This window comes from Neopsephotus bourkii, unplaced genomic scaffold (assembly GCF_033783945.1).
Source record: "Neopsephotus bourkii isolate Nb327-2 ecotype Australia unplaced genomic scaffold, CSIRO-AGI_Nbou_v1 NB_787, whole genome shotgun sequence".
NCBI lineage: Eukaryota > Metazoa > Chordata > Aves > Psittaciformes > Psittacidae > Neopsephotus > Neopsephotus bourkii.
In genome coordinates, this window is record NW_026901283.1 from 3,167,103 (window position 1) to 3,311,281 (window position 144,179).

The 144,179-nt window shown below is 39.5% G+C and overlaps 1 protein-coding gene across 2 annotated transcripts; it reads left to right on the top strand.

The window, feature by feature from the left end:
* The first annotated feature begins 2,028 nt into the window (after positions 1-2,028).
* TECRL (trans-2,3-enoyl-CoA reductase like) lies at positions 2,029-65,820 on the top strand. 2 transcript variants are annotated; one of them, XM_061355271.1, is made up of 12 exons: positions 2,029-2,332; positions 17,071-17,122; positions 38,657-38,701; positions 39,878-39,966; positions 51,574-51,689; positions 54,472-54,577; positions 56,250-56,322; positions 58,230-58,273; positions 61,869-61,926; positions 63,213-63,298; positions 63,706-63,751; positions 65,250-65,820. In XM_061355271.1, exons 1-12 carry the CDS (start codon positions 2,099-2,101, stop codon positions 65,375-65,377), a joined length of 1,077 nt encoding a protein of 358 aa, XP_061211255.1. In that variant the 5' UTR covers positions 2,029-2,098; the 3' UTR covers positions 65,378-65,820. The 2 variants fall into 2 exon arrangements, with proteins under 2 accessions (XP_061211255.1, XP_061211254.1); XM_061355270.1 differs by having other exon boundaries at positions 2,030-2,332; positions 39,878-39,981.
* The last annotated feature ends 78,359 nt before the right edge of the window (positions 65,821-144,179 follow it).

Sequence of the window (144,179 nt, forward strand, 5' to 3'; positions counted from 1 at the left end):
CCTGGAGAAGAGAAGGCTGCATGGAGACCTCATAGCAGCCTTCCAGTATCTGAAGGGGGCCTATAGGGATGCTGGGGATGGACTCTTCATTAGGGACTGTAGTGATAGGACAAGGGTTAATGGGTTAAAACTTAGACAGGGGAAGTTTAGATTGGATATAAGGAAGAAGTTATTTCCTGTAAGGGTGGTGAGGCACTGAAAGGGGTTGCCCAGAGAGGTTGTGAATGCTCCATCCCTGGCAGTGTTCAAGGCCAGGTTGGACAGAGCCTTGGGTGACATGGTTTAGTGTGAGGTGTCCCTGCCCATGGCAGGGGGTTTGGAACTAGATGATCTTAAGGTCCTTTCCAACCCTAACTGTTCTATGATTCTGTGATTCTATGTGGACGTAAAGCATCTTAATTAGGAATTCGGTTAGCCTCTTCAGTTAAAACTGGCTGCAGAATCGTAAATAAATTATACAAGCTCTTGGCATTGCAAGCATTTTGTCATCTCAACTGCCCAGTCCTGTTACTACCAAGCTCAGACCTTCTTTATGAGTTCAGCACCTCTAATTTGCTGTTTCTTTCTCCTCTGTCTCTTCCATGTGTCTATAATGGGGGCATATTTCATGTATGCAGGCTTGATTCTCAAGAACTTAAGCGCATATACAACTTGATGTAGCATGGATTATTCCACTGACAGCAACTAGATAACTCATACATATGAAGATGATTATATCTGTAAATATTGTTAGCAGAAGAACTTTAGTTTGGAAATTGCCTTCCTTTGGGGATGTGTGTCTGTGTGTGTCCCTTAGCTTTCATTTGTAATTCTTGCAACAATTTATCAATTAGTTTCTCCATTATTTAATAGGGTTTCTATGATTCTGTTCTGTGTGTCGCTAGGCAAGATGTGGTGACCACTAAATTTTTATGTAAGTTATAACACAACCAAAGAAAAGAGACCTGTTCTGTTACCACCCTGCCACCCAGAGTGTGTATTAGTCGTGTGGTCATTTTTATCTTATAGAACATTTATTTTACTTAATTAAAATTCTTTAGCATAACAAACCTATGTGATTTTTATAATAGTGATTGTAGCTTCCCACATATAAATGTATTCAGAACTTACTCTGTGTCTCCAGTGGAAAAACCTGTCTTCAGAAATCTGTGGTGCCCTTCTAGCACTGTAAACCTAAGTAGCCCAGAATGTCAGGATGGAAAGGTGTTGCTAGTTGTATTAAATCCTATTAAAAAGCAATACAAGGAAAAATGAAGTATAAACAAGGTTTGCGGAAGCACTTTTAGAGAATTATATTTTTTTTAAGTAATCCTTATTTTTACCATTTAGGCTACTTTTGTTTTGCTGCAGACTTTTCATTGTGAAAATGAATTGTGAGGAAAGAATAAGGAAACAGTCAAATTATCCAAGCCCTGAATTAGTGCCTTTATGGTTATAATTTCTTTTACTTCAGTTGGGTTTCCCTGGAACAGCTGCAAGGAAAGCTCTACCCTATTAAATAGTAGAGAGTCCATAGTACCAAAAACAAGCAGGTATGAGATCCTCTCTCTATTGGCAAGCAACTGCTAAATTGTGCTAAAGAACTCCTGGTATTTTGTTAATAAATATTTCTAGAATAGATGAAATGTGATATAATTTTGTAGATACTTACTAAGGGCACATACATACCCACACACACATATATAAAATATACATATACACATACACATGTATGTGTGGTCACTTTTAAACATCTGTCTCAGTAGATAACAGTGGAATTTGCTGCATTCATTTGTGATTCCTTTGGGGCTCTGGAATTTTAGGATCTGACTTTTAATGGGGAATCTCTAGATGTGTCATTTCAAATGGTGGTTTAAATGAAAAAAACCTAAAAGCGGCTGCAATGCAGCACATCACAATAGTAGGTTAAATATAGGCATGGATTACAGAGCCATTGTTTTCACTCCTGCTAAATAAGACAGTGCTCTTAAAATGGAACACCACTTGACCTTTTGTGTCTCATCAGTCTGTGATTGTATTTAACTGATGCAGGGAGGAAATATTTTCCCCCTGGAACTGTCCCTTGTTGATATGACGATCACTGCTGCTGGGTCACACCATGCACAGGGGGCAGAAACTCTGCACTCCAGAACACAAGGGGGATCCTGCAGCTCATGGAGGAGCTCCGTCCATGTCCCACAATGATACACGCTCTTTTTTCAACTTCTCTCAACTTGCGCTCTCCTCTGGCAATCTCAAACCACCACAAGTGCTCAAACATTCAAAAATCACTTACTTTGAAGTGGAAATTCTCGATGTGCAAAGCAAGAAGCAGATTTGCATTGTGGACAAGGTGAGTGTATTATTCCAGCATAGTGGGGATGTTCTTGGTTCACATGGTGCCAGTTCAGGGACTCAGTTTTCACTCTGCTCTGCTCTTATTCTGTAACAGAAATACTTTCAGTATTTTCTCTGGGAGATACTAAAAACTTCTCATTAGTCACAATCCTTGGCTGTTTTTCTCCAGGATTTTTACAAATAATCCAAAACAGGTTTCTTTGAGACCTCCTGGCTGCTATGTGGACTCAAGCTATGTCCTTAGGCTGTCTCTTGACACTTAGATGACTGTTTATTTTAGAACATGGTATGTGAATGTCTACTTCAGAATGGATAGTGAGTTTTGATACATTTGTAAAGCTTAGCATCTCTGCAATGCTGTGGTTTCTTGTTAGTATCTAAATGTATTCTACTGTACTCTACTTATCAGATTGGGCAGGAACCTGGCAATTTTAAGAGATTATATTTTGAATCAAAGTGTTTTAGTTAGAGGCTTTTTTTTAAAAAAAAAAAAAAAAAAGTTAATTTGAAAAAATATAAACTACAGTCTAAATGTGTAAGTAGGATGAGAGGACTGGGTGGGAAGGAAGTTTATAACACAGTAAAGAGCAGTTGAGAAAACATTTCATAAATATTTTCATCATGGTTTTTGTGATTCATTGTCCCTCAGCAGAAGAGCTGAGCTCCTGCGTGCCATGAAAATATGATTCCTAATCTATTTGGACTACAGAAATTTTCAGTAACGTAGAGTTCTGAGACTTACTGTTTTTCTAGGAAAAAAAATAATAATAAAAAATTTCCTTATCCTCACTGGCAACAGCTGGAAACAGTAGATAAGTTGGCTTCAAATGTCGAATTTAATGCCTTTGAAATATGCTGGGTGGAATACTACCAGAATCCTAGTGTTCTTGATTGTTTAAAGAGTGGTTTTGCTATTTGTATGCCTAAAGGTAGATGTCTCATTTGTTCATTCTTAATGGGGAAAAACAGTTTTTGAGAATTTTTTTAACCTAGCCAAAAGGGAAACATGGACAAAATAGTCAAACAAATATGATGACTATTAGTACCAGTCCTAATGAGAGTATTTGCATTATTTAATTTATTGAGTGGTATTTACTCAGTCATTAAAAATGAGTTATCTAAATACTATACTGAATATGATTTCAAAAAACCCCATAGACTGCTTCTTAACTAAGCTTTCCTGTAGTGTCATTGAAAGAAATATATTAAAAGAAATAGAATTAGGCAAAGAGCCACATTTCAGGAGTCCTTCATGGAAGAACTGTAGTCTGCTGGGACAATAGTAGACTGAATTTTGATCTTTACTCTGAATTTTTATGGACCTGAACATTTTATGCACCCTCTCAAAACCACAGATTCTGCCCCTGAAGTGGTGGAAAGAGAGTTACAAGTGGTGATTGTGAAGTACTCTATATAGAGGTAAAATACACACAGAGGAGCAATAACAACTGTAAACTGAAAGTGTCTGCTCAGGAATCTGTGTTTAATTTACATGTTCATGGCCAGCAGCATGGACCTTCTTATTTTTTACGTTCACAGCACTAAGGGATTGGTGCAAGTATGGTACAAGACTGAGATTTCCAAGACTGCCTAAAAAAATTTGGATTCTGAATGCTCATTCACCTGGTTGTATAGGTCCCTTAATTTGCTGTGATAATCCCTTCCTAAAGCAACCCTGAAAGTACAGAAGTTCCTTACTTGCATGATCACTTGTTAGTATTGGTGAACATAATTTCAGTTTGTTATTAGAGCGAATGAGAACATTTTACTGGATTTTGCATAATCTTCTGCTAAATTAAGTATAACATTGATATAGACCTAACATGGCACTTCTAAGGCCTGTTTTCTGTTTGTAAGGTAATTATGAGGGTTGCATGTACTTATTACTTGTCAGGATTTAGAATAGACTAGGAACCATAGATTTTAAAATGTATGTATTTATACTCTTATTGTATTTTGTTAGTAGTTCAGACTATTATGATTTACCAAATGCATTTATACATATACATTAATAAATCTAAAGGGGCAGACAACATTGTAACGGCAGAGAGAAGACTTCTTTCTTTCTCCACCTAATAGAAACTCAGTCAGAGTGACTAGATGGTTAATGCTATGTCATTAAATACCAGTTACTCCTTCCAGAGGATTAGTTTCTATAAGATCCTTGCATATGCATATGAATCTTATTCAGATTAGTGGAAGCTTTGTAAAATCTGCAAAATGATGATATATATAACTAGTTTTTGTATTTAGAAAGAAAAGATGTTTTGTGCTCAATGCGGTGCCAGGAATTTAAAGAGGGGTGTTTGGCTCTCAAGCAATCAATTGACATCTATAGGTTTTGAATCCAGCATAAGTGACTGTGAATTAATTCTTCATCTGTAAAATGAAAATAACATTTTTTCCTTTGGCTTTCTTATCCATCTTATACTTTGGGGAAGGATCGATCACATTAAGTGAACTGAATGGTTACTATAAGATGCTGCCCGTCTTTAAGATAGGCTTAAAGGAACAGAATAAATACATATTTGCCAGTTTTTTAAACCTGTAAGATACATTCACATTGTACTGTGGGCTTTTCCACTGTCAGGAAAGGCAGTAAAAAATTAATCAAAGAAAGCAGTAGAAGAGGAAAACCCCAGACATTTTGTCCCATAGTCATCCCCCCCTTCCCCAGGAGCAGGGTCCTGAAGAAAAATACCTAATCTTGTAAAATTTGAAGTAAATTTAGGAGTCAGCAACACTGGCAGTTCATTTTGCAAGTGCGTGCTTTGAACATAAGATTATTTATGGGACTATAATTGCTTTTATTTAATGTTGTCAACCTACTCTGGGGACTTTTTCTGTTATGGATATGACATTATGCTAGCAGTTTGGTGCACATGAGTTTTTCCAGGGAGTAACTTCAAGAATTTTAAAGAAAAATGAAACTGTGGCTGCCCCATCCCTGGCAGTGCTTAAGGTCAGGTTGGATGAGGCTTTGAGCAATCTGGTCTAGCGTTAGGTGTCCCTGTCCATGGCAGGAGAGTTGGAACTAGATGATATTTAAGGTCCCTTCCAATCCAAACCATTCTATGATGCTATAAATAATAGTGTGAGGGATGCTGGGGAGGGACTCTTCATGAGGGACTGTAGTGATAGGACAGGGGGTAATGGGTTAAAACTGAAACAGGGGAAGTTTAGGTTGGATATAAGGAGGAAATTCTTTCCTGTTAGGGTGGTGAGGCACTGGAATGGGCTGCCCAGGGAGGTTGTGAATGCTCCATCCCTGGCAGTGTTCAAGGCCAGGTTGGATGAGGCCTTGGGTAATATGGTTTAGTGCAAGGTGTCCCTGCCCATGGCAGGGGGGTTGGGACTTGATGATGTTAAGGTCCTTTCCAACCCTAACTATTCTATGATTCTATGATATTTTTCCCCGCATTTGTTCTCGGTACAGAAATTAATTCTGAGGTGAGATGTCATGTAAAAGAGGCTTCAAATTTTGGGGATGGAGAGAGAAGGGAGGAAACACAAACATGTCTCAAGATGTTTTTCCAGTTACTCTACAAAATGTCCCCAGACTGCTTCTGGCAGGACAGCAGGCACCAGTGATTTATAGACAAAAACCTGTGACAGCTGAAAAAAGGGACCAAAATGAAGTTAGTAGGGAAAGCTAATTTAAACCTCTGCTACAAGCCCAACCATTTGTCCTTAAAAGTAGTATATAAATGCTCAGAGGAGGCACACTGGGACCGTACTCAAGTAAACAGAACTGATCTGATGGCAGCAGGCAGACAAAAGGCATTTACGTTTTGAGGAGTGCTCTGTGCACTGTCCATGAGAGGGCAAGAGTCTGGGTATGTGGGCCAATTTGAATGAGAGAGTCCAGGGTCTTCCTTCCTTCCTGCCCAAGGAGGCCGGTGTGTATCCTCACACACAGCACGGCTTGGTCACACACAGAGCCATGAGAGCCTGACCTGAGACCCTTCTACAGCCCAGGAGAGGATTTCTCAGAACAGAGAGGTCTTTACCCAAGCTTAAGCAGAGCTTACAGGAGCTGGTGGCTGAAGGCCACAATTATGCAAATTTAGCCAAGAAATTTGGCCCATATTTTGACAGTCAGTCAAGGGGTGGTAAGTAACAGTTGGGCATCTTCTGGGTGAATCTTCAGTCTCTTCAACATGCACATCAGTACTGCATTTTTTTTTTTTAATGTGTTCTGTAGTGGAAATATGAATCATACAGATTTCTTGCTCAAGGTATGAAAGAAGTATTCAGCAAGGAATAAATCTCTTCTTTGGCCAGTGTAAAACAGCAGGTGAGCCTAGATGATCACAAGTGCCTGTTTTCCTCACAATTTATTAATTTCTGTGGATGAAATCCCTGTCTGTCTGTAAAGAGGATAGGGCATGCAATTAGTGATTTCTTGTTAAAATATTTTCAGTTGAAGAGAGACACAAAATGTCTAAGGATTCCGACTTCTGTATTACTTCCAAAATGCTACAGAAAACAACATAACATACAAAATTTATTCTCTTAAAAATGAAAGAAAATAATATCTTTTTGTATTTTTTAACAAATAATCCACATTTTTCGTCATCAGCCATAACTTATGAAAAATACAGTTACTCAAAATCTGGTTTACTTGTGCATTATTCCAAAAAAGCTTGATGTAGGTTAGTTTTAAAATTACTGATGTGCTATGATTTGATTTATAAATGCTGTTGAGGCAACTTATAACTCTTTCTGTTATAGCATTCATTGTATAATGCTTTTTTCTCTTCAAATTGTAGTAAAAAGTATTTTTCCACAAAAATAGTGCAATGCAATTAATTTTACATGAGTTGCTTTTGAGGCAGAAAGTGTTATACAACATTGTTTTTACAGAATAAATCTCCTTTGGGAAAAGCCAGGAGGGAAAGCTTTTTCCCATCAAAAGCCTTGGAGCTCAGTAGTTTCATGCTATGCAATTTTGCAAGTTAAGTTATAAGCAGAAGTGCAAGCTCAGGTTTTGGTGGCTACACAGCGGCTCTCCTTTCCAGAACACTTCTTAAGACCTACAGAAGAGAGCTTGCTTCCTAAGGTGTGCACGAAAAAGCTTTTTAATTGGTTTTCTGCAAATATGTTAGAAAGTAATTTCCAGCTGTTCCTTAAACCAGCCCTCATGTACCCAGTGCCCTTTCCCATTGAAATCTTTTCGGAAAACCCAGTTACTGCTAGTTGAATATTTGTGGTTAATGATATACTGTAGGAACATTTAACTATATGTTTGTGAGTGTAGATATGCTGTGCAATGCCTACAATGAAATACATGTGAACATTGTTATTTTTCTTAAATTAAAGGACCCTTGCATACGGCCTGTGCTTTTGTTACACATTTTTTTGTCACACCTGGAATAAGTTTTTACATCAATTCAGTCACTTGCATATACAACTCTTCTTGCAGTTAGATATTAACACAGCATATGTATTACTTTTGCCAAAGATGAATTAGGGCTCATTGTGGTTATTCTGAAAGGCTTGTCTGTTTCTGAAAGACTTCACAAGCATTTTTGTTTGTAAAGCACCTAAAACAAGTGTCCTTGTATCTGTTCACTATGGCTTCATAATACAGTGTTTTTACTCTGGAATGACAGCAAAATCATATAGAATTGATATCTCCAGTACCAGAAATCTATTACTCTTGCCTGTGGGTTGCAGCTTTGTCACAGAAAGTGAGCAGCTAAGAAGAGCAGTCATCACCAGCTCTATTTTGCATAGCTATCTCTAGCAAACAAAAATAACTTCTCACATCATAACTAAGAGGTTAGACGTATCACATTAATTTTAGGTGAGCAAATGCAATCATTAAAATAGGTAATGTAACTCTGCAAAGGACCTCTTTGCAGTGCCAGGAAATTGCCTTTTAACATCATACTCCTCATTTGCTTCATTCTAGGGAAGTCTGTTAGAGAAGTCCTTTCCCAAGAAATAAATTAGTATTTTCTTTGCCTTGTTTTTTGTTTTGGTTTTTTTTTTCTGTTTTGTTGTTTTGTTGGTTTTTTTTCCCTAAATCTTGAAATTATAATATGTCACTTCACAGGACTCTGTATTCTTCTTGGGAAGAATGAGCAGAACCTGTTTATTTCCACAGTGACCTCATTTCATTGCATTTCATTTTTAAGATCATCATCTTTCTCATTCAAGCAATCTGCTATCAGAGATGTCCTGCCTCTGATGCCAAAGATGCCCAGAGGGACTGAATAACCAGCTGTGTCAAATGAGGAGGCTTCCCTGGTAAGACTACATGTTGATGCTGAGTCCCACAGACTAGGAATTCCCACAGCAGTACGGGTAAAGGAACACAGATATAAAACTAGCTGGATGCAGGCTTATTGCTGTGGATGTCCTCTTTTTTTACTTCCTTTTCTTGGTTTGTGTCTTTTACTGTATGTTTTCACAGCATCCAGCACAATAGGGGTCTAGTTCCTGCTGGGACTCGCTGCAAGGAAATTCATTACATGTTATAAAGTCTATGCATTTTCTTGCCCTTAAGAATTGAATCTTATGCTACCCCCGAGTGCTGGAGGTGATGACAGTAGCATTTTCTTCCTCAGTTGTTAGTTACACTTGGTAAAATAGGTAAACAGATTCAAATTCTGTTGAAGCAGTGCATTACACTCATTTCTTCCTGTTCTACTACAAATTTACATCATTTTAATGTCAATATAGCTACAGATTGTTTCAGATAAAGAGAGGCAACTAGACATACTCAATTCTGCTTCATCTTTGCTGTCACCATTCTTGTTTCAATACCACTTTTAAAATGGAATACCTGAAAAAAAACCTTTTGATTTATCTAGAAGTGAGAGACTGAGGAGAGTAGAAACTTTTAACTTTAGGGCATTTAACATTTGTAAAGGGGTGATTTGAAGAATTAGAAGCTATTACAGAAGACTAATGCTTCAGCTGATACTGATTTTCGAAGCTTAGAAGTGCCTTTAAATGACAGGTTTTATACATCTCTCATTTTAGATAGAAAAGTCTACTTTTGGGGGAGAAAGAAACAGATATAATAAATGATTAAAAAAAAAAAAAACAGCTTAATTCAACGTTCAGTGAAAACAAGAAAATGCGTTTTTGAGACACCAGTTGTGCTCCAGTTCTTCATGAACATAAGCCTTTCTGGCCAATGGTAAAATCAGCTATGCTACCAGAGTAGTGAATATTGCCAAATGCATATCTATAGAGACAGATTTCCACCCAATGTGAAAATGCCGTCTTTTCCAACAAAGTTATGACATTTTACCCCAGCTGCACATTCACCTAATTTATTACATAAAGATAAATTGCCGATTATTGCAAATTGTGAAGGTACTGGAGCAATACAAGACCACAGGGAGCTGTAGGCATTTTATTAGTCTAAGAGTTAGTCAGCACAACCTATGATGGAAATTTAGGTGTATAATGGCATCTCATATAGGCATTATTGTAGCATTAAAATACTCCTGCCAATGATTTATTGGTCCTTCAGAACATGCTTCAGGTTATTTCTGAAATCAGACCTATGATTGTACATGAAATACCTGTGCCATGTAGTAATGGGCCTGTAAATGTCTATCAGTATATATAAATGCTGTCATTATAACATATCTGCCTATGTTTAAACAATTAAACCTTAAAATGCAAGCTTTCCTTTTTTAATACATACAGATCTTGTGTTACAAGAGAACAAATTGTGACAGTCAGGGAATCTGTACCAGAAATACAGCAAGTAACTCTTCATTGCATTTGATACTGTGAAAAGTACTTAGATTTCTAACTGACCTGATGATGTCTAATTGTTCTCATAGATCACCTTCATTTCCCATTCCTTTCTGATTCTGAGCTTCCTGCTTCCCCTCAGGGATCAGAGGGCTTGCTGTCTTTCCATCTTTCCCTGCCTGTTCTTGCCAATGTAACTTTGGACCTACTGGCCAAACATAAATACATCTGCAAGAAGGTTCCTGCTTGTTTAATGGCAGCTGTGTTGCATAGTTTTAAAGAAGGGAGCCTGGGCACAGTGCAGCTTTCACCACCGCTGTATGCCAGTAGTCACTTCTGCACCTTCTGACCAAGCTGTCAGTAAGTGCATAGCAGCAATACACATCCAGTTTCTTGCACTGTGAAAACATCATGGGACACAGGAATAGTTGTGGGGTGGCTGGAAAAGGCTTTGAGGTCCTTTATTAGTAGAAAGTAAGGGTTTAATAGACCTGCTGCTCATAGAACCACTTGTTTTGCCAATACATGTTCTCCTCTGAATTTTCTTTTGAGTTGATCTCACTCTTGCTTTTTATTTTCATACAATCTCCCAAATAGTTTGTGACCATCCTGTGCTAAGTATTGGTTGTGTTTCTTAGGTGAAATGCTTGATTTTAAATGTTATCAGTCTGTGTACGAATAAAAAAGCAAACATGAATCTCTACAGGCATTTGATAGAAAAGGGAAGACAAATTCAGAGAGATTTCACCTAAGCTACATACTTAATCTTTGCTAGAACTGGTAATCAAAATCCAAACAAAACCCTAAACTTCTTCCTGAGAGGAACTGGTCAAATGTGGTGTTTTTTTTAAAGCATATATCCCAAATATTGTTTCCTTTGCAAATTACAGTGAAAAAAGTGTCTTGATTTTTCAATGAGGTAGAATCTGGGAAAGATTGTATTGCAAATTAATTTTGGAATACTTCAATCAGTTATGACACAGTAAATATTTCAAGTACAATTTCTTTTAAAATTTAATAGTTCATTTATTTGAATATTATTTCCTATTGAGTTATTTTTCATGCCATGAGAGCCATGTGTTGTATTATTTTACACTATCATGATTGATGTGACATAAAATAATGCAAAAGTAATGAAAGTCCCATAGTGGTGAGAAATAAAAAGAAATGAAAATAACACAATGAAATGAATTTTCAGTGTGTTCCTGAAGAAGGATTAAGAAAAAAAAAGAAAAACACAAAAAACCCCCAAACCCCCAAAATTTTCTAATTAATTTTTAAAATTTGAAGTCAATATTAAACTATACATCCAGAGTTTTGCCAGAACAATTAATTTCCCTGTAGAGAAGTGGTGTGACAGTGACTGGTTTTGCTGTTAAAATGCTAAAGGTGAATATAGCAACCTTACTCAGTTCCCTTTAAGAAAAGGTCAGAAGGCATGGAGATGTATCAGTTCTAGTCAGATTTGTTCAGAAATAGGTGAATGTGATGAATTCTGTAAATTGAAGGATGGTCTGCACGCCTTCTGTCTGCTAATGGTTTGCATTTTTTTGCTTCCACTCTCATCTTTAGCAGAGGTAGAAAAAGCTCCTTCTGGTGTCTGGCACCTTTTCAGAAAATTTCTTGCAAAGGGGAGATTTTTTTTTTTTAAATATATAAAAACCCCGCTAGCAGTACAAAAACAACACAGAAGCTTTAGAGACAAACTTGGTTAGTGATAATTTACATGACTACAGCCAGCAAGCATATGGTTATGTGTATTCTTAGATAATTTGACCCATAATCACTGGAAAGATCAGTCAGTTGGATTATCTCATATACCAAGGTTCATGTGACCACATATTAATCTAGGAGACTGCAAAGCGACACATCTCTCTACTCACATAATGTGGAACTGATGAGTTAAAACCATAGTTCTGAATATCTCCAGTTTCTGTGAAGACTGGCTTGAGATCAGACCTAGCTGTTTGGCAGTTCACTGCAGTCTACTGAATAAAATATTAACGTGTTCATGTAGTGGCTGACATCACTTGTCTGCATGTAGTTACTTCTATGTCATTTCCACAGTGAGCTCACTTGTTTATATCTCTTTGAACATGACCAGCATACTGGTTTGCCAAGCTAACAAGAGAGCAGCGTGGGACATAGTGAGGGAGTTTACAGTAAAACGATATCCAATTTTTGATACTGTCTTTGAACAGAAAAAATTATCTGATCTAGAAGCCAAATTCCCAAAATAAGAATTAGAATGTTTTCCTGATTTACTTTCTGTGAAATGTTGCTGATTTGTAATAATACGGCATGATCCCAAAACAAAGACAAGGCACAAAATCAGCAATGATGAAGTATTTGATGACTGCTGAATTTGAAAATTACCTGGCTTTCCCATTAGCTGGTTACCTGTATTGGGGTCAGATCCTCAGCTGCAATAAGCTGATGTCACCCTTTTGAACAAATTTACTCTGGCTGAAGATGGGTAATCTTCATTTGGTTAATGAGCAGCTGGAGTAGCAGAATTTCTGAATTTCTTCAATTATGGAAAATGAGTGCCTGTTGGGAAGCAGATAGCTCAGCAGTGCAGTGGTACTGGTATATCGCACAGAGAAAAAATATTCAAAGGGAAATACTGAGGGAAAGGTCACTTATTTGCTAAAATTCTATTATTCAGGTTCTTATTGATATTCTGCTAACCTCTAACCCCTAAAATAAATATTGAGTGCAAGAACTAGGTGATGTAATTACACGCAGATCATCAGATTTGACTTATAAATGTGAGAGAGGTATGAAGTAGATAACTATCAGATTTACTTTTACTGAAGAAAGGCAGTATTAAGTTCCCTATCTTTCACTTAGCGCTCTTCCTTGAGTGATGGCCTAAGTTACTAATACGGTATTTTAAATCTTAAAAAGAAATGTGATGCTTTGTGCACTGCTGCATAAAGGAAGGATGGAACTGGAATGGATGACCCAGAAAGGTCCTTTCATTCTTGAACTCCTGAAAAATGAAAAGCTGCCTTGAATGGAAAAGTAAAAGTATTTTGCTATGAAGATACAGGAAAAATAGGATTTGAGATTTTTAAATAATCCTTTTCTGAATGAAAAGTGTAATGAATGCAACCTACACCTGTAAAATATGCATTTCTTCATAACAATTTTTTTGTGAAGAAAAATTACTCTTGAACTTTACACATGACAACAACCTACTAGAAAGTTAACTATATCTAAAATCTGGTGTTAGAGTGAAAGTTAAATTGGAGGAAAAACTGGCTTGACCATTAGACATAGAACACATGCCAAGTAAGAGGTGTTTTTACAAAGAAATCAATCTTGTTTTAAATAGCTAAGAATGGTCTTTCACTCTGTTTTCCCTTTTTGTATTTGAAAAGTGCTGAAATAGAGGAAAAATAAGGTTATAACACTTTCAGAAATAATTCAAATGAATAAAAGAAGAGTAAGACTAATAATTACAGAGAAATGTTCCCGGGTTTTTTATGCAGTTAGCACAAAGGGTAATAAGAGCAGATGCTGTTCCAGTCTGTACAATTCTCTAGCTAGTATTGATGTACAATGAAAAGAACAAAAGATAATTAATGCTCTACAAAGAGGACACTCTTAGTAGTAAGCTGATGTGTCGGCATCCATCTTCACATTGATCAAGATTAGAAACTATCTTCACCAGTTGTTTTATGAGGCCTTTAAAAAAGGACACAGAATTATCAAGATCATAAAAAAATGTATTCCATTCTTTTGTGGCTATAGACTCATTTATTCTGCCTGGGAAATGACACTGCGATTCCTCTATGTCATTGCCTATTGAAGAGGAAAGCATTCGTGTTATTTTTCAGCTTGAGATCTATGTAGTTTGTCTCAAGTGGAAAGGTCCTTCTCTAATCCAGCTGGTCCATAAAACAAATGTCTTTCTGCCCTCCTGGCTGGATGTGTGCTCCAGGCTTTCCTGCACATGCAGCCTGTACAGTGTGGTGCCATGCAGAGCTGCCAGACTATGACTAACCAACCAAGTACATGCTCTGCCTGGGCCTTAGCTGGCAGCACCTAGACCTGCTCTAGCCTAAAGCAGCTTGGATGAACTCAGGCACAGCAGGGCTCTTGCTAATGATCTCTGCCTCTCTCATATGTGTTGTACAGGGCACAGTCCCCCACCAGCTGCAGCTACATGGTTCAAACACCAGCTTTGGAGGTAGGGGAAGTGGTGTGTGGTGGTTCACATCTCACGACTTGGATACTCTGGTTTCTCTGCTGCAGCAGGCACAGATCCTGGCAAGCACTTTGTAACTTTTAAAATCAACGCATATGAATGGTTCTGTAGTTAGACCTGAAACCTGAGCTTAGACTAATTTACTGACAGCTAAGATAACACATCCTCAAAAGTACAGGAGATGGAGACCATAGGTTGTTTTGAGCTAGCACTGTTCTCTGAGCATGCTAAGCTTAAGTCTTGCAGCTTCCCTTCACTTAATTGGATGATCAGTTCTCCAGAGCATGGTTTGGCCCTGGTTTCAAACTTTCCCAGAGCCCATCATGGTGAGATCTCTTGTAAGGGATGCAGGCCTTGCAGGAACATGGCTCATGCTGTATTTAGAAAGCGATATCACTCTCCATCACATTGGAAAAGACCATCCCTGCCCTTGACTGCAGCTTTGAAAACCTGCACACCTGTCCTGCACTAGGACATGACACATTTTAGTCTGCAGTCTTGTGTGCTGTATAGTCATTTCCAGCTAACAGCACTTGCACCCATATCTGAGGAATTCTATGCTCCAGATCTCATGGGTGTGAGATTACAAGGTGCAATTTCAGATATTTTTAGAGGTTTCGAAAACAGAACCTGCCTCTATCTCCCACATTCAAATCCACAGCAGTTGCACACATCAGAAGAAAAGACACACATAGACTATGGGAGATGTGCTGTTCTACTGGATGTTGCATGGAATGACGTAAGTACAGTGAATGGAGATAAAATGTTTTCTTAGCTTCTTCCATTATTCCCTGTAGGTAGGAAGAGACGAGACCCAGCTGGCTTCAGGGACTCCAACAGCAATGTCCCTTTCCCGACCCAGTATTGTTCAACATTGTTTGGGTGCTGTTGGGAACAGGGAAATGGTACATTCTTGGCTTTAAGGACCCCAGCCTTTGATTTGTGTGGAGTTGGTATTGCTTAGCAGCTGCATCAGAGACACAAGTTAGTGTTTAAGTGGAAATTAATCTATAGCAGTTTCTGCAAATAAGGACTTTTCCAATGACCACTAAAAACCTCTGTAACTGTGGAAAAGAAAGTATTCCAAACCCAAAGAAAAAGCTAGGAAAAATCTGAACTTTGCCTACCATTTAGCACAGATATAATTTTACAGCTTTTAGTCGTTGAAATCTGTATTGAGCTCTGTTCATGTTATTACTAGAAATAAGTTGGCTTACTGCTAAGCACTAATAGCATGTGTATTATATAATTGTGTGGGGTAGCAAATTATAGAAGAGCAAAACTTTTCTATGTTAATTTGTTGCTTTGGAGTCAGCAATTTTATTTTCTTACATCAGTATTTCTCCCAACTAAGTCCTATAAGCTGAACCACCTATGTTAACATGCTGACTGATCACTACTAGCAGAATTTCTTATTTTTTCTGTACGTTTTTTTGCATGGTTATTGCCACAATTCAATAATATCACTAATAAGTACAATAGCTTAATATAACTAATAAGTACAATAGATAGATAGATAGATAGATATCACCAATCACATTTGGAAGAAGTGGGGCTACAGGCTAATGATGGTGCCAAGATCCAAGCAAGGCTCAGTAAGTCAATTAGTGCTTAACTGTACAAGTTCTAACTAATGAAACAGGAATTGGATTGCCCAACAAATACCATAGAAATCTTCAGGTGGGAAGAGACAGACAAGCTTCTGCAGAGCAGAACCGCTAGGTTCTTCTGTAACTACCAATGAAGCAAGGCAATGTCAGGCTATAGACACATTCTGGTTCAACTGGGGGAATTTGAAGATAGGGTGACCCAGGTGATGAGTGTCCAGCCAGGGAAAATGGTGCTATGGCTGTTTCTCTACCTCAACCCAAAGAAATTCTGCTGCTCCTCAAGATTTTGCTATATGTCACCACCACTTCATACTGGTATTAGCCTGTGCAGGTGCCTAAAGTCTCCAAGGAGGGTGGTTTTCTGCATTCTGTTGTCTGACTGCAGCAATGAGGTCTCTTGCTAGAGCCAAAACAGATCCCCATACTTGACCCACAGTTCAACTTATTTCTCAGTCTCTGTGCTTAAATGAATAATACAGAATATTAAATCAGTGTCAAAAGCAAAGGATAAACTTGTTAAGACCAGATCCTTACCTCTTCCCACCTCAATCTCAAGCTCAACATGCTGCTTCCGGAAATGTTCCATTGTCTTTCTTTGTAAATGCAAAGTACTTCTTAGTCTTTTGCTCTAGTAAATTGTTAACTTTGTTCTCAGATACTTTCTACAAAGTGTATTAAGAAATCAATATACATAATAAAATAGAGCCTAAAAGGCCTCCAGACTACCATCTAACACTGTGACACCTGAATTGCTTCAGTGAACGTAAATAACGGCATACAGAAGCAAATTTATTTTAGGCAGAAAATACAGAACCTGCCACCTTTGCTGCTGGCACCTCAAGAAAACTCTCTCATGTCTCCAAGTGACATGCACCAGTATGTTCAAATGTAAAGATAACCCTTCAAGTTTTCCCTCTGGTTTGATCTTGGGGACAGTTATTGCCCCAAGCAGAGCCAGCAGCTTTCCTTTAACCCTTTTATTAGACAAGCAGAGGTGGACAATTTTTAATAACATATCAACATGTGAGAGCAAATTTGCTGATTTGCTTCATTATTGCCTAAGGAAGTTGCAGACAAATTGAATAATCTTTTCATTAGAGGTGCGAAGAAGGAATCCCAGAGTGGAGAAGACAGACAAATTAATCTGCATGCATTTTGTTGTGTTTTGTCTTGTTTTTTTTCCAGGTACCTCCATCATCTACCCTTCTTGAAGTGAAGCACAAATTCCACAAAGTGTGTAAGTACTACAGCAGCAGGCTGGAGACATGGCTAGAAGTCTTTCAGCTTGGAGAAATTGTCAAATTTATTTTTCATTAAGTCTTGCAAGAAAGATGAGCCTGGCCTGACAGTTCTAGTGCTGTGTAAGAGCACTGTTTGGACTAAGGTTCTACTGTAGCTATCACAGATGTGAGAGGCTGGAAGGAGAGGAATGCATGATTTATCACTGCCAGCCCATTAGGGGCTATACATTTCTATCTTCTTTTTAACATTACACAGTGTCAGTTCAAGACCACAACTACATTTGCCCTCCCAGTGTTATATTTGATAAGCTTTGATAACATGAGGCTGCTTCAAGCTCGCCACAGACAAACCCTGTAAACTAAAAAACTACTGTAGTGGGAAACTCAAGCACAGAGTGATTAAATGATTTCTCTGGGATTGTGCAGGTGCTCTGAACTTCTCAACTGGCTCAGCCATGTCCAGTTCCATAATGGTCATGGCAATCTCCCTTTCTTCTAGTACCACTTTTCTTGGGTTTTGCATCCATGAGGTGGCGAGAAAATAGGGAGAGAGAATTTTTGCGCATACAGACTGCAGGCATGGACCTTGTACATGAGAAGAGATTAGAGCAATCACACTTTAAAAAATCCCTCTTTTCTTCCTGCCAGAGAACAGAGCAGTTTTGCTGGAGGCTTCCCTTTTGCCTCTTCCTAGTTACATGCCTCCAGCTCTTACTGGAGGGAGGTTGTTGGAAAGATGGGAGAAAGAACAATAAAAGTAGTCAAGTGCCAAAGTTTGGTGCCATTTGCCTTTGTCCACTGAATTGCTGGTCAGGTTTTTGAGGAGTGGGGCCAAATGTACCTGAACTCTGCAAGACATATACATGTATGCAGCTTAGATCTGAAAAGCTAAAATACTGCTGTATCTGCATGTGCAGAGATCCTAAGTGTTGCACACTTGCTCCTAGACAGTGAAGTGTTCCTCCCGCTTCTGCTTGTAGGAAGTAAGGTGTTACTTGTGATGAGGATTGAAAAACTTGAGTGTCACCCACATTTGAGATGTACAGCTCTATGCAAGGCCTGTTGCCCTGAAGTGGGCTTCTTGAAATTGCAGAGGTATGTAGCTGAGTAGTAAAAGCACAACAAGAATTGAGGGTTGGAAGTGAAGGCCAGAGAAACTTGAGTTAGGAATGAGGTAATGAGGTATTTGTTTCCAAGAGAGGACAGTTTACTGTTGGAGTAAGCATCTGAGATGATCGACTTTCATTACTTTTACAAAAAGGGTGTATTCAACTAAAGGCTAGATGCCTTTTATTAAAAAAAAAAAAAAAAAAGGAAGGTGCTTAGTCAGACACTAATACTCTGGAGTTCAGAGTAGGGAAGTAGAAAAAATATTACGCTTCTCCTCTGTCCTTAGAATTTAATAAAACACTAAAGCTGAAGGCTTTTGTGATTGCACAAAGGTTCAGTTGATGAAGCAAAAGGCTGTTGACCTGACTGCTCTAAAACTACTTGTTTTCACTCCCTGCAAGAACTTGTTAAATGCAAAATGGTAAAAGTTAAAAAAAAATCACCCACAGCTAAATATGAAAAGACTGAGTGCATAAGTTTTAATATTTCAGTAAGAGTGTGTCCTTCCATCAGTTTATGAAATGCAGAGCATTTCTGACTAGACTCTCTAAAATCAATTGAAACTGGATTTATATTGATGCAGCTGAAATCAGCTGAAGATCACTGGCACAGAGGTTTATCCCAATTTAACTGTAATGAGGTTTTTAATGGATTTGGGCTAAAACGGTGCAAGTCTGTTGTATAAGACATTTTAATGGCTCCTGTATTCATATTTAGAGATATCTTACTCCCAGTGCGGTGTGTGAAGCTGAGTATAAAGGAACGAATACAACAAAGCGTGGTACAAATTGTGAACTGAAACTCTGACAGTGCAATGTTTTACAGCACATGGAAGGACTGGCATGTGCCTCCAATACATTTTCAGTTCTCAATTTTTTTTTATGTCAATTCCTCACATTCCCAGAGCACACTGTATCAGTGTCCTGTGTCCTTTCTTCCCATTCCAGCTCATTGCTTTGATCTCTCTTTTCCAGTGCAGCCTGGAAGTTGTCTCATGAGGTTCCCCCTCCTCCTTCTTTCCCACTTGCAAAGAGCAAGACTTCACTATTTTCATATAGTTTGGAGGATGACAGCTAATAGAATACAGTTCTTTTAGGCAAGAGCTGATAAGGGGCTGAAGTTGATCTGTGGATGCCTTTGGTTAACATGTTATTTTGTACTAGCTTCATGCATTCATTTCTGTCATTTCGTGTGTGCCAGACTCACATGTTCCTCTATAATCTCTTGCTAAAACACACTCCTACTCACACCCTTTTGCAGTCTCCTTGTCTTCATACATTCTTCTTTGATCATGCATGCAATTAAGCTTTCTGCTCAGCTGGTATCTTGTCAGCCCTTCAGTGAGAGGAACCCCTGTGCAGCCATTTTGCAAGCATCATTTCTGTCACTGATCAGTTTTCACTGCCTGACTCAAGAAAGGAGAAGAAACCCTGAATTATGAATTACTGCACAGGAGGATGCTAATCATTATAATAAAAATATATTAAAAAAATGCAAGTGGCAACACAATATGTTTCTGCCAAGTAGTGTTTAAGTCAGTCAAACATTAGTTTAGATCTGTGTTTATATGAAAAGCAGAATATGAACTCAGAAGTCCAGGAACAAATACAGAAATATTCCTCAGCATTTTCTTGACCAAAACTGTCTCTACTGAAAACAACCCCAGCAAAATCTAACCCTGTGTTTTCTGTGGCACTGAGTTCTGAGGGGAAATTCCAGTTTTACCCCTGGAGACCTGGGGAATCCATGAGCTTTGTGAAGAATAACCATCTAAGATAAGCTGCCATTTCCATGGGAATTGAAAGGCTTTCTCTTTTTAAGTGGTTTTGAATCAAACCCTGGTCACTGTAGCCACTGCCTCTTTCAGGGCCCAGCAGCACCAACGGGGGTCCACACAGAACAGCAGTTTCCCTTTTACAGCTTTCCAGCCCTTGGCTCTACAGGGACTTTTCATAACAGATGTTAAATCCAGACTGTTGTTCTTAATAGAAACCATCACACCTGCCCACCATGAATCTACCTAATCCTTTTTAAACCTACTTACTATTTTGACCTCAGCAAAATCCTCTGGGAAAGAGTTCCACAATATAAGTATGTTCTGGACAAATGTCTATACTTCTGCTGCTTGATATTTTCTGCCAGAGATTGAGTGGCAGCTGAGTGCCTGGGTTTTACTGGCCATTACACTGTATTATCTAAGGTATGGTCAAAGAAGCCTCAATCAGACTGGTGCTGTACACTAGGCGACTTTACTACTATTTCCCTCATTCTTTTGGCTAGCTGGCAGAGGTGAAACCAAGCCAAAAACTAAGTGTATAAGAAGCAAAGCTCTTGTCCCATTTTTTTCAGTTGCTTGTAATGAGTTAAGTACCTGGCATTTTCTTTATCTTGTAGGCTAAACTTTGCAAGCTCTTGTCCTTGACAATAACTTTTCACCTTTAATTAATTTCTATCTTTGCAAAATACATTGTACTACTGGGGAGGAAATCTTACTGATAGAAATGAAAACTGTAATAATAATGCTAATTCAAGTATCAATGAAAATAAAATACCTTCAGAACAGGTAATACAGTGAAGCTAGAGATCATTAAATATTTTCAAAGTGTTGCAAAAAAGGTGCTGAAAAAGCTCTTGAAAGAAGAGGAAGAACAGAAAAGAGGGGGAAATAATCTCAGCTGTATTGTAACAAACTCATGGATGCAACCTGTACAAGGAGGTAACACAACTCTTTGAAGTCAGAAAAGTGAGCTTAGGGAGACCAGAAATTGCCACCTAGATGGAAGGAGCAGGCAGAAGAGGAAGAGCAGATGAGAGGAAGACTGGCAACGGGTGGAAGGAAAAAGAGAAGTTGAAGAGAGAACTGAAAATACATGCAGAGTATTGGGATCTGCCAAGAGGAATGAGGTGCTGAAGTGCTCAAGCTGCCAGCTGCCCCAGTAAAAAAATTAACTCCTAAACCTTCTCCAAAGCTCCAAAATTGCAGGCCCCTCCAACTAGGCTAACAGGTGTTATTTGGGAGATTTAAAATAAATGTCCATGAAAGTATCACAGTATCACAGTATGTTAGAGATTGGAAGGGACCTCAAAAGATCATCTAGTCCAATCCCCCTGCCGGAGCAGGAACACCTAGATAAGGTTACACAGGAACGTGTCCAGGCGGGTCTTGAATATCTCCAAACAAGGAGATTCCACAACCTCCCTGGGCAGCCTGTTCCAGTGTTCCGTCACCCTCACTGAGAAGAATTTTCTTCTCAGGTTTAAGTGGAACCTCTTGTGCTCCAATTTGTACCCATTACCCCTTGTCCTTTCATTGTTTGCCACTGAGAAGAGCCTGGCTCCATCCTCGTGACACTCCCCCTTTATATATTTATATACACTAATAGGGTCACCCCTTAATCTCCTCTTCTCCAAACTATAGAGACCCAGCTCCCTCAGTCTTTCCTCATAAGGGAGATGCTCCATTCCCTTAATCATCTTAGTTGCCCTGCGCTGGACTCTCTCCAGCAGGTCCCTGTCCTTCTTAAACTGAGGGGCCCAGAACTGGACACTATTCCAGATGAGGTCTCACCAGGGCAGAGTAGAGGGGAAGGAGGACCTCTCTCGACCTACTAACCACCCCCCTTCTAATACACCCCAGGATGCCATTGGCCTTCTTGGCCACAAGGGCACAGTGTCGGCTCATGGTCACCCTGTCGTCCACCAGGACCCCCAGGTCCCTCTCCCCTACACTGCTCTCTAACAGGTCGTTCCCCAGCCTATACTGGAACCTGGAAGTAAATCAGTAAGAAATTTCAGTAGATGACACGGAAGAATAAACACCATCATTTCTGGACTCTTTAGAAACTTTAGAACTTTGAAACTTTAGAAGACTGCTATACCATCTTACAACTGCTTCTTACAGGTATTTCTGTAGCAATCCTAAGAGCTACAGTCCCTGGAAAACCACTGAGATATCTCCTGTTGCTTTCCTCTAGAGAGAAGACAAGGAGAAAGACAGTGAAATTCCTTCTTCATGGTGGGAACCGATCTCTCCTTTAGGCTCTTCCTTACCAGGCTTGTAGGCCAGTGTGTTAGGATGCATGAATCTGCCAGGTTTTACCTACTGCTCTCATCCTGCATGTTCCCCAGAAGCCATAGGAGGACAGGCAGTCCCTTAGATGTCATTACGCTGCAGACCTCTTGGTCACAGCATACCCTGTCTGACTCCCTGCACAAAAGCAAGATCAGAGACTCTTGTGCAGGCCTGTCCAACACACGCTTTCACTGAGTCTATCAAACACACCCACTGACTTCCAAGCACCTTGAATAAGATTTTTATCACTTAATGTAAAGAGATACCTTACCATCTCAGACGACAAATGTAAGCAGAAGTACCATATCACACAATTCTTTTCCAGCTGCATGGAAGGCCTGTGCATAATCTTCTGCGTTCCACTTTCAAAATGACCCATTACTGCCTCCAGCTTGTTTCTTTCCCTGGTTGCCTGTTAGTAATGCTCAGCTGAGGCAGCACTGAGCAGCTGGAAGGAGAGCAGCATTTTGAAATCAAGAGGTTCCTGTTTGCCCAAAACTCTGAAGCAGATCTTCAAAATACTGATGAGCAGAAGTCATGCTGGACAAGTGAAGAGCAAGAAGAATCTTTTACTGCTAAGAAATCACTAGGCAAGCCTTGTGAGAGGAGCTTAAGGCACATGAGGTACTAAAGCTAATCTTTTAGTGGAGGAGGTCCTTTTTCTTTTCTCCTTTCCAAAAAGTCTGCTAAGGGTTTTCATGCTCTGAATCTGCAACTTTCCTGGTTTTGATGACATCTGAGAGCTAGCAGCATGATTCCAAGAGCAAGGGTGTAGGGAAAACTCCATATTTTTCCAGGCCTATGCAAAAACATAAGAGCTGGATGCAGAGCGGTTGCTGGAAAGGACGACTGTACTGCATCACATAATTCCCTTCTAGAGGCTGGCTGCAATGTTAAACTTCAAGACTCAGAGAACTGAGAAAGGATGCTGAGGGGATTAGTCATTAAGAGCAGTACCAGGGAGAATGGCGACTGCTAAGCTAGTGCCCTGCCTACCGGCTCTATATAATCAGGACTGTCTGATAACACAGCCTTGCTGAGAACGTGCTGTTCCTCTGATTTCTCCACACTGTCTATTACAGCTGGATTCTCAAGTTGAAGAAAGTTAATGAAATCTGTCAATTTTGATGCCTGGAGAGACTCATGTGTCTGATGAATACACCTGCTGTGGACTCAAAGAAGCTGAATTATGCTATTTATGGCTCTCCCAAGCTGACTGCAGAGTCTTGGCCTGTCAATCAACTAGAAGCCCTTCATGTGTCTCACAAACTGAAGAGACCCAAATAAGTTATATCTAGGGCATAAAGCCTTGCAGAGGGATCTTTCTTCTGCCTTATATTAGGAGATCAGGGTTTGCAAAAGCCAAAACTTTCGAAAGAGGCCTCAGTCTGATCCTGCCATGAGTTGCCTTGTGCAGAGTGCATTCCCCAGGCAGAAAGGCAGCTACAAAGTCTGTGGCTTTTAACAAATCTTAAACTCATTCCTCTCCATTTTTATCCTAAGTAGTGCATGCTAGCCCAGAGTAACAACTCAAATCCATATACGGATGAGTATTCAAAGCGACAGGCAATACTCAGCTGTGCAGGCTGTCTGACTGCAGAGCTCATAGGCCCTGCATTATGTCCCCAGTGCAGATTTGCAGAGCACACTGGGTTGGCAGTCACATCCAACTTTTGTTTTCAATAAATCTTCTCCTTTCTGCATTCATAACAATTCAGTTGGAAATTAACAGTGAAGGCAAATCACTAGAGAGGGATGGGCAGATATTGCAAATGGGCAGTAAGAAGTACAGCATTTTCATCTGGGTAAATGGCTTTTTCATCTGTCTTGACTTTGTAGATGACAATGACTAGATTAGGAGGAAACATGATGATATTTATTTCATCTTATAATTTATTTTCCTTTGTCTTAGTCACACAGCAGATAGTGTTAGAAAACTAGTTTACAAAGAATTTCAGTACCCCTCATGACACAGTTCTTTTGCTTTTCTATACCTGTCAACACAACTCAATTTGTTAGATGCTCCTTGAATTTCTTGTTACTGCCACAGTGAGGCCTGCATATACTTAAAATGCTACTTTTTGTTTTGCAAGGCTAAGCACAAAGCAAGCAACAGCTCCTGCCATGAGCCTCAAATTAGTTGCTACTATCTTCTTTCCCAGCTCACGATCAGAGATATAATCCATGAGTAAATTGCTTCCTGCCTCTGCAGTGTGTGTGTGTCAGAACAGAGACCTAAATTCTTGCCCTGGCATGCTGCTTTAGCCAAGAGGCCAGCTTGTCCAGCAGGCTTCATTTCTGATCTGTACAGGAGGAAGTATCAGGAGGATGACCTCCTCTCAGCTTATCTGTGGCATATCTGTGCAAATCTCTCCATAGAAAATAGAAGAGTTTTCTGATATAGATTTGTGTACCTTGAATTTATGACTTAGCTGTCAAAATAATTGAAGCACACCTGTGAAAGCTGGGAACACTTTCACTTTGTAACAGCCAGTCAGGAAATGGGAATGGCTTCATTGACTTAACACAGTTTAAAAGAAGAAAGACAAACTGAGTTATCGTCATGATTTTAATCTTCAAAGTGACTAAAAATTTACCTTAGACTCCAAAATCTCTCTCTCTTCCCATCCCATCCCCTCCACCCCCTTCTGTGTTGGAATTGCAGAAAACCAATTCTGGACAGTTTTCAAAAGGGACAGACAATGAATGGAATGCTCCAGCTGAAATGACAGTTGGGAAGCCCTCCAGAAGGTGCCATGCACTTCACAGACACTATTTTGCATCCTGAGTTGTGGTCATAACCCTCCCATTCAAGCCCTGACTCATGTGTCTCTTGTTGACACTGCCAAAGCCCAGAAGTTGCATTTAGACATTTCTAACTGGGTGCTGATGTCTGACTTCTTTCTCCCAGCATAATTGGACTTAATAATGAGAGCAAGCACCAGACTAGACACCTGCATTCACTTTTGCTGAGCACTTGAATCTCATTAAAGGTCTTAGCGAAAGAGATGTTAAATCAGTCTGAAAAGCATCTGATCACATATCCCTGGAGTTTTGCTTTCTGAAATGTGTATGTGGTTAAAAGAACATTCTCCTTATGTAGTGAATTACGAAAGTTAAGGTTTGGCTTACCTGGGTGGTTTAAAAGCAGTGCACTTAGTAATGTAGTACCTTAAGCAAGTCTTTTAGGGTCAGATTTTTAAAACATTTTGGTCTTCTAAAGATAACAATAAAAGCCAGAAGACCAACTGAGATTTCTGAAGCCTCCTGATTTACATGGAAATGAGTGTGATTTTTAAGATTTAGGTCTTTGAGAATTGATGGAAACCCAGTCGAATTCATGATATTGACTGGGATGAGTTGTGTGCTAGACACTTGCTCCCTTTCGAGCTTCATTTTCTCATCTATAAAATAAGAATTATTAGTCTGCCTTTCATCCACCGTGGGATCTTTTGTCTGTTTTGGCTGTGATCCCATAAGAAACACTGGGGACAAAGAATGACTTAAATGTATGCCAAATGACCTATTGAGCCAGAGGGAGAAGGGTGTCTAAAACACAAAAGTCAGGCTATCCATTAAATGTTCACAGAAATAAGATGACCTTCAGAAAAAAAACCCATAAATTTTTAAATCAGCAATAGAAAAAGTGAAGATCAATTCAAAAACTTTAATGGAAATGAACATTATTTCTCTTATTTTGGCAGCTGCTGCATCTGATGTTATTGCATTTCATTAGCAGGATTACAGATAACATTTCAGATGTGCAACATAATAAAAGAAAAGGCAGCAAATCTATTGAGATGTAGCTTGAAGCAGAACTGGCCCTTTCTGCTCTCTGGGATATTGTTCCCGGCTGAGATTTACAGGGCTCTAACAGTGCATCACAAATGACATCTTATGTAAACAATCAGAGAACAAATGTGAGATGCTATTTAAATGCCTCATTAAGAAAAGAAAATTTCATAGCTAGATTCTTTGCTTTTCTTGCTTTTGCAGTAGATTTAATTGACAGACCTAAATGAGAAACAACAAAATTTGTTTACCAGAATTGCCTATTATTATTTAGAATGGGTTTTATATTAGGGCCTATGGCTCAACTGAGAAAAGGGTAGTGCAAGGCCCTGTAGAGGTAATCCAGGCCCTAGAGAATATCTAGTCTCATGTAAAATGAAGAATTAAAGCATACTGAACTATTAATATTAAGATGCTAATGTAGTTTTGGTTTTTAAACAGCTTCTACATCAGTTTAAATGAGGGTATTACATTTTTTTGCTGAAGGACAGTTAGACTTCCAACAGTAACTTGGTGTTCACCACCAGACTCGTGTGGGTTTAATGTTCATTCAAGGAACTCAAGACACTACAAACCCCAGCAGGTTTTCATGATTGTGAAAAGAATCTCATGTCCATTAAAAGAACTGATGCCTGTTGATTATAGCAGGGTCAAGACCATTTCTGGCCTTTAAATGTGCTCTGCATCTCTATCAGGATTTTCATAGGAGTCCCTGTGCTTTTGGACACCAAAGTTGGGCAGATGGTTTTACAAAAGGATCCAGCAGTTTCTCCTATGAGGAACTGCATGAATTGGGTCTGCATTAAATGTCCCAGGAACTTCTTGTGAAAGAAAGCAAACAGGCTCTAGATAACAGAAAGGAAGAGAATCTCCCATGCCAGAATGAGAGGAAAGGTTCTGGAAGAGGAAGCTTTCCTTCTTGGAAAGCTCTGGGAGAGAAAAAAATGACAAGGTCCATGGTGTCACCTCTGCTAGGTTAGAGAAGAGGCAGCAGCTTTAGCTGCTAAGTTCAGACTTTTCACTAGGTCTTCTCTGCCTCATGGCTTCACTGGCTGTGCTTCTGAAGCCCCCAGCTTCCACAGGGCCGACAGGAGGTATGACATAAAAAGTATCTGCAGTTCTGGAGGTAGGATCAGGGAAGCAGAACAAAAGCAAGGGAGGCTGTTGAAACCTGAATGTGAAGGATGTCACCCTGTGATGATGACTTGTTTTGCGTTTGTTTTCATGTGGGTTCTCTCTTGTATTTGTAGCCTGTTTATTTTTTTGTTTTGGCATGGGGGGAAATAAGCTCTAGGAACAATCAAAATTAGAAATCTTTCAAGTGAAACCTGATATTTGCCACTGCTTCAAGTTAATAAAAGCAATGCATCAAAGACAAGAAGCTGAACAAATGATTCACAATAAAAATAATGTAGTAGAGGGGAGTTCCACCTCTTTCTAAATTGCCTTCAAATTGCAGTGATATTGAATATATTTGCTGGAAATGATTCACCATAGAAATAATTGATATGTGAATTATACTGGATCTGCAGCTCATTCACAAATTGTGCTCATGTGGGCTCCTCTTGCCCACTGCCTGGCTCTGATTGCTGCTAATGGATGTTAGGTACTTTAGTGCATCTACCTCTGTATTCCAGCTTGGTTATTTCCAGTCTCCCAAGCATGCTGCACCAACTGACATTAAATTGAAACTAATTCCTATGCCCACCAATGAGTCTCAAAGTTTTCAATGAAGGACCAAAACACCTCATCTCCTCTCTGCTGAAAGAGGGACACAGCCATCTCTTGATCCCTCAAAAGACTCTGGAAATAGAAGCTACCCAATGTTTCACCTACTACCTTCCTTTTCTCATTATTTTGATATCTTTTTTGAATGTTTGAAAATAAGGAAACATACACAAATAGATGGGGTCCTTGAAAGTGTAGAAAGCTTCGCAGTATCTAGCTAAGAGAGGATAGGGACTTCTCTGGAATTTGCTCATCTTTAGGAGAACAAGCTAGTTTTTCCTGGAGATAACCCCTGTACCCATTAGGTAAGAGCAATGGTTGCTGTATTGCCATGTAGAAGGCTAGCAACACATTACTTAGTTTGGCCATTGCCAAGAACTGTCATAATTTATACTGAGATGACTGCATGGCAGCACCTTGGTTGAAGGAACATTTTTGATCTCTTAAAAAAGAAACAACAAAACAAAACACTGAGGTTTTGAGGTTGTGTCATAAAACTTCAATTTCAAATCGAGGAACTCTAAACAAGCACACTGGATTCACTACTCGCTAGATGCCTTGATATAAGGCAGGCTTTGAATGTGACAATGTATAGACACATTTCCTATGTGATCTGAACAAGATTTACCACATAAAGGTGCAGGCATTGAAGCCCAGGGGAAGGGTGGCTGTTTCTATATATACTTTGCTCCATTGTGGTTATAGATAAACTGTTTAATTATTAAGCATACACCTTGGAAAGTCTTAACTTTTCCTTCATCTCTTTTATTATTGCTTTTGCAATGACATATGTTGGATGCAGGTTTAAGGCTGCAATCTAGACACTAGTCACTTTCAATGCACATTTATATTCCGACTTCTTTTTGGGGGTAATATGGCTCATACTTTTGATTTCCTGTCAAAATGAATATAGGAGCTGCAATGTTTTCCAATCAAGATTTCCAGCTCAGAAAGCTAAGTCATGCCTAGCATCAGTTAACAAGACTCGATTTTCTTCTTTAGGCAGGCAAACGTAGCTTCCATAGCCTGGCAACCAGAAGTTACCAAAGCTTCTAAGTAAAGAAAGTTTATAACCTAAATTATTCCATAAATGTGGTTAGAAAGAAAATGTGGAGATAGAAAAATTAAAAAGAGAACTGTACATGAAAAATCAGAGGCTGAAAAAGAACCAATATTTCAGTCATGAAACACAATACTAGTTTTTTTTCTGTGTTTAAAATATACAACCTCACATTCTCCATAAACAACTCTGAATTCTGAAACAGAAGCCCTAGTTCTACAGCATCAAAAATATTTCTGAAAAATTTCAGACAATTCTGCTTGCAAATAAGAAGGCCTAGCTCAAAAAAACGTTTACTGAATTTTTGGCACTGAAGTAGAACAAAGAGAAGGTTATGCCAGTAATTTATTTGCTTTGAACAATGCATATTGTTCTGTTTAAGTACATACAAAAGGGAAGACAGTATTTTTTTATATTCTGCCATTAGAGCACAAGTTTTTGTTCACAGTCTAGATGAATTGTGGCTATAACATTTACAGAGGAAAAGTAGTAGAGGTGTTCAAAAGCCATTAAGTGTTTGCTGTATATAATGGGATGAAATCTCATCCCTCAAGTAGGAGAATGAACATATTCACCTAGCACTATCGCCATAACCAAGTCCTACAGTGATCATGACTGTGTAAGTGTGGAAAAGCAATTTTAAGCATGTTACACTTATGTCTACATGGCTGCCTCACGGTTGATGTGCAGACAGCCTGCCTGGGTTCATCTCCTACTGGGAGAGCTTTGGATGGTGTGTCCTGTGCTCTCCATGTGGGCTAGAGCATCATCCACAGCATGCACAAGAGGTGACCTAGAATCAAACATATTTGCTGTTTATTTAAGGAAAATTATTTGTCCTTTATTGCAGAGTTGGCATGGGAAAGGCAGTTTCCCAAACCCTGTGGCAGTGTTTCTGAGGCCCTGAAGCCTTTACTCAACCTAAGTAATATGGTGGGATGGAGAATTAAACCAGCCCAAATAATTTCTCCCAGGAAGGACACGGGAACATGACTGAGCCTCTGGCTTTCATGCTAATGTTTTATCTGCTGCCAAAGGAGGGCAGATCTGTGCTACCTTTTCTTCACTGCCTGTGGAGAAACTACAGTTTAGCCCTGGTATTAGTGGAGATTAATTTTCAATGTGGTAAATTTACCAATGAATCTATGAGAAGTTAATTTGCACTAAGGAAGAAATCACGTCAGTTCAAATGTGTTCAGCTAACTGTTGATGGCATTGGTATGGCCATTAGATAGAAAATCCACACTGCTATTGGGGTTAGTAAGGGAATGTATCCTGATTAGATTAGAGGCTAGAGAGAGTGCTATCCCCTGGACAGTCAAATAGTGAAAGAAAATCATGCTTCATTAGCAAGTTTTAGTAGCTAATTGACTAAGGAACTCTTTTAATGATACACAGCTAGAGCCTGGGGTAGGACTCTCCTCTGCCCAGTACACCTATGGTGGAGGCACAAATGAGCTTTTGAGCCATTTTGCTGTGTCAGCTCTGACTGTTGGAGCGCAGGGTACTTTCTGATGCTGGAATCAGCAGAGCCCCAAGCCTGCACGCAGTGCAGGGTATAACAGTGGCGTTGCCAGTTCTGTTCTCTGCCCCTCATGCTGTTACCTAAATGTGCTCAGCACCTGTGCTGAGCTAGTATCCAAACTAGAGTTGGGATACTGATTTCTGAAGTGAGGAGGCAATGACCTGTGTTATCAGTGTTCTGAAACACTGCCTTATCTGAAACACTGCAAGGCACAGCACTGTTTGTTCTCTCCGAACCTGGCACGGGCTGAACATGAACTAAAGATTTGAAAGAAACAAGATTTTAAAACAGGCCTTTATATCTTACTACTTGTGTTTTCTGAGGCCACAAGGATAGTCAAGTACTTGTGTTTAAATGTTCTGATTTGCTGCCTTTGAATCCCTTGTCTGGGTTAGCTACTGACATACCAGTAAAGGTATTTGAACATTTAAAGATTCAGGACAGACAGCAACTGATTTAATAAACTACCAAACATTAAACTGCATTTTTAAAAATCCCATGATAGAATATGGAAAGGCAGATAAGAGAAGGAAGGATACTTTTAGTCCCTGGAATACATATTTAGTTTGGCAAATGTATGCTCCTTAACATGCAGTTTCTCATGTTCTGCTCATTCTTTGTATGAAGGCTTCACTGACAGAGTTCAAATTTAGGAAAGAATCTTCCTTGAGTTCTCACAGTCCCCTCAACAACTATCTTTGTTTCCCTTTCCAAACCTGTATGTAGAGGCAGGAGAATCAAAGATAACTTCCAGAATACAGATCCTGGTTTGGCATAAATTACACACCTCTCTCTTAATTGGGGTTGGCATTTCAGAGCCTGAACGTAACTGTCTGCAAATACAAAGCAGACTGTGTGCTATTTTAGAGCATGGATCACAGGACACAGTCCTCCCTGGGAATCCCTGGTCAAAAGAATCCCCAAACCCGTTACACAGAGTCCAGCTTCACTGACCAACCTGCCCGCCACCCACCACCCCACTCCCCACAGTAACAATGCCGCAAAGTGCCGCAAAGGCAGCACAAAGCCCACGCTGCAGGGAGCCAGGCCGGCTGCTGTGCCCTGCTGTGCCTGATGCCCTCAGCACCTCTCACCTTCTTGCACTGACAGTCCCTTATGGGAATGATGCCTCAAGCTTGAGGCTTGTCAGAGTATGTTTACTCGTTTTTCTGTATTCTTCTCTGTGGTTGTTATTAATGAAATGAAAGGTGAGCCTCATTCCCTTTCCCTTCCCTTGCCCACGCACATTCATTTAAATGCAAATCCACATAGAAAGATCAAAATTAATTATACTTTCTACAGCAAGCTACACAGAAAATTGAAATGCACATGGCTGGATTTTTCTTTTTCTCTCTCTTTTTTTTTTTAAGTACGAAGGATAAACAATATAGAAAAAAAATAAAATACAGATCTAAACGTTGTATTCTTTCTTGCTTTTTTTCTGATGCTTTTTGCTTGTCTGAATTTCCACAGTTGCTTTCAGTGTCAAGCTGCTTCAGAAGGAAAATTGAAAGCTTAATCTGCTAGTGACATAAATTGACCTCTAAATGACAAATAATATTCTGTTTACCACTAATAAAAATTGATCTTCATTAGGAAAAACTGCTGATTCTCAAGAAACTTTTCCATTATTGCCCAATCAGAATATAGCTGAAGTCTGAGATGTTTTCTTTTTCGTGATAAAGAAAAGGCTGGGGCGGGGGGGAGGGGAAGTAGTGTTCTATTCCTCAGGTTGTTCAGGCATTTATAGAAGTTTTTTCCAATGAAATGCAATCAGATGAATTTGGTTCATCTGAGATCTTCCCTGGAAACCTTACAAATTAAACAAATCAGAGAAAATACTCAGAGAAAAAAAAAGCTGACAAAGAAAAGCTATTTGTCCCTGGGTATGGAGCCATTAAAGTCATCATCCATTTCAGTACCCTGATGAGATTTTACTGAACACTGGATTGCTCCTTTCATTGACTTCTGATAAAAAACATGGATCTAGTTCAAGACTTTGCTACAGCTCTTTAAATATTCTGATATACCACATTATAGGTCCTTCTACAAAAAAAACACCAACAGCCTGGCTAAATGATCCCGGATCCAGCAAATACCTGCCTGTCCTGGTTTTAGCTGGGATAGTTATTTTTTTCCCAGTAGCTGGTGGAGTGCTGGGTTTTGGCTTTAGTCTGAGAGCAATGCTGATAACACACCAATGTTTTAGTTGTTGCTAAGTAGCGCTTCCTCTGATCAAGCACATTTCAATGCTCATGCTCTGCCAGTGAGGAGGGGCACAAGAAGCCAGGAGGAAGAAGAGACAGGACACCAGAATGAAACTAGCCAAAGGGGTATTCCATAGCACAGCACGTCATGCCCAGGATATAAACTGGGGGGAGTGGGCCTGGGGGGACAGATCACTGCTCAGGTTGGGCTTGGTATCAGTCAGTGGGTGGAGAGCAATTGTATTGTGCATCACTTGGGTTTTCTGAATTCTTATTTATTTTCTTGTTCCCTATTATAAGTATAGTTATTGTTGATATTATTTCTATTACCACTATATTTTACTTAATTTCAAATTATTAAACTGTTCTCATCTCGATCTGTGGGTTTTACATTCTTCCAAATTCTTATCCTCCCCCTATCTTTCCCATAAGAGGGGGGGGGAAGTGGAGGGAAGTGAGAGAGAGGCTGCATGGTACTTAGTTGCCAGCCTGTTTTAAACCATGACACTTCCCAAGGCCAATCCTGTCCCCTCAAGGCTTAGTGAGAGCTGGAAGCAGCATACACTTGGTGGCCCTGCAAGCACATCTGGGCTCAGGAGCTCAGTATGATGCCAGGACAATACAGCTGTCTGGTAGCTGGAGAAGGCCTGGCTAGAGCTGGGGTCTCAGCAGTAGCCCTGAAAAAAAGAGACCCAGGTGATTGTGCTGAGTGATTTGTGGTTCAAAGCAACAAAACATCTTTAGATGTGTGGCCAAAAAGGGCCTTCTGAGTGGGACCTTCTTCCCCCAGGCTTGCTGCTGCAATTCTTAAAGTGAGCCAGCCATTCAAATTGCAGTAGTCAGTGGCTGTCATTTATTACAGTGAAGACAAAAATAGTAAGTAATAGCTTCAGATACTTTCTTTCTTGGTCTTATGGCCCAATTTAGTTTTACTGTGGTTCTTAGGTGTGTTTTGCTTACTACCATCATGCTCAGGAATCACTCAAGTGGAATGACAGCACAATAAATCTGACAGCCTTTTCTTCCAAATAAAAGCAGAAAGCAACAGCTTCAAGTTGTTTCAGCATCCCACTTTTCCTGCTGTCAGCTCAGTACACAGCAAACGGTATGCAAACCTCAATACAGCATAGGTTATAATTGTAAGCATGGCAATATCTCTATCCCCATTTTCTCAGAAGCTTTCCTGTCTAAAGACACCATCCCCACATATACTGGTACATGAATCTTTCCTAGCAACCTCTTCTTATTGCTACACAGATATAAAAACTAACGTCTGATTAAAGTGAGGGAATGCATTTCAGCCATGCTCAGTTCACATGACCAAATGCTGTTACATTTCTCAGCTAACGTGTCACATTTTGTGATCATATAAGGGATACTAGTGCTTCAGTGGTCCACAGAATTGTCCGTATTTCTGCAAATCTAAACTTTAAAACTAAAAACTAAAAAATAAAATAAAAAAAGTTTAAAATTTAAACTTGAAAACAAATTTAAACTTGCTGCTGATGAATGATTATAGTTATTTTATTGTTCATATCATCCTATTCATATCACAGTGAGTATTGCTTGTAATTATTTAAGGCTGTTTGTCATTGCAGATGCATGGGTGCTGAAATACAATGAGAAGCAAACAATTTAACTGATAACAAAATTAGCTGATCATGGAAAGTCAGTCTGCTAATTATCTACAAATTGTGTCTGTCAACTCTGTTTTGCATTTCTTACGCTTCTTACTCCCCAGAAGAATAGCTTTTGCAGGGCCACGTTCTAAGGAACACACTGAACTACCCAGTAAGAGAGGTCTTATACCTTTAAGAGAGGTGTTATACCTTTGCTGTCATACAGGTTCATGTAACTTCATAAATACTTTCTGACAAATGTGCATTTTTGTAATTTACCACAGAACAGGCAATGCGCTAAAGAATTTTTATTGAAGGCTCTTTCTGAATCCTGACAAAAATTAGACTGACCCCTTCAATGTCATAACCATTGGAAAGTATCCAGTACTTAGATTTCTTAGTTGTTAAATTTTCAAAATCTCTTGTGATATTTAAGTAGTGGAGCACACATGAAGCTCAGTTTGAATTTCTTGTGGATAGAAAGTACCTTTGGACACTTTCAAAACTGCATATGGGCTTTTAAAACTGTCCTCAGCTCCTGTGATTGACAGCCAGCTCGTTTACTGAAATTCTGGTGTAGATGCAGTGAAAAAACAAACTGTGTGAGCAGTGGGACTGGTAGAACTTGGTTTTCTGTGTATCTTTCCATAGCTGTATTGGCAGCTGGGCATGGTACAGATACTGTTGTTGTAGCTAGCATTTGTATGGTTATTTAATAGCACTGCATCATCTTTTTTATATCCAGTATTGACAGGTGATTTCATACTTGTGTATGGTCAAATTAAAGGTGGCTATCAGTTTTTATATATCCTGTCAGTTTAATTATGTTTTAATTTTTGTTTTAAATAGTCGCAAGTACAATAAATGACCCATCAAAAATTAAAAATTTTTCCTTATGTCCATTTTTTAAAAGAAATTATTAAAAGTGAACATTGAGTCATTTTCCAAGAAAATACTCTCCTATGTTGAAAAATGATGATGCTTTAAAGGGATTAGCATTAAAATGTTTTAACAGTTTTTAAGTAAACGCATGGAGTTTTTCCACAAAGTTGGAACAGATTTCCAACAGAGAAGATGGAATAAGGTAAAAGGTTTAAGACTTATCATGAATTGCTTACACTTCTGGACTAAATGAAGCCTGTACACATGGAATAAACATTGTCTGAAACATAACAGTATGAATCATAGAATTGTAGAACAATTTGACTTGAATGAATGTTCAAAGATCATCTAGTCTGCCCCTTCTGCTATGGGCAGGGACATCTTTCACTACATCAGGCTGCTAAGTGAAGAAGAATGATGCTGATGCCACTTAAAATCAAGGACTTTGTGAGGAATGGGCAAAGCTTTCAGGTGCCTAAGTGCATGAAGTTGAGGGGTGACCGTATTAAAAGACCAAGACAAACATCAGGAGAAGTCAGAAGGGTAGAAATAATCAAATAGGAGATGGAAAACCAGGATGACATTTCAATAGCTGTCCAAACACACAGCAAAGAAAGGGTCCGAAGCTGTTCTACACAAACTCATAAATCTAAGAAATGTGATGGAGGACCCACAATATTGTCTAAACATAAGAGAATATAATATTGGCTAAATAGAGCTGTTGTTTAAACCATGAAGTTTGAACCATTGTTTTATGGTCAAGTCTGTATCTGCTTTTTCAAGTGAAAACTGGTCAGTGATATAAGTGGGCTGAAATATTATTTTTGCAAATTTTTCCAAGTGTGAAATACATAGCCAAAACTATAGTCCTGATTAAGGGAACTGAACAGCTCTGCTGATCTCAAGAACTATACAGGATGTGACCTACTCAATACCATGTGACTGAGCTCTGATGCACTATCACAATGTCAGAAAGTAAATAATAATACATGTCTGATCTTAGATACAAGATAAACTCAGTGAGCCATGCTCTTGGACTGACATTAATCTCTGCAGGAGGCACCAATGGAAAGTGTTAATAAGAATAAACTGGAAAGTAAACCATACTAAAAAAAGAACCATCTGCAAAAGAGAAACTCTCCAGAGAAACCTTCCAGACTGGAAATGAGGGGAGCTTTGCCAGGTGTGGGAGTGCAGAGGAGCCTTGGAGTGCTGCATGCAACTGCATCTGTGTCTATGTTTAGTGAGTACTTGTTTACCCTATCTGGGAGCATGCACTCTCCACATGCACTTCTATACTCCTGCTGATGGCAGGTTAAGCTAATCTGCCAAATGATGCCTCTAGATATCCAAGAGAGCCATCAACCCCTTATTTTGACAGGTAGTAACGAATTAATATAGGTGATAATTAGATGCTTGGCTTCTTTTCACTATTAAAAGGAAGGAGAGCTCTTTTTCTATAGGAATGAAATGAATGTGTGTTTGCCAGAGCCAGGCTGGATTGGAATGGCTTCCCACATTGCCAAACAAAAATCCAGAGCTGTCCTAGTGAAAGCTCTGGAGGATCCCCATAGGAAACACTCAGTCACAGGAAGAAGGCAGAAAAATGCTGACAAGTGAGGCCACAGTCCCCTTGGCTTGCTGATATCAAGTGGTGAATAGGCAAATCTTTGATGTTTAGGAATGTGTGAGGTTTCCTCTCTATGAAATGAGTGTCATCAGGCTGATGAGTCTCAGATCCAAGAAATAAAGTGTGGTCACACTTCTCTCCAGAAAGCAACATTGGTTTTTGCAGGAACCCAGACAGTTAAGGTTTAGGAAGAGCCTTGCTAAAGTCTGCTGCCATAAAGACTGAAAGTGGGAAACTTTCATTTTCAGACTAAACCCGTGATATGTACAAAAAGGGATGTGTTTGGACTTTGTCCCCTACTCCATTTGCATATCGTTTCCACCTGATGTTAGCTAGTGGCCCCCCACCAATAGTAAAAGCTAGGAAGGAATATCCCAACAGCTAATTCCAAATACCTCCAGCAAAATACAGGCAACACACAAAGGATAGTCTGGAAACCAGAGAGACACAGTAGTGTGATAATAAGGTCACTGCAGACAAGCAGCGGCAAAGGCACAGTTCCATCTGTCTAAATCTTTGAGTATGCTTGAACATAATGGTGCACTGAGGCTAAAGGACTGGAAATGCGTGATGACATGCTGAAACGCACAACCTCTGTTTGCCCTTGTGAAGATTATGAGCCATACCTAAAAGCACATTGCCACAGGATCAGGTAAATTGGCTTTTATTGAAACATACTGTAATATGGGGAGGGGAGAGCTGAGGAGAAGATTCCAATTTAACGCAAGTACATTGCATTTCAGGCTCCCAAATAACTATTGATGTCTCCTGTCCTGGAGCAAATCATATCTTCCTTGACAAGTCAGACAGCTGCTCTTTCTCTATCTTCCTTTTGTTATCTTTAATAGCCATGGATTGCTGTAATACCTTGAAAAAATAATGTTTGTGACTTACTTGGTGGATATCTTGCCTCCTACCATTAGCTCTGGTTCATGGGTTCATCTAATGCCTGTTCCTGCCTACCTACAAAACTCAGACCAAATGATTTTGAAATGAGCGTGTGCTGAGTGCCACTGCACAGTGGGTACAGTGCACATTGTGTACTCCCTTTCCTCCTTACTCCCTTTCCTCCCTACTTCTGTAAGCTCCCTTTCCCCTCCAGCTGTCAGCTGGTGGGGTCAACAATCTCTCCTCATCACCCAAAATACAGTTAAGGTAGAAGCAACATCTGGAGTTCATCTGGTCCAGGCTCCTGGTCAGAGCAAGGCCAACTTTCAAGACCTGCAAGATTGCACAAGGTCTTCTCCAGCTGAAGCCTGAGTATTTCCAGGGAAGCAAATCCCACAGCTTTTTGGGTAAATGTTCCCATGTCTGTTCACAGTCATTGTGAAGAATTTTTTTTTCCATTTGTTTAAGGTACAGGAATACTGATATACAGGAATAGTAACAATTGTAAAGCAGGTCTAGAGAAAAAATGTGACTGTATTCGACCAGTTTCACATGGACTTTGAATTGAAAAGACAAAGCAAATCTTTTACAGGCTATTGATTGCCCTAAGGTGTATCAAAGGAAATAAAGAAAATGCAGTAGAAATGTCTGGGGGTGGTGATAGTGCAACTGACACATTTATTACAGAGTTTTGGCAAATACACTAATAAATAGGGTCCTCTTTATATTTCACAGTGGTGCGCACACACACCCATTTGTGTGTGTGTGTGCTGACGGGGCATTCAGCATAGAGATTGGCCCTTCCAACACTCCTGTGGGGAGAGAGGATTTCTGGTTCTGTATGTGTATTGTGCGTTCCTCCTAGCTCTCTTCTATTCTCCTTGTATAGCTGAGACTAAAAGAGAGGATTTATTTTAACCTTACATTTGTAGCAATCACCTGAAAAGAATACTAATAGAAAAAGAAATTTAGATCCCCTACCATGAAATTATCCGCCATGCTTTGTGATTTTAACAGGTCCCCAGTGGTACCCTTCCCGTGTTGGCCTGCAACTAGAACGCAGTAAGTATTCATATGGTTGAATACAGCTACCTAATGCATTACTAATCCTCTGGCAAGTTCTCCTCTTAACAATATTGCTCTCTCTATATGTGTTATTAGGTGAACTGTCAGCACTTTTTCATTAATTGATATCAATGATTAACTTATTAACTTTCTCATTAATAATGGAATCTAATGCTTTTCATAACCACTGAGTAAAAATGCTTCAGGATACAGTATACGATCAAATAATGAAGACAAGGCAGTCTGAAAACCATTTACTCACTTCCCTCACTCACTGCATTATCCCTTTCAATACTTGCTCAAGCCTCATCAGAAGATGCAACTGGCATTTTTGTCAGTACACCAGTTCTTGGTGGACATGACAGTGGGAAATGGGCTGTGTGGCATTTGTTCTGTGGGCGCAGCATTGCAGAGCTGTAGAAAACGGCAGCTCAGCACCTGGTGGAAGTTAGCACCCTCACTGACTTTCAACAACATATGTTGAAAGGGAGACACAATGCGTAAAGTGGCTGCTGGGGTTTCCCAATATCCAGCTTACTGGCTCTATTAAAAAAATTGCCATTTTATGTCTCTGTGTGCACATTCTGGATCCATCAGAACTGGAAGCAGATGCCTGAGAATACTGTGAAAATCAGTGCAGTGCTCAGATTTATACATCTGGTCTGCCGAGGTCAGGCTGCTTACAAAAGTTGTCATGGATTGTGGGCCTTTGCCCAAGAAACTGTACTCATCATGATGGTGCCACCTATAGTAAAATAGCTCGAGAATGCAAATGGTTCAGGAAAAGATACCAGTGAGAGAGACACCGCATAACACTGACTTTCCCATTAGTCTTGCAAGACAGAACAAAAAGTGCTCTAAGAAATTGTCTTTGTGATTCCATGGCATGTTTCTAATGGTCTAGATTAATAGAGGTAGCACCATAACAACTGCTATGCATTGCTGCCCAACGTCATGTCAGCCTAATGTTTTTATTATAATGAGAGCAGAATAACTCTAACAGAAATGTTACAAATTGCTAACCTGGAGAATAAGTACCAAGCCACCAAAATAAATCAGAATACAAGCTGGGCCTACACCTTGACCATTACAAGGCAGCCTGTGTGTTATGTTCAGCCTCTGAAAGAATGCCTGTTGCTCCTTCCATCTTCCCTTTCCTTTTTGTCATTACAGACGGGCCCTATTTGAAGGATTCTATTAGCATTCAAAGCCTTGCTGTTTCCTCCATCATTACATTGTATTTTACAGACCTGGGTCAGCAGGTTGGTTGGACCACAGTAAGTATGTACTTGTAGCAATCAATATGATACATCTTAATGCATAGTGTGTTTTAGCATCAAATTACTCCAGCTTCCTCAGCCTACCCTTCCCTGTGTCAAATGGTGCAATTACTTTATCAGTAGTCAAACCAGAATTAAGTGGACGGTGAGCCAAGTTATCAGTGTGCTAACTCTGACATCCAATTAAATATTAGAAGGTGGACATAACAATATTGCCTGAGGGGAAAAAAATGCATAAATTAAAACCAGTTTTAGCATATCTAGGGTTTAGATGCCTGTGCAGGACCTGTAGCCAAATGCATTAATACAGTCCAAGGCTCCTCAGCTTTGAAGTGGAAATACATTAAAAACAAAAAATGGATTTCTGGTAACCCTGTTACTAATGCAGGAAAATTATTGAATGGGAATGTCTTACTCTTTGATCACCTGAAGAACAGTTTTGAGAGAGTGGTGAGGCCAAGGATTCCAAGCAGAAGATGCCCAGCCAGGCTCAGGAGTCACAAGAATTCTGAATCTCTGTGTAAAACAGTATCATTTGCTATGGGCAGCCATGCCTGTCTGTTTTAGTTCTGCTCTCAGTTTGACTTCAGTTATTTTACTGTTAAGCAGGTGTTGGAAGGTCAGGCTGACAGGAGAGGCAACATGTTCCACTCAGATAAGGTTGTGGGGAACTCTAACCTTACAGGCTCGTCTGTGCAAGAAGGAAATGAAAGATTCAAGTCTTTCACAGCCCAACAGCAGAAGAGTTTGAAAGGACAGTGAAGGAATGGGAGACGAAGAAACCTTTCCAACATTCTGAAACAGGCATAAGGGGTGGAGCTGAAAGTAGTCTCACTACTAGTCTCACCTAGGTTTTGCTGTAGTTTGCATGTACTGTATTAGTTGGAGTAACACACAGCCCACATCTGTGTATTGGGTAATGAGATTCCCAATTTCTGCAGTGAGAAACATGAGTAAGACAGAACTACAGGTTCTGTAAGCCATTAAAGCCATTCATAGCAATGGAAAACAAACCATTAATTGTTTGCAATTCCTTTAGTTCCTTGCAAGTGTGTTTCTGCTAACTGGCATCATGGCTGTAGGACAAATGACTAGATTCTTCCCTCAGGCAGCCCACAGATCCCACCCTGCTCACATGGGGCTACAACAGGCCCACTGCCCTTCCTCAGCTGTGTCCATAGGGATAGAGCTTGTGAGTGTCAGGTCTTTAAGCAGTTTGCAAATGATATTACCGATTCTTCTCTCCAGTAGGTCACTGTGAACTAGGAAACATAAATCCCCAGGTAGTGACAGGTAGTTTGTTTCAGTGGAGTTAGAGCTGTTCACACTGTGACCTACTCATTTCAGTAGAGGTCTGTGAGCTTACCAAGGCTGAGATTTTACCCCAGTGATTCCCATACCGATTAATGCTAGCTGGGTCCTTGTTTCCCCCCCAACCCATCTCACCACCTTTCAGCCACGGAATTTCCTTGCAAAGCAAAATTGTGAGTAGTACAACCTCCTGTTTTCTACAATTAAGCAATCTGAAAGAACGTTATTTATTATCTCCTTTCCTTGTGGCTTATGTAGCCTAAGACAATAACATAACTAAAGCTTAATATCCCATTACAAATAGTGCAGTTATGACTAGGATGCTTAGTCATTTTTTTATGATTTGATCTGTGTGTACAGCAAGTTGACTTCATGAGTTTCTGAATATTCATCTTATACCATTCTGTTCTGTATTCAAAATTGTCTCCATTCTCAGTGGCAGAAATCTTCTTCCTAGCCACATCATTTAAAAAGTCAAGAGATTTTTATGATAGCTAGCTATAGCAATAAAGTTCACAGAACACTGTATTCTAACAATAGCAATTAAGAATGCATTTGTACACAGGACGTATAGTTTTACTCTTATTTTTACTGTGCTTAGAGCTCCCATTTTTCCATTTCCCTTGATGCTTTATCAGATTTATGCACATGGTGAGGGATGCTTCTGAATTAAAGGGTTGACATTTAAATAAGTGAGGCACAGAATAAAAATATTCTTATCTCATTAGCAAAATGATAACTGAGGCACAAAGGCCCACATTCAGACCTGAACTCCAAAAATAGGCACATAGAAAGACACGGCAATATGTCAGTGCTCCAGAGGTTGATACATTAGGCACGATCTGTCTAGGAGAAAACTAAGCATAGAGGTGGGTCTTATAGGGCTTTGTCACCTCACTGGAGATCACACTTGAGAACAAGACACTAGGGGTTCTGAGACTGGTTGACAAGATTTCAGCTCTAGAGGCTGGGTTGCTCTGAGGGAGGAGGAGGAGAAACTAGGGTGAGAGATTTATAGTCCTCCTCCACTGGAGCAATTGCTTGTCAATCTCTTGAGAATAAGTTACCCTTTCCTGGGGTAATGTGGATAGAAATGTAACCCCACCTGGCTCTTTTAGAAGAAAGAACACCCTCATGGCTCATTTCCAAAAAGAAATTCAGGGACAAAACAGAATCGTTTGCTTAGTATCATGGATTTTGTTAGAACTTCCTCTCTGCTCTGCCTTCTCTTTTATAAAACAAATATTACTGGAAACACATAATTTACTTTTTGCAGAAGACTCACCATTACTTTACCCTACCTGGAGGGGATAGTTGAGGTTTACTGAATGATGCTGGAGATACACTAATGAAAGTTGAGCTTATAGATCATTTCTATATACCTTTTGTAAAGATTGTACCGCCAGGAGTGTTTGAATTTCCCACCACTGGAGTAACGGGGTTTACCTTTAATCTCTGTTCAATTTTGGGCCTAAGCATGTTTGCCAGAGACATCTTCTTTTCACATATTGCAACCTATCATGTGACTTTCTGAAAACATGGCTGGCATTTTACTGCTAAGAATGCATACTGCTGCTGTAGTCCAAAGAAAAAAAGAAAAATCTTCCTGATCAAATTCAGACTTCTACTAAAGCTTCCCTCATTTGAGCAGCGATTGCAATTTCTGACTTACCAGTTTCTGTTGTCAACTTGCTACCCGGGAAGGCTACCAGAAGGATTGAAATAGAACTAAGACAACAATATGAAAACTGTGAAAAATATATTTTATCGCCAAGTCTGTGAATTTCGTAAGATTAATTCTGAAACAGTACTTCAGTAAATATTTTTTGTGACTATGATTTAAAATTAGAGATCGCTTAAACACTTTTGACTCCTGAGAGCCTTAAAATACTCAGGCTGGCAGCAGAACTGCTCCATTTCAAAGCTTCTGCTTGATTTAGAAATGTAGAGACTAATATTTATTTAAACCCAAGAACATCTTTGAAATCTGAAAATCCATGCTTTCACTAATTAGCCTGTTCCCTTCTGGATGGCAAAGTAAAATTATCATAGAATCATAGAACAGTTAGGGTTGGAAAGGACCTTAATATCATATAGTTCCACCCCCCCTGCCATGGGCAGGGACACCTCATAGTAAACCATGGCACCCAAGGCCTCGTCCAACCTGGCCTTGAACACTGCCAGGGATGGAGCATTCACAACCTCCCTGGGCAACCCATTCCAGTGCCTCACCACCCTCACAGTAAAGAACTTCTTCCTTACATGTAACTTAAACTTACCCTGTTTCAGTTCAAGCCCTTTCCCCTTGTTGTACCGCTGCAGTCCCTAATGAAGAGTCCCTCTATGTCATCCTTGCAGGTCCCGTTCAGATACCGAGTTAGACATTGTGGAAAATGATCACGCCAAGAGATCTGTGTTTTATTTATTAGTTTTGCAGTTATGTGTAGTAGGTGTACAGAGTGGGCAAGTGTATACTGTATTGAATAATTAGGTGAACCTCTCCTCTTGTGGGAAGTTTGGGTCAATATGGTTCTCCCCTCCCACTTACTGGTGCACAATTACCAGTTTTCTTCTGTCCTGTGAGTGTGAGTGGGTGGCGAATAGGGAAGGAACAAATTTTCTCTGACTGTGGCTGGCAGAGCTCATTCAGCTGGTCCTGCAAATGTAGAACAATCCCATGAAGTCAGAGGGATGAGTGTGATATGAAGCAATTAATGAGTATTGATGGGTTTGAAAAAGAGGCAGCCAAACTGCTGCAGATTGATTTTCTCCATCTTCTCTATCCTGAGGGCAGCTTCAAGCTTTCCATGGGGAACAACTTGATATGTTTCCCATAATTTGGGAAGGGAAAAAGAGACTTCAGTAACCTGTCAGTAGGATGTAGAAGTACAGACAATTATAACAGAAGAAAAAAGACAGGATTTGAGGAAATTTAAGGAGTGGGGGGGCTGGGAGTCCCAGCAAACTACTGGACCAGTGTGAAGAAGATAATGTAAGGAAACTCGTATGGTCATTGCTTTGGAAGGAATTTGGCATTAAGGTGAGAGAGAAAACAGAGGATCTGTGAGATGTGTCAGTGGAGAATGTCACTGAATGTATTTCTCAGTGACTACATATCAAAGCTTGCATTCAAATACAGCTGTGGAACAGGATCCTACAAATTGAGTAACACTTTCAGGGAATTGTGGGTACATGAAAAACTTAACAGAAGTGCCAAATAAACAGAATGTGTGATTCTGTGTAGATCTGTGACTGGCTAAAGAACAACAAAGTGTCAGAGAGAGAAAAATCCCCAAGTGGCTTTTCATTGCTAGAACTTTTGGATCAATAGATAATTTGATCATAAAAGATGATATCCAGGGAAAAAAAAAGTCACTATTTCCTCTATAGCACCTTTCACAACTACAATTGTAACACAGAGTGCCTCCATTTTATAGTTAACAGCTTATACTTGGCAGGGGTTTCTGCTTGAACACACAGTAAGTGTTTCTCTACCTTGGTACAGCTGGCCAAGTCTTGAGCTGATGCCAGTCAAATGGTATGAACTTTCAAAGCATTATAACCTTTCTCAGAGGCAAACTAAACACACACAAGATGGGTCTAACTATTTATTTGATTAAGTCTAATAATTTTCAACCTTCAGAGTTATCAGGACACAGCAGTTTGCATTTGCCTGATTTCTTGCCATGGTTTTCCTTGTTTGTGCCTTTCCTTGGGCCACATGTACTTTTGGCTCTTTGTTACTGCCCAGTGGCAGCATGAAGTCAACTGATAAGGGAAGAGAACTGTGAAACTGCCCAGCTGGCAATTGGGATTCCTCAGACGCTGTTTCTGATAAGAAAAACAGTGTTGCCATAATTTCTCTTGGTCTCTGCAACAAATGCCACTAGCTCATGATGTGTCATCTTTTCAGGCGCCAAAGAGAGTTAAAGAGCTACTTGGAAAATCGATTCTGAAGGGTGAATGCTTTAGTTGTTGTTGAACACAGTACAGGCTGGAGAACCCATGCATGTGTGTTTATAGTAATACCCTTGAGTTTTTACGAATTCAACTACAAAAAGTAAATAGAGGGAATTCAGTAAGCATAAACAGAAAAAGCTGTTTCCTTCAGTTATACACAATTTTATGTTTAAACCCTTCCTGCTACTTAAGAAACAAAGAGCTACTTGATGTAAGGTGCTTATAAGTGTAGACCCTTTCTTATTTGTATGTGGAGTAATTAGAGAGGTTGACTATTTGTTAATCTACACAGATTTGAGAAGTTTTAGTCCCTCTAGAATGTATAGGCCTGTCAAAATTATTTTGTATGGGAAATTTTTGCCCAGTCTCATACTGGGGGTAAAGAGAGCACAAAGACAAGACTGAACCAGTGTTTGGGAGACTGACACACCGACTGAACCAGTGTTTGAGAGGACCAGGCACCCCTTTGTTATTCTTTGCATAGCTTGTCTGTTGACCTTGACAAGTCACAGAATTTCTCTGTATTTCAGTTTCCAGATGTGCATCATGAAAATAATAGTATTTTCCTCTTTGCAAATTGCTTTGAGGCTTCTAGATGAAAGGCAATGTGGAAGAGCTGCTTGAGGTTATTAATAATTGCCAGGTGTTAAAAAGAACTATCTCATTTAGGTATCTACATAGCAGATGATAAATATACATTTTAAAATGATACACATTATGTGACAGATTTCAAAATGCTGTCAAAGCCCTGTAGAGATTTGGCAGCAAATCTAAACTCACATTGGTGTTTGGTTACAAACAGAACTTGAGTGCTTTGCATATATAATGTGTATAATATGTGTGTGTAAGAGAAGAGCATTAATCAATTTGCAGTTGTTTTCCATTTTGGGTAAGAAACATGAAAAGGCTTGTGCTCCCAGGGAAGAATCTTGACCAGAGTATGAAGTGGTCTGATGCCAAACCAGTGGTTTCAGACAACTCAGGAGAAGATACAAGAAGAAAGAAGCTGGGATTTCACCTCCCTTTACCCATAGGGAGCACAGGCCTGGATCAGGGACAAACAGTATCCATCACTGTTCACTCCCCACCTCCGCTATCTGGCCTGAGTCAGCTGCAATTTTCCTATAAAATCCTATAGCAAATCCATCCCTATTTCTGGTATTTGCAGTAAATATTGAGCTGCAGCCTGAAATACTATGAAAAGGGAAGTTCTGAGTGCCCCTGCTTGCACTATTTAAGTTTTTAGAATGGGTTAGCCAGTTACCTGAGAACTGGAACAAAAATCATTGAATATTTAAGCAGCCCTTAAGATTTGCACTATCTGATGCAAAAGAGCTGCTGCTGTTGCAAATTTTTGCAAACATGAAAATACAAAATTTAAAGAGCTGAAGATGTAAGAGGTGCTGCTAAAATTATGCTGTTATCTTATCCAGGTAGCTATATGGGCTTTAATGAGGTAGCAAAGCATATGAAGTAGAAATTATTCCAGAAATTAATAATGTTTCTTAATGATCATTAGCTAAGAGCACTTAGGGTTGGGATTGTAAAGGGAGTCTATGGTAGTTAGATGCAAAGTTGAATAAGATTTGGAGACTTGAGGGTGTTCAACTGCCTGTTTCTCTTGGGTTTCTCAGAAATCCCAGCTGTGCGGCATACACTCACACATAGTAATTGCCTGTCTGATATCAGTAATGCTGCTCTTTATGCAGTACCTACTGTCTCAGTCTGACCCTGGCTCAGACCTGAAACTGGTGCCTATGTCTCACATTTATCAGAGAAACTGAGCTCTGTCTGATATATAATTTATATACTGCACTTGTTTTTCCAGAGTTACCCAGGACATGCTCATGTTATTTTGTATCTCTCACTGTGCTGAGAGCTTCAGGCAATGACCAAAAGTCATTGTCCTGGCTGCAAGTGTCATCCTCATACCATGCCCTCTTCTTCCCCTGCATGAACCCAGACAACCTGTTGGCAGTGGAATAGAAAACATCACAGCCAGCACCGATGAACTGGGAAAGTGACCCTACATGGTATGGAAAGAGCTGCAGGAGGGAATGAGTATGGAAAAGACTGTATGGCCTTTCCTCAGCTCTGCTCTGCAGCTTGTCATAAATGAGATAATGTGAGATTATGCCAAAAGGCAACATGATACAAGATAGGGTATGTTGTGTGGTATTACTGAAAGGGCATGTTGTAAACTTTACAGAGAGTAATTAGCTGATGCCCTTATGTGAAGACTGCTGATCCATAGGCCATTCATTTATAAAGATTCTGTTGGAATTTTTTTCAGGCTCTGTCCATTCCACCCGCTCTGTTTATAGCTTCTTTTTGTCTTTTTCTGTATTTTTCCAAACAGTACACACAGTACTATTAACCCACATCAAAACCCTTTCCATTCCCTGTAGCAGGCCTGTTGGGATGGTACCAGGCACTATGTCAGCCAGAAAATTCACCTCACATTCCCTTAAATAATTTTAGAGAGCTCCTTTCACCTCTGCTGCATTCATATCTCCCTAAATATACCCCCTGCCTCATAAGGTCTGGAATTATAATTCCTGACCCAATTGTTACTCAGTTCAGCAAAGTGTTACTGGCATGATTATTTTAACAGGGATCATAGAATCAGAGTGGTTTGGGTTGGAAGGGACCTTAAAGCTCATCTAGTTCCAACCACCTGCCATGAACAGGGATGCCATCCACTAGAATAGGTTGCTCAAAGGCCCACTGAACCTTGCCTTAAATACAGATAGTAGAAGCATGTACAGTCTGGTTTATGAAAGATGAGATGCCTTGCTGGTTTGCGAATTGGCTATCCTGTATTGTTTTCCCATTTGTCTCATCTTCTCTTGAATGATGGAGACCCCACCTTAGCTCTCTTTTGACATATTACCAGTCTGTTTTGTTGTTTATGTAGTAGGGTTTACAGTTTACATATTACTGAATCAGTTCCCTAAGGACCTGATAACTGAGACAGTTAAAGAAGCTTGAGCTTACCGCCCTGTAATGAGCTCATGCCTGGGAGAGGTTTGATTCAAGAACATCACTTTATGCCACTAAGAAAAAGAGGTATGTAGCATACATAATGCCAGACACTGGAGAGAAGAGAAAGAAGATAAAAGAACTGGACATTATGCAAGATATACAATAGAGTGTACAGATGTGGAAAAAATAGGGAAATCTTCTGTTTTCTTTCTTCAGAGAGTTTATGATGAGCTCAGCAGTTAAATTCTGTTGGGCTATGTACACTGTAATAGCAATGTAAAGCTCCTCCAGGAAAAGATCTTTGTTTTTACTATGGACCACCGTATTTGCCTGTACCAAATACATCAAAATAATCTAGGCAGACCCACAAGATGATTAAGAAAAAGTAAATTTTTTCAAATACTGGATTCTTTTTACATTTCTACAGAAGAAAAATGCTCTGTTTTAAATAAATGCTTTTTTTTTCTTTATAAAATAATATTTCTTTTGTCCACAAACTACAATATATTATTCTTTTCAGGGTTTTCTTTAATCTTTTTTTTTTTTCATTTTTGCAAAATATATTAGCAGGATCTAGTATCTTAGTAATGTTGTAGGGTTTTTGAGCATCTGTAAAAGTGATATAATGAACGGATCCTCAACACATCTAATAACTCCCCAAGCTCAGCAATTAGTCAGCTATAGAATGAGTATGAAGGTACGAGGTAGATTTAATTGCATATATTCATTAAGAATCAATGGTAAAAGAATGGTGCTTGCCTTTGTTTCTCAGCAGTTTGAACTGATAGTAATTTTGTGTTAATTTAAGAGTACTTTCCCTTCCACCTGCTTGAACTCCTGGGATTTTTAGCAGAATTTCTCTGCCTACCCTACTGGAACTCACTTTTCATTTCTGATGAATTTAAAATCAGTGAGCTGGAGAAAGAGAGCAGAGGTTGCAGCATGGGAAATGCAACAGAGGGAAACAGAATGAAACTTACCCAAAATGTGGAAAAAAAAACCCAACCAAAAAACCCCAACCCAAAGAAAAACACTACAGCAAGCTGAATCTCATCCTGTAAACCAGAGTGCTACTGATCTTAACTATGTTCCAGCCGTGTGATGCAGTTATGACAAAGGCAAACACAGTCCTGCCAGACAGTCGCCTGCCAGACAATACCTACTTTGATTGCAAATCTCACAGCTGACCTTAGGCTGCCTGCCTCCACACGGGTGATAAACCCTTTGTGTTGGTTGCGACTGACATACAGATAAGACAGGACCTCATCCACAGCCTGTAAAGCACCCTGAGGGTGCTGACGCTGCTCAATTCCAGAAATCCCAGCACAAGAGCTGTTGCTGGTGCTTCTCTGAATTGCTGTGATGGGAGGCTCTGCATCCCCATTCCTACATCAAAAACACCTCCTCCAGTCACAGGTATTGAGGTATCACAAGGCTGGTAGCTTTGGCTGTTAAATACAGAATGTATTGGTTTTTACTGAATCCTGAAGCTTTCCTTCTCCTACAGCATCTGAAATCAGCCAGGGAACAAGGGGGAACACTTGATCCAGTGACAAGTAACCACAATTTGGTGCTAAGTCCTGCCAAACTTTTCCTGGCAGCTTTGTAGTATGTTCATGCCAAACAGATAATAAAAGCTGGCAGTTATAGGTGTATTCTGTGGTGCAAGTAACGGCTGACAGGAAAAGCTACACTGAAGAAAGCAGTTTACTCCAAAGCTCTTACACTGTCCTGTCCAGACCATACTATCTGCATCTCTGTATTCTATGCCATCATTGTTTATACTTAGTGTATCCCATTTTCGTAGCAGAGGTTGTCTCTTACCAGTGATTGCACAGTGCCTGACACAGTGGGCTCACAGTTAGGAATAGACCCATACAACTGCTATTAGGACAAAACTCTCATAAGCCCTTGGCTGTGATGTGCTCCACAACAATGGGGGCTCTTAGAAACTCCTTGATTAAATGTTTTCATACACACCCCCCCCACACATTTGGGATCATGCAGAGCCTAAACAGAGTACAGAAATCATGGTATCACTCGCAAAAAAAAGAGAATTTTACATTTCCCTGATAGAGAGCACTTAAGAATGATACTTTTGGAGACAGTCCTGATATGAAAAGTGGAAATTTCAAAAAAGTTTCCCCCTGTAATAGGGGGGAAAAATGGTACTGGGTGTCCCAAATGAAGGAAATCTAATTGCAGAATATTTCTGCAGGTAAACCTTTCTGATTCAAAGCTCTTCTGAAGAGTGATTAGAAGAATAGCCTACTGGGGTTCAAACTGCCTGCCAACTACTGCTTTTAAGAAAGGTAGTCTAAATTTGCTGTTGCTTCCTTAAGCCACAGGTATTTATACATTACAATTCCATAGCAGTGCAAATAGCCACCTTAAAGCCAAATGGACCATTAGTTATGACTCTCTACCCCTTAAGCAATACTATGCACTTGAGTTATGATTTGCCAGTTGCTGGTCTTTGTAAATATGTAGGACTACACCATTTCCTTTTTATTCTGAGATTCATTCCAGTGGGAACAGATGATCAAATCCAGGCCTCATATCACTCTAACCATGTTCTCCTTCTTCCAGTTGTTTGTAGCTTAAGAGTGTACTCTGACAAAAGGCAATACAGGCTGCACCAAATCAAAGCCAGAATGTAAAATAGGGTGGCTAAATGCCAGCACTATACCTTCTGTCCGTGCCCCCACATGTCCTCTTGGCTCTCTATGCCTAGCAGGGGTAACAATGTGGAGATGAAACTATTTCTTTCTGGTTTACAGCATAACTTACTTGTTCAGTCTGCCCACCACAGGATTCTTCTTCTGCACAGAGATTAGTTCCACTCAGCCACTGAAGAACAGGCTCAAAGGGCCATACACCAGGCAGGCAGGTCCTGCTCCTACACCAGCCACCAAATTTCAAGCAATGAACCCTCCCTTCCAGGTGACTCTGCTAGCAACCAGGATTCAAAGCTGTGCTTGCCTCTGTCTGTCATGCTTGGCTGGGTTTTATCTGATGGAACACTTAATTGCAAAAAACACTGTTGGAAAGCAAGCTGTCTTCAGCTTTTGAACCACCATTTTCAGTGTTATTTAGATTCCTAATAGGCATCTGATGGCACAGCCAAAAGTATAAAGAGGAGATAACAGTGACTGTGACTACCTTCCAGGAAGCATTCCTGACTGGGTTAATGTTCTGCACAGGAATCTCTTTTTCATTTTCTAGATACATTCAAAGGACAAGTAAGTGTTGTGGATAAGGGTATTCTTTTTCTCATGCCTTTATTAGTACAATTTCCTACTCTGATACCTCTGTTTTCTTTTTCATTTCTAGTTTTTTCTAACAGAATACACTGGGCCTCTTCTAATATATCTGTTCTTTTACATTCGCCTCTCAACTATCTATGATCATGTGGAAACTAAGAAGAACTTTCGGCACCCAGTGGTTCAGTAAGTGACACTTGTGTGAAATATTTTCCTGGAGGACAAGGAGCCAGAGGGATGGAGACTGCATTTCCAGGGCTGGGAAGGTTACAGAGGCTCTGAGGCTGCATGCAATGTCTCAGAGGCAGTGGGAGTTTCAGACTGTTATTATCAGTAGCCATTTGTTATCCTAGCAGCACTCAAAAACCTGACCAAAAACAGGATCCCAGTTGCAATGGTCACTGCACCTGGTCACAATGGAAGGTGTAGTATTTTCGCCAAGTAGTCTTCACTCTAGACTAACAGCATGAACAGAAGGTGAAATAAAAACCACAGCAGTAGTCATCCAAAGTCACACTTAACAGGGAAGAGAGGACAAGACTTCAGGTGTCCTACTTCTAGTATCCTTACAGCACATTCCCACTCATAATACAAGTAGCATCAGCAACCAGCACACAAGATAATTACCTCCACACTAGCTCTTGCCTAGGCACAAGGAGGAATTCTGAGAGATCTACATGACATAAGTCAGGACAAGAACAACTGAGAAACTCAAAAGAAGCATCATAGGAATTCAGAACTGGTACTTTGGTTTTTGAAACTAACCTCTTCAAAATGAACTATTTCTATGGGACCATACTCAAGGTGTTCGTGTTCTGAAAGACTTTTCAGAAATAAACTTAAATGACAAATAAAAATAAGAGCTCAGCTACCAGTATAAAACAGTGAAGAGAACAGCTTATACAGAAATAAATCAGAGGAGCTCATATATAAGCATAAACCAGATAGCTTTGCTTCCTTGCATCACTGGAACAGTAATGCTAACAAGGAAAATGAAACAGCTCTGATATAATACAGCAGGAGCTGACCACAATGAAACACAACCTGCTTAGTCTGCTAGCACTCAAAAATGTGCCAAAAAGCAATGAAGAGAGGACAGACAGCCAAGATGATAGCTTTTTATGACCTTCAACAGCCCCTGCCATTCCCAAGCCTTCTGCAGGACTCTGGAAAAAACAAAGCAGACTTGATCTATGAGAGGGATTAAAAACTTGCAGACAAGAAAGTGGCAATCACTATTCATGGCAAATCCCAGGGATGCTCAAGGTACTTCCACCACCAACTGTACCCCTCCACAGGATGGTGGTTAATGCACCAAGCAGGCTGAGTACTTTCACACTTAAGGAACTTAATTCACTTCAGTGTGATTGTCTCCATTCTGGAGGACTAGTGCCTGGCAAAGGGGTGGAACATGATCAGGAAAAGCCTGTTGGCTGCACAAGTTGGAGCACTGGGTGGTGAGGCACTGGAATAGGTTGCCCAGGGAGGTTGTGAATGCTCCATCCCTGGCAGTGTTCAAGGCCAGGTTGGACAAGGCCTTGGGTTATATGGTTTAGTGTGAGGTGTCCCTGCCCATGGCAGGGGGACTGGAACTTGGTGATCTTAAGGTCCTTTCCAACCCTAACTATTCTATGGTTCTAAGTGGGAACACACACAGGGAACTAGGAGCCTCAACAAACTGTACAGCTTTCCCACAACACTTTTTCCATGCTATGATTGCAGAATCAAGGTTGTTGGTATACAGCAGAGAAACACAGTGAGTAATAATACCTTTTACAGGTGCAGAAACAAAGAATCTTGGAAATACATTAAGGGAGTTAGTGGAACTGGGAAAGAGAACACAGAATAGCTGAATTCAAATCCAAAGTGCAAGACGCTTAACTTCCTTTTCTTGCTCATGTTCACAAGAAGATAATTTCTGATGGCACAGAAGTGTTAGCAATACCTTAACCTTATTTTAAGTGGGCAAGGGATGTGTGGAATCCTTCCAGTGGCTGCCCCTTAATGGGTTCATCTGAGGTTGTCATCCTAAGCCAAATTAATTTTAAAATTCCCAGCAAAGCTTAAAGTTTGCTCTAGACTTTTAGATAAGTTGTTAATTGTTTGAAATTTTCTTAGTTCAATTCTCTCTGGTTTAATTACTTTGAAATTGTTTAATCTTTGACTCTTTGAGATTTCATATGCTGAAAACCACTTTTCATTTATATCTTATAATTGGTTCACTGTGAGACGGGCTCTGGTAATACGGTAAATGTAACCAAGATAAAATGCCACCAGGAATCACTCTTGACATTTGTTTCTGAAACTCAATCTCTATGAGCTGCAACTTATTCTCGGAAGCAAATCATCAACGCCTGTTATTGTTTCATAACCTTCCTCAAAAAAGAATCAGTAAAATAATTTCTACAACAATTACCTCATTTCATTGTAAAGTGCCACAAAAAAGCCATCAGCATAGATTAACTTTGCAACAAAATCTCATTTTGCATCCACAAGGAAATGAAATACAAACTACCTCCGCGCAGCTAGTTGAGTTGGCAAAGGACAAAGAAACCATTCAGAAGATATTCAGAATGTTTTTAAATGTCAGGTACATTCTACAGGAGCATTAAGGTGGCCTTAAAACATGGGAGACATCTTCTGGAAAAGCACAGCAGATGCCTACTTTTATACACAGCTGTCCTGTTTTAATGTCTTGTCAAAACTATGTATCACATTCAGAGCTCAAGAAACTCTTTAATTCAAGGCTAGTAAAAATAAGTTGCTTGTCTGCAAAATGAAAACAACTTTTTTATAAAACTGAAAATGATTCCATTAATCTTTGGATACAGATGCTTCAATTAAGACAATACCTTAATGAATTCAGTGTGACTGCGGTTTTAGAATATTAGTCCTTACTCCTTTTATGACATTAAATTGTGAAGTAATGGAGAGCAATTTCCACTTACGTTGATTTTTTCCCTTCCAGTTTGGCCTGCTTCTGCCATTGTTTACACTACATCAGACATCTTCTGGAGACGTTATTTGTTCACAAGTTTTCGGGAGGGCACACTCCTCTGAAAAATATGATAAAGGTGACAATATGTTTATAATTTCCTGTAAGAGATAATATCCCCATATCAAACAGTCCTTGGAAGAAGACAGAAGAATAAAAAACCATTCATTTCTAGCTCCAGGAATTAGTCAAAATACAAATATAGGAAAAAATTCAAGGCCATGTCCCCAAGGACATGAACTAAAATCAATGTCAGCTTTTGCTTCTGCATGTCAATGTCCAGTTTGACTCATCCACCCAAGGGACTGAATGTCATGTCTAGGATATTTGTCAGACTGAATACTATTTTATTGTGAGATATGCTGCTGCAACATCTAGTAATGCTGACAGAAATCACTCTCTACTTCCTCAGTGCAGTATAAATATAGAGCATGAGACAGGCTTGCATTAGGAAGTGAAAACCAAATTACAGATGGAAAAAAATAAATAAATATTCTCCTTCTATAGATGGATGCCCCAAGAAGGAAGATAGTGAGGTGGCCTAAACTCTTGTGTCTCCCAAAGCCTCCTGAATTTCAACTGTGTGTCATTACTTACAGGCTCTACTTTCTTTCATTTCACATACTCAGTCTTGGTAATTTTATATCATGTCACCTCCCATCCCATTCAGTGTGATGTAAAGATCCTCCCTTTAAAAGCTTTGCAATACATTTAAGATTTCAGTGAAGGAGATAAACATATGGCCATGGTAGGGGGCTTGACTCAGTTCCAGTCAGAAAGGAGCTAATGAGATGCACAGCTAGAGAAAGCTAAAGAGCTTTGGAACCAGAGTGCCATTTCCAAAGTGATTCATGCATGTGGGAGTTAAAGACTCAGGGTTACGATCATGCCCTTGTGTACTGGTGGCATTGCATAAAAAGTTTAAAAGGAGAAAGCCTGACTTGCAGCCCTACTTATGGGATAGAGCTGTATCCAGTCCCAGCACACTGCTCTTTTCAAGAAGGTATTGAGCATGGGATCCTTAGCTTAGACACATAGAAAGGCTTTATCCAGTCTCCAGGGTGGTTTCGACTCTTTGGCTGGTGTGTTTTGGTTTTGCCCTTGTACAAAGGATGAGAGCAGTGACCCCCTACACAGACCAAGAATATGGTTGCATTATCTCTGGGCTTTCCCAATCCCATGACTTCATTCGTCAAGCAAAGGCAGCTGGAGTATTGCTTTTTAACAAGAAGATGAAGTGGGCCTGGATCCATGGGAGTAGATGCAGCATGTAGCTCAAATATCTTTATAGGAATTGTGTGCCCTTTCTTTTGCCAGGGTTAAACCAGGCCTCTTCAGTTTTACTCAGCTGGTTTAGCATTCTGTTTGGCTAGCTCTATATTTCTTGGGAATGTTGAGATTAAGGTGTAGTAGCAGTTCAGCTGTGTTAACCAGCCATAGACTTAATAGTACAACTCTAAGAAATGTGCCCTTTAGCAGTAGAATCTAATAAGGAGAAAACAAATGTCAATTTCTACAAAAGGTATAAAATGCATTTAACAATCCAAAAAATCTACACTGTGTGCCATTTTATTTTTTTTTAGTGGCTTCATAGCATCTTGAAAAGATCTATATTCTGTGACTCAAAAAGCCACTGCAAAGTCTTTCAGCAGTCATTTGTGTTTAGCACTTACCAGAATTTATAAAGTTATGGTTTGCACTTGTTTATTGCCCTAACAAAAAACCCAAAACCTCTCTTTTGTCCGTTCCAGGGCTGTGCCTTTTACTGGGGGTTCACTTCCTGGATTGCATACTACATCAATCACCCACGATATACGCCACCATGTATGTATAAGTAGAACACAAAACTGACCTTGGTTTTTAAAAAGTTTTTTGCATGCAACTTTAAGTCCTTCAAAATCAATAGAAGGCTCTCGAATGAAGTATATGACTAATCTAGCCAGAGATTAGCCTTTACTCTGTCAGAAGGAAGACTGTTGTGCATGAGGCACTCCTGCTCTGCTACTGAACGTATGTTCCTGTTCAGTCAGGGTCAATCACTGTCTAGTTTTGTGAACTGGAAATATTGACCAAGGGGAGAAAATGCAAAGATCGATATATTTTGCTCATCTTCACAATATTTGTATTAAGAATGTAGGATTGAAGCAGAGCTGGCTCCATTTTCTTAGCGCATGTATTTATTTGTTAAAGGTATATCCTCTCAATAAAAAATAATTTTTTTTTGTGAGAAACCAGAAAAAGTTAATCAGATATTAATGCTGACAATGAAAAAAAATCCTATGATTTTGCTTCCAGATTTCATTCATCATTTTGTTCCTTCTCAGATTTCATTATTACACTGCTGTTTCTTTATACTTTTTTTCTTGTTTACTCTTTAAAATTTTGATGCTTTTGAGCATAATTGGCATAAATTTTATTTCCTACTCCTTTACTTTCCTTGCTACACCTTAGCTTTTCTCTGCATTGTATTTATGAGCTTTGGGAACAAAAGTTTTGATTTGCCATTTTTATTTACACTCAGTTAAATTACGATTTTTGTTTTCAACAAAAAAATCTCCTACATGGCACTTGCTTTCCTTTCAAAATAACACACAAGTTCTATTTAAGAATTATGTGATTAACTGAAAGTTGAATTTGGTGTGGCTTTAACAGTAATGCTGCAAACAAGATTGAAACCTCCCTAAATACAGTTTTTAGCAGTCTAGACCATCAAATCAGTAGGTGCAGCTTCTTTATAGAGAGAATAATTTGTTCCGGACATAACTTTCCCACAGAGAAAACATGCAGAAGTACTTCTAATTGTTCGCAACTGCCTTAAAATGGCAATAATAGCTACATGGGCCTAAAGCCGCAGCATCACCAGCCCTCTGTCACAGCTAGCATCTATGGTTTATTTTGGGTTCAGGAGAGGTGACCTCCACAGCCATATCCAGAGATTGCTGATTTGGGGACAGGTAAGGGAAGGCAAGGAGATAGTTGCAGTATGCTATGCAGGATTTTTAGCATGTGCCCTTGGCACCTCAGAGGAGTCATGTGCCAGAAAAAGGGCTCTCAAAAGTAAAGGCTCTCTGAGACCTGGTTAGGTACATACACACGGTTCATGGCCCTCAGACCTGTAAACCTCTGGAGATGAGCATGATATAGTACTGCTGTGGCTGGGGGACAATTGCAAAAAGGAGAGAGCAGGCAAAGGTCAGGTAAGAATTCCAAAGGCTAAATACATTTCTCGTATGGCGAGACTGTGAGGCAGACAGTGGCTATATAATAAAGCCTCTCTACTGCCTCGCTACTGGAAGAAAAAAGAAAGTTATGGATAGGTTACATGTTGGGTTCTCTTCTCATGGAGATAGAAGGGCCTATGGATAATTCTGAGATTCCTGGCCTGGTTCTGCCAATGACCTGGTTCTTCTACCTTACCCCTCCCCCTTGCCTTTCCCAGGAATTTACCACCAGCAGCTGCTTTGACAACAGCACGTTGGGTATATGAAGCTGACAAACACTAGAAAAAGTTAGGTGAAAACTGCCTTGAGATCAGTGCTGAAGAGACTGTCATTTCTTAAGTACTGTTTCTGTTTACATTGACTTCATATTGTGTGTGTGTTAGTATCCACTTTTTCCTTCAGAACCTGTCAGGAAAGAAGCATTTCTGCCCCTCAGCTCTAGATTAATTTCACCCATCAAACCATGTGCATACTGTAAAATGCAATTTATAATTTCATTCTATTTTCTAGCATTTGGCTACAGACAAGTTTCTTTTGCTGCCCTTGCTTTTCTGGTATGTACAAAAATAAAGTTTTATTAATGACTGTAGAATCAGAATTACTCATTATTTAGCAAAATGCAGTAATACTGCTGTGCATTTTCCTTTGACTGGATTTAGTGAAAATCTGTTAAGGTTTCTAGGCCATTGAGTCTCCTAGTACTATTTACCTGTAAAAGCTTCATGTGAAGTACTCTATCTGAAAGCCATGAGAACATCATCAGAATTATTACTACTCCTAACTGCACTTATATTTAGATAGATTGGAACTTGCCACTTTTTAAAGGTATTTTAATACTGAAGAATTACATCCTCAGCAGACTTTGTAGTAGTACTGTGTACCTGAAATAACTTAACCTCAACAGCTATTAAAAACAGTAAAACCAATCCCCGCTAAAGTGGGTTAAGCCAAGGGAAAGGACAGGTGACAAAGGATGACTGAGGCTACTAAACCTGATATTTGAATGAATATAGCCATATAGTGAGAGAGAGATTCACTAAGAAATTCTCACATGGGAACATACATTCTCTTCCATCCTCCGTGAGCATTGCTTGTGGAAATGCTCAATGCTAACTTACCCAAGCAAGCATGGTTCAGTAGACAAGTCAGCCTTATTGAAAATCAGATGCAGATCAGTTTCCAGAAATATAACAGGGAGATGGGATAGTAATGTGTCTAGGCTCCTTCAGGCAAACACTATTCAGAAAAGCATTCCAACAACTTCTTAGCAATATTCAAATGCTTTTGTAAATCAGGACCCATAAAGATCATGGTTTTGGCAGTGAATGTCTCTGGAATTGGCCATGCAGTTCTCAGCTCTTCCTGCCCTAATAAGGTATAGCAAAGGATACTCAATCAAAAAACTACTCACAAGAAGTTCGTGCACTCGATGACGCTCTACAGCTGGAAGCGGTATTCCTGTACTGTGGAGACAGGAGGCTGTGGCAGTGGTAGGCACTGGTGTGCAGAGCACCTTACTGTGTCTGCACCCTTACTAAACTCAGAGGTTACTTGAAACCAAGCAAACCACTTGCCTGAATAGTCAGTGCTACCTGTAAAACCTTGTCAAAACCTCTGCATAGAAAAACCCTTGTTTTCTATCAAAACTTCCTTGTATCAATGCAACACAGCCTGTTACAGCTTTTATGAAAAATGCTGTCTTCAAACAAAGAGATGAATACTGTTGGGGGTATTTGCTATAAAATACGGCCATCCCCTTCAAATTTGCATCAGCACCTCATCCGTGGTCTGAATTCCTCCAGCTCTTTTGATAACTTCCTACCCATAGGAACTCAAAACCTTTCCCTTTCAGACCTTTTTCTGGCAGGTTCCCAGAGAATGAACTTAAACCAGCAACACAAAAAATTAAATAATTTGAAGCTGTTTTCACAGGTTTCTAAAGCATACAAATAAAATATTTGGAAGATTATTTTGTTCCCCTTCTTTAAAAGCTTGTCTGTATTACATACCCTGATTTAAGTGTGTATAACTGCAGCACTACTGAGTCATCTGAAGCATGTCAGCAGGCCCCTCTGAAAGAGTCTCATATTTAGAGAAATTACTCTAAGCTTTGCAGGGATGTTTTTCTCACATGGAATATGAAGAGGGAGAATAGTATGTAGACTCCAACATTCTATCATCATAAATATGATGCCTTTTTTAGTGTGGCTTCCCATAGCCTCATGTTTTACATCTGGGATACTAAGGACTAGTGTACATTTAGCAGTACTTCTTGATATACAGCATTAGCAGCCACATTTCTAAAGAACGACGTAAGAGTAGCTACAACAGAATATAAAAATCCCTGCAGAGTTATCCTTTGCTTGCTTTATTTGGAATTGATTATAAAATTAGTAGCTGTTAACTACAGTGAATCTCTCTTGCTCCACAATGGCGTGGGCATTGCACATTTTAGTGTTTATAGTGTTTCACAAAAATGCTTTTAACTTTAAAACTTTTTTCCTTCAAATAATAGTAATAATAAAAAATCATGTTCCTAGCTCATAATTGGAAGCATGTAAATTAAAATTACTTCTACTGCTATGGCTGGAATTACAGCTTCTGATATGGTACTTTATAATAGAATTTCCTTTTCTGGCTATTTAGTGTTTTACATCTGGTGTTTATGATAGATGACAGCCAGTTAGTAATTAAAAAACATAAAAGGACTGCAGGGTTTGCTCCATGAATACATTTCCATGCAGAAAATAGTTTTGCTAATAGACCTGATTTAAACTTTCCTAACAAAACCCCCAAAAATCCCTCTGCCAAAAAAAGGTAAAATTCTTCAGCAATGCTATCTAAATGTTCTTTCAGATAATGTCACATTTCAATATAGAATTAAGTTACAGATTCCTTTTAATTATTTTTAGCTGAAATTTGCTATGGATGACTTTCAGAATTAGCTTTAAAAATTACAATTGTATTTCTTTCTTTTTTCTATTAATTTTATGACTTTATACTTTTAACATCTCTAGGGTTTAGCAATCTTCCTTTTTATTTTAATTTCTTAATTTTTCCAACTTTCCAAAATTTAGAATGAAAAATGACATAAGAAAACACAACTTTTTAATACTGCATTTTTTCAGTTTGAAAGGAGAAGTCAGTCTTCAAACAGAGAAATGAATAAAACAGTTCAGTCTGAGATTGTAATGTAAACTGCATTTTGGTTTTCTTCATAAAGCAGGGGGAAATGAAAACCATAAAATTAGACTGTTGTACTAACAGGCTTTCTTTTTCAGGAATTGAAAGTGGTTATCCTACAAGTTCCTACTTTAAGTATGGGTAGTAATTGGTTTTGATTCTACAGGAGTTGTAATTGAAGTACTGAAGCCATAAACTAATCTGAAATCACCCTGTATTATGTGCTCTGTAACCAAGTGAGGAGACATGGTATCCAATGTTTAAACCATCTAAATATTAAAGACCAAGTTTGAGAGGTTGGTTAAGGCTGAAGGTGGCATTAACCAGAGTAGCAGAAACAAGAATAATACTGACTGCTCTAATTTACCAATTCATGACTACTAACCATTCGACCATCTGCTCTTCAGAGAACTGCTGCCTTTTTATTCAGCCTATTCTAATTTCCTCTATGACTTACCTAAAGGACTGGTTATTGTACTCTATAACCAGCAGAACAAAGATGTTATGCTGAACAGCTTTGAAAGCTCGTTTAGGAAGAGGGTAGGTACTGTAACTCATGACATCTTTACAAAATCAGTGGATTAAATCCAAATCACAACAATGATGTTCAATTCAGAAGGTATCTTGCTAATTTCCTTAGACTCCAGGCAGCCTCTCTGATGTTCCTAGACCAAAACATGTTGTACATGCTGGGCATGGGAACCACAATGAGGGCCTGCCTGCGCTGACCTCTATGGAGCTGAAACATGAGCTTTCACACCTGGCTGTGCCTTTGGTGCTCACTAGACACTTGTGTGTTTGACAAAGATCACAGAATGCATTTCCCATGGGAAAGTAATTTAGAAGTACATATTTTCCATATACAGAGACTAAGCTGTAATGATGGGGATTCTGGTTATGCACTGCAACACAGTTACTGCTGCATTTTAAGCATATGACTGAAAATACTTTTTTAATGTCTTGCAGATGTGTGAAGCTGGAAATCACTTTATCAATGTAGCTTTAGCTCACCAAAACCATTCAGGTCTGTCTTTGTTTCCTGTTTGTCTATTTAAGACTGAAGTGTACTTAACCTATCCATCTTCTGAAATATAGTAATTTATGTATCTACATCCACAGAATAAAGAAAGATGAAGTGGGTACCATGCCATCAGTATAACATTTTCAAAACGAATGTGGTGTCAAGGCAACATTAACAACACTGTTGTTCCAAAGCGTATAGCAAATTTGTCTTAATTAGGCACAACTATAATTTAAATATGGGCTTAAGCATGTAAGTTCTCTAAAGCATCCTGTTGACTCACAACAGAAGATTCAATTTTAAATAAGTTTTAAAAACTTTTAATCTAGATTGCAGAGTTTTTAGATATGTGCAACTCGTGCAAAGATACACACAGAGATATGTACAAATACATAAAGATAGACTCATGAATAGCTACCTACGTAGCCATCAATGTATATATATGCTCTTAAAAGCCTGCTCCAAGCATGGGTTTTCAGTATCTTTTGTACCATGAGAATAAAAGTTATACTATATATACCAGAAAGTAAAATATATTTTCAGATAATAATAGTATAATCTCCCACTATAACACCCTATTCAAGAAAATACTTCACCACAGTATGATCAACTTTGCACACAGAAGTCAGTTTCTATTCTGGAAAGCTTTTGATGTGCAGTGGTTAGGCAGGTGCTTATGTTGCTTTTTGCAAGGAGCCTAATTTGGTTTAAAAGCAGCAAGAGCCAGATAATTAATCTACATTCCCAGTGCCTACAAGTATTAAAGAGAGCATTGTTGCCAGAACATAAAAATGAAGCGTTGCATGTGTGGCATTTTGTGTGAGAATTATCATTGGCTGTGAAGAGTCATCCTGTTAGCTCTGGAGTTTTTTTCCGTTCTACCCTGGGATGAAGGATGAGGATGCAAAAGGAGGCAAGTTCACATTGTTAAGTCAGGCTAAATAAGATATAGCTGAATCCTTTATGACCCAGAGGAATGCCCTTAGACCTCACCCCCTGGATAGTCTGCATTAAACTACATGTCTTTCTTCTGCCGAACAAAGTTTGCATCCTTTGGACATGCCAGACTTTTGTGTAAAAACTGATATATGGTTCACTAAGTATTCTCACTAGCTTTTGCTGTCTGAAAAGATTTCACTGAAACTTTTCTAACAAGTTGTACTCTGGAAGCATTGGCCAGGGGATGGCTATTACATAGGTCAGTTGTGGTTAAGGCTCAGTCACCCTCTCTATTGAAACTGGTTTTGTTGAGTCTTTTTTTAATTTTCTGCTATTTTGTTTTCTTAAAGGAAGTAAATCCTGTATTCCAAGTCCAACCTACAACCCCTTCACATGGCTCTTCTTTCTGGTTTCCTGTCCCAACTATACGTATGAGGTACATGCCTTTCTTCTGATTATATGCAAAGAATAGGCAGCTGCTGTTTCAGCCTTTGCCTGCAGAGGGTCTGCAGTACCTTGTTGTAGTTCCCTCTGCACGTCTCTCATTATGTTCAGTATGTCAGAGTCTTTTAACTCTGGCAGTTGTTTCTCCACCAGACTCTTCTCTCACATCAATATCATGACTTTTGTTTATATTTGTCTCCGCTACAGAATCCCCTGTGATCCAAAGATTTACCACCCATCTCTTCACCCCATCCAGCACACTGGGGAGTTCCTTTCTAGCTATTTTTCCTTACCTGTTCCCAGTAAAAATATCCCTATCTTCATGGGGGAGCTGTTGAAAACTTACCCTTTTGCTTTACAGAAAGTAAACAATTAACAGAGACTTTTTCTTTACAACAGGTTGGGTCTTGGATTAGTTTCACAGTGATGACACAAACCCTACCAGGTAAGTTTGAAACAGAATAAAGAGTCTCTAAGCTGTTGTTTGTGGAAGTGAATCCTGGGAATATAAAATTTGTCCAAAATTTTATAGCATATGAAATATTGCCATCAAATCCCCCCTTTGACATGACTGTATAAATCTTCAAAGTGCAGAAAGTGAGAACTCTACTGCAACACCTTCTTTTGATCAAAACCAGGTCTCTGCTTTTTGTGAAGTATTGTCTCTTCTGTTTCCACAGTGAAAGCAGACTTTGAAATTTAGAAAAAAAAAGTCAGTGTTTTTCATTTATGGTCAATCATTTTTGATATAATAAAATTTCTTTTAATTGTAAACCTGGAAAAAACACTTCTAACAGGGAGAGGAAAACAGATGTACATAGTATTTCAAGAGAGGAAAGACACACGTTCCTGGTAGCATTTCCCTGTTTGCTTGTAGCAGGCAGACACTTCATAACAACAGCCTGCCTAGTAGCACTTTCGCAACTCCTGCTCAGTACTTTCCTGCATCCTCAGAGACCTAAATACCCATGCAAATATGGTCCTTGGGACTGAGCTCTCCAAATCTTTCACTTTTTAATTATTTTTCCATTCCAAACCAGAAACATATAAAAGCTGCTTACAAAAAAATAACCCCATGTGGTTTACAAATGAAAAGGGAATTTCAAAAGTGGATTAAACTGCATTATGCAAAAATAAAGCTTCTAATATTGTTTGAAAAGATGCAGTGTTTATGTGCTTTATGCTGTGTTTGGAGCATAAAGTTTGGAGACACTGTAGGGCTGCATTTACAAGGGAAAGGAGCAGCAACATATGCATCACACTCATCTTGCTGTCATTATCCCAAACAAAACTTGACCAGATGTCACATGAATGTTTCTGTTTCACCAGCTTATTCTAAGAAAGAAAGGATAACGAATTTGGAAAAAGCACCTGTAAAAGCATTCCCCATCCGGTGCCACTCAGCCCAAAGGGAGAGATTCCTGAGGGATCACTTACTGTCTCCTGATCACCACAGCAGGGGCCTGGGTATCTATAATTGTTAGGCCTTGCAAGACCTTGCTGCCAGGCGGCTAAATGTATTCATGCATCTACTGCTTACTTGCTCCAGGGCCAAGCTCTTCCTCCATGCAACAGGAAGTTGCAGCGTAGCTCCCTGCTATGGTTGGGAGCCAGAGATAAAAACAAAGGTGGCCAAAAGCAAACCAGAAAAATAGTTAAAGCCGAAGGAGGCCTTGTGATTTAAGATGAAGCCATAGGTGATACAGGGTGTGTCTAACAGTTCTGGACATCATCATCTGTGTGAGTTCTGATATGGAAGCTGAGCCTTAAGCTAGGGTATATCAGCAACTGCAAGGCTGAGAGCAAAGGCAGAGTTAACTTGTCTCTACCCACAGAAGAGACTGCATACTTTTCCATAAACCCTCTTGGTTTCACAGAAACACACACTGAAGATGACACGTAATCCTTTTTTTCTTTTTCTTTTTAATCTTTTTCTTTGGTAGTTGGTGTTTTTGCTTTCCTGATGGTCATCCAGATGTCTCTCTGGGCACAAAAGAAACACAGGCTGTACCTGAAGAGATTTTATCCAGAGGTGCGGAGAAAAGCAGCTATGATTCCTATCATCTTCTAAGCTCTTCACAGGAGTTGGAGCCTAAGCGTACAGTTCAAGAGCTAACTCAAGAGTAAATAAACCATTTCATTCAGTAACCAAAGTGGATTAGAGGAAGAAGCGCTGGGTATCTTTTTCAGAAAATTAACAGTTCAAGATGAAGAGCTCCTAATTAAGTGAAAAAATGTACCTTTTAAATTCTTAGTTCCTGCTAAAAGATATGATTTAATTAGATTTTTTGTAATAGAGCTAATTGGGAAGGGACAAGAAATTTGCTTATATTGAATGTTAGGCTAGATATTGAGCTGGTATAAATGAGCACAGATGCTGTTAATTAATACAGCTTGTCTTCATATATTCAGGTCTGGTGATTTTAAGGTCCAGTGTTAGATGTTGACAAGTCTTGGATTTTTGCATCAGAAAATGTTTCACAGCCTTATTATTATTAAACTGCACAGGAACAGCATGTTCTGCATCAGCTCCTCTAAAGCGCGACATCAAAGAATGACTGCTATGCTGTTAACACAGTTTAGTTTAGCCTTACAAGATTTTTCTTTCTATTTTTTATAATTGAATATCATAGCAAAATGCTCAATACAGATTGACTTAAATGTATCAGAGAGGTCTGGCTTTCCTTTAATTTCAGATAGATGGATCAGCCCCACAATCCCAGGAGGGGACTGTTTGTGAGGTGCTTCCCACCTTGCCACTAATTTGCAGCATATCTTTGGGTACTTCATTGAAGTCCATCCTCCTTTCTCACATTGAACAGTTTTGGAAATAGCAGAAGACCTTCTCGACTAACAATCATATTAAAAACCCTTGTTCACTGCCCAACTGCACCCAGACACCATTCACCTTACTTGTGTAAAGCACTGTGAAATCCTTGGGCACAAGGTGAACCAGAGAAAAGCTCATTATTAAAAGGATCCTGCATTTCAGTCCATATCCGAGCTGCCTCAGGTGGACACTGATGGTTCAGCTCCCCTTCAATGTGGTCGGTAGCTATATGCTACTTTGCTTTCCAGGACATTATTTTTTTGAGGGATTCTCTGGGCTTTTCAAGTCCTGAAAACTCCATTTAGCTCCATTTGCAAACCAGTTGCATCTGTGTAACACAGAAGCAAAAAGAACCAGAACTGCTTCAGTGAGTATTAAGATAAAGAGAGTTAGGGCATTAAGTCAAGTTTTCATTCTATTTCTGTTGCTCATTTATCAATGTCTTTTGGCTCCCTTAGGCTGGTGAAAAAGCTTGCCTAAAGAACTTTATAATAATTAGAGAGACACCAGAGCACACAAGCCAGGCAGGCAGTTTTCATCCTAAAAACCTGTTATCTTTGTGCCAGCTCAAGTGTTCTAACAAAGTTAATTTGCTCAGTAAATTGGGTTCGTATCACTCTTCTCATGTCTAACTTGCAACACTTATCCTATTAGCCACTGTAACTCAATTTCATCTTGGTAATGTAAATAAATAACTTTCCATATTTTTAACTTGTAATCTGTGAACACCTAGAAGTTTTCATTGCTCTCAATGGAAAACCTGAGTCACGGTGAGCACCCAGCTCTCTAACCCAGACTGCTAATAAAGACCTATATTTGAAAAATTAGTTTCTGTACTCTTTAGTCACTTATACCTGACAACAGTATTTTTGAAACTCATTTTTTCCCCATCCAGTGTTATGTATGAGTCCAGACTGTTGGCTACTTTCTAAATTCAGTGACTGGGACTGTTTTCATTTCATGTTTATTGAGTGTCTCATTTTAGCAATTTTCAAGTTTAAAAAAGTTCATGTGGGAGGGTAACTTGCCAAAATTACTTACATTATCTGTTAATCCCTTGATTAAAAAGGCTGCAGCCTTAAGTCGATTCAAGGCATGTGTTTCCAGAATGATTCCAGTTGCTAGGAGCATAGTTTCTACTCAACAGTTAGCTTAAGCAAAGGATGTGTTTCATGAATCATTTGCCTTCCTGCTTATTAGTTGGTCTTTCATTACATGGCCTGGGAGGGAAAAGGGTTTTGGTTCCTGTAGTAAAGAAGGGGGTAAGTGCAAACACTATGAGAAAACAAGAGACGATACTTTACAGACGGCTGTTTCAGATAAACATGGCATATATTTTTGTATATTTGGCATACATTGGGTTGTTGACCAGCCAAAACTGCTTTGAATGGTGTTAAGTGGCTTCACAAATGGCAATAAATCCAACTTCCCACACCTTCACAGATCTTTCAGTATTATTCCACCCTCGTTTTCAGAGCCAGTTCCATGTGATTTGAACAGGTAAGTTAAGTTCCAGGCATGGGTCTGTGGGAAAATGGTGTAAATCAGAGACCACCTCCCTCAGTCCCTCAAAGTTATAACACTAAGGAAATCTCATGGTAAAATGCAGCTCCTACTTCCTGGGTGGGATGTGGATGGCATGCATGGAGTCTACACTGTGATACTTCCCCAGGCAACCCTGCAAATGCAGAAAGACACAGGGACATTGTGCCTACTAGACAACAGTTTTGACAGAGGCTGTGTAAAAAATAACCCAGATGAACTAATGCATCTTCCTGGCTTGCTCAACAATGACTGTGTGAACATCATTGTTCAGCCTGTGGGCTCAAAGCTCGAAGTAGTCACTTCTTGGTAAACCTGCAGATGCTGACCAACATCCAGGTCCCACCATGTTCACATTGTGGCTTGCAACTGGGTTTCTGCTGTGATCCTCCAGATAGGTGAGTCTCATTTTTCCCAAAGTATTTCCGAGACTTTCAAATTCAGGAACCTAAAGTTAAGCCTTCAGACTCTGAAGGCCTGCTCTTGCCTTGAAATGCCAACCTGTAAAAGAGCAGGCAGCAGCTCAGGCTTCATGGTGGTGCATGGAGGCATTGTGGGAGAGAATGGAAGTGGCAGATGATTCTGTATGCAGTTTGGCAGCCTATATCTGGGTATCCAGTTTGGAAAAGGCCTTAAGGGTGAGCCTTATAAGACCGCTACCACATCTTTGCAGCAGAAAAGACTAAAAAATTATCTCAGTGATTTAATGTTTCCATAGGGAAAGTTGAGCTGGGAAAGACACGGAAAGCAGAAGTGAATAAAGCCATATGGTCATCCTTTTTAAAAGATGCTGTTATCACCAAAATATCTAGTATTTTGTATTAAATACCTAGTATATTGTACAAAATATCTAGTATATGTATAAAGGAAGTGATTCTAAATTGGCTTTTATCACATTAGGAACAGACATAAAACAGCCTGATACAAAAGCAGTTCTCTGAAAAAGAGCCTGCAGTGATAGCTAAATATAATAAAAATCACTGAATGTGAAGATTTCTAAAGCATACCATAAGAAGAAGAAAGCTACAGGAAAGCAAGAGACTATTTATTTATAGTTTACAAAGTGCTGCTGAACTAAAAATTAATTCAAACTATAGAGTTTTCCAGTAAGCTAATATTTTCCACATGATGCTTTATTAGCTTTCCTTTTCTGTTTTCCTAGGCACAAGTTTTTGTCTTCCAGCAATATTCCCCACCATTAACATTCATGAAAGCTTTTAGAGAAACGCACTGTATGCCTGTCCCAGTGTTCCATAGGTAAATGTAAATGAAGTGTTGTGCTGTCACTACACACAGATTAGTATCTGCATGAATAACATTTTATTATGAAAACCCTGGTTTATCATAGATGAGTGCGTAATGGCTGCTGTATATCTACAATTCAAGGCAATTTTCACATCACACATGTTTAACACCATGGAAGAATGTTTATTTTAATGGTCTCAGCACATCCTCGCCCATATGTGATTTGAACATACAACTCTTTCTGCAGGTATTAGAACCAAGAGCCAGGCTACCCAGGGCCTTTGTTATGGCCCCAGCATCTAGTTATTTATTCGTCTAGCACACCAGAGACTGTCTCTCACCCAGCTCTGCCTTGTGAGGGCATCTGAGAAAACATTTCCATACCCATCTTGTTCAACTGGACAAGCAATTGTCCAGTTGAGGAGCATCAGTCACTGCGTGAATGAAATAATCTACACTGAATTTTCTTGCAATGTAATAGTCAATCTACAAACCTCTTTACTAAAGGAAAAGAGAGGTTAATGGATCCTGATTGCTTAGATTAAAAAAACTCTACCACATATTAACACCTCCACAATATCCAGATTTCTAGCGTATACCTGCTTTTATCTAACCTTGAAAGCCTTTGAAGTCTGAAGAACCAACTAAGAAGAAATCATTTATAGTTAAAAGAAATACAAGTGTATTCAAAAATACTGATGAAGTCTTAATTAAAAAAAGCAAACTTTGTATCTTTTGTCAAAGAAATCTGACTTTTAGCCAGTTTCCTCCTAATACACAGTATTATTCTGTGAAAAAGTAATATAGCTCTTCCAGCAATCCCGTTTATTGTTCTGAAAACTCAGTAAGGAAGACTTGAGTTTTAAAATTACAAGTTTCACCATTTGGGGGCTCTTTAAAAGCACTATAGGACAGGCTCTGAAGAAAGCACACTACATCAAACAGTCTTTTCCTCTTATTCCTAATGAAAAGTTGATGAGTTTTCAGTTGACTGGTGAAACACCGTGACACTAAGTTACAAAATAAACAAATATCTAAAACGGTGTTTCTCTCCTCAAAACAAGAATAGAAAAAAATTGAGCTTTTTATCTTTTCTATTAAAAATAAGAGGCCGTTTCCCAGGTGCAAGGGCAACTTTGCAGAAGGAAACACTGATTAGAGAGCTGGAATGACAAGAATGTGGTCACAGTGCATTTTTAGGGATTAGCAGCTGTGTCTTTTTGGAAAGAAATTTCACTCTTTCTGACAACTGAGCTTGACAGAAATGGATTAAAGATGACACATCTCCAATGTGGTATGTAATGAAAAACAAAGCACCTATTCTTAAACCAACAGGGAATATTTGTCACATATACAAAACTGTATTCTTCTACACTCTGGTTTACATCATTACTTTGCAGAAGGTGCTTTGCTTTTGGACTTGGACATCTTTCATTCTAACTCTTAATTATTTACCTATTAAAGCTTTGATACATGCAGTGGTGTCACAAGAAAACCAGCTGTTGCTTTCAAAACAATAAGGACAAAGAATCTATTTGTACACTGTTGACCAGTTTAAACCCTGTTGGCTCACACATATGTGACTATTTTGCTGCTTTTTCTTTTTTCAAAGAGCCATGTGAAGCATGATGCCATGTTCAGAGACTCGTCAAACATCCTGCCTTAACCCTCTTGCAGAGCATAAAGCTAAATCTTGAAGCAGTGAACTGCAATACTCGGCACTACCTGAGCCCTAACTTCAATCCGCCTCTACTTGTTTCCTTTGCTCCTAACCTCTACAAGCTGAAGCTCTTCAGGGACCTCTCTGCAAAAATACAGGTCTAATTTTTCTATAGTAATAGAAACTGCAACATTCTCCTGCATATGTTTGAAATGTTTTCTTATTCAGAGGGTCCTAGAAGGTAAAAGGAAAATGGATATTGTGCCTATGGATACAGAGACAAATTAAACAAAGCTGTACTAATCTGAGGGCTGACATCTTCTTAGGGGCTTAGTGCCTTGGACATCTACCCTAGGAGAGGGCAGTGCAATTTAAGAAAGGCAATGCTGATCTTGATTATGGATCTGAAATTAAATAAACAGGTAATCTATTTTGATATGCGAATATTTGCTGGAAGGTGCACCTGAAACATTTTTGCACTTGATTTGGAAATACCAGTTGCAGAATAATTCTCACTAAAGACACTATAAGCGTTTGACAGGGAATTACTGCATGCCCTGTTATTATATATAGTTACTTGTCTTCATTTTCTCTCAGGGAAATTAAGTACTTTTCCTACCAGAGAAGTGGTGTCAAATTTTCCTTATGAACTGCAATACCAAATCCTTAGGGCAGACATAACAGTCAGTGTGTCAAGGGGAATGAGCTTCATAGAGGGAGCTCAAGAGTCGTTGACAGTTAGGTCATGACAGTCCCCATGAACTGCCCTGCTCCAGTGTTGGTGGACCAAAGCCCATCTTAGCCACTGCTTTTCCCTCTGAGAGTCCCTTTGCCCAGGGTGGTGGCCCTGACCAGCATTTTCAGTGCACAAGCCCTCCTCAAGTGCTGAAGTCGTTGTGACCCTGAGCAAGTTAGTGATGTTCCTTTCTCATACTTTAGGCAACTCTGATCCTTCCCAGCCTGTGCTTCATTATGGCACACATCTGAATCACTCTCAATGGCAGAAAACTGCCCAGACCAACAGAAGTGAGCACAATAGCCATTGCCATCAAACACTTAGAAATATTACTACTTTTATTTACCGGCAAACAGTTTATATAAGAAGCTAAATCTGGGCACGCACAACAGGCAATATGGAGCAATGTTGCTTACTGCAGTTCTGAGGCCTCGGGAATGCAGATGCATATACCATCCAAAAAGGGCACCTAAGGAAGAAAAATGCCTCTTCTATTCACAAGGTTGTGTTGTAATTACATACAAATAGCATATTATAAAACATGTTGACAAGATCTCCACTTCTCCGTAGCCCTTCAAGCAGTCACTTTCTAGATATCACTGAGCAAAGAGAAGTAAAATCAAATCCTTCAGTTCCCACAAATGTACGGTTGACATACACAATCAATAGGCTGTTACAAAGAGAGAAAAACTGTAGGCGTTTTCTTACCGGAGATAAGGAGTGTGGGGCTAACTAGTTTCCCACACACACCTTCAGCAGAGAAAATAAAATTGATTCATTGGTTATAATGCAGGGAGATGAGCATCTCCAGCAGAAATTAAGGGCGCAAGCAAGGTCATGATACATAAGAATTATAAGTAACTGCAGACAGGACTGACTAAACTGACTGCCATTTTAACTGCAATTGTCAATAAAACGCTCACTTTAAGAGAGAGGCTGAAAGATGGTCAAAAGGTTAAGCCAAGCAGGCTGACAGAGAAAGCATAAAAAACATCCACTGCCACAACAGATATCTGCAGATGGGGCTTCTGCTCCTGTCCTGATGAGGAGAAGCGAAAACTCAGGGCAAACCTTAATCTCAGGCAAGCCCTGTAGGACTTGGTACTTGAAGCCAATGAAGGTTTGTGGCACTAAAAATCATGGCTGGTATTTATATTACTTCTAAAGCTTCTAATGAATTTCCTTGCAATGTTTTCTCTCCATCTCAATTTCCTTCATCCCCAGAGGATATACTATATGCCTTTATGTTTCTGCAAAATACTCTACAGACACAAGACATCTGATTAGCTAGGATTCTTTTTTATTTAGGGTTTTGGGTGTTTTTTTTCTTTTTCTTTCCTAATGAATACAAGTAACCAATCATCTTGCTTACATTTCACACAGCTGAAATACCAAGCATTTAAACATAAGCAAGGAGAGAAAAAGTTCAATCAACCCAAAATCACTGTGGTTTGTTTTTCTTTCCTTCCAATTCCTGATTTACAGAAAATGTTGAATATATATGTTCACACTGGAAATCATGACTATTACCTCCCACTGGGGACCCTCCTCTCCAATCTCCTTTTTAGGAATGAGCTGCTCACAGTGCTTTACCCTCAAACCAAGCATCACTTCACAACCAATTACTGTAAATTACAAGGGAAACCTTTCCTTTATTTTCAGAGGGCTGAACACCTTAGCTCCAAAGCAACCTTAGGTCAAGAAGGACCAAAGTCACCAGAAACAACAAAGTGTCCCTTTACTGGGCTCTAAGAAAGCCTTATCTCTGAGTGAACTAATATCCTAGAAGTTCTGCCTGCCCCTCATGTTCCCCTGCCCTCGTTGATGCTGTAGTGCTTTCCTCCAAAACAAAAGCTGCCCACAGTTGCAGATGGACACTGTAATCTCCCTGAGTGACATAAAATAGGTGGATGCAAGCAGACTAATGATTTACTGTAGGATGCTTGGTTATATGATGCATTGAAAAGAACAGCTGGTTGTCAGCATCATATTTACCAGGAATTTAAAAGACAACAACAGCCATATAATCCAGAGGATTTAATGACAGACTGGAATGAATGCTGAATAAATGCTCCTTTTGATAAACTCACAAACATTTGGGGGATGCAATAGTGATTTATATTCTTCTGGGAGAAATAAACAAATTAAGGATTTCATGGCGTTGTGGAGACCAGATTTTGTAAATGTGAATTTCTGTGTACTTTCAGATTAACCTTTTCTCTCTTGGTATTAGAGGGAAACAAACCATGGAATTTTCAGCTTGCAAGAAGCTCCAGATTTTCAGTGTTCCGCTTCCTTGCTATTCTACCCTCCCTAAACCAAGAAATAAAAAATTTTTACACTCTCAAAATGTATTGTGGAACACAATTTTGAACCTGGTCTATAGTGAAGCCATGAGACGACCAAACCAAAATTTTACCATTGTAGATATCAGAAATGTTGGAGTAAAAGGTTTAGTTTTCATAGTAACAGAATACATTCCTTGCAACATGGTAAAATCATTGCAATTTACAGTACAGAGTATGACGGTTGCATTTAAAAAAGACTTATCCAAGTTAATACAAATAGGCAGGACTATTATGGGTAAAATGAAACTACTAAAAAAATAATTATAAATCAGGGCTCTGTCTGAATTCAGCTGTTGGATATCTTCCTACAAAATTTTCAGATGGCAACAAATGAGCATTTTCTAAGAAAAAAATAGTTACAGAAATTACTTTGGCCAGCTCTATGGAATGTGCTGGTAACTTAAAGTACAAAGTGCATGAGTCTCTGGCCCTACTTGCTCTTGAGCATTGGAATTCTTGTACCTGTTCTCCCCAGTCCTCATGTTTCTACAGTCTCCAAAAACACAGTGACAGGTAGCATAATGATACAGCCTCTTCTGGCTGCAGCAGCAACATACAGAGTTCTCAGCTTGTTGAGCCCAAGCACACAGAAGTTGCTCCCTCCATATGCACCCTCCAGTAACACAAACCATTAAGTTAAAGACTGGGAAGAAGCACCTTAGTAAATCAGCAGCCTTGGGAGCGAGTGCTGCGTTGCGAATCATGGCCATCACATTCAATGTATCAAATGGCTCTAACCCAGAGTAAAAGATCTCTCTTATCCCACCCTGTGGGTGCTGGCATGATTGGAAGCACATCCATGTGGATCCCCTGACCAGATCAGGCTCTCAAGAGAATGTCCTCCTCCTGCATGTTTAACTTGCTGTGGGAGACAGCACTGTCCAGAGGGCTTTCAGTGGCCTATTATGGGGTTGAGAAGCCCCACACTAGATAAGACCACAAACCAGACTTTACCAAAATGCTGTTGGGACTCTCAGACACAATCCGTACTGAAAGGATACTGCTATTTACTGACTAAATACTTTTCTTATTTCTTAGCATAAAATGTTGCTGTCTTTCACTGAAGTCCTTCCTGAAATGCATCTCCTTTCATCCTGCCTCATCACCAGACACAAACCTTCAGCTGTAAACATGCAGCGTTTTTACTGTGCTGTCATTGCTACCACTGTGCTGGAGGTAGTTATTATGTACCACCAGCACTCTTACTAATCTGCAGTACACAAGCATTCAGAGCTTTCTGGTTGCTATCCTGAGCCAAGACACAGGCACATACTTAACCTCAAGTAAATGGCAAGCCCCAAGAAATCAATGGGCCAAGACTTCTGCAGCCACCGGTACCTGACACTTTAACACAGAAAGCAGTACTAAAACTCTTCCCCTGCCCACAGTATTCAGCCATATGAAAAGGCCATTCTTTTAGCATTAGCAAAGAGTTTGTGAACTCAGCAGGGGAATAGTGCTGCAATTTCACCAGGATACCTATTTCTTTTTCTATTGCCTACCAAAGGAAGCAATGTTAGATATTTCCTACCATGTGCTCCATTCCCGCAGAGAGCTCATAGCCTCCTTCTGTTTTTCATAGTTGGACCTGTTGTTGCTTATTAGTTGCCACATTATCATCTGAAGCAAAGATCATTGTGCTGGATGCTCTAAGCAAAAAAATAAAAAGGCAAATAGTGCTACTCCTATCTGAGCATGAAAGGAGGTAAATAATACAATGAGGTATGAGGATGATAAATTGAGTTATGGAGGATGATGTAGAAAGAAAAAAAGCCTTTGTTAGATACTCATTACCAAACTCATTTGAGATAAACTGTAGGAACAACAATTCATTGGAGGGGAAACAAACTCTGTGCAGTTAAGTGTATGGTACCAAAAGCAAAAGATAAAAATGACCTTTGCTTTTAATGTATTTGTCTTTCATATCAATTCATAGACTGTGAACCCACACTATTAGAACTACTGGTCTAACACTGAAAGTCAATGTGATTTCATACTTGCTGGCACTGCAAACTGCCTGCCTATCACTCAATTAGAAGAGAGACATTAGCTCAGGTGTTGCCTAGAATCTAGCTGCTCCCTCACCTTTGTAATGTACCCACCATTCATCTTTAATTCAGTGCTCTGTAATCACCTGGGTTTAAATCAATTCTGGGCTGTCAAAAGCATAGGGGATCAAATGAAAATGTGAAATTTAAAATACAAATAACCACTGATGGTAAATTTTAGCTGCTAGCATTGTATCATTACGGCAACGTTGATGTCATTTACAGCAACATTAAAGCAAGTATTATTAAGAGAAAATGAAGCATTTGTCAATGAGTATTTTTACTGTTATTGAAGGTCTCAGAATTAACACACTTGCAGTATTTTGACTAAAACTAAGATCATTCAAGGGCTCTTTCTAACACATTAGCATCTTATTAGACTTTGAGGGTGTTTCAGATATTCCTTCCTTAACTAGTAAAGGAAGAAATTGAATTCCAATAAGAATGGTACAAAACTGTGGAAATGTACTATTTGCTGTTGCATGTACACTTTGAGATAAAAGTACTCAGAACAGAAATATCAGCCTTTTTGCCAAAAAGTATAAAACTTAATTTCCATGGTCCCAAAAGGAAATATGAACCAAACTCTTATATCCCAGCCACTGCTGAAGAATTTTTGATTATATTAATTACCCATTACCTTTTATAGGGCTATTTCTTCAGTCAGAATGCACCCGCTGAGATTAGAGTTCTGTCTCTAGCATCATAAAGCTAAAGCAAGCTGCTAGTGAATATCACAGATGGGTTTATGTTTATTATAAGAGCATTTTTTGAATATTCAATTGCATGAGAAAACTTCTGAAAAGCAATCTGAGTTGTTTGCAGAGCGTTAAAAATGTATTCCTCTGTCTTCTCCTCCAAACACCTATAGTGTTTTATACATACAGATATTTCAGCACAGAAACACACGGGTTGCTATGTTACTCCCTGACTACCTCCTTGCTAAACCTTACAAATAGAAAAGAGATAATGTCAGTGAGAAGGTCAGGAGCACGTAAGAGGTTTGGGCACAGCCCTGGGCAGCCTGGTCCAGAGCAGAGCACAAGGCTATGGTGGTGTTCATCACATGAAAGGCCCACCTCACCAAGTATCTTGTCTTCAAAAGCATCCAGAAAGGATAACAGAGGAGAAACGCAGTGACAGAAAGCAGTCATGCTTTGTCATGACATATGCGTCATGACTGTGATTCAGCAGGTGTACCTATCTGGGCAGAAACAGACAGGCTTGGTGTACAATACAAAGAGCCAAAGCCGAAATATTTCTGGGGCAGAAAATGCATTAACAGCAACAGCACATGTACAGAATACAGTTGTCGTACATCTGTCTGATTCAGGGAGCACAGCAAGAGAAAGAAAACTTGGTCTTACACCTACTTACCTGGTGTTAAGCAAGATATACACCTCTAATCATTGTATACATTCATAAGAATACAAAGCCCTCCTTCTACTATGCTGAAATGCATTACGATGAACGACAGGTTTCTTTCCCAAATGTTTGCGCTCATGCTAAGTTATATTTACACGGCCTAAGCAGCTTGTACCAAGAGACAGGGCTGGCATCCTCATTTATTGAAGCCCACATGTATCACAGTATCACAGTATGTTAGAGATTGGAAGGGACCTCAAAAGATCATCTAGTCCAATCCCCCTGCCGGAGCAGGAACACCTAGATAAGGTTACACAGGAACGTGTCCAGGCGGGCTTTGAATGTCTCCAAAGAAGGAGATTCCACAATGTCCCTGGGCAGCCTGTTCCAGTGTTCCGTCACCCTCACTGAGAAGAAGTTTCTTCTCAGGTTTAAGTGGAACCTCTTGTGCTCCAATTTGTATCCATTACCCCTTGTCCTTTCATTGTTTGCCACTGAGAAGAGCCTGGCTCCATCCTCGTGACACTCCCCCTTTATATATTTATATACACTAATAAGGTCACCCCTCAATCTCCTCTTCTCCAAACTATAGAGACCCAGCTCCCTCAGTCTTTCCTCATAAGGGAGATGCTCCACTCCCTTAATCATCTTAGTTGCCCTGCGCTGGACTCTCTCCAGCAGGTCCCTGTCCTTTTTAAACTGAGGGGCCCAGAACTGGACACAATATTCCAGATGAGGTCTCACCAGGGCAGAGTAGAGGGGAAGGAGGACCTCTCTCGACCTACTAACCACCCCCCTTCTAATACACCCCAGGATGTCATTGGCCTTCTTGGCCACAAGGGCACAGTGTCGGCTCATGGTCACCCTGTCGTCCACCAGGACCCCCAGGTCCCTCTCCCCTACACTGCTCTCTAACAGGTCGTTCCCCAGCCTATACTGGAACCTGGGGTTGTTCCTGCCCAGATGCAGGACTCTACACTTTCCCTTGTTATATTTCATCAAGTTATTCCCCGCCCAACTCTCCAGCCTGTCCAGGTCTCTCTGGATGGCAGCACAGCCTTCTGGCGTGTCGGCCACCCCTCCCAGCTTAGTGTCATCAGCAAACTTGCTGATAGTACACTCAATTCCCTCATCTAAATCGTTGATGAATATATTAAATAATACTGGTCCCAGTACCGACCCTTGAGGCACTCCACTAGATACAGGCCTCCAACTAGACTCCGCCCCATAGACTACAACTCTCTGGCTTCTCTCCTTCAGCCAGTTCACAGTCCAAATGTGATGAGATATAGAGAGGCTAGCTAGCTTACAAACAGGGTGAGGTAAAACCAAAATGCATGAAGACTCAGGTAATAAGGAATGAATGCTTTAAGATATAGATGGCTGCAATATAAATACAATTGAGTTGAAATGCACACTGAGCAGATTCTACCTTGTCCCTGTGAGTGCCATCCCCTTCACATGAGAAAAGTCTGGCTCTGTGGCTTCTTGCTCAATTATGAAGTTAATCAATGAACTAATTGAGCTTGGTCAGTTTGGTCTTTTGAGCCTTTCTTTATGGATTAACTTTGATTAGAGCAAACAGAAGACATGAGGAAGGCTGTAAAGGGGAAGGAGTGGATAAGCCTAGTATGTGAGATGAATGAGTGTTGTACAGCGTATTTATGAAGACACTATTGGGTTGTAGGAAAGAATACGACAGAGACATGTACCTTTTAAAGCCCTATAACCCACATGGCATTAGAAATCTTTCTCTTGGTGTTTTGCCATCCCTGATGTTTATTTCTCTAACTGTGCTTCTAGGTTTTCTAGCCAGTTAGCAACAAAACAATGCCCCACAGGAAAGAGACATTGTATCTGTAACTGAAACTAAAGACTATTCCTCCTAGAACAAAAGGATCTGAAGGAGAAAACACAGGCACCCATGTGATATTAAAAAAAATCTACATATATAATATAATTTACATGAAAAAATGTGACAGAAAGGGCCCAGCTTCTGTGCAGAAGCAGGATGATTTATTAAAGATGCTGCTAAAAGTGAGCTTGCATTATTGGATGTGGGCTTCAAAATTAAGGCTTAAGACTAAGTTATGTGGAAAAGTAGCAATGACTTATAGGTCCTGGCACTTTTGTGCTACTTTTTCTCTGAGTCTAATATGTAGAAAAAAAAAATAATGTTCTATACATCAGAGCAATTATTTTTTTAAATTGCTTTGGAAAGCACACATTCTGAAAATGTTTTAGTTCATACTGGGTAATGATGAGCAAGCTAAACAACTTCATGCTTTTAAAATGTAACTATTAGGTGTTCTTTTTCTAATGAACATCTTATGCTACAATTGCCTTCCTTTTGGCTGTCTGAATAATATTATCTTGAGGAAAAGTAAAAGTGCTTATGCAAAATATCATCACTTACAGAGGAAGAAACTTATTTAATGCAGAGAAGCCAGGTTTCAAAGGGAAAAATATTGAAACTGAAGGTGTACCCTGCCTCTATGACTTCTGCTTATCTCTGCTTTGGTATGGAATGAAAGGTACAGACTGCGAAATACATGGCTACTGTGAAGTTCAGAGTCGGGTATTTGGGTGCAAACATTCACTTCTGGAAGCTGATGAAAAATAGGCCACTTTGGTGACCCTGATTCCCTCCTCCCAGGAGAGAAGAGTATAATTTCACAGATAAGACAACCTGGGGAGACCTTGACTGAAGTTCAGGGGACAGTTCTTGTCAGCTCTGTGCAAAAATATAAACCCAACAGGGCATGGGGGCAGGAGGATCAAAGAAACGAAAGATTTGTCCCTTGAGAGTGAACTAAGAGTGTTTGTCTTTCTTAATTTAGCAAAGCAGAGGCCAAGAGAGATCTGATTGAGCTCTATAAATACATCGGGGTAAGCATCAGGGAGCCAGAAGAGCAATTTAAGCTGAAGAACAATGTTGGCATGAGAACAAATGAGCATTAATTGGCATGAATAAATTTTGGCTGAAAAGCTATTTGAGGCGTGATTTCCTAGAACAGCTTTCCAGTGGGGATGGAAAAAGCAAAAACAGAAAAAAAAAACCCCAACAAAAAGCAAACGTCAAGGAGATTTAAGGTAAAGTCTGATGCATGCCTGACTGGGTTGTGACAGCATGGCTATCTGTGATAGCACCAGCCAGAATTTAAGTAAGCCTCTCCTGCCCTACTTTCCATGTTCATTTTCTCGGTGGGATTGCCATTTACAGAAACTACTCTGCCTTGCAGCCTGGGTGTTATTGAGGCTTTCAAAAAACTGTAAAGGCATCCTGGGAGAGCAGATACTTGCCTTGATGGTACAAAGCTTCTGGATTTTGGACCAAACTGCATACTCCTGCACAGTATGGGAGCACACCTTCTGCAGCGTATGTGATTTACTTGAATGTCTGCCCAGTACAAACCAGTGGTCCTGAGGTGCTAATGTCACAAGCAGAAATATACAGATGAAGGGACAGCCCTCTATTCTTTAATTAACTCATACAGTTCTTCAGCCATATTGTACATCAAGCCTGTCCATAAAAATGGCAATTTTATAATGTGCAAAAAGAGAATAAGAAGATTCATAGAGATTGAAGATTCATTTATGGCAAACGTATATGTGTTTTTGAGTGTACAACACATTCCAAATAGATACCTTACTGTGACCCATAAAACTACTTCTGTAATTTTTTTGTTTCAACGTTGGATGACATTGTCACAAATTAGTGGCTTTGTAATATGCAAAGGTGTATTAGGTCATCCCTTGAAGGGATATTTTTTTGGTCAGATGTGTGATGTTAATGTATAGTGAACGGCCATTGCAATTGTTTCATGTTCATTATTGTCTACGTATTCTTAGGACATAAAATGAGTGGATGAACACCAGAGTAATCTGGGCTATTTACTGAAAACCTAAATAAGATATTTCTTGCCTAAGCTTTTTACCTTGAAAACCTGAAAGACAAAATTTAAATGTGAGGTAATTGTGACCAGATTAAAAAAAAAAAAATTAAATTTAAATTAAGATGGGAATAAGAATTTAAATGTTGTAATCTCTAAAGACCACCGGCAATCCAAGTCTAATATCCTCATATTGTGCTAGATAATGAAATATTAAGCTAGAGATAATAAGATTTCTTTCCACTGGATAGTCTTCAGCATAGTTAAACCTATGAATGAACAGCTGAAAAGTTTTATATAAGCAAAAGGTTATATGTCAAGGATTCTGAGGGGTAGAAAAGAAAAAAAAAAAATCAGCACATTTACTACCAAGTAGATAGACCTCACATCATTCATTCTCTTTTAAAACTGCACCATAATAAAATGCCTTTTAAGAAAGACAGCCTCACCACCTTGTGCTGATGGGGACTGGGGAAAATGCAGTGGACACTTTCTGCCTAGCTTCCTTAAGGAAGCAAAGGCTAGGTAATCATGCTGTATGTATGCATACTTATACACCTTCATTCTTTCCAGTAAATTCTATTCCACTGAATTTGACATAAAGGCAGAGATCTTAAAGACAGTAAATTCCTAAAAACTTTCAGAGATTGGAAAAGCTAATAAAGAGAGATATATTAGCGGCCTGTGACTGAAGGAACAGATGGGGATGAGTCACCTGCGTCAGCTTCTAAGAAGTCAACAGTGGCATAAAAAGTCGTAGGAAGCCAAGCTAAGCTTCCACCAATGATGGAGCCATTATCTGTAACATTACAGTGAGATGCAATACCACCAGCAAAATAACTGCTTCCCTGACTGTGTTCTTTCACCTGAGGGGTTTTATATTTAGAGCTTCAAGGAGGGGATGAGTCCCCCATGCCCACTATGGAGGAGAAAGGAAAAATTAGCTTGACACTCTAAAGGGCAGTGCAGAAAAGAAATAATTCAGGTAGGACTTTGCAAAACCCTATGGAACTGAGACAAGCACAGCTCAGTAAAACAGAGCTCCATTGAACTTCACATGGAGATCCAAGTCAATAACCTCCATAAAACCTGTAAAATGCAACACAGGAATTACATACACAGCCCTTGTGGATCAGTTGAATCACCCAGAAAGTGAGTTCTTATTCTGCGTTTGACAGGAAGAGGCCCTTGCAGAAGAACATAATGAAGGACATAGGCAGAGTACCCATTCCTCTGGGACTCCCTCCCACTTTCTTGCAGGGTAGAGACTTGCATCCAACAGGTTTTATATGGTCCACTACAAGTAATAGCTACCGATGCACCTCTCTCCTGTCAATGTCTTTAATGCCTTTTTCCCCCAATCCTTCTTTTTGACAGATGTTTGCTCAGCTTACAGAACTGGTATAGATGTTTTGCCAGTTTTCAAAAATGACTTTGAAACAACAGATCATCAATGCTATAACACCATGCTCTACAACAGCAACCTGCTGTACAATGAATGAAAGTCTTTCATACTATTTTTCAAAGTGCATTAAATTCCTAATGCAATAAGATGAGCCGTATTTTCTCATGGAATACTTTTTGAATGGATGTTCTCTTTTACATGTTTAAGAATGCCTATGCTCCCTTTAACTAACACAGATATTCACAGCACATCTCTGCTTCATTCCAAATTACAAAATCCCATCAATTAATCACTTTCCTTCATCCCCATTTATCATGATCCCTTTTGCAGAAAAATTGTGCAGAGGCAGACTTGGTCATATAATCAACATCAAAGTCAGGGACAATAGAAGTTAGGTAGGTTTTTTATTTTCTAAAAAGAGATGAAGGTCATATAAATTGGATGGGGAGGCATCACTGAAGTGCAGTTGGGGAGTTAACGTATGGGACCACAGTAAAATACAAGATCAGGCATGGAGCGTGGCAGCACAGAATGCAACACTGTGATTAGAGCATCGGATGCCAACACAGAGAACATCATGTCCCAGACAAATAATATGCTATACATAGATTGCTGTGTGGCTTTATTTATCTTTTGGTTTTTACTTTTATACTTTTTGTTAGCCAGAAACTCACAGAAGTACTATCCCTTGGCACATTAGGAAAACTGCTGGAGAAAATGTGCACAGAAAAGAATGTGAATTTACACTTGTAGCTGAACTACATTTCCAGCAAAGGCAAAGCCAGGTTCTCTTGGGAACATGTTTGGTCTCTGTAAAACAGTGAATATGTTAGGATTTTTCTTCTCTTCCTAAAATAAACCACAGTAATGCACAGAGAAGGTGGCAGATGGCTGCTTCCTAATCTGCACATGAAATATCGTCCAATTACAGAATTTGTTGCTTAATGTCTCAAAGTCCGTATTAATTATATACACTAACAGAGGGCCGGTACTGAAAATGACTGGATCTTGTTGTGAGGCTGAACAGTCTTCAGTGTGGAGTTTAATTGTTGTTCCTCATAAAGCCAGTGAAAAGTTCAGACAAAGAAATTTTGCCAGATGGCAGTAGATAACACAATATGTTGTGCTGCTTTTTCTACTGCAAACTGCCAGGGGAAAAGCAGGCCTCAAAATCTCCTACAGGTTTGAGGATTTGGAATTTATTTTTTTTTTAAAAGCACGGAATAGAATTCATGCTTGCCTTTGAGGTGACAAGAAGGCCTCCTAAGTACCTCGCGAGACTTCAAAATAAACTATAAGCAGTATCTGAATGCCTCGCAGGCCCTGTCGTGATCTTCTGCCAGGGTTAAATACTCAGTAGCTTACTATCAGTCACTGAGCTGCAAGAAAATATATTTTCAATACACACATTAAGGAATCAGATTAATTACACACCCACACTCTTGTAAAGCTGCAAACATGCAACAAAGAAACCGACTATTTTCTAATGCAGAAAGGAAAAAAAATACCATGGCAACATTTCTGTGCTACTTAATCACATTTGCTGAAATTTTATTAGGTGCTTTTGAAGTAAAATGGCAGGAAATAATCTATAAAAAAATTATGTGCTTTTAAATGCAAAGGCCTTGAATTTAGTAGAAAAAGGAAACCAATCTCTAATTTAGTGGAACCAGTATGATTAAAAATAATTACATTTGTAAAGTGAACATTTGGAGGAAAAAAAAAAAAAAGATTAATGTGCTAAGTAATAACATCCATCTTATTTGAATAATAAGCATTTTCATTTAAAGCCATGTTTCCATTCAAAATATGAGGAGATTAAGAAGAAATATCTCAGAGTCATTAGCATCATCTGCCCGCATTCACACCAGCATCCTGATTCTGGGCGTGACATGGCTTTATGGCTCTGTTTGTCATTCAGTCCTTACAAAACACCAAGAACAACAAGTTCTAATTATTTTTATTTTATAAACTCACATATATGCCATGAAACATTAATTGTGGCAAATCAAAAGAAATACTAGACTTTTAAATACTGATTGCTCGCCCTGTCAGCAAAAGCACAGAAGTTAACAATCTATATGGAGATAAACTAATATTCATTAAAGCTCTATTAACTTTCCTTGATAACAACCTTGGAAAATGTTATTTTGCCTTTTAGTGTGTGGTTATAACTTTAGAATGTCAGTTTATTTTTTTGCTCTATCTCAGACTGCCCCCTCTTTCTTTCTACAGACATCACTGTATAATTACCATTGCTGGATCATTATTTTTGTTACAGAGCGCATGATACTGGATCATGAACCAATCACTATAGTTCCTTGAGTTATCCTCTTAACAGGTTTCAAAGAAGTTATTGCAGGTAAAGAAACAGAGATGATGTTGCTTATAATATGCCTCAAAAAACCTGCAGCATGAGACCTGCTGTCTCAGAGCCCACCATGCTCCCGTTTGCACTGCATGAGCAGTATCTTCTTCTCCATAACTCCAGCCCTTAGGTACTACAGGGAGATTGGTATGGCCTGGCCAGTGGCTGGGCTAGCAAACAGAGCCCTGCTGAAGGAGAGAAGACACTGGCCAGTGTCACCTCAGAAAAATCTTGTTACAATCTGGGGAATGTCTACGTGCTCCTGCTGGGTGATTGATGCCATTTCCATCTCATGTCCTGTACTCAAGACCCTTGGTCTCAGTGCTCTGCATTTCACAGCAAAGACAAGTTCTGATTCTGCCTCAGAGGTGGACAACAAACTTGCTTCTAGAGAAGGCATTTCGTGGTCTTTTATCCTCTTTTGAATCAGCAGCTTTTCCATGAGCTTTGTGAGTGATATAAAAACACTGTACACTGCCAAGGCATCTGCACTGAGATGGCATTTGAAGGTCTAGGGTGCTTAGAAAGCCCTAAGGGCCCCATAGATGGCTAGATGACTAGACATCACCCAGCATAGATGCTGCAGAGGGTCTCACAATCTCCTTGTTTTACTACTGAGTCCTGAGATGCTCTGAACATGGCACACCAGTGTCAGAAATGCAGCATGGTACTTCACCCAGGAAAGCAGCCATTCAACTCACTGAAGTTTGCCCTCATGAAGTCTTAATGCTTTATTAGTTCTCATGAGCTGCTTTAGGTGAATAATTAACAACAGCCAATTCAAACTCCAAATTTATCCCTACCTGGTGGGGAGGAAGGAGGATGATACAGAGTATGGACACAGGTCAAATCTAGCTCTAAGTTTTACATTCCTCTTTATTCCCTATAATTTAGCTATTCCTATAACTGTCTCCCTGATCTAGTTCATTGCATTTCAGATCAAATTCAAGAGAAGTTCCACAAATAAATGAACCTCATTTATATTACATCTTTATTGCAGTGGTTGGTTAGAATAACTTCATTCCCATGCACTCCCTAAAGGTTTTTCAAGGAAAATATTTTCCATTTGCTGGCTAAATGAATGGAAAGGAAAAGAAACCAGCTCTCATTCAATCCAAATTACTGTAAGGCACCATAAATGAGAATTCTCTTCTTGATTCTCATTTTTCAAGGAGACTTCAACAGGAATTTAAAAGGTAATTCCCACAAACTTTCTCTAAGTGTGCCACATTCTGTTTTTTGAATGTTTAATAACACTTTCAAGCTTGCAGACTTATTAAACAAGACAAGGACATTGAATTCCTCCTGCCTCTCTAGCCTTGTGTATGCCAGGAAAGTTTAAGTGGTTTTTATGTTGGCTGACTGAGCTGATTATAACTGTCTGTGCTTCCAGCACTGAAAGACTGAATGTGTACAAGTGAATTGCAAAAATATAATCTTTATGTGTTAGATGCCCAAGGTCAAGGGTGCAAATCCCTTACTGTGAGTGGTGCATCAATGGAAAATTAATGTTAAGAGGAGCTTTAGTCATATTATTGTGCTGGGTACTGGGGCACAGGGCTAAGATGCTGTGGAGGGCAAAGCAGATGATCTAATGTGTCCTCCTGGCCTTAACATTTATGAAAATGAATAAAGCCTGAACTTAAACTCTCATTTTGGTATAAAAGTGCCAGTTTGAATCAAGTTGTGTGGAAATATTGCTAAGCTTCTCTGAAATAATAAGGCTCCAATTTCAGCTCTTCAATGTTTTAACCATAGCTTACAAACGTAAGAAATTTCTCACACAGGCAAACCAGTTAAATCATTCCTTTAAGGAGCAGCCCTTTGCTGTTCAGGGTTTGCTCAGCAGGGGTCTGCCCCAGCTGTGTCAGACCAAGTTTAATCAGATGAGCATTTTGGCAGATGAGGTGGGGCACTCCTCACCACAATCCTGTGAGTTGTCACAGCCTGCTGTCCCCCTGGGGTTTTGCCACCACCCTCCTGCTTCCCATGGGATGAGAACAACTGGCAAGCCTTGCCTCAAGGACATCATCTCTGGCAGAGATGGGAGAAGCAGCACTTCCAGCCACTGCGAGCCTATGAGACCCTGCATGGTAGCGAGGGCAGATCCACTTCTGATGGCCACTTCTGTGCCATCCCCTTGCTGCCAAGCCCTGCTCCTCTATCTAGGCAGTGCTTTTAACTCAGTCTGTTTCTATGAACCTTTTTGTAGCTTAAACCTGAAGCAAGCAGCCCTGCCTCATTCTGACGGGCAAAAATCTGACGTGATTGTGAAAGAGGAATTTCTTCCACCAGCCCTCCTGCCGTAGAGACTACATCCTTGACATGCATCACTATAGATAAACAGGGGTGCTTATTGCTGCAGAACCCACTCAAGTTTTTTTCTCCTTTTATTCCCACTACCCTTTCACAAGAAGAGAGAGAAAATCCCAGCATCCACAGATCTTAGCTCCTGCTGCTCTTTAGCAAGTGTATTTCCCTTTAAGAAAAAAAAAGTCAGCCAGAATAGGAAACTAGACTGTCATTTCTAAGGTAAGGCAATGAAGAATCTGTCATGGCCATTGTTGAACTAATAAGGGATAATGTCAATGACCTCATTCTGTCAGAAAACGTGTACAACAGTGACCTCTTCCTTCATCAGGAGATATGGGATACAATAGCACAGCCATAATTTCTATGTAGATAAGAAAGCATCCCCCTGATGCTCCCCTGAACAGTGATGCATGCCCATAGCTTTTTCTAATGTCTGCCATTTCTCATGTCTGGCATATTTTGATTCCAATATTAATATTGTATTTGAATATCCTTGTAACAATTTACAGACATGCCTTAGTAATAAGTTTTAATCGTTGATGTTGGAGTATGGTGTTAAACTGGGAAGCGCTGGCAGTCCCATTTACTTAGGAAAGGACAGATGGCTAGTGTGGCCTCACTGCAGTTTGGCTGGGAAACGTGTGCACAGGGTAATTGAACCACCCATTGTACAAACTTCTCAGATAATTAGTAGTGGCTTAAAGCTTTATTATTGTAGTTCAGAGTCCATGACCTGCATTTCCAGAGGAATTAATAAATTTTAAGCCATTTTAATAAATTTGCAAGGACCATTGTAATTTTACAGACTACTCCACATAAAGCCAGGCCAAAGATCAATACCAAATAACCTCTGCATTGACCCTGTAATTCCTGACTGAGCACTAGCAGTCGCTTTAGAGAGATGTCACAGAAAGAGATGGATTATTCACCCCAACTTGGGGTTAGTTGTTCCTTCCCTGTTGAACATTTCCACTTTATTTATAAACTGATTTTGGCCAGCTTCATTTTCCAGCCAATTATTTTCATGATGCCCTTTCTAAATATTTCTAGTATCAAAAATCCTTGCTGCACTTCCTCCTAACACTGAAGTCGCTTCTGCACTTCCTGTTTGTGAAAAGCTGTGGCAAAGACATCACGTGAAATCAACGAACCCCAAATTGCCTTTTTAAAGCTTATTTAAAAATCTTTAGTAGACAGGGAAAGAACTGGAAGGCTGAGAAGCCTGAGGCATGTGCAAAGAATCCCTTCACAGTTTTTAAATTGAATTCCTTAATGCCACCCTCATTAAAAAGTTTTTCCTGCCAAATGCTGTTTGCTTATGCCTTCAAACTGCCTGCATTAATGATTAATAACTCTTCTGCAAGGTATTTACATGTTGCCTTGTCACTGCCACAGACAGCAATTTTATAAAGTGTGAGAAAAAGAAAGAAAGAAAACTTGGGGAATGAATTTACAAATTGGGCCTCTGCTCACTGCAAACAACCATGTGATACTTCAGGACAAATGCTTTAAGCACATGGTCCAGGAAAGCATCCCTGTGGGCCTATTATAATGGTTTTGCACAGGTAGTTTTTTGCAGAAGTCGTCAACTCATATTCTGCTCTCTTGTAATGTTCAGTTCCTATCCTGAGACACCATTTTCTGAGATATTCAACACCATCTAGTCAGAGGGAACTATATTGTGCATTCCTGGATGCATAATCCTGTGTCAACTGTGCCAAATCAGTAATTCAAATCAAAATGGCATCACATAATCTCACTTGCCCCATACAACTCCGTTGTTCCCATTGCTATTTTTCACTCTACTAATTCAATTTCCCCCCTCCCCCCCCAGCAAAGTTAGTTTCTTCTAGACCACAAGAATAGATAATGTAGACTAATCAGTCCACAAAGCTTCATGGGGGACCAATTAGGTATGTGACCATTTTGTTGCTGAGTCCCTTTTTACTAATGCTTTTAGGTGACTATCAGTAAACACACTTGCAATTGGTTTAATAGGAGAGAGATGCAAGATGAATGAGATGAATGTCAGCATTCTGAAGAAATCTACAGACATGCTGACATCATGTATAATCATGTTCAAGCTTACTATCAAGCACAGACTTGCTCTTCTTCCCAATGCTAACAGTTTTTTCAGCCTCAAATCCAAAGTTCTCTGACTTGTCAGAGTCAAAGTCACACTGAGCTGGATGTGACCAAGCAAGGAACAGCTCAGTTCACTGTACTTTGAACTACAACACTGTTCAAACAAATAACGTGAGCAGCAATGTAGATCATGGGACTTCACAAGCTCGTGCCCATTTCCACACCTGCAGCCCTTCAGACACCCAGAGATGTATCTCCTTCATGCTCCTGCCTTCCTCTACCTCCCTTCTCCCCCTCGTACCTGCCATCCCAACTCCTAACATCACAAAGGAATTTCCTTCTGTTTCTATTTCTAGGAGGCCTTATAAGACCACAAATGCTCCCCTAGCACATCTACTGATCAGTTCAGGCCTTGACTGTCCCAAAAAATCCTGCCCACAGAGAATAAACTACCAGTCACTTGTGAAATGAAAGATGTAAGTTCAATCTTTCCCGCTTGCACTCTGGCTGTACTTTACACTAAATGTCTACTGGATAGGCTATACAAAACTGAACACTGCTTGGAAGACTACATACAAACTGGAAAAAAAAACAAAGCCAGTAGGGATGCCAAAATCAATTTCTTTCACACCAATTATAAAGCTCTATGCCAATATGCAGTAACAACAGGCTGCCAATTACTCACATTTAAACAGTGAGCAGGAACTGAGGATATATCTTTTACAAGGCTAGATGTAAAAAACACACAACAAGGACCAGTGAATACACAGCCTGCGTGTGTTGCTGGCACAATTTGTTTTGAGTAGCACATTAGGTAATATGTGTACTAATGGTAGTCACAGTGTCCCTGCTGACCTGAAAATCAGTGAATTAATCAAATACCTGGATAGTGCTTTTTTTGGTTGTCGTGCAATGGATGCAATTGCATTGTAGCTTCTGGAAATTTGGCTTGGCCAAGCAGAGACAGGAAGCACCAGGTCTGTAGAAACACACATACAGACCCCCCTGCCTGTGCACATGCTGACCCCACGCAATGCAGATTCCCGAGTATGGGCCAAACGAGACCAATCTGGAGCTACCAGCAGCAAGGGTTATATCCTACAGACAGATTTCCAAACTTCAGGGCTGTATCACACTAACTGAACAACAAACTTTTCAAGATGAAATAAACTATCCCTGCAGGGTGCTGTACAGTAGTATAAGCATACTCAAAGATTCAGCAGGCTTTGAGATACGCTCTGTTCAGTACGTACACGTTCAGGGTAGACACAGCCCCTCTCCATGGAAAAGCAAGAGATAGATGGAGAGCTGGATGGACATATAGAAAGACACCTGGCTGGAGGGTGAGTGTGCATTTGTATATATGTTACTAATCTCACTGCTACCCTTTAAAATTGAGTACATTTGGAATACCGACTATGAACCACCACAAGCCATGTGGAGTAAATTCTGGGCAAATGAATTAAAAATGCTGTTAATTTTTCCATGGGTTCGAGCTAGATTTCACTTGGTATACAGATTCCCAAAGAGACTCGTTTGAGAGAACTAATGAAACATTAATGCCTGCAAAAGATTTTTAAGAGTGGTACTTTAGGAACTATTTGGCTTTGATGAAAGGTTTGACTGTCTGATAACCCCCAGAGCCTGCAGTTATAGTACAATATTTATAAATGGAAGAGACATTTACAGCCTCATAAAAGCTTCTGTTTATTGTTATCAAATTGCAGTGCTGCACTGAAACATTAATGTGTAGCTTAACCTGTTTCTTGTAGCTTTGTTATGAGAACAGATTAGGCAGCTGAGCAGGCATAATGGGCAGAAAGCTATCAAATGCCAAGTGATAGGGATAATGCTTGACAATGACAGAGGACAGTTCAAACACTGCTACCAAACCTCTAGCCTGCCTTTGGCTTTTGAGATGTCCAAGTTACACACAGGCAGGTTGCAACTTCAGTGCAATGTTTCCCTTGAACAAGAAATTTCTCTACTCTGAATCCTCTGAGGCTCTAGGACACAGCATGAATCACAAATCTCACTAAAACAGGTCTGACCAGGGTTCTGGGGATTAACTAGTCCAATACCTTCTCTGGACATCCTCTTGTATAGCAGATGTTCATGCATTCTCCCTTGGCCACAGCAGTGACTTGTTCAGATGCCCTGCTCTTCTTCCGTTTCACCTTCCAGCATGTACAACTACAGGGACTGAATAAACCTACAAGAAACACAATCTTACCTGACTGGATAGTTTCATAGCTGGATCCTGAAACGGGTAGGGTTTGGTGTGGCAGCTGGGTGTCAAACTGTCCTGAATGTCTTTGAAAATTTCCACTGCTCAAGCAAGTTTTGGCTAGGAACAGAGTGCCTTGGAAATGTAGCAAACAACACATCAGGACAGGAGGAGGATAGGGTTGTGAAAGTTTTTGTTTCCCCTATTCCACTTGGTTAAGTAACATATTTGACATAAAACAGCAGCCTCTTATGCTCTGTACAGCTGCTGGTGAATCAGAAATAGTGTGATATTTTATTTTCCTCTCTGATGGATGTATACCCATCGCAGTCTCCGAACAAATGTATTTCAATTTAAAACTTTATGAGTTCATAAAAAGAATGCAGAACTGACATTGATGCCTTTATTGTCAAATCAGTTCAGCATATAACCTCTCTCTGTCAAGGAAAGTCTTGAGCAAATAGACCTTGCAATGTGATGTGAAGGTTAATGGGCATACTCCTTGTCTGTCTAAAACTGACAGAAAAACACTACAGTGGTTGCTTCTTCTTTTGAGATCCCTAAGATGTCTTGTAGAAGGCATACTTCTTTGCCCACTTGCGGCCCAAGCTCGTACTATGATCTACATCTACCCTAAAAGACTGCGACTATGTTGGTGGCAGGTTGTGCTGAACAGTTTGGTTACATATACTCAGCATAGTGTCTCCTTGGAAATACCAGTACTATCCAGATAGAAAGGGCTGGACGTACAGATTACTAAAAGAATGCATATCTTAACCTCTAATTCAATTAGCTTAGAATGAAACTCTATAGATCCCTACAATTTCAAATGTTGAAACCTGAAACCAGTCTTTCTAAATCCCATAACTATTTTGGAAAGCCTCATTTTATTTGGTTTGTTGGGCTTTCCTACCCATTGAGAATAAAAATCTGGCCTTCCATATTTTAATCACATTTTTTTGCTACATCCTGTTAGGCAAAACATCAGTGAGATACTATAAAGGTCCTCAAAGTCTTTTCAGCATATAAACCTCAGGGCCTTTAATACAGTTAGTGTACATGCTGTGGAAGCATTCTGGGTTCCAAGAAGCAGCAAATTCTACACACCAGAGATGCAACACTCTGTAGAAATGCTCCTAGTGGGTATATATGTAAAGAGTGAGCAAGGTACCATTACCTCTGCTGCCACACACCACTGAGTCTCACCAGTGGTGGTCCCACCATGGCTGTGGATAATCAGAATGAGTTCTCAGATTTGTAGGGCAGCAAGAAATCAGGCCAGAAGAAATTCCCAGTGATTGTCTATCATCTTCCCATCCATCTTACAATCCTCTTTAACTATGAAATGTTTGTCTCATGGTTGTCTTCATATTTAAGGCTTAGTAACTTTTCTTCCCTTCCTTAGGAATCTACAGACTTAATATGAACCATTTTTTAAAAAAAGGAAAAGATTCTTTTGACAGTGGTAATTCAGACACATAAATCTTAACTGCTTTTTTTCAATTCATGCACTGCATCCTTTTAGACTTGCTGCCTGCTGAAACCAGCACGATAGCTGCAAATTTAAAATTGGTTCTTAATTTGAAGGCCTTTGAGTTTTGATACTCTAGACTTGCATTTTCAAACTTTGTGACATTAATACCAAGGCACTAGGGTTATTTGAATTTATTTTTCATTATCAGTAAAAGAGCCTTCAATATATTATGTCACGATTAATCTGAATGCAAGCCCCTGAAACAAAAGGAGAACTCTTATAAATCCTAAGGTTTAGTGCTAAGCACTTTTTTAAAATAGAAATATTCTGCCTTTTCCACACCTTACTTGAGAATTTTAGGAAGATAAAGCTCTTAATGTCCTTGTCCATTTAACAACTTCTCTGATCACCTAAAACCACCAAAGGCAAGGTTAGGGTTAGTTTGTTTCCTAATGGCCAAAACATTATAAAGCTAAGGTTTTACGAATGTCACCCCATTTCAATGCTGATATGACACTTTGCTCAAAACAGTTTGCAGTGAAGCCCAAACACATCAAACTTTACTTCCAGCTGTAAGTACAGTTTCCATGTAGTGTAGACCACAATCAAAATGCATGCATGGACTGCCTAGAGATGCTTTCTTCCAGTTCTGATTATTGATTTGAATAGTTTGAGTGTACCAGACCCCTGTCATGGGCACAGAAATATTTGCCATTTGTGTTGACTGTAATTCCATTCTGCAGTTTCCCTCCCTTGACAGCTTTGGGGATGCCTTCCCTGCTGGAAAACACTTGTCTCCCCAGCACAGATACCCCATCTTTGCAGAACAGAAAACATTCCTGTTCTGTCACTCCTGGCTGAGGAAACCACGGTCATTAGTGCTTGCCTCCTCCTTAGAATGGGCCCTACAGGTAGTGCTAAGATCACTGGCTCAGCCTGCGTGACAGCAGCAGGGACACAAAGATGTCACATCTGGCAGGTAGCTCCACTGCTGTGCTCCTTTCAACAGCAATTGCTACCACCAGCCTTGTGCCACATAAGCTGGCCCCAGCGAGCCATACACACAGCACAGGAAAAAGCTCTGCTAGCAGCAGGGTGAGCTGAGACCATGCATGGACCTTGGAGACAAACAATACAGATGAAATAGGCTTCACCACACAAATTCTTCCAGCAGATGTAGGCAAACAATTACTGCAATTTACAGCTGCTAGCCCCAAACATAATGTGCAATCACAGCCAGACAATCACCTTAAGGGAGAAGGTGGTCTACTCACCTCACCCGTAGTAAAAAGGACTTTATTTTCAGGGATCACTGCTAATGGCAGACAGTTTCTTGGGGGCCATCAGGATTTAGGCAGATGTGGAAGCAGATGGCAGGACAATAATGTTTTTTTGGACGATTGACTAATACCTTTTACCAAAGCCAGTGATAATAAAGATATTTTGCCCATCTTAGATCAAGTGACAAAGAATTTGCATTCCAAGAGGTGACAGGAGTTGGATTTTGGGGTTTTTTTGTGTGTGTTTGTAAGCACCAAGAAGTACCCATGAACTGTAGTCAATAATACTTTTGCCTTCTTTCCCTCCATTTAAGAAATTGCAGTTCTTTATATATGAATACAAATATTTAATCAGTTTTGTCATGTCGACTCTGTTGAAAGCAGGATGACATATATAGCAAAGCAAGGGAGTAAAATCTGTCCAGCAGAAGGGAAAATTTATGGCTGCAATTTTGCAGAGGGGTCCCTATGATGCAGTAAACTGCAAGAATGAAGCATGAAGAGTTTATTAAAGCCATAAGAATCCTGAGATGAGATTACAGCCTTTATACTCTGCCATGCTTCAGATTTGATAACGCATGTCTCCCACCCACCCCCTCCCCTGCCAGCTCTGCTGGAAAGGCAAAGAGAGGAAAAAAATGCACAGTAGATTGATTTTGATTTCACATATAGCATTCTCATTAATTTTCAAGGCATCAGCTCACGCAGATCAAAGTGGCAGAAGACGCTGACATCAGCTTTCATATCTGAGAGGCTATCACTCCCTGATGATAAAATTGCAGGATTATCAAGGAGTGTATCTGCAAGTCTATAGCTACTGTAAAAAGCATTGTGACATATAAATGCACAATGTGACACCATTACTGTATCATCTTTACTGGAACAGTTAGCAAAACATTTTCAGTGTCACTAAACGACAGTCATGCTGTTGATTCTATTTCTCAGTTTTTTAACCTTGGAAATTATCATTAGGGGGATAATACTTTTTGTTTTCTTTGTCCTGGCTCTCCCCAGCTCCGGCATGACCCTCTTCTATGGAAAATGTGCCATGAAAGGTCTGGACCACCATGGCCAAGGAATCCTTCACCTTTTTCAGACATGCTGATGGAATGTCATTGTGACAGCAAATGATCCCTTAATACCACCATTAGAAATGCCCATTTTATCATTTCACTGGGGGGGGATGTGGGGTGTGTTTTTTTCTTTCTTTTTTTCACACTTGGTTTGCTCCTGTGCAGAACCTCAGGAGTAAGAAACATGGCATTTTGTGGACTTAATACAAGCTCTTGTTTGCTTGTTTTGTTAGCAGGGGAGACAAGAAAAACACTGTTATCTCCCTTCAGTTTTCCTCTCTAATGCAGAGGACTGATACGGTCTTAATAGTTCTTAGGGCATTAAATAAATGGGAAAACAACTTCCCAGTAATATAGAGCATAACATCCCTGGTACCTGTTTTTTGACAGCAGAGATAAGGGTTGCAAGTTGCCTGCTATACAGGGATAACAATTATATTTGCAGTTATTCTCTTCCCTCTTCTACGTCCTACCATCCATTAATGCAGTCTTAGGGTTCACAACAGGAATACAGGTGAAGGACTATCCAAAGCAGCTCAGGTATTTAGCTAGACATTATACAGGAGGGCAGATCATCATCTTTTCTTGATAATTGTGGTACTGTCAAAATGTACCTCACCCAAAGGCAAAATGTGTTTATCGATTACAAAGACTGCAAAAATTAGGGTAGAAAGCACACTTGTAGCACACCTCATGTAGGTTTGCCTCTTAGCACTGGCATGGGGAGTGAGGAGAAAGGGAAGGCTATGCTCTTGTCTACCACAAACCCAAATCAATACAGAAATCTTCAGTTAGAAATACTGCATAAAGACTAAATTTCAAAATGCAATACAGATATCAAACTGTTCTGAAGCTGTTAATGTATAGCCCTCACACTCAAAGTCATGTGTGAGCGGTACCAATTAATTCTATTTTTATGGCTCTAGCCTTAGTCATGCCAGTCCTTACAGCCTACCAACTCTTAGTGCACATCTGCCTAATGCAGTTGCTTCTGCACAGCTACATCATGTAAAGCACTGCATGTCCATCTGTTGCAGTTTTTCAGATTAAAAACACTATCACTGGTCAGGATGTAGACCACCTGCCTCATAATGAGAAACTAAAGACATGTGATTAGGTTTATCCAAGACAAAAAGTGTAATTCACAAAGGCAAGAGTTTTGCCATAGAAGAAACTGATATTAAAAGTCATGTCCTCAGGGACAGGGCAAATATCACTTGAAAATGAAGACCACATGCCACTCCAAACAATACAGAGTAGGATAAATTACAGACCAGAATCAATAAAATCACAATCACTGTCACAATAGTTCATCCTGATATTAAAATGAAGTTTTACTTTGTGGGCAAGTGTTATCAAGGTCACTGCAGAGAAGCTACTTTTGTTAGTGACAATAGTGTGCAAAGACTTCATGCTGACTGTAGGCTGCAGAGCAAACTCAAAGAGTGAATACATTCAGATGCCCTGGATGTTAGTCCAGAATGAGCTCCATAGATGTTAGCTATGCTGCCTAAACTTGCTTTTACCTAGCCCAGTCACTGTATCTGCCCCAAGTATCATAAGGACTCATTTCTATCAATGATAAGAACAAGCCCTTTTTCAAGGGAAGGAACTAACCTCAGCAATAAAAGACAAAGCCCACCTGGCTGATCAATGAGAATAGCAGTTTTGTTTCTGATTAGAAATAACATGCCCAGCAGAGAGAAAAAAAACCAACCAACCAACCAAACAAACAAAAAAAAAACCCAAAAAAACCAAGCAACAAAAAACAAACAGCAGCAAGTGTTATGCTAGCATAACCTGAATAGAAATTGCACAAAATGTCTTTTTTGGAAAGTCACTGACAATTTGCTTTATATAGTGTAAGGTCATGGTTACCATTACAATGAATTATGCTCTACTTTTTTTTTTTTAAGCAAAGAAGAAGCCTGTAATACAAGACCAATGTGATGACTGCTTGAACAAATTCTAGACAGAATGCAGGTTGAAGACATAATGAAGAAATACCACCCAGCAGAAGTAATAATATATCCTGTCAGTACTTGTAACAGTCCAAAAGCAATTTATCAACTAGAATTGAAAAGAAAATACTTTTGTTCAGTGGGATCTTCTGACATTTTGAAATGCATTTGTATTGTAAAATAGCGCAAGAGTTGAGATTTCTTGTGAAACTTGAAAACTGTGGAATACCAAAAAGCCTGTTTTAATAATACTGAATCTATTATTTATTTTTTATTTTTTTTTTAAGGAGAGGATGCTTTAAATCAACATTGGAGCAGTATACAAGAAAATAAAGAGCATTTTAGTGTAAAATGAATGTTGCAATATAAAAGTCTCAATGGAATTAAATGAAATAGTATGGAAATTAAATGTTTTAACTCATTGAGACAAGCAACTCACATTATTTAAGTGACATTGGCAAGCTATTTGCTTCCACCCTTTCCCATTGAAGATGACATCAGAATGTAAATGTTCCCATGAATTGTCTGCTTTAATGAAATTGCAGTATTCCAGTGGAAAAACCTAATTTTGCCACATTTTTCTTTGCTTTTCTTTTTACACATAGGATATGAAGTCTGCTGGAAAAAAAAAAAGGCTCCACTACCTTGTTCATGGGTAAGGAAACTTGTTATGATAGTGAGAGCCCACTTTTTTTGCAACTCCTATCTGAGCAGTGAGAGCTAGTAGATAGTGAGGTCTTTTGAAAACGATGCCCATTATAGCTCAAAGTATGAATATTTGCCAAGAAATCTTCAGATCATGCCTTTCAAATTTCTCTGTTTAGTTGAATTTTGAGATCTACAACATATTTGATGGGACCAGGTGCAACATCTGGTTGATCAACACCATGTGTTGATCGGGGTTTAGCAGTAACATTCCTAGTAACTATCACTAGAAGCCCATATCAGATTATGACCTTCACAAATTCAAAATATACATTATTAAGCATAACACAGCCAACCTTAATGCTCTTTTACAATCTTTCACAATCTTTTATAACTCCTTTTCCAACTTGTCAACTCAAGTGAGGCTTTTTGCAGCTACCCAGTGATGCTCCTCTGATAAATCCAAGTATCTCATTGATGTTAAGTGGGTTTTGTCTGCAGAGCTTCTAGCCACTTTGACATACAAGCCAGCATGCCCTCCCATTTGGCAAAAGGATTTCATTGTCAGCTAGGGCAAGTGAGGTTCTGCTAAGCTGAATAAGAAGAAAAGCTGCCACTGAAGGACACCACTTGAAATTTTAAAATCTAGATCATCGTAAGTCTCTTCTGCACATTGAAAGGTTATTATTTAGCCAGTAAAATGGTGTGCAATTAAAAGGTCAAGCTTTTAAAGGAGTGTACCTTTTAATGTTATCAGTAGTGAACCTGTTGAGTTAATGCCCATATTAGGTCACTAAGTCAAGTATTCTGGCCTATTAATATTTATAGCCAAGCACCTACACAGTGCACTACTTGAGTATACTCTACATGCAGGAGGAAATGGCAAATAACATGACTTTTCATTTACAGAAGAAACAACATGCAGAGAGGACTCAATCTCACGATATTGGGAACTTGACTCAGCAATCCTGGCAGCTGCCCCTTCTGAGACACAATCTCTTAGCCTACATGCAGCCCTGATCTGAAAAGCAGAAAAGAGTTTTCACATCTCCAGGCATGTTTTATGAAGATGTAGGTGAGAGAGCTTATGGTATTACCATGGACTGATTCCAGGAGAGTAAAGGGCATTAAATGTATCAGGAAAATATAATTACCAATACTAATCACTATTTTCAGGGGGTTTATTTTACACTGATTTTTCACCCACAAGTTGTGACTTTAAAAAGGCACTAATAATATAACAGTACTTACACAATATTGTAAAGAGTTTACTGCTATGTTAAGAGTAGAAAAGGTTCATTCTGACCATCATGGTTGTGACCCCAAACAAAAGACTTCAAATTCGATGTTGCAACTTTTGAGCTTTATGGGTTACTCATTCCTGTCCTCCTCTCATGTTAGGCTTAATTTTATAAGATCTTTAATGTTTAAAATTGGATTAATGATTAAGGAACCCTCCTATTTTTTATCCTATGTGGAATTTTCCCATTTTTTGTTAGCTTAACTATTCTTGACAGGATTTCTAATATATATGTGTTGAGATAATTCAGTTGCATTGTGTTAGGTGCTCTGTCTTAGTACTGTTCCCTATAATTACCTCTAAAACCATAAATCTCTTCTAAACCTGACTTTTGTTTTCATCTTGTTTCCTGTTTGAAAGCCATTCACACTGAAATGATCTCATCAGCCTTTGCAAATTGGGAAAGAAAACATTCTCAGATGTATATTTAATCATCTTCTGATCAAACCATGTATTTCTAAAAAGGTTCCATATTTTTATCTTTTTTTCTTTGCAGAACTTTGTGAGCACCTATGTTCTGCTACAATGCTAGAACTGCAGCCAACTTATACCACACTTCTTACAGTATGGCCCTAAAATAGTTTCATTAGGATCCAGTGCAAATATACTACATTACAGTTAAAAATCACAAACACAATTTATAGTGGCCTCAGTCACACACAGAGGATTACTCAATTGCTTCCAAAAGTGTGTGGAGGTACAATGCAGTGTCACTCTGTCCCAACAGACCCCTCCTCTAGCCCTTTAAGAAGGGCTGCTGAATTAGGATTCAGCAGCCACTTGGCTCTGCAGGCTTTGCCTGCAGCAGCTCCCTTTCCTCTTTGGGCTGATGCCACAGGATAGGGAAATCAAAATGACAGCTTGATTCCCATCTGCTGCAGAGGCCCACCTTCCTTCTAAGCTGTCAATTCTTGTGCTGCACCTTGAAATGGTGCCCCATGAAAGACAGTAAAACGTATTATTTCTCTGACCAGCCCACATGCAAAATAATACAAATACACATGCCAAAAGTAAGATCAAATTAGAAATTAAACTTTTTAAGTCTCCCATTTTTCTTGGCCCAGGACTGCTTATGTCTGTTTTGAACACTCTTGGAATGTGAGCTGGAACCAGTCTACCTGAGATGCAGCTGACTTGGCTCCTTAAGAGACACACATATGGACATTTAAATGAGCCTGCCCATACCCCAGACTGTATTTGTGGTTAAGTGTTACATTATGATATAAAAACAAAGTATAAAAACATTGGCTGCCTTTGATAATTTGGTCTTTTTTTTCTATATGAATGCATTCATTCATGGCATCTGATGTCCCCACAGATCCTAGAAGAAACTGCCAAGAAATTCCACTTTCAGAGCTTATGTAGTGGGACTGACAACAATGTACTCATCTTCCATCAGAGAAGGGCTATCATGTGGCCTCTGATGAGGACTGCCTTTGGACATACACATATGTAGTGGAAAGAGAAAAGGATTACCCTTATGCTGACCTGATACCAGCCATTGCAGCAAACAGACCATCAAGTGACAATGCAGAGCTGCTCCACCTACCTTTCTTATTTATGTTTGCATTTATAGCCTCAGGGGTATCACAGCTCCGATGCAGGATAAAGCAGTATGTGGAATTTCTTGCAGAGAGCGAGACAGGAGATGATGTTGCTCCTCCAAAGCCAGCTATCAGTGCACATAAGAGCTCCTTTGTACAAAGTCTCAGAATTTCCTTACCCAGGCAAGCCTGCTGTATATTATGCATAAATTTACAAGCATAAACTTTAGGCCTACTGTGTTTTGTACAGCAAATGCATGCGTGTGCACTCATTCACTCCATTAATATACAACCCTTGATCATACTGTCACAGTCTTCCTTTTTCCAGGTAATTCACATCTACACTATTGCCCCTCCAATAAGAAAATGTCACCCAGAAATGATACAGCTTTGTGGTAACTTCTGCTTATTTTACACTGAGGAAAATCCTAAGCAGAAACTCTTTGAGGCAATACAAACCAAGGGGTATGCCCACACAACATACTGACCCCCTGCCCCAGATCTCACACTGATACAGTAAGGTAGACAGCAACCACTACTGAATGATGGAAACAGCAAAATGCAGCTCAGGCTCAGTGAAACGAGTTATCTTACTGTCCCTGGTCACACACCAATAGAGAAAGTAGCTGATTACTGTGTTTTTCTGCATGTAACCAGCAACAGCACAGTGGGATTATTTGACTGAAAAGTGAGCTGGTGAGAAGTGCCTACCATTATTTGTTATTTATCAGAGAATATAATTAACATCACAACCTAATTAAGAGATGACATGGGCTTCTTCACCATTTGAAGCCCTTAAATGAGGATCCAGTGTCTCCATTTAGGAGAGGCAGTATCTCTGCCAAAACTAGAGGGTCCATGTAGGATTTATGAGCTCTGACCTATGAAGGTCAGAAAAGAATTATCTATTTGGGTTTGAAATCTTTAATCTAGGAATAAATAATAGACCCACATCATAATGCACATTCTCTATTAATCTCCATTATTTTCCTCATTCATTTTCACCTAGTGACCATTCCTTCTTCACTGGCACACCAAAAGGATCAGAGAGAAAGGAGAGTCAGCCTTGCTGCTCCTGCAACGCAGTCTTAAACATATCAACGCTTCCCCCATCCATTGGAAACCACTTGCAAATCTCCAAACATTAGCTAATACCACATCAAAAGAGGCAGAAATGCAATCGTAGCGGTGTAAAATTTATAGTTTGTCAGGAAAATAAAATCTGGGAGAATGAGGCCATTTCTACCCAGAAAAAAGAAGAGGAAAGGGCTGCCAGCTCCATTTGTACAGGAGTCCTTAACAGAGCCAAAATCTGAACTAACGTTGTATTTGCAGGGTGCTATATATGTGTGGCTAACAAACCTGCAGTATTTGCTCCCCAGGAATGAAGATGCTGCTGTGTAGAGATATAAGATAAAGGTACATTTTTTCAAAAGATTTTATATTGGAGCAATAAAAATAAAGAAATCCAGATATCATTTATGTGTCCTAAGCAGGAAAGGAAAGAAAGCAGAAAGAGCAAAGAGACGATGACTTTATTCCTGGAAGTAATGCTGATCCATCTGCCACAAATCAAAGGCAAAGAAGTTGACACATACTTCAAAGAATAATTGATGAACAGATTAATCTATTAATACTGCCATGCTGGTTTCTATCTCAGCTTATTCAGTTTTCTTTCTCACCAGCTCTCATTTTGCAAATTTATTTTTTTTTTTATTCAATTCAAGAGTTATTTCATTTGTTACTAAGACGTGACAGACAGACTGTAGGACACACTGAGGTATTTCTGGATTCAGTGCATTCTTTGAACAGCCAAAGTCCACAGGAGGTCAGTATGAGTAAACTCTGCAGAAACCTAATATACATGACTATCCGCATTTCAAATTTGCAAGATACCTCACTGACAACATCTGATTTACAAAAGTGTTTGGGACACACAAGTTGATCTCCATAGGGATTCCTGGAAAATAGGGCTTTTAAGAAAGCCTGTCCTTTGGGGCACTGTGCTTGACAGTATGTCTCCCGTTATGTGGCAAGTTTCTCCCATCTCCTGGCTGCTGCCAGGAGATGAACACTTTCAAGAATCAGGGCACATAAATCCCCAAATATTGAAGTTTTAGATCTTTTTGTAGGCACGATATAGAAGGAAAAAAGTAATATTTAAGGGTTGAAGCCAGAATAAATCACGCTATTTCAAGCAACTGTAAGTTCTATTTCCAATCTAATCAAGGGCTAAAGTCACCTCTTTCTCTTTGGGCTGTTGGATAACTTCGTAGCTACCAAGAACTGATTCGGGTTACAAAACTAGGGTTTAAATAGACAGCACATAAGATCTAATGTTCATTAGAGACATCACAGTTGTTACTCCTCTACCAGTAGTACTGTGGCTGCAAATGGAAATCTATACCTTGATTTCATTAATATCACACTATTGACTATCTTTCCCTGCTCATGGTAATTGATAATACCATTTTGCTGCTTTATTACACTGCAAGTTCAGATGACAAACTGCAAATAGTGACTATGCATCTGTATTACAGTTTGTATCACCCAGAATCACTCCCTCCCAAAAGTTTTCCAATGTTTGATGCTCTTAGCTGGCTATTGAGACATCCACTGATCAGTTACACACTCAGGACTGAAATTTGTCCCTCATTAACTGGATGGAAATTTTGCTGCTTTCAGCAGAAATTACAGCTGATAAAATTGAAGGATGCATGAAACCAAAGCCAAGCCTTTACCCCTTTATACAGCCATAAAATCACATATGTAACTTAAATCAGTGAAAAAAAAGCATTAAAAGACAGCCTTCAGCATTTGTTAGATAAGAAATGTTAACAAAAACTCTGGGGATGAAACATCTTCACTCAGAAGTGATGATACAAAATCTTATACTGGAATTTGAATATAAAATTATTCAGTGCCCTGAGGTGCTGAGAACATGCAGCAATAGCAACACACATTTCAGAAAGATGCATTTTGAGTAGTGATGGTGGTGGTTGGTTTTGGTTTTGTTTGGGGTTTTTTGTTAGCTTTGTTCTTTTAAACAAAACATGAATCAGTGTTTCTGGAGCGCAGTGTTATTTGAACAAACACCTCAAACTAAAGTAGGAGTAGGTTTAAAGTACAGATTTTTGACACATTGAGCACTTATAAGTGAGGGCATTACCTTTGGGGATAATCCCTTCCCCAAAGCTTATTATATTTCAAAGCAAATCAAATTTGCTTAAGCTATAGTTAGCATCTGCAATTAATGCAACTTTTCCTAAATAAAGACAGAATGCCATGTACAACAAACTAATGGTTCAGAAATGGCTTTCACATTAACCACCCAAGTACCAAACTTATGTCAATCCATTTATCTTGACTATGATACTTTCAGAAAAAGGATAGACAGATAAATAAGCCACCACAAAATATGGAGGTGTCTAGCTTGAGCAGAATAAACTCCAGTGTTGGTGAAAAGGAAAATATGAAAGAGGCTATTAAACACATGCACACATAAATTTATTTACGCTTAAAGAACAAGGGAACCATTTGCAGTAATTAAATGTAAGATAATTTAAAGTAGGAATTGCCAATTAGAATCTATATATTAGCAATAGCTAGTCTTAAAAATACTGCAATGCTGAATGTGCCAATATTACAGTCCATTTTATTTTTCAAGCACTGCCATTTTTAAGAGCTCTGCAAAAATTGTTTTAGTGTACATCATAGTTCACCGCTTTCTTATGAGGACAAAGCACACTGAATTTCCCCTTGACTCAAATGTCCAGTGACAGGCAGTACAAACTAAATAGCCTCCCTTCCAACTGCTACTCGTTTTCAGCATATTGACTAAAACTTGCATGCACAAGTCAAAAGTTTATGACTGTTTGCACAGGTTGAGCATAACCTGTATCACAACTACAATAATACAGCAATATGGTGTTAAGAAACTACAGTGCACCTGCAGAAGCAATCAGGCCTGATGGTTGCTGGCTGGTGCCCGAAAATACTGGCTCCGTCTCTTACCTGTCTACATTCTTCAGCATTGCCTAACCTTCAAGACGGGTATTTCTTTTCCATGGATTCCTTTATAGTCCTTAATATCAGGGGACACTTCCAGTATAAAAAAAATAAAAATAAAAATTCTTCATTTGAAATCAAATGACCTGAAGATCTATTCAGTTGTGCTAAGCACCACCCACCCCCTGTCACAGACAGGGCCAGCTCTGAGTTCTACATATGCCACCAACAGACTACCAAGGAACCTGATGCCCCTGTCAAAAGGATCCAGAGCTCGGGACCACCAGGAGCAGGAGTGAGAGTGGGTGAGACACAGGTACCTTCCCTGTTATGACTGAAATTGTGGGATCTGCAACTGATTCCTGGGTACATAGGGCTTGCTCAGACCCTGCTCAGGAAGGTGTGGAGAAAATTGCATACCCTGTATGAAGTCCACACAACTTATCTGCTACAAGCCTAATGCATTGAAAACTGCCTTCTAAACAATTACTCCGTGTTTCTGTGTATCCTTCACACACACCCCTCCCCTGAAGCCTAACCAGAAGCACAAAGAACAGTGGAAGATGCTGCCTGTGCAGCTACCCACCACACTGAGGCTTATGGGGCTGAGGATAGCACAGAAATTGGACAGAGCAAGCAGAAGTCATACTCAGGCACCAGCTAGGTGTGCAGCCCATCTCAAGCATGGCACCAGGCTCCCAGAGCCCTGCTCAGCAACAGACTGCAAGATTACCTCCCCTTAGTCCATAAGCAAATATTCTAAATAGAGTCACCTTGCTAAATAAATGCAGGCTCCTGTTCTTGTGGGGAGAAGAGAGATGAAAGAGCATCAGGTGCTGGCTCTTTTTTGCATGAAGGTAGTCACATGTATCTTCCATTAGAACAAAAGAGCTTTACACACATACACACACTGAGAAGATACTGTCTCCATACCTCTACTGAAAGGAAAGCAAAAGTGCAGAATGAATGGAAAGTCTAAATACAGTGGTTAAGAGTATCACGTATTACTGACAAGCAAGATAATATGCCTGCAGCCAAAGAAATACATTTTTATTATCAGTAGGTAAAAGCAAGTGGATGTAGAGTTTCTTACAAATTCTTATTTACACATTTCATAAACCCTTGATTCCCTGTAGTCCTATCCATGAAAGCACTTCAAATTCATTTCTGCTAGTAACCCAATTCACTGTTATGACAGCAGGCATTAGTCCCTGCAAAACAGCAAGACTGAAACTATTTCAGGGTCCTTCTGCAGACAAAGGAAATCTCATCCATGAAGACTGCCGGGATGATAGTCCCCATGATGGCACAGGTACATATGAAGATGATGACATAGGTCAAGAAAAAAACACCACAGCAAGGCTGTTAGGAACAGCAGAAAATTGTAAAGGAGAGACAAAGTTCTTTGACAAGAAATGATAATTTAGCATCTTTCACAAATATAATGCCACCACCATAGCAGCATGTCAAGGCCTCAGCAGAGGTATGTGTTGCAGGTTGGGAGGTTTCTTGACTCCAAAGATCTTGTAATCTAAAGGTCAGGAGAAGAAGCTGGTTATTTACGGTTATTTTACATACAGCCCAAGCTGCAGAGTGTCCTGGGTGTAGGCTTACATATGGTGTGGTCTGCAAAATAATAAATACCTGCTCCTGATACCCACAGACTTCTTGAGTAGTCTGGCCATGAGCCCATAAGGGAGGCGATCGTCACAAGAAATAAGACTAGTTGTATTTATATAATTTAGTACCTCGAATCAATGGGAATCATTGCTTTAGTTTTAAAGTAATATATTTTGGAGTCTCTGAACACCTATATACCTTTCAGTATGGGCTGGTAACCATACTATCTCTTCTGTAAATCACTTTATAAAACTTTGTCCTGTAATGTTTTTGTTAGGATAAAAGCCTTCTCTAAGGTTTACACTCTAAGCTTTCAGATTTCTCCAGGACCCTTTCTGTGGCCTCATATTTCTTCTCCTTACCTCTGAACTACATTTATTTCTTGCAAGCCAACCCATGACAACATTTGTCAATGAATTTAATGCTCCAGTTAGCAAGGAAGAAGCTTGTTAGCTAGCATTTATTATAAATACTCTTCACTCAGCGGGCAATGGACTATGCAGACATCTGACTAAGAGATAAATTGCGGCAAATAATTTTAGGTACTTTCTTTTATCCACTAGAAGTAGTCAATCTGAAATGAATGCAACAGAATAATTTTCATGGCAACAGCTGTAGCAAAAAGGCTTCTATAAAAGAGATGTCTGTGCACAAAAATAGTTAGTAGAAAGTGCTGCCTGTAGACAGAAAAGGATATATAGTATTGTATAAAGCTCTCCCATGCCAGGCAAATGGCTGCTGGTCAGGAGCCATATGAATGCAAACCTAAGAACATCTGAAACATTTCTATCACAGAAGGAAGAAAAACTAAGCTAGGCAGCTTACACAGAGCGCCTATGGAGATTTGGCCTCTAATTCAGACTGAAATCAAGATGTTAGGCCACTAAAATACTTTGGAAAATCATATTAGGTATAATGCTGCTTCTCAAGGGACCAATGTGGGCTGTGATGTCTGGCCCTCAAGTAGGTCTGTAGCTTTCCTAAATCCATTAAGGACTCCTGAATGTCTCAGAATATTTCTACATTGCCATTTTCATAACACATTTCCTAGAGGAAGCTCTGACTCAAAACAACTTCTGCTGGAAGCAACAAAAGCAAAACATTACTATGATGCATGGAGCATTAGTCACACTGCAAAAGGAAGCAAAATAATGGAATCACACTGTAGTGATTTTCAAAACTATTAACTTTGTTAATGAGTCATTAAAAATTTACTCCCTGCACTGATTCAGTGAGAGAACACAGTCATTCATTAAAATCTCATCCAAAAGGTTTTATTTCAGCTGCCTCTTGAAATCTGCGGACAATGCATATGTTTGTGTTTAAATTACAAAAGTTTGCAATGTGAAGAAAAACAGTTTTTGAAAGTATAATGTAAAAGTTTCCTCAAAGTATTTACTACAGTTTTATTGCAGATGAGTAGCAACAAACAACAAGATGTGAATGCACATATATAGGACTATGGTATACATTAAATACTCATCAATTTATCAATATGAAATACATCTACTGTGCTGCAAATCATATGTTTAATGCAAAATAATGAAGCACAAGTCTACAGGGCGAATGTATTAAAGGACAGTGATATTTAGTTTCCCAGGAACACTAGTCCAAATTTTAAAAGAGTAGGCAAAGGACAGTAAGTTTGCAGTCCTGCCAGCTTCTATGATTTCATTACAAATCCAGTGACATTTCATGCTCAAGTTGTGGCTCCTGAAGCCCTCTAACATGAAGGAAATTCTCAGCTTTTCTATTATTCATAAGTGACTTGCCCTTCAGCTGGCAGTGGAAAGCCTGAAAATGTAACCGCTAAAGAAATACCCAAGAGAAATACACAGGCACACATCCTGGAGTCTCAGGATTTTAAGGCAATCTCATAATTTATGGAATCACTGCTCACAAATTCGCTACTTTGGCAAGTATTGAACTCTTCTGAAGTAATCCATGAATATGAATACGCAATTACAGTATCAAAACCAGGTGCTATTGTATTTTAAATTAGAACATTTTCCTTTGAAATGCAGTGAACTAACACAGAATGATGCTGTAAAAAAAAAGTTGCTAGGGAATAAAAAGCAGGCACTTCTCAAGAGCTCATCAGAGGGAAGGCAGCCAAGCTTCAGGTTTACTGTCCTCTATCATGTTGCCAGTTCTGTTTTGCTAGGTTTAGGATCCTAGGTCAAAAGTCCTACCAAAGGCAGAAACGAGCATCTGCTGACGTTGTCTAGTTAGACAAGTCAAAAGAGATCATTTGGAAGGAGAAAGAAATTGAGAGACTTTTAAAGTCAAGGAGTGGTAAAGTCAAAGATAATCAGTAAATCGTCATTGCGCTGAAGCAATAAAACTAAGAAAGAGGATGACATGCAAAACTGTAGGAATGCCCTTTCCAGCATCAGTCGGGGCTTGCATTCACAAAAACCTCACTACCCTCCCAGCCCTCTGCCAGGTTTTTAAGATGGTTCTGTCAGGATCCTCTATAGGCAAGAGGCCACTTTTCAGTGAAACTCCTTGAAGCAGGATTGCAAAAGAAATAACTAGCTCGGTAAAAGAGAGATTATGAATCACTAAAAGGCAGAACATTTTTATATATTAGTTACAATAAAGTAGTTGTAGGTGTGTAGAGAAACTGATTAACCTTCAAGAAAAGCCCACAGTTTTCAATATGAATTTTCTTGCGGGTCATGGAAATTCTTCCAATGCGAACAGGAATGATTCTACATATTTCCCAGTTAAAAAATAATAATAATAAAAAAAAAATCCTACTAAAAGAATACAAGCATGGAGAAAAATATAAAGGAAAATATTACATGCCAAAGGTTGCACAAATCTCATGGAATAGTAGGTAGCATTAAGTGAAAGGAGTACTCCAGTTACCTGAAGGTCAAGCTACACAGCTGAGCTGCTTTAATCATCTTGACAAATGGATAAACTATAATTAATTACCCATCTCACCAGCTCAAGCCAAAGATGAGGAAAATAATAAACCTTGCTAAAGACCTTCCCAGTCAGATCACCTGCAATGCTGATTAATAAAGTTCGTGTGTGTGTGTCCCCCTGTCTCCTGGCTGTTACTTATAGGGGCCTAAGTACATTTATAGCAGGAGGGTTAAAGCATAAGCACTCCTGCTGCCATCATCTTTTTAGGCCAAGAAGGGGAGAACTTCGAAATGGTTCTATATCTGTGCTCATGTCATGGGCCAGAGCGTATGACTGCTGTGCCCTTGGTCTTCAGAATGCATTTACTTTTGTTAAACAGCAGCAATGCAAAAGAAAAACAGTTTAATGAATTTTACTAAACTTTTCCTGCCATGGCCTTTCCCTTGGCTGCTGTAAGATTCTGTAAGCCAAAGGACATAAAAGTAAATGTAAATCTTTCTAAAGTTGTCATTAAAATTAAAGTCAGGGCCATTAACTGGGTATCGGTATTAGTATAAGGCAGTATGAGACTTGGATACTGGGTTGAGATGCAGATAGAACTCTAAGGTCCACTGACTTCAGTAAAACCCAAATTTCACCACCAAATACATTCTTGTCTCTGACACTGGGGCCCTGGACAAGTCATTTCACTACACAGTTTTTACCTTCTCTATGCTGATCACCATGGGAAGGGACCATCTCTTAATTATGCTTGTACAACAGCTATCCCAACGAGCCCTTGAGCTCTACTCTTTTCCTATCAGCACTGACTAAACATATTTAGTCTAATTTAGGGCCCTTCAAAGACAGCCATTTCCATACTCTTATTTTCTATGCCCCTTTCTAGGAGTAACTTGTGAACAGAAGGGCAAGGTTTCAAAGTACAATAACCTCCATCCTCATCACCAATGTCAAGAGAACTTTTCCCCAGAAGCTGCACACACTTTGCAGCTGGCATTCTCCTAGCTGCTGATCTGTTTCGTGATCTTCCACGATAAACAGATACAAATGTGTAAGGACATTCAAGGAGACATTTTTCCAAAGCAGCAAATAATCACTGGAAACGTGGCAGCAACTATGTTAATAAATCATGGTTAAATGCTCTCATCTTTAGTTACCACATTTTTCAACACATTTTATTTTCATTTGTTGTGTTTTTAACTCCTTTGTGTTGTTCTCATTGCCAGTACATGAGCTGCTTTTGTCAATGTCAGGTGAGCTGATCCTGGAAAATTCTTAGTGCAACCACTGAGGTGCTGGGTGCCTCTAGTTTCCATTGACATTGCATAGGAACTGAACAATCTGAACATGGTTTAGGATGAGGCCCCCAAAATATTTTGGAAATAGGTCTTTCTCCTCTGGCATCCAGCAGGGGTGACATGCAATGAGCTAGCACGCTGTTAATTATTTCTCCATTACTCTGAGAGCAGTTTCATCCTTCTTTATTTTCCTCTAATTGCCTTGACAGTATTTCCTAATCTGATCAGAGTGAAGCAGCTTTAAAAAAATATATGTTTTCCCTTCTCACATACCGTTAATTGTTGACAAGCCTTAAGCAGTTTTGTTATGCAAATATGGCCTCTAGCTCTGGACTATTTAAAAATGTGAGAAACACAATGTTCTGCGCTCTGATTCCTGTACACACGATGGATAATCATACGATTAAAGTACCCTACAGGAAACCAAGGTCCTAGTGTTTGCCTCAGGGCTGTGCTTGCAACTCCACTGGTAATCAGAAAGTATCTCTTAACTTCTCCCTTATCTCCACTGAGCAAAAATAAAAAATATTTTCTTGCTCTTGGTATTTTTGTCTTATCTACTTATATTAGCACATCTTCTAGGATGGGAATTTCTTGCACTTTGTGTGCAAACAGAACAGCATCACACAACGTAGCAGATCCTGGCTCAGTCAGTAGCCTTTGTCTGCTATGGTAGTATAAAGAGTAAAAATTACTGGCCATATCTAAATGGCATTTGAAAGCTGATCCCGCTTTAATTCTGCTGAAAACACCTACTGCTTCTGCATTAGAATTAGTTAGCTCATCATCAGGTATATTCCTCTTGAATTTTTCATCCCAAACTACAATGCACAGTCATTTCTCATTGCTTTCTGTTACGAAGGCTGAGATCTTATAGCAGCCTTCCAGTATCTGAAGGGGGCCTAAAAGGATGGGGGGAGGGACTCTTCATTAGGGACTGTAGTGATAGGAAAAGGGGTAATGGGTTAAAACTTAAACAGGGGAAGTTTAGATTGGATATAAGGAAGAAGTTCTTTACTGTGAGGGAGGTGAGGCACTGGAAGGGGTTGCCCAGGGAAGTTGTGAATGCTCCATCCCTAATGGTTTTCAAGGCCAGGTTGGACCAAGCCTTGGGTGAGATGGTTTAGTGCAAGGTGTTCCTGCCCACAGCAGGGGGGTTGGAACGAGATGATCTTAAGGTACTTTCCAACCCTAACTATTCTATGATTCTACATCAGCCTCAGCATAAACAAAACAAATGAGATTCAGTCCATGTCCCAAAAATCAGACTCCAGATGGACTTCCATTTTAAACATGAGACATGGATGTCCACCAATATCAAAATGACAACTACAGAGTCTCACGGGAAGCAGAAACAAAGAATGGCTGGTTTGATCTAAGCTGATCAGCATAACGTTGCTTCTTTGCACTGATATTCTCCCTTTCCATCCCCGCCCACAACATCGAAGTTTGGGTTTAGCACAGTGTTAACGTCCACAAATGGCAGTCTTTCACATTTTCATAAACTTTATCTCAAGTATTATTTTTAAACAAGCAAAATATTTTCTCTTTGAAAATGTCACCTTTATTTCAGTAATTTTAATCAAAAGGGCAAGGCAGAAAAAAATATTAGCAGATTCAGGAAGCATTCAGTGGGGAGCTACAGTTAACAAAACCCAGCATTTTTCATCAGATAAACTATTCAACAAAAGCACTGTGCACATATCTGCTGTGAGCACTTTAATTTGCTGCTTCTCTATTTGGTTTTGGAAGGAGTTATTGAGTTTCCTTATTGATTTTTAGTGAGTGAAGCAGTAGTTTTTGTTGGGATCTTGACTGAGCTAATTGATAAGCTCTTGGTAATAAACAATAGCAGTGGCAAAAAGGTAAATGAAATACAATCAATGCAAGTCAGAGTAAAAAATATATCTTCAGAAACTTGCAAAATGGTATCATTATTGCTACAAGCCAAGTGTTGCTGCAGAAACACTTGAGAGCTGTTGGAGTAATGAGTGCTACTGGAAATGTAATGACTGCACACTGAGTAATTAACATGTTACATGAATTACTGATACATCTAAGGATGCATGTTTATTTTAGCTTGCTGGGCAAGATTAAATAAAGTATTCTACAATTTACTCACTATGGAGTTGTTATTTCCTGCAGCTCAGTTATAAGTTAAAATTGAAGATGCGAATGCAGACATATACTCTGCATGCACAGTTAAATCAGTAGGGTTCAACTTAAAAACCATATCAAAGACCACAGCCTGATCTCTCATTGCAAAATATTAGTAACTATTGATCCATTGTGCAAAAAACCTGTAAATGGCATAATACAGTGGAAGTCACTGTATTTCATTGGTCTAATGCCTTCTAAGTCGTACCTGATGCAATCTTACTCAATTCACTCAACAACTAAGAAGAAAAAATACATGGTTTAAGGTGAAAAGAGTCACTTCACCCAGATAATACAGACATAAAGTAGCCGTTCAGCTAACTAGAAGAGAGCACTTGCTTCCCTCCCTCCTCAATACACGTGTACTTTTATTAACAGACATTATGAAATCCCTACAGGTGACAGTTCAAAACCTTAATCCATAAGGTCAAGAAGCTAATGCAGCTAGTGTGGAGCATGACAGGCAGATACAGAATTCATCCCTCCCACATTGTTGGATAATAGGGTTTATTTGTGCAAATGATTTAGGCAAAGGCTTGAAGGGGGGAGAGAGCACCCACAAAAAAAAAAAAAAAAAAAAAAAACCCAAAAAAAAACCCCAACCACTTTAAGAGAACTTTTTTGACTGAGAACAGTTTCTTTTTCTATGGAAAGTTGAGCACTGACAACTGTGAAGTGCCACAGACAGCTGGAAATACTGCTGTGGGTCCTCATAGGTATTTTCCTCATGAGGTGCCAGAGCCTCCTCCACTCGAAGTCAGAAGCTCCTGAGTCCACTATATTTTCCATGAGATGCTGAAAGGTTTCCCCTAAGAGCTCTGCTTAACATATGGTCCAGAGGGGAAGCTCTGTCCCTGTGAGCGAGAGAGGCTCACTGTCACCCTCCACAAGAGCTGCAGTAAACTGTCAGAAAAAAACCCATGCCCTGCCTCTCACCAAACCTCTGTCCCTTTGCAACAAGGCTTCTCTCAGACCCAAACTGTCATTTTTCCCCCTTTCTACATTTTTAACATTGATGCTGCTTCTGCTTACCTGGGCTCAACTAAAATACTCAAATGGGTGCTTCTCCTGAAACATCGAACACATTTCAGAGTCACCTTAAAGGCTGATGAACACAAAGACGATATGCTTGACAGAAAGACCCTTTGCCCATCTCATCAATTGTAGTAAGCAAGGTATTGGGAAACATCTCCTCTGAATTCTGCTAGCCTACCTGTTTGCATGGAAGCCACTCAATTTATCAAGTCAGGTTGCAAAATAAGAAGAAAATATATGCAAGAATGCCCATTAGTCTACTTTCTGAGCACAGCACAAAATGACATCCTCACACTTTCCACGAAGACGACTAGCCAATGGATTACAGAGTATGTTGAAACCACCCAAACCACCACACAGATCCATACAGACCAGGAAATTTAGGCAATGTAATTTGGAAAGGAAAATTCCTCTTAAACCCTGTCAGGCACCTGTCTTACTCAGCCCCCCTATTTACTACCTAGTTTGAGACAAGAGGGGATGGAAATGCAAAAGGTTGAAAAAGAAACCCGAGGTAGAAAATGTGTTGAAATGGGATTTGCCATTAAAAGTTCCAGTGGGTAAGCAATGGGAACACAGAATGAGCATTTTTTCTTTCATTTACAGAATAGCCCAGGCTCTTCAGTTAAAAGCCTTTGCTCTGGCACCCTGCTACAGCCTGTGCTATTATACACCTGCATAGTTCATGTAAAGCACAGCTTCCTGACAGGGAATGAAAGATGGCTCCATTTGCCCATATTTGGGAGGCACCTGGAATCACTGCTCTCCCCTCACGGAGAAGAGAGGCATTTCAAGCTTGCCAAGACAAGTCAATGGCAACTCACCCTGATCCCAAAAAGTGGCTCTGCCCAGGTGTACATACGTAACCCAGGCTGTTGATCTGAACAGGTTCCCAAACATTATACTTAAATTCCTAGGAAGGAAGGCACATAAGAAACTTCTACTTTATCCCATAGCCCTCTGAGGGCTCGGCATACCCCAAGCCTCCACAGAGTAACTGCTCAAGAACTCCCTGGGGTGGCGGTACCTGGCATTAAAGAGTGGGTAGATGTTTTTGTTCTACAAACAATGAAGGCTTCACCCACAGATGAAGCAGGATTAGGCATGACTATAAGCAGAGCTGGCTTTTAAAGCAGCTGTTCAGCTAATTGGATCCTAGGTGAGACTTTGAGGTTTTCAAAAATATTCTTAATGTGATCTGTCAACTTGCAGGGAGAAGGAAAACCAGACAACTGTAACTATGGCAATAAGATCATTACTGGTGCGGAAGATCTAGCCTTTCCAATGCTTCAGCACCCTTCATGCATGATGCCAATTAGACAAATTGTTCACGATTCCTTCAGACATCTACAGTATTGAATACAGAGGTTCAGCCTCTAACAAACAAGATTCACTTAAAATTATGTGACATAACCACTGTTGTAAAGTATATTAAACAAATTTGGCCATTATTTTCTCAGTCTGCATATCCTTTTCCATTTCAGTACCGTCTTCAAAGACTTACATATAGTTACTGAAGGCTGACATAAGTGCCTTTGTTGTAGTGGGTCAGAACATGCTCTGTCAGCTCACCCTGTGCATATCTCTTCATGATGCTAGGAGAATAGGTAGTTCTCAAAGAGTGACAAGCAATTCAGAAATCTCGTTCCTTTGAGTGCAGAGCTCTTTAAACAATCATCCCTGGTGTGGGTGTTATAGATGTCTGAAAAAGTCATACAAGACAATTAACTGGATAGGTATTTGCTAATGCCATGGTCATATCTGTTCATTCAATCTTACAAAGACTGGGTGCTCATTCAATTTTCCTACCATGAATGATTTCAGTGTTATAATTTTGGTTATTCCTTAGTGCAAATAGAAAGCATGCACAAACATCTGTGAAGGCTTATAGCTAACATTGGATACTTATTTTTTCAGCAGAACTGTTCCCATTAGAGCTAATGGCCAGAACTAAAAGGCTTTGTGGACTATGACCCTTTTGATGAAGTATGATCACTTGCTTTTGTCCTGGCTGACTGGCTTCCCTTACTAGATCCTCAGAAGACCTCCTGTGAGATACTGTACTTCACATTGTACTGGTTCCAGCTGGGATAGAGTTAATTTTCTTCCCAGTAGTTGGTGCAGTGCTGTGTTTTGACTTTAGTCTGAAAACAATGCTGATAACACACCAATATCTTAGTTGTTGTTAAGTATTGCTTACTCTGATCAAGGATTTTTCAGTCTCATGCTTTGCCAGTGAGGAGGGTCACAGGAAGGTGGGAGGAAGCAGAGACAGGACACCTGACCCAGACTAGCCAAAGGGGTATTCCATACCACAGCATGTCATACCCAGTATATAAACTGGGGGCAGTTACCCAGAAGGGACAGATCACTGCTTGGGTTGGGCTGGGTATTGGTCAGCAGGTGGCAAGCAATTGTATTGTGAATCACTACTGTTTATTTTTCTGCTTCCCCTTTGGAGTTTATATTCTCTCCCCTCGTTATTTCCCCTACCATTATTGTTACTAGTAGTAGCATATTGTACTTTAATTATTAAATTCTTTTTATCTCAATCCATGGGGTTTACATTCCTTTGATTCTCCTCCCCAGCCTGTCTTGAGGGGTAAAGGGGGGGGTGGGGAGGAGTGGGTGAACAAGCAGCTGTTTGTTACTTAAGTTGCCAGTTGGGTTTAAACCATGACACCCAGTTCTCGGCTACTGGTACACTGCCAGCTTTCAAGGACCCCAGATCCTATCTGTGGTGCTACTCATCAAATTCATCTGCTAGCCATCCTAAGACTCTGTTTCTCATAAGATAGCTATGGCCCCAGACCCAGCTCTGATGTTCCCCAAGCACCCCTTTATTTTCTAGCTCAACAAGGTTTTCTGCAGTCTCTGCTCAGTGCCCAATGGCCTCCAAAGCTCTATAGATAAAATAAGACAGAGGAGAGAGACAGGGTGGTCTTAATCACCTGTGAAACACTAGTCATCAGATGAAAGACACCTTAAGAATGGAAATATAAAATCAGAAGCAACCTTTTAAAAATGTTTGGGGTTTGTGGTTTTTTTCTTGTTTTGAATTGGTTTTTGTTTGTTTGGGTTTTTCTTAAAGGATTTCTCCCAAGTCCCTGCAGACAGAACTTATGCAAGGCCAGTTCACTCTGAATGGGGCGAAGTGAGGCACCATGGAAGAGACAACAGCACTGCAATGGCAGTTTACAAAGTTATGAGCAGAAGAGGTGTTAATCCTGATAGCTGATAGGAACCAATGTCTTATTTGTAAAGCCTCTGCCCCCACTGTTTAACTCTTCTGAAAGAACAGAATTCCACAGGAAACATTTTTGAGCAGAAGTGGACTATGAGCAGAAGTGGGTATGATTTAGTTACAGAACAGAAATCTAGCCCTCATCTGTCTTGTCTATATTACTGTGCCATCTAAGACAGGGGAATTACTGTGCTGGAGTCTGGAACAAAAAGTAAGAGGAACTTGTAAACATCTTGATATTAAAAAAGCTCTATTTACTGAAAAGCTCCTTGAAATAGCTTCATTATGTGCCTTGCACCACCAGTTTCAACAGTTGTTCTTATTTACTGTCACCTACCCTTTTAAAGCAGATTATTACTCTTACCGATCAGCTCATCTTATTGTGTAAAAGTTCCCTGATTCAGGTAAGGTAGACTTATAAAGTGGTTTTTGTAAAGGTTTCTTCTTACTACTGTTTGACAAGCAGCTGTTCATAATCCCAAAGCCTAACAGCTACATTAATTTTAAACTAAAAGTTGGAGCCATACATTTTCCCCAGTATTTCCTGCAGCTAAAGAAACTCAGTAATCAACAAAAAGAAAACACTAATGATATTTCATGACTTCTTTATTTTCTTGTCACACATGCTTCAGTAATGTACAGAAATAAACAAGTGCCTGCTTTTCATATTTTATTTTGTACACAGAAATCACTGTAGGGCACACAATAAAACTTGATTTTTGGCTTATGCTTCACAATCAATAGTTAATCCTCAGCTGAACATTTGATACAAGGTCCTCTACTTAACCTTTTGTCTGCTGTCTCTCCTTTTTGCATGCTGTTTGATTTCAATTAAGCTGTGATGGAATATATCACCCTTGGGTATTATCTTTCCTTAAATTTAAGCAGCGCTTTGTTTCATTGTCTTAGTCAGAGCTCCTCGAGGAGGAGCTACTGCTGTTGTAAATGGGCACCAAGTCTTGCCTTTGCAAGCATCTCTTCGTAGAGCACTATGTGTGATAGATCAGGAGGAGTGGGTCTACCACATACAAACAAAGTGATCAATCATTGACAATACCATGAATACCAATGCCAAGAATAACAACCTGTTCTAGAGGAGGATGGTAAAAATTCAGCTTTTCAACCAACACAGAACAAATTCAACTTATTCAAAATCTCAGTTTAGATTAATTTGACTGCCTGGTCTATCTTCTTTAGTCAAAGTACTTTAGTTTCACTTCCAAGTTTTCAGAAGTCAAGGTCAAATTATAAACCTATGGTGTCTGATATTTCAATTTTAAAAGTGCTAGGCAAAGCACCATGAATTTATCACTTCTGCGAAAAATGGTCTACCTTCTGACAGTCCCCAAATTAGTATTTCTCTGATCCTGAAAATTTACTCTTCTATGGACCACAAAGTGTGTGGGGGCCCCACCAAAGCAGAGAAATGCAGTTGTTGTAATGTGACTGCTTATTTTGAACAGGTCCTCGGACATTTGCTTCTAACAGAACTTAGTAAAGATGCACAGTTCAGATGGAAAGGTTAGCCATCCCTAATGAGAACTCCCAATGTTTTCATTGCACCAACTGTCACCTTTCTAGCTCAGATCTGGTGCAGTTCAAGCTGATTAGTAGAGCGAACCACCAGCAAGACAGACATAGCCAAACTACCACTACAACTGTTCTTTTCATCCTCTATAACCACATAGAACTACACTATATTTCTGTTAAGGTATTCATATATATTCCCAATCTGAAATCCACTGAGCCCATACTAAAGATTCCTCTAAAAATGCTGTAATTAAGCAAGCAGTTGATTTTAAGTAAGCTTTACCAGAGTTGCCAAAGGGCAGAAAAGGGGTATTCAGACAGCCTGTGTTAAGCAGTTACCTTCAGAAGCTTAAGCCAGCAGCCTGGTTTCAGGTTCCTTTACATCAAAGGAGAGAAGCTCGGATGGAATGACAATACCATGACTGTGGTAAGATTGAGCTATACTTCCTTTTATGTCTGTAGATTCAAATGCCATAACAGGTGACTAAGAAAAACAGTAAAGGAGCAAAGTGAGTCTGAAAATCAATGTTGCCTCACGTACAATCATTAAAACTTCACAGACCAAATTGCAATATGTCAAAATTGCCTTCAAGCATGTTGAAAGCTGTTACCACAGTAAAAGTTTCCAATTAAGAAAAACATATTGATTTAGGAATATATATGAATTTTATGATTGATTTTGCCCATTTTGGTTAAAATAAGATAAAAAGGCAAGGTTTTAGCCAACTACTCCACAAGAAAGTGGATACTACTTCTACTGCCACATAACTCCCACGATCTGTAACTAATAATTCTCTGAGTTGCTGTGAAGGAGTGCTACAGAATACTGCAACCTCCACAAAACAGACTCAAACTTGGTGATGCTATGGACAGGCAGTGTTGCTGTGAACATGTAGTTCTGGACTTTTATGCCCATTTGGCTGTTTGCACAAACAAAATAACAACAAAAACTCCCTAAGAATAAAGAGGCTACCACTGAAAAGTGATTAGCTATAGGAGGATTCGAAGGTGGTGTATGCTATGTGTTTATCTATCTGTCAAGTCATCCTCCTTTCCATGCCCCTTACAGATCAGCAGGGCAAGAACACTTTCCTTATAAATCAAATATTTTAGATTTACTGTAGCCTTAATGACATTTATTTGTCATGACATATGACAATAGCCTTTGACATTCCACGGCCTTTATGGGAATACGGGATTGTAAGCTTGTAAGTCTGTGCCTTTTTTGAGGTAGCCCAAGATGCTCCCTCAGTAAATCCTGCCTACACACACAGACAGCCTGGGTTCTTAACATCATATTTAAGAGGTGCACATGGGCACATGTAGGGATTGTATCCCTATGCAGTGAAGCAGAAGTGGGGTTCCTAATTTTAAAAGAGATGGGGGAGAGCCAGGGGATCCCCGGAGGCTGTGACAATTCTTTGTGGATTCTTCCAGCCCTTCCTGAGAAGTATCTGATCCCCAGATCAATACCCAGTCCTGTTATACTGTAATCCCCTATTGCACCTGAATGCAAACACAGATGCACACAAGTATGATCGCTTTCATACTGTATTTCATAATGTATAATGTTTCATAAGTGGAATAGAAAATACTGAACAGCTCTGCTCCCCAACATGATTTTGTTTGTTCTTGGGAAAATACTGCCTTGAGAGTCCATCATTCAAACATTCATTCAGCATCCAATTTAAGGGTACAGGTGGCAGAAATAGGTATATCGTTTTGTCACATGGGCTTTGCTTAACCCTTCAGCACATCTCCCTTCTTTGGAGCATACAATTTGCAACCACCAGGCAAAAGGTGCCACTTCCTTCTTTTCCACAGTAAATTGCTTAGCAGTAATGTTATTTTAGCTTCAGTCTTAAGTAATTTACTAAATTTGTGTGTGCTCTTATTTTTGGCAGCTGAGTTTAAATCTGCCTTCTGACGGAACCGTACTGTGGAACCTTGGGCACATCTGGTGATTTTTACACCAGGTCCTGGAGAGAGGGATGGTCATTCCCCGGCCCCTACCACAAGTGTACACAGCTTAGGGATAAAGGCTGTCTTTAATTATTAACGAATTCATGCTTCATGCATCAATAAATTGCTCTCATTTGAGACCTTCAAACTTGTTATAAACAGCTGAGGCATGAAAACACCCTGTGCAAAGAATTGGTTAAAAGATTCGAAATGCTGTGGGTTTTATGTTCTCCTGTATTAAGCCTTCTGACAAGAACAAGATGGTATTTCTGCCTGGAATAGTCTTCTGCCTCTAGTTTGAAGTGACAAAACATTAATGTATGCAAATATGCAGCCTACAGCTTGTTCATTAGGAAACAGAAGTAGAGGAGAATAAGAAGGCTAAATGTCACTAAGACATATAAAATTCTTTGCGGCTATATAAAACTCTTCACCATACTAGAAAAAGGAACGTGCAAAGTATAAAAAGGAGAGAATATACACCTCTTCCCCTCCCAAATGCCTAACAAGGGGTGTGACATAAGACAGGAGAACATGGAGACCATAAACTTCTGTGGAGACCCCTATAGAAAACCTGAATGTATTAAGAACAAAAACTGCCTGCAAGACTTCCTTGTTTTGTACTGACTTTCGACTCAGAAGTTTGTTCTTCCTGGGTGTATTTGCTGCATTTTGCGATGCCTTGGCCTAGTCTTCCTTTCTCTTTCTAAGGTTCAGGTTTGCTGTCTGCTTGTAGCACTAACATCATTGATGGTGTTGCTATAAAGCAGAGACAGCATGGCCAAAGGACTGGGAAGGTGCAAGGAATACATGTATTCCAGTCCTGGTTTACTGTTTCAATACCAAAACCTTCAGCTTCACTTCTTCTCTTAGCAGGTATCTGCTGAAGAAATGATTTGACTTTCCTCCCATCACAGTAGTCCACAATTTCCTACTCCGATCAACACCTTATGTGCAATGGTTTTCCAATTTCATGACCACATACAATACACAAAACAAGATCTGCAAGCCAGCATCTCTGATAATTGCCAAACTAGGGTGAAGAGTTATTATGTGGCACTACATTATTAAAATTAACAACATATGTTTTTTGAATGTATCCAAACTTTAATAGAATGTAAGTCAGATTCAGAAGGCAGGAGCAGACAGAGGGAAATAAAGCTGTTAAATTTTAATATTTTAAAACAATTTTTTCAACTTACAATGCAATTAAATGATATGAACTAGCTTAAAGTTTCAGTAGTGCTGTTGTATCATTTCACAATAGGAAAACAACAAAGAAACTAATTTTCAGCTGACCTTACACAAAGCTATACTGATTCTCACTGTCCTACTTCCAGGCCCTCATGTTCACCCAAAGACAGAGAGGCAGCACAGGTCACTCCTACAGCCCACTGCTGCAAGTCATTTTCTTTATCACCAAAAAGTTGTATCATCCATTTGCATCATTTATTTTGCTGAAAACATGTAGCTATGAAAACATGTCAGCCACTGTCTGAACAGCAGTTTCTTTTTTCTTGACCTCATTTTTTTGGTTTTCTTTTTGTTTTGTTTTGTTTGTTGTTTTTTTTAAATGTGATCAAAATCAAAACAAAACCTGCCAGATCTAACACCAATTTTTGATGAAAAATTCATTCCAGAATTCTTTTTGTTATCCTGCTTGGAATAAAAATAATTTCTGACTACAAAACAGCTTACATAATAGAAAAGCTATGCCAAAAACCTTCTTAATATAAGCAGATAAAAAGCAATGAAGCAAGAATATACTCGCAGTTAGTACTGGACTTCTAGCAAAACGTTATTAGTGAAGAATTAACTGCATGGGACAGTCAAGGAGTATTTCTTGTTTAGAGATGGTTTGAAGCTTTGTTTCAGGGGTTATGTGTTGACTGTTATAAATGAGGAAGGCAATACAATATTTAATCTTCCTCATACAGCTTTATGTACTCCTCTAAATAGATATATGGGTGAAGTTGAGGGAAACTTTACACGCATGTATATGTCTGTGTGTGTGTATATATATATATATATATATATAAATTTTTAAAACAGTTTTTTTAGCTGTGATGATTGAGGAAAACACTGATCTCTAAAGACAAAGTCCAGAAAATGGGAACCCCCCAAAAACAGGAATCAAAAGATGACTTCTCTTACATACATCATATCTGTCTTAAGGGAGCTGACACATGTCTGTATGCCTGGTGCTATACTTTTTTTTTCACTAGACAAGAAGCAAAATTATAGACAAGATATATTTCAGCAGTTTTGTCTTATTAATCTACAGAGCCACCAGATGGAGCTGAGGTTATGTTTTTAACGAAGGGGAGCACAATTAATTTCTGGAAATATTTCAGTGAACATTGTGCATTTGTGTAACAGACAGACATGCTGCACTCTGTATAAATTAAGTATATTTAAGGTTTAAACAAATAATTTGAACAAGCCATAAGAACTAGTAAATCGGGTTCACAAGTCTTTCTCCTGCATGCTTTCCAAGTGTGGAATAAAGGGTTAGCTCTTCTTGACTGTAGCTATTCTCTGAGCCACTGATACTTAAAAACTTGTGGGAGTGCAGCCCCTTTGACACCTCTGCTTCTTTTCCAAATATAACTGAAACTGGACAGCAGCTTCAAAACCTGTTAGGGTAAACAGATGAATATACATGTCCAGACAGCAGAATTATTTAAGCCCCACAACCTGCCTTAGCATCCATGGTGTAAAACACTTAAAGAGATGTAGGCACTAAAACCTGGGCTTACGTTTCACAACACTTTGCTTATGGGAAAATACAAACTTTACCCTATATATACACACACACACACACACACATATGTGTGTGTATATATATGTATATGTACATACACACACAGAGAGGGAGCTAAGTACTGCAAAGACACAGCTAAAGCATCAGTGGGACTCTAAGGAAACCATACTACTTCCTACTTACATTCACACAGTCTGCCAGAAGATCCAGACTAAATTACTGGGAAAACAGGAAGTGATTCAAGTCAGAAGGTGTAAATATGTCAACGCCATTTAAAATTACTTGCTAACATTTTCTCCCACTGCTTTAATGATGTTGGCTTGAATCCCTGGAGTTTCAGGTTGTTAGAACTCAAGCGTGTCAAGCTTATTATATATACAGTCGTTGTTAATGTCTGCTACAAGATACGTGGCCTGAATTAGTACTGTAGTAGACCCTGGAAAACCTGATGAAATTACTATTCCTTTCTTCTTCACAGTTTACACAGGAAAAAGTTATTTCCTGAAGGGATCTCACCCTAACCAGAAAGGATTCCGGACAGGAGAAAGACAGCGTCTGTGCTACAGAGCAATTCTACCACTGCCAAAAGTAGACTACCTAGAAAGAGCCTTCCAAAAAATGATGAACATTTGGGTTCATTAACAGCTTTAAGATTTTTAATTCTGAATTCATTTAGAAGCAAAATTAAACAACATTCTTAGAGAAAAAAGCATTGGTTTGAACTCATCTAACATTGTGCTATGAAATAATTTAACTGCATTTATACATTCCATTATAACTTCAAAATGATTATATATATATATACACAAAAAAATACACCCCCTTCCAAAAAAAAAAACAAACCAAAAAAAGGAGTCTCAAGCTCAAGGTTTTTCCTCACACACTCCTTTCACAGTAGCAGAACAGAAATCAGCTCACTTTCAGGAACTATTTGGATTGTGATGACATCAAAATGAGTACATCAGTTTCACCAACTTTTCTCCAGCCAACTTCATCCTATAAGCTAGTTCAGCACTTGAATCTTCAAAACTCAAAACAATAACATATTTTATCAAGAGTGGAAAAATTGCCCAGATGTCCTAAAGCCTACCTGCATTTCTCCAGATGGCCTAAACTTTGAGACATATAAAGCATTCAGACACACAGAATTCATCACCCATGCCTCTCCTCCCTACCACCATCAAGAATTCTCTTTGCCAATGTTCTGGAAGTCCTATGCTCCCTTTGCAGTAACTGAGTTTTTTTCTTGACCTCTGCCTCCAAAATATTTCCTGATCATTCACCCAGAGCAACATGCCCAGCCAGACCTGTTCCATGCCACAGCTGGTACCAGGGTGACAACACAATTGCTGCTGATTGCAAAGGAGGGCCAGATCTGCAGCCTGTGACTAGAAAAACATAAAACAGCCAGCAGGGAACAACATCCCCTGGGAAATCTTTCTTTTCTTAGGCGAGAAGGTCATGCCCTTATTAGCTTCCAAAGCTAATGTGCAATTCCCCTTCTGGGCTGGCTGCTCACACCTATGGCCTTTTGCTGCACAGCAGAGCCAGCTACTGAAGTAAGTTCTTCCTCTGTACTAACATATTCATGTTCCACATAAAAGGAGGATGTGCCTCTAGGATGAGAGGTAAAGATGTGCCCCCAGGAGAAAATATATGTATTTTTTTACTATTTTTTTATTTTATTTTTTTTTTAGCCTTTGTTCCCACAGTCACCACTGTAGATAAGCTTTGTCATTTCCTGACTTGGGACAGAACTGTCGGTGAAGGACACTTTTGCAGCTTGTGTGATCTGAAGCTGCTTTTGACTGACAGATGTCCCAGCTGCTGAGATAAGAAGAGTCTTTCCCTGCCAGTCTGTTTCCTCAGCCCAGTGCCTTGACTATCATGGAGTACAAAGTGCTTTCCTACACCATCATCCCATGCAACTTGTTAAATGCAGTGGGCACAAGAGGTGTCTACCAAGCAACTTTCTGACACTTATTATGAAAAGGAAATGCCTCCACTGCAGAACCGGTTTTAATTATGTCCTCCTGTCCCAGGGGTTGCACCACAACATCTGTTTGCTCTGTAGTTCTGACAGATTGTGAGAAGAGAGTCCTTGCTGCAAGTAGTGTTCAGCTGTTAGGTGCCTATTCACTCCCAGCCTTAGGAGGCACGAGATGAGCAGCCAAGACAGAGGCTGCATTCTTAGATGTCCCATGACTTGCCTGTGAAATACCAGAATCAAGCCAGTATTTCTAAGGGCTTTAGCAAATCCACAATCTACACTCTCATGGCTCAGCTCTAAACTAAGTTTGGAAGACCCTATGCATTATGCTATGGGTCTTTGGGAAGAACACAGCTGTCTGAAAGAAGAATTAAGAGGCATCCTAATATCAAGATGGGTTTCTATCAAAGAGATCATTTTATTCTTTTTCTCAATATGCTAAGCATTAGATGGATAAGAATTGCAGACCTGTAGGCCTATCACCTCCTTTGATTTTTTCATATGAGATTTTATCATTAGCTGTCTAAAGCAGGCAGTTTTCTCAGCTTTATAGCTGCTTTAATACAAGTAGTATCCAGTGTATCACACCTATCTATCACTCAATAAAACTTGACATCACTGGTACATGCTCCACTTGTATGAACAGGCAAAGAAGTAGACAAGAAATTGAGGATGAGTCAGGATACAAGGTAATGTATCAATGCACGTAGTCAAAAATCTTGAGTCAGCAATGTTGGTGTCAGGTCCAGTTCTTGATCCATAAGAAACATAAAAATGGGCTAGAAGTGTGAGTGCCAGCTGAACTTTCAAGCCCCATCAGCTTTAGATATAGTAAACACTAGATATAGTAAAATAGATGGGACTAAAATCCCATGAAAGTTTCCAACTGAAACAGTTCCCATCCTGAAGGATGCACAAACCCTAACAGAACAGAGAGTTCAAGGTCACTGGAGTCTGACTGTACATTAAAGCAGTTTCCTTGGTAACCAAAAGTCAAACCCATCTTCAGACAGTGCAAACACACAAACCTTTCACTCCTTATACTTTTCCATAAAAGAAGGGTAAACATACATCCAAATTATGATGTGGTAAAAGCTTTCTAAAGTGTTCAACCCAGTGTAGCAAGCTCTAACTGCAATGTATCTCTTAGATAACAATACTGCCTGCGAAATTTCAAGTATAAGACATAGTGCAAAATAAAATGAATAACACAATATGCTTTTATATCATGTTCAGTGCAAGTATCACAAGGTCTCTATTCATGACTCAATGTCACAACCACCCAATCAGGACACACTAGGGAGGCTACCACTCCAGTTTTCGACCTCTGATGGTGATGTGAAATCCAAGCTCTCTGTTTCCTTTAAACAGATACTGGTCTGATGCTGGGCATAGCAGTATGTTCTAGAGCATCCTGTCTGTGCATCCACAGCATCAGGGTCCCCAAAGGCAGCTGAGGCCATGTGCTAAACTTTGAGGTGGAGCCTATGTAGCAGCAGCAAGTGAGGAAGAGCTCAGTTCACTCCTTCTAGCCCTAGGTTCCAAGACAACTGGGTAGTGCTTCAGGGTGGAATCATAAAGTACCAGTACCACCTGCTACCACCAGAGTAAAGGCTCATTCCTCCATTTCACAATGCTTGGAGAACTGCAGGTTAGAAAGAAGTGCTCTGCTGGCAAAAAAACCTGCTGTGGCAACAGAAGAAGTTGCCCTGGGGTGTAACATTCAGGCTGAGCAACCTGAAATTCAAGGAGCAGAAAAGGCAGAGTTATAGCTGACAACACAGCCTGAGATGATGATAAGTGAACCTCCCTGATGCTAGAAGTGCTACACCTTTTTACACCAGGGACGGGCTGAACAAGTGTGCCACTACCTCTTTATGTTGCCAAAGAAACTCTGAAATTGAGTCCTTTGCCTTCAGTGACAGTGTGGGGTATACGATTTTGTGCTCCCTGTCCTGTCATTGCAGAAGATGGGACTTTTCCTGTGCAGGTGGGTTTTCTTCAGGTGCATACTCTTTAAGTACCAAGCCTGGCGAATAAATTGGCTGGAAATGCAGACACCCATCCATGTAATAAATACAGGCACATTGCTATCAATGAGACAGGAATATTCAGCTTCACAGAGAGAACAACATTTCAGCCCAATGTTCAAAATTTATCATTAATAAACTGAAAGGGATTAGTGAATTATAAGGAGTAATAACAGACATGCTTTAAGAATAAGGCTCACTGCCATGATTAAAAGGCATTTGCCTGATTCCACAAAGACTTGTAGTCCTCTGTGTGCATGCATATGCACGTATATTCTCATTTTTATGGAAGATCACCGTCTTTCTCTTTCTAAGGATTTCACAGCTTTATGAACATTCTCGTTACACTGAAAATCTGCAATAATGTCACCAATGAAATTGTCTATGAATAATACATTACTGCATCACATAAACCAGTCAATGATTTCTTGAGGGATAATGAAAACTACTAGTACTTACTGGGTGTTCAGGTCAGGCAGTATATTGCTAACTAATTTATTTTAGTCTTTGTTAAATAAAATATACAATTCATTCATCTCTAGTGTCGTATATCATATAGCATCAGAGAAAACGGGAAGCCAATCTGAGCACCCTGAATGGTATTGATAGGCCATAGCTCAGCTCTGCTACAGCACAATTACAAGGGGATGCTGAGGACACATTGGTATTCTGCACTGGAAGGCAGGAGCCACTGTTCAGCTTTCAGCTTGATACTCATAAAACCTGGACTTTATGAGCAGTGCAGAGTCTAAAACAGCTACAGTTGTGCCCATTAGTTAAAAGAAATAAGTGAACAGGGCAAATCGGCCAGATCTTTGCAGGTAGTGGGTTTACGTTCAAACACCCAAGATGATTTAGAGGAGAGCCCCTCTACTGGGGCTTAGAGCTGTTACTGACTTTTAGGTGCTGAAGAAATTACAGTATGTGTTGCACAGGAGAGATCAGCCAGAACCCAATGACACAAGTACTGTACAAACAGAACAAAATCCTTCTCTGAACCATTAGTATTGACCTACAAATAGAACAGCTACAGAGATATTAAATCTTCAATATTTGATTGCCAGATATCTGAAAATATGCAGACCTTTCCCACATAACAGCTGGAAAACAAAATGCCAGCAGACCAAATAATCTCTACTTAGTCCTCTCTTCAGGGAAAATTGACACACTGACATTACACTCAGTGATTACCAGACTGAAAACTGGGAATAATTATCCATGCTATTCACATACTATTCCATTTGCTACAAAGGACCAGAGTGTTTTATTATAAAATATTTTACAGTCTAAGCAACATTACCTTATTTCAGACATATCCATCTGACGCACTTCTGCCTCCTTTGCTTTACCAATAGGTAGAGTTGGCTAGATTGATCTGTAGGTAAAACCTTCTGAGAATAAAAGCAACTTTTTCAGTGCTAATGTTTTTATTAAAGAAGTTTTCTTGTGGTTCAAGGATATACACAATTTTAACAAAATATTTCAAATTGAAAGAAATTCTATGCTCATACAAATCAGAAGTTAACTTAGGTTTTCAGGTTTTGCATTTTTTCTTCTTTCCCTGTCCTCTCCTTTTTGTCACTACAAAAGTGGACTGAGATAAGACAACAATTAGACACAAGGAGCAATAGCCTCGGGGGAAAAACCAAAACAATTCATCTGCCTTCAAAAAGCATCTAGATGAAAATGATTGATTTATATTTAACTTTAAACTAACATTTTTCACTTAATTCCCTCAAAGAATCAAGGAAAAAGCATGACAAAATCTGCTTTTTTTTTTTTTTTTCAGAGTGCTCTTTCTTTTTTTTTCACAACAGCTCCACCCATGTTTTTTAGGAGGCCCTATTAAGAGCTTCATTTCTCTTTTAGTAACTGAATAAACCAGTGCAGTGCCTCCAGCTGCTCCAAATGCACTCAGATGTAAGCCACCTACAAAATGTTCTTATAGAGGATATATAAAAATTTTGTAAGAAATGAATTACTGATGTGGAGTGGCTTCCCGGCATCACTGTTTGTTTCAATACCAACTGAACTTCAGATGCACAGTAATTGCTCAGGAGTGGCACCCACTCCCAAGTGGATTCCTAAGGAATCCAGTAACAAAGACAGATCTATCCTGAACAGGCTAAAGCATTTGCAGAACTGGTTAGTGCTACTGTAGGAGGAGTGAATGCATGCATCTTTGGTCAGGCCACTTTGGTTAGGCTTATGTTCTTACCCTCCTAACTCCTGTCACAGCAGCAGAGTCTATGCAATTCCCTGTGAAGCTTTATATCATGATTCACATAAGATGTCCATGAGCTGCCACTTGGAGAAAAACTGACCACTGTAAACAACTGGTTGCTGAACATGGTGGAAACAATCCAAAAGGGTAAAAGTAGCTCTTAACAGCATCCATGAAGTCTAGGTTGTTTAGAAAACAAGGCATAAAAAAACTGCTTCCCTTCCATACATTACACAGATGACCTTTCACAGCCTGCTGACATTCCCCACCAGCTAGGATAAAGTTGGCAAGTAAATTCCAACTCTAATACACCAACCCAGCTCTCAGTTCATAAAATAAACACAGGAGACTTTTATGGGAAAGAGAAAGGGTTCTGATTTGACTAGTGGAACAGCAAACTTTTGTCTCCCTAAGAACAGGGCTGAAGAAGGAAGGGAACTATGCACCCAAATTGATGATATACAGGCACCTGAGTTGAGCAATTTATTTTGAAGATACAGGAAATGCTTTCAAGTGTATTTTTATGTAGTAAAAAAAAGGAAAAAAAACTCAACAAAATAACAGCAAAACAAACAAAAAACTCCTCACAGACAAAACCATTAAGCTGAACAGAAATCTAATCCCCCAGATAATGAATGCCAAAGCAGCAGCAAGTTCAACAGCAGTGAACTGATATACAGGATTTCATTCATATGAAGAATGATTATGATCTTTCTTAAGAAACAGCAAAAAAATCTCTGAGTTAGTAACTTACTAAACTCTGGCTGCCAGGGAAAATAACAGCAATTGATTCTACCATTTTCTTCTGTAGACAGTCTCTGTGATTCAAGGGAGGAATTGAAGAGCAGCAACCAGAATGCTCATCTGCTCTATTTCCATTTTGCATTATTATTCCTCCTCTGTACTGCTGTGTGGATGCAATCTCATTCCCTAGGAATATAAAACCTGCAGCCACTATTTCTTAAAAGGCAAGCTTCTAAGCAGTCTAATCTCACTGCCCTTCTTTATGGATGTAATCTCCATTTCTCTAGGTATTACCTATCTGACTCTTTAAGCCAACAGTCTTTGTCATGAAGTTGTGAGTTCACCAAAACTTACTGCTTCCTGTGAGAATCACCTGGCTCTATGTCATTGTACAAGTCCAAACACAGTAATCCCTAACACCTTAAGAGGAACTTCTGTTGGCTAGTGACTCTAATGTTGAAAACTATATGCTAGTGGTCTGTCTTACACTGCAATCCACAAATCCCCCAATTTCTGTCAGAAATTTGGTCCTTCCTGCATAAGTCTGAGGCTCAGAACTGCCTATGATACAGCATAGGAGCAGAAAAGTGTGTCATCTATTTGGGTTTTAAATACTGATACCTGAATGAGACATGCTTTGAACTAAAGCTTAATGACTGTAGCAGCAGCACACAGCTAGCTATTTCAGCCTTTCTTCCTCAGGCACTTCTTTTTCACCCTCTGAGCAAAAGGATTCAGTTGTCCTATTTGGTAGGCAGAGAAACTAGAGTGAATTAAAAAGGACGTTTTGCCCCTGACCAAGTGACAAAAAATGAGTTAAGATAAGATCAGCACCAGGTGCCCTGGGCTCCAGCCTAATCTGCCATCTCAGGCAGACTGTACTAACATACCAGAGCAATGGTTAAAGTACACTTAATCCGGTAAATCCGTTTGGGATGGGACTGCGGTAATGCACTAGTGGGAGCCCAGGGGAAGAATCGCACTTCCTGAAGAAAGCTTTTTTTTGTCTGATGCAGCTCCTCAGGAATACATTTCCATGAGAAATCAATTTGAATGCTTTCCAAGGAAGTGTGATACTGCCTGGCTATACACATTTCAGCATGGCCTCTTTGCTGTCATCTTCAAAATCAATTTCTTTCACTTGGTGCCAATGCAGCACATTAGTTTTAACTTGCCTTCTCACTGAATAAGATATGGCAAACCTGTGAATTTTATTGGTTTTAAGAAAACTTTGAGAGGGAGAACAGTAGAGAGAAATATCTAAGGGAGACATCAGACCATATATTGCTTTTTCTTTCAAGCGGAGGGGAAAAATTCATTCTTTATCTTGTAATGTGATTCATGGCTCTTTCCATAAGGCATTGGTAGTTCAATTCATGAATTTGGCATTGGTAGCCTTCACTGATTTCATTGTATATATTCCACTACTATAAGCCTGTCAACATATTAAAAAGTGTCCTGCCTTAAATATATTAGCACAAGAGCAAACCTCATGCAGTTGCATGCAACAGGGGTGTTTTTTGTGGGGGAAAGTTACCCAGCATTAGCAGATGCAGAGCTAACTAGAAACTCAAGGAAATGAGTTTAGAGTTTTGGGGTAGCTTTTTAATTCACTTCTTTCTTGTAATAAAAACCTCTGGTTTTGAGAAAAAAGTGACTACTGCAAGGTTCTTTTCTAGCACTAAGGTTTCATGTTACATTTCTGTTCCAAAAATTAGATTTTGAGACAACAAGCAAAACTAAAAATATTAACTGGTAGATAACTCCCAAGAACTTTAAAGAGAAGGCTAGGGCATTGCTTGCTTTTTTAAATACATCCACGTACAGAAGCTGAAGTACAGCAAAATGGGTCAATCACAGCAGTCTAACAGCTATGGCAGACCCCACATTTCACTGTTGTGCCCACTAGCCTGAAGTCATATTCTCTGGGGGTCTAAAATTGACATTGGAAAAAAAGCATCAGATTTACACTTCTGTTACAGGAAAGGGAATTTGAGATAATATTAACCTATAGAGCACTTGAGTGAACTAGTTTTTCGCCATAAATTCAGGTTCCTATAGAACTGTGTGGGATTATACCAGCCTACAAAACAGCCTTATAGAAAACGGCACATCCAACCCTGCATGCCTCCAACCCTGCAAGTTTAACTGATTGTAATTCTTAAAATATCTAGCTTGGATTTTCAAAGGGCAGAAGACATTCAGGCATACATTTTCAATCAACTTTCAACGGGAAGAGCCTGACCTATTTCTGCTTTTATTTTACTTTAAATGAGAACCGCACTTTACATTTTGTGTGAACAGGCTTGACTCACAGTCACAGCCTTGTGATATTCCAAGCACATACAACTGTAGAGACCTATAAACATCATTTGATGATAGTTTTCCCCCTTATGCATCAAACAAGATATTTAACACAGGGATGAACATGATTAAGCTGCATTGCTTTCTTTGCTGACTGGTGACTCGTAGCTGATATTAGCTGCAGTGGATCATAACCTAAACTTTTATATTTTTAAATGCTTTGAATATGCACAATGGTGTGTAAATGCCAAATAACATTGTTTTATTTTAACAGCATTTAGCACTATTCGTGCACAACTGACTCAATCTATGTAAGAAACAAAAGCAAGCAGTTAAACCAGCAGTTTTCACAATGATAAATATTAGTTAATTTCTAGCTAATTCTAGCAGACTACTTTGCCTTTTTTTTTTGTAACCACAATTCATGCCTGACAGGAAAACACAATGCTCTCCAGCACAAGCATATTGAGATAATGTACTGTAACAAAAATACTGAAATACCCAATGGCAGGTATTCAAGGCTTACCTTTATTTGCCACTATTATTATGAGCACATATCAAATACCCATGCAGTGTTCCTAAGCACTGTGTTTGCTGTAAAGCATGTACTAAACTTCTTTGAGCTGTTCATAGTGAATCAACTAAATATTATAGGACATAAAACAACTCCCAAAGGAAATAGCGCTTTGGAAAAAATAACTTCCTTATCTTCTTAAATAAACTACATTCACTGCAAAAGTGCCTAGAAAGCACTGACATCAGGTACCAGCTACAGTAATAACTGATGTGGCTTTAACTACTGCGTTCTGTTTGCAACTGTCTGTGCTATGTTACCTGCTATTCTGCACTATTCCCCATATTGCCTCATCTGCTTCATACTGCTGGGATCCTAGAGCATGGGCTGTTGGAGGAGAATACCCTTGCCCTGCTTGATAGCACAGCACCAGTTGCTTTGAAACCCTAGTGCCTGCTGGGGTTCGTTGAGAGGCTGCAGCGCCCACAGAGTGTAGGTAACAACAGCACCGCGACCTCACATCTCAATACAAGAACAGCTTGAATCAAATGCATGAAGTGCAACAGGGCTGCTCTGTGAACACTGATTAAAACACCTGCAGGATTTTTGTTTTGGTTTACCTATGGGGCCCCCAGGCCAAGCCAATTAGCAGCAGGTTTTAGCAACTCATGAAACATCAATGTAAAGCTCTTCTTCAGAGTCTTGTGATCATGACAAGCTAAGCTACTCTGAATTGTACATGTACTACTAAAAATACAGAGACTGTAACAGACCAATAAGACCAGTTCTTCCCACTTCAATATTAGCATTCACTTTTTTCATATAATCATAGAATGGTTTGGGCTGAAAAGGACCTTAAGATCATCAAGTTCTAACCCTTCTGCACAGGCAGGGACACCTCACACTAGACCATGTTGCTCAAGGTCCTGTCCAACCTGGCCTTGAAAGCTGCCATGGTTGGAGCAGTCACAACTTTCTCAGACAGCCCATTCCAGTGCCTCACCACACTCACAGTAAAAAACTTCCTTATATCTAACCTGAAATTCCCCTGTTAAAGTTTAAACCCATTACCCCTTGTCCTATCCCTATAGTCCCTAACAAAGAGTCCTCTCTGGCATCCTTGTAGGCCCCCTTCAGATACTGGAAGGCTGCTAAGAGGTCTCCGTGGAGTCTTCTTCATGCTGAGCAGCCCCAGCTTCCTCTGCCTGTTTCTTTATTAAGCTCACATTTTCTAAGACGTATAGAAGACTAAGGCACTCATTTTTTATTTCCCCCCACACATCAGATTTAACTCACTGCTAAACTGTAACACGCAAGCCAGATCTGAGCCATTCAGCCCAGGCCGGGTACTGCAAGCATCTGGACTGTGACCAGTTCCATACTGTATTTATTTGAGCTACACAGGGTATACACATACTTTAAAAGAAAAAACAGCCCACAATTTTACATTACTGCAGCTTGTTCTGAGCCAGCACGAGTATCTCCACTGTACAGAAATGGGCCATGTAGATGTGCACTAAGGGAGATTACTCCTGAACTAATGCTACCAATATATGAGGTTTCCTGTTCCTATAGACAGGTTGTCAAGAATTCTCCCTGCTACTAAAGATTCATAGTTTAAAAAGAAAAGGTAATTAATATCTTCTGATGGTGACATTTATGAAGTGAAACCTTTTTTCATAGTACAGTCCCAAACAAAGGATTATCTGTCAATAAATCTGTATGTGCTCCCATGGGGTCTACCCCACTGTAAACAAACAACAGGCTCTTTTTAAAAATTCAAGACAGCCAGCACAGCTCCCCCAAGGGCAAGTCCTGTCTGACCAACCTAACGGGCTTCTATGATTGGGTAACTACATTAGTGGGCAAAGGAAGGCTATGGATGTTGTCTATCTGGACTTCTGTAAAGCCTTTGACATGGTCCTACAACATCCTTCTCTCCAAATTGGGTATGGATTTGATGGGTAGACTGTTTGGTGGATGAGAAATTGGAAGGGTGGTTGCATCCAGAGGGTACTGATCGATGGCTCAATGTCTGTATGGACACCAGTGACAAGTGGTGTAGCTCAGGGGTCTGTACGGGGAACAGTACTCTTTCATATATTCATCAATGACGTAGTGGAATGCAGTTGACACACCCAAGGGATGGGATGCCATCCACAGAGACCTGGACAAGCTTGATAAGTAGGCCCATGAGAACCTCGTAAGGTTCAAGAGGGCCAAGTGCAGGGTACTGCACCTGGGTCGGGGCAACTGCTGGTACCAATACAGGCTGGAGGATGAAGGGATTGAGAGTATCCCTGAGGAGGAATACTTGAAGGTGAATGAATGATTGGACGTAAGTTGGCAGTGCACTTGCAGAGTAACCTGATGTAGCTGAAGATATCCCTGCTCATTGCAGGGAATTGGACTAGACGACCTTTGAAGGTCCCTTCCGACCCGAACTATTCTATGATTCTATGAATCATTCACACCTAAAGGCAAAGAGAAAGAAACATTTAATTTTTTTTTCCTGAAATGTACGTAGGTTGACAGACCTCTGTTAATGAGACATTTGCATGAAAAGGATATTTTGCTTATACAGGGATAAAGCTTTTTTCTAACGCCCTTTTTCTTGTAGGGATTGGCAGGGAATAGCTTAGCTAAATCAAGTGTTTCTAAATTGTGTGGCATAAACCACTGATTGTCTTAAAGTTTAAAGCTAAAGAGTAACAATATTTCTTAGTCATTAAAAAAGAAAAAAAAGAAAAGCAGCAATTTCCCTTTTCAACTTCAATGATAAGGAGAACTTAAAATGTGCTTCCCCTCTTCCATTGTCACTTACTGGTGGACAAAAGTACATTGTTTCACTGTCAAAGTAAGAACCACTCAGAGAAGTCCAAAATGGCTAGAATTTAATTCTTCACTCTTCTAAACAAGTCATTGATCTATATGTTATTTTTTACTTGGAAAAAAGGCGCTTGGGCCTTTTTGTTTTTTCTTGTTTACTACTTGACCATCAGACCAGACTTCACCATTCCCACTGCAAAGCACATGCTGGTTAGGGGTTTTTCACTGTGTCAGAGCTGTGCCATCACAACTATCTGTTTGGCCCTGTGTATTTAGGGTAAGATAGATGGCACTAAGAAAGCCATGCTGTAGCCTTATGCAGCCCCAAGTCTCCCTGGCATCATGAGAGCAGCGGGAAAATGCTGGAGCCAGGATGTGGTACTGAAGATGAAACTAGAACTGTGAACCACTCAGTCTTCCAGTAAGGAATTTGAGATGGAATAAAAAGAGGCTCACAGGGACTTTGCATCATCTTAGGTGGAACTTTACTAGCAAACAGCTTGTGATATGCGGGACTTAACTACTGAACTCCAGTTGCTTCCATGAACATACTGGCAACAAGAGCTCTGGGGAACAGATGTATATCAGAGGTGCTCTCATTAGATGCCACATCCTAAAGACTCTGCTCAAAAGACTTGCAGTCATATTTAATTGAGCAGTTCCTTCCTCTTAACTTGTAACGAATTCTCGTGGATTTTCTAACTTTCTGTGCAACTGAGTCACCTGACCTAGAAGTTCACATGCACTGTTGTCTGCCAGTAATGAGCTTTCATTCATAACAGATTGGAAAGCACTTGGGGATTCAGAATTTGATGGTCCATTCTATCACATCACCTCTTTAGCACTCCTATACCGAAGTTATCCATGGGCACACTAGCATACAGGGAGGACAATGTAGTGGAAAATAGGGTCTGTAAAGCACTAAAGATAGTGTTTCCTGAACTGGGCTCTGTCATGTGGATATACACCTGAGTTTAGATATATAGCTTTTAGCATTTATCACAACTGAAAAAACATACACATTACTGCTAAAAAAATAATCCATTTTAGTCTAACAGGTCCACTGGTGAATAATGTCATGCACAAGCTGTACTGCTGAAGATAAATGAGCCAGGTTACCTAGGTAATATCTCATCCGAGTAAAGAATTATAAATGGTGCATAAATATATGTAAAGTGAAGTGACAGAAGTACACAGTCTTTTTCAGAAAAGGAAAAAGTAATAAAACAATGCTATACCCACATTCTTCCTAACGCACCTCAAATTAAGTGTAGAATTTCACTCTTCTAAGATTTCCATTATACACTTCTACTTGGAAGGGTTAAGAACTCAGCTATTAAAATGCACTCTTGGATGAAATTTCACAAGTAGAGCGTTCCAGCATGAAAAAAATAAAAAAATAAAAAAAAAAGGAAAAACCACAAAAAAGCTAGCATTATATATCAGGAAGAGTAATTGCATTTTTTATTTCAGAATTTAATACAAAACATTTTTTCTCTTTCTTTCAACTAAAGCTTCAGATGCCTGTGTTCTTAATAAAACCCTTAATGAATAAACTATCAGCATCTAATGAAGTACACATCAAGGTGGACATTGCAATTACCACACATGTTAAAAAAGTTCTCTCCCCTCTACTACACATTTAGTTCTTCCAACTTTTAGGAGGCCAGATTAAAAATAAAAAACCCCAGAAGATATGAAGACATGTTCTCTCTCTTGAAGATCAAGGTTATGGCATCTGTTGTCTTTTCTCCTCACAGAGCATGAGCATTTGGGGAAGTCTAAAAGAGAGGGAGAAGTTGGAAGAATACTGCACATAGTCTATCTAAAGCCAGGTACCATTTCTTATTTATCTATTAGCACGAGGATATCGCTACAACTTCAGGCTTCACATAGAAGGTGTTCAAACCCTAACAGAAAGACAACAAACCCATAAAACACAGCAAATCCCAGTCCTCACAGCACGGGGTGCTCAGCAGAGCTGCAGGATGCTGACACCTGCAGAGAAAGTGCACACAATATGGAGATGTATAAAGTGCAGGGAACTGCCTGGGAAGTTTGTTTCCAAATACTGGATCAGCTTTAAAAGATGAGCTTGCACACTACTGTCTTTTTAGTTAAACAATAAGAAATATTAAATACTTCTACTGTACCTTAAGATTAAAAATCTTATAGTCTGCTTATACTGCTATACTCCAAGCTATTCAAGTGAGAGCAATTGCTATGGTTTAAGACCATCCAGTAACTCAGAACCACATAGTTGCTTGCTCACTCCTCCACCTTCCTCCCCCTGCTCCCGAAGGGATGGGGAGGAGAAACGAAAGAATGCAACTCCCATGGGTTGAGGTAAAAACAGTCCAGTTACTAAGATATAACACAAACCACTACTGCTACCACCAATAATAATAACGATAAGGGAAGTAACAAGGGAAGTGAATACAACCGTTCACCACCCACCGACTGATACCCAGCCTGACCGAGCTGTGATCCAACCCTTCTGGGTAACTGCCCCCAGTTTACATCATGGGCATGACATGCTGTGGTATGGAATACCTCTTTGGCTAGTTTGGATCAGGTGTCCTGTCTCTGCTTTGTCCCAGCTTCCCCTCCTCCCTGGCAGAGTATGAGACTCACAAAGTCCTTGGTCAGAGTAAACATTACTGAGCAGCAACTAAAAACACCAGTGTTATCAGTGCTGCTCTCAGGCTGAAAGTCAAAAACACAGCACTGCACCAGCTACTAAGAAAGAGAAAAAAATGACTGCTATTGATGAACTCAGGACAGCAATAAAGACAAATCTTATTTCAGTAGGATCCCTTTAATTAGTCTGCAATGAGCTCTGACCTGTTGGAGGTTTTTAGCAGATATTGTGGGAAATTCTCTGTGCAATTCTATTTAGTCTTACTCCATCCTATACAAATATCCCATAAAATATTTTTAAAGCCTACCATTATAGGAATGTGCTGTTCAAAAAGTCATAATACTGAGCTGGCAGTGCTCACACCTGGGATAAGTGCTGCCCAAACCACCAATACATATAATTTCCAGAGGCTTCTGCAAGAATGGGAAAAACGGCTAAACTCAAGCTGAGCTCCTATAACTAATAGGTTATAGGATCAGTTTTGTGGTCATTGATCTGCTGTATGCTGATTTAGCCTCCAGTCTAAAAATATGTGGCATGGGATCAGTTATATTCATAGTTGGTAAGATAACCCCATGTGGTCAGTGAAGAACAGCAAAGGCTGCAGAAGGGAAGAGAATGGTAAGACTTTCAAAAAGACATATATATTGCAGTATATATAAAATACAGGACACTTATTTCAAAATGTAAATGTAAGTCTTAAAATCTCCCCAGCAGACAATCCCTGCTTTGTGAAAACCAAAGTGACTGTTAAGCCTCACAGCACTTATTTTTCTCCCACTTTTGTCTTATAACAAAAGCAGCAAGAACAAAAGTGCTAATTCATAACATCTTAACTCTTATGCCAAAATCTGCTTTGTATTCCCAGGCAGGAAGGTCCCAGACTCCAGTGGGACTAGCACAGAAGCATCTGAGGATACAGTTTGCCTCCACAGAGCAGAAATATTTAGTTCTCAACTTTTATGGTTGTTTGAAGTGGTATGTCTCTAGCAGTCAAGAGGAATTGGGAGTGATTGTAAGAGTATTTGGATCTTACCTTCTGAAATTAAACTCCTTTCTCTATACATCCTGACACTCAGCACAGAGATAATAAGCCATTCTTAGAAACAGCACTGTATGATGATCTACACCAAGCAACTTAGCACAGAATGGTGCCTAAATATTACAGCCTGGGGTACAGAAAACTGCAAATCACAACAGGGGAAAAAAAGAATGGGAAAGGTGATGCCAAATCCTTTGCAAAAGCAGTTAATTCATCCTTACAAGATATAACCAACTGCTTGACATCCAAATGCTGATGTCCATCAAAATCATAACAATCAGGATAAGTCAACTGGCTTTCTGGCACATACCTGAAAACAAATTTGCATAAAATCAGGACATAACTAGAAATTGACTCCACTGTGTCAAATTAAAACAGTAAATAGGAACGGAGACAGATAAACCTGTGTCCAGAAAAGAAGTCCTGCAGGACACATTGATTTGTCACTGTAGAAGCAGGTGTAAAGCAGGTAGACTGAACAAACTTGGAGAGAAGTGTCTATCCAAGAGGAAAACCAAAGAAAAACTGTTGTTCCAAACCAGAAAGGATAGGGGCAATACTTTGTTTCACTGTTGACACAAAGTGCAGTTGTTTTTCTAAGCACTTGTAGATCAGACTTTCAGCATGAAACTAAGAAGCATGTCCATCAAGTCTTTTTTACTCGTTAAGGTTAGTGCTGCTGCACAGACTGAAGGGAGAGTGGATTGCTTAAAGTGGGGACAAGAGAAGGACAGAGAGGTGGGCAATTGTGCTTGAAGAGAGTACCATGGAGTTTCTCACTTGTCAGAAATTTAGTTGACACAGAAGGTAACATGCACGCCATCCTGTTTATTTTTCAAAGAACAGGTGCAGAAAATTTTGGACATAAAAATTAGGCTCCTGCATTTACTGAAGCACTAATAAGGGAAGTAGACGTATTATTTAAATCTTACCACTTTCACTAAGTTTTCTGACAGTTCCACCTATGTCTTGTGTATTTAAGAGCAAGCTTTCTCAAGGGTGTAGTTCCCATAATTCAAAATCCTATGTTAATCCACCTTTTTAACCATAAACGCAGGTCCTGAAAAATTACTCCTTAAAGACCAGGCTAGATGCTGTCAACTTCATTCTAGAAGATGAAGACATACTAGCACTGAATTTGGGTAGAAGATCACTTTAAAAAAAATAGTTCAGTAGTACAAATATTATTTAAGGCTATCAAAACCGGGGAGAAAACTGAATCTGCCCAACTTCAGCAGAATCATAGAACATGAAGAATACTCATACAGTAACATTCAAAATATCCTACCTGTGATACTCTCTGGTCTGAAAGAGCCAGCTTCAGAGCTACATAAAAACCTCTTCTTCACATGCGCTACAATCCTTATTGCAGAAGTTAACTGAATTTTTTCATTACCTGAATTTAATGCAGTGTTTCCAAACATGTGTAGACAGATGGTACATTCAATCATTGTCAATAAACGGCATTAAAAAAAATGGTTTGGCTGGGGCTACTGCCTTTAAAAAATTGCTTAAAAACATATTTATCTGCATCATTGTTCCTCAATAGTCATAAAACAGGAGAAAAGACATAATACAACCAACCAGACAGATTTAAAGGCCTCTATTTTAAAATGTTGCTATTTTTCAATGCTACTATGAAGGTTGACAGAGAGATAACAAAACCAGTTTTAGCAAAACCTAATCCAAATAGGTAGCTGAATAAAGAAATATACTGTGGGTTGCTTGAAGACTGGCAATGACTGGTTTTGACAGGAAAGATCTCAGGGAGAAGTCAACCTGTCTTATTTAAAGGCACAACAACACTGTAAATCATTCACCTGAAAGTGGTGGCAAGTATTTGGCCTTTAGCCATTGCAGGAGAACTACATCACAGCTTTGTGAAAAGCACAAAATTCATTGCAGAACTTTTAACTCTGAAACAGCTTTTTAAGCTATATTTCCTTCAAAATGATCTTTTCAATTGCTTCAGACTCTCTTCAAAAGAGTTTTAGACTTAAGCTTTTTATGCCCAAAATTTTCAGCAGAATCAAGAGTTCTCTGTCCCCAGTATAAATCTTCTGGAACCACAGATTTCAAAGGAAAAATTCTGCAGCTTTATTCCTAATCTGTCAGACCTGCAGTGCCCAATACAAATAATGCTCTTATAAAAAAGGGCTACAGTTTCTTCTCTGTCAAAGAAGGAAAATACCATCTCTTATGAATCTGTTTTCTTTCTCTTACGTTACTGTTAGTACTCTGCTAAATCATAATAAATACAAATATCAAGGATGTTTACGATATCTTTTTGCAAGTGACAGCTTTTTCAGAGTAGTTCTGCGTATCTCTCTCTTTTTTTTTTTTAATTCCTTTTTAATTCTTCTTCTTTCTCATGGAAGAAATGAATAATCAATACTTAGTAAAATGGAAGGCCAGGGAGACTGTCAAAAACTTAATGGCATGAGCACAATCACTGCACTTTACCTAAGAAACTCACTAAATGGTTTGGTAAAGCAAAGCAGAAGGATTTTTATTTTTTTTTTCTTTTCAAAATATGATACCTTACTCAACCTGATATTCAGAAAAACTTTTGTATTCAATTTTGTTTTACGGCATTTGTGGAAATCGACATTCTTAAAATTAGCAGAAGCATTCAGGAACTCACGGTTTTGAAGACTGAGCAAATAAGTTAGCCACCTGAAGCTTTACTTAGTAACTTAATGTGGACTCTCATCCTGCAAGACTGATTCATTGAAGCAAAGTAGAATAACCTAAGAATCACCTTACCTAGAGCACCTTAAAAACCACCAGTATTTCCCAAACAGACCAAAATAAGCTGTATGACTGTAAGCCAGCTGTGTTATCTCAAAGAGTATAATGAAATGGTTGTTTATAAACATTGCCATTTTAATGGCAGCCTTTATAAGCAGCATTTTAAATTGCTATGAAGTTTTCATATATCCTGTTAAATTAATGTTGAAGGTGGGAGAAGAAGCACAAAATAAAGCCTAGTAGTCTGACTATGAATGTCTTGTTATGTTTGATGTTGCTCACTCAAAATGGTGCGGTGTCCCAGTAGGTACAGTCATCAACTGAACAATCAATTGGAGTGGCCTCAGCGAAACCAAAGACACAAGTTGATGTAATAAAAAAGCAGTGTTTGTAAATCCGTGTGCAACTACATATGCTCACTGACTTTATAACGGACTGTTGGCAGAAAGTAACTCTCATCTTCGTGCAATTTGACATCCAGGTTATCTTTCTCTGCCATGATCTTAACTATATCATCTGTCACATCACTAAAAGATGTACAGCAGTAAAAAGAACAGATGTCTTTGGACAGCTGCAACATCATTAGTGGCATAAACTTCTTTTATGTGATGCTCTTGCATATTGTTGTTACCTCAGGTTAACAGAGAAGTCCAACACTCATACAGCTATCTTTGGGTACTGATATAAGAGAAGATCTCTTTATTTTAGGTAATTAATATTATTTCTTTATGACCACATGAATAATCAGAAAACCACTATTTGAGAAGGTCACATATCAAGTAACAGATGCAAAGCTCCAATTACTTACAGCATACCTATGCCCTGGTGCTGTAAAGAAAGGATTTACGTACTCTCACTTGAAAATATAAAGCAATTTTTTTTGTTTAGCTCACCCAGTGTGACTTCTCATTTCACATCTGCTGAGGAAGGACAATGACAATCTGCAGACACTGGTGAAGACACACAAACTTTGAACTATAGTCAAGAGTTAGTACAGATACCCAGACATTCTGTTCTTCCCATAGTGAGATCTCCATTTCTGTATAAATACCACAGAATCCCTTACTGTCCGATCAAAAAAAGAAGCCAGTAGTGGAAGGCTAAGGCGTCCATGAATTCTGGTTACCTTCTAGTGACCCAGAGCTTGGGAACCTGTGATGTGTAGGGACCGAAGCAGTTTCCAGATCCTTTAGAACACATCTCTGTATTTAGGGACATTCAGGGCAGATAGGTTAAGGCACACAAGTGGTGGTGCTTATCTGCAGGAGCCTTCTGTCTAGGTACAGGATGAAAGCAAGCTGTCAAGCATATTAATAGCTAAATATTTATAAGAGAATCTAAAAAGATAAAACACAGTGAAAACACCACCCTCCTTCTCCAGGGCTGCGCTGCTTTCTCACTACCTCAGAGAGAAACAGTCAGATCTGAAAACATTTCTAACTCGAAACAGACCTGAAGCAAAACTTAGCATCAGAACACCACGTCTAGACTAAACACCATAGCTCAAAATCAGCCAGATATTAATCTCTGCATCCACTTCTCCAAAATTCTAAAATTTGGATTTGACCTAAAGCAGAGAAAAGCTCAGTACAGAAGCTTGGATCTAAAACCAAGAACCCATCTAGGTCCTTGTGCTTTTGAAGACTGAGAGACTTGAGCCGAGTGGTAACAGAGCAATGGGGTTCTCTTCCACTGTGTTCTTTTTCTCCCTTTCATCTCCCAAAGTTTACCCAGTAAGTCCTGAATTATATACAGGGAAGAAACAATTTCTCCTTCATGTTAATACCTAATTAAACACTACTTATTGTAATTGCTTGGCAGCAGACCAAAGTATGCCCCTTAAAGTCAGAATTTATGCTAATACTACTGTGCTAGCTATTGCTTTTCAGTATGCATCACAACTTTAGCTATGCGAGATCGCTCAAGTGCCCTAGCAGCACTGCAGACACCTTCTCAAGCACTGCTTT

Excerpts from the sequence above, each read along its gene's own strand:
- TECRL (XM_061355270.1), top strand. The coding sequence starts at position 2,099 with ATGCACAGGGGGCAGAAACTCTGCACTCCAGAACACAAGGGGGATCCT. Across the intron at positions 58,274-61,868 it reads TTGCTGCCCTTGCTTTTCTG|ATGTGTGAAGCTGGAAATCA; the intron begins GTATGTACAAAA and ends AATGTCTTGCAG. Across the intron at positions 61,927-63,212 it reads AGCTCACCAAAACCATTCAG|GAAGTAAATCCTGTATTCCA; the intron begins GTCTGTCTTTGT and ends GTTTTCTTAAAG.